The sequence below is a fragment of the Watersipora subatra genome, chromosome 9, assembly GCF_963576615.1.
Source record: "Watersipora subatra chromosome 9, tzWatSuba1.1, whole genome shotgun sequence".
Lineage (NCBI taxonomy): Eukaryota > Metazoa > Bryozoa > Gymnolaemata > Cheilostomatida > Watersiporidae > Watersipora > Watersipora subatra.
The window spans coordinates 33,897,510-34,041,688 of NC_088716.1; the positions used below are offsets into that span (position 1 = coordinate 33,897,510).

General features: G+C 36.4%; 2 protein-coding genes and 2 pseudogenes across 2 annotated transcripts; 3 read left to right on the forward strand and 1 right to left on the reverse strand.

The window, feature by feature from the left end:
• Positions 1 to 21,544: 21,544 nt before the first annotated feature.
• On the forward strand, positions 21,545 to 22,365 carry LOC137404990 (uncharacterized; annotated as a pseudogene).
• Positions 22,366 to 22,391: 26 nt separating this feature from the next.
• Positions 22,392 to 25,534, forward strand: LOC137404992 (uncharacterized; annotated as a pseudogene).
• Positions 25,535 to 32,790: 7,256 nt separating this feature from the next.
• Positions 32,791 to 99,111, forward strand: LOC137404993 (uncharacterized). Its single transcript, XM_068091218.1, has 39 exons — positions 32,791 to 32,815; positions 33,659 to 33,739; positions 48,326 to 51,012; positions 52,309 to 52,528; positions 53,679 to 53,807; positions 56,053 to 56,197; positions 58,535 to 58,673; positions 63,244 to 63,476; positions 64,252 to 64,510; positions 69,032 to 69,216; positions 72,969 to 73,195; positions 73,523 to 73,644; positions 73,755 to 73,872; positions 74,579 to 74,788; positions 74,911 to 75,051; positions 75,387 to 75,568; positions 75,804 to 75,923; positions 76,111 to 76,351; positions 76,568 to 76,719; positions 76,847 to 76,986; positions 77,123 to 77,268; positions 79,139 to 79,335; positions 87,321 to 87,476; positions 87,628 to 87,776; positions 88,034 to 88,200; positions 88,331 to 88,514; positions 88,684 to 88,906; positions 91,170 to 91,361; positions 91,534 to 91,618; positions 91,811 to 92,018; positions 92,117 to 92,322; positions 93,004 to 93,696; positions 94,168 to 94,284; positions 94,381 to 94,505; positions 94,625 to 94,689; positions 94,837 to 95,069; positions 95,237 to 95,349; positions 96,629 to 96,831; positions 98,603 to 99,111. Exons 1-39 carry the CDS (start codon positions 32,791 to 32,793, stop codon positions 98,637 to 98,639), a joined length of 9,255 nt encoding a protein of 3,084 aa, XP_067947319.1. The 3' UTR covers positions 98,640 to 99,111.
• A 4,427-nt stretch (positions 99,112 to 103,538) lies between these two features.
• LOC137404994 (mucin-2-like) lies at positions 103,539 to 108,435 on the reverse strand. The gene is made up of 2 exons (XM_068091219.1): positions 106,188 to 108,435; positions 103,539 to 103,894 (listed from the first exon to the last, which is right to left on the reverse strand). Exons 1-2 carry the CDS (start codon positions 108,433 to 108,435, stop codon positions 103,539 to 103,541), a joined length of 2,604 nt encoding a protein of 867 aa, XP_067947320.1.
• Positions 108,436 to 144,179: the final 35,744 nt, after the last annotated feature.

A 144,179-nucleotide genomic window follows, 5' to 3' on the forward strand; every position in this document is an offset into this window, starting at 1 on the left:
GTAGATCTAAGATATATATATATATATCTTAGATCTATATATATCTATACTATAAAAATATATATATATATATATACAGTCAAACATGGATAACTCGTCCACGGATAGCTCGAACACATGGTTAATTCGAACGGTTTCTTTGGTCCGTTCCCACGTAATGATAAATTGCTATAGATAACTCGAACTCAACACTGTTAATTCGAACTGTTTTTTTGCCCAACGGCTACCGAAACGGTTGTTTTCGCCTTAGAAAAGCACTTTATTCAAAGCCATAGAGGTAAACCTCATCTTTTTGTAATTTATAAGCGTTGTTATTACCACCATCGGCAAAATAATTTTGTCAACGACTTTTCTAAAGGTTTGGTCAAATTTGATTTATACTGCTATACGATTAGTAGCACGGGCTTGCCGGGTCACGCGCGCAAGGATTTTCGCCACGCACATACAAAACAAAAACAGCATGTTGTTTTGTATGTGCGTGGCGAAAATCCTTGAGTGCGTGACCCGGCTAGCCCGTGACGAATAGTTTTCCGACGTTGATTCCGTGTTGAATCAACGTCGGAATGTTGAATGTTTAAAGCGTCTTAAAAATTGTTTTTATTAAACGTATACGTTGTCTTAGCTAAAAAAACTATTCATCGTTTGACCTAAACACAGAATACGTGTGTACATTCAATATGTATCCATTCAAAAAGCGTGAGTGATATACAATGTACCGTTAAACCTCGTAAAACTTTTAATTGAACTGCCTCGGAGTGTTGCTCTTAACGAATCCCAGGTAAAGTAAGGGATTGTTCTTTGGTAACTTTTTCTTGAAGTTGCATAAACTTCAAGAAAAACCGGCAAAATTGATCGTGGGTAAAACGCTCAAAAGAAAAAGATGTCTTTTCTTTTGAGCATTTCAGCAACGATCAATTTTTGCCAATGTCGATCTAAAAAACGTCCTGGCAATAACATCACCTCAAACAACAAACCAATCTCAAGTGATAGAAAAATCTCTATACTTTTTGATAAAAGCGTTTTAAACTTTACATTAGAAGCATTTAATTTGAAACAAGCCATTTGTGCTTTTGATTTATATTATAGTTTGTATATGTACATGTATCTACTAATAAATAAGTAAATACATGAACTTGTGACAGTGCTCTGATAACTTGAACGCTCTGATAATTCGAACACTTTTGCTCAGTCCCGTGAACTTTGAGTTATCCGAGTTTCACTGTATATATATATATATATACATGAAAAAAAAATTGTTTCCTCACCCCGGATACCCCGTTCGGGTGGTAAATTCTGCTCCAACTCGGGTCTCCTACCAGAGATCTGGGAGTTTGAGCACTCGCCTCAAGATCTTAGCTGTTCCCAATAGCGCACTTTTCTGTTGATTGTTGTTGGTATTTGGGCAAGCCACATTTTATGCGCCGGTGTTATTGCGCCCAGTGCCCCAATGACTACTGGAATCACAGTTGTTCTTACATCCCAACATTTTTCAATCTCTTCTCCAAGAGAGAGATATTTCTCTACCTTTTCTTTTTCTTTGCTGGCTATATTGTAGTCATTGGGTACTGCTATATCTATTATAGTAGCCCTCTTGTTCTCTTTGTCTACCACCACTATATCTGGTTGGTTTGCTAGGACATGCTTGTCAGTTCAGATGTAGAAGTCCCAGAGGATCTTAGCGTGGTCATTTTCATTGACTTTACCAGGAGCTTCCCACCAGTGTTGTGGTTTATTAAGGCCATACTCATCACATAGACTTCTATACACAACACCTGCGACATGATTATGCCGCTCAGTGTATGCGTTTCCTGCTAGCTGCTTGCATCCACTGATGATGTGTTGGATGGTCTCAGGTGCATCTTTGCACAGTCTGCATCTAGGATCGTCTTTAGTGTGATAGATTTTCGTTTGGAGTTGCCTTGTTGGGAGCACTTGCTCCTGGGCTGCCATGATTAGCGACTCTGTATTGGCCATTGGGTTTCCTTTGTTCAGCCACATATATGTCTGGTGAAAATCGCCAACCTTAGATATTTGTTGGTGGTAAGCACCATAAAGAGGTTTCGTGTGCCAGTCAATTTCCTCATCATCAGGGCGTAGGTCCGTTGTAAGAGCAGCCGATTGAAATTCAGCTAGCAACTTATCTGAAATGGTCATGGAGGCTGCATATGCTTTGATGCTTTGCTCCTCCTCTTTCACTGTTTGCTGTACACTTTTGAGTCCCCTACCGCCATCTTTCCTATCAAGATACAATCTGGTAGTATCAGATTTTGGGTGGAGTGCTCCATGCATGGTCAGCAGTTTACGAGTTGCTATATCTGTTTCTTTGATGGCTTCCTCAGTCCACTTTATTATGCCTGCTGGATATCCTATTACTGGCAGTGCATAGGTATTTATTGCCATGACTTGGTTCTTGGCATTGAGCTGGCTCCGTAAAAACTGCCGAGGGCGTTTCTTGTATTCGTTAATAGCTTTGTGACATACCTCGGCTTCGTGGTTAATGTTGCTTTGCATAATCCCCAAGTACTTGTACCCTTCTTCTATATTTTTGATGGTACCATTTGGCATTTTTAGGCTATCTGTGAGCATAGAATGATCTTTCTTAAGAATTAGGCTTCCACATTTCTCAATACCGAAGGTCATTTCGATGTCCTTGCTGTATACCTGAGTAAGGTATATTAGCGAATCAATGTCCCTTTCTGTGTTAGCGTACAGCTTGATGTCATCCATGTAGAAGAGGTGGTTTATCTTGGTGCCACTCTTAAACTGGTACCCATATTGAGTCTCCTCTAGCATATTGCTTAGAGGGTTTAGGCAATGCAGAAGAGCAGCGGTGATAAGGAGTCACCTTGATAGATGCCTAGCTTAATTTTTACACTCACCAGCTTTTTGCCGTTAGCCTCCAGTTCCGTTTTCCATTTGGTCATTGACATCTTGATGAATGCCACAAGAGCAGGCTGAACATTGGGAATCGGCCTTTGCTTTGGATCTTTTATCAAAAGTACAGTTCGTCCTTTGGTCAGCCATTCTGGATGGTCACCTTGTTCTATTAGGCATTCCATCTGCTTAGCCATTCTAGTGTGAAGTGATGTCAATTTCTTTAACCAGAAGGTTTGAATCATGTCATGGCCAGGTGCTGCCCAGTTCTTCATATGCTGCACTCTGCACTTGATGTCCTCTTTGCTGATGGTGAGTCCTTGCTGAGCCACAGTGTGTTGATGGCTCTCTTTAAGCCTCTTCAGCCAATTTGCAGTGATGTTATGAGTAGTCTCTTTCTCCCAGATTTCCTTCCAGAACTTTGAAGTGCTAGATCGGGGAGGCTCAGACATTGGCTTCTGCAGTTCACCTTTGAACTGGGAATACACTTTAGATGGATTATTGATGAACAGTTTGTTCATTCTCTTGTTATCCCGCTCTTTGGTGTACCGCTTCAGTCATGCCAAGAGTGCTACTAGCTGCTGTTTGGCAGATTCTAGAGCTTCTATTGTGGCTTTCCTTTTTGGATGCTCCAAACTGTGGTTAGATCTCTCACTGAGCCTACTAACTTTCTTGCGCAAGTCCTTGATTTTATTTTGTAGCCTCAGCTGCCAGGATGGAATGGATTGAAGCCTTGTTGGCAGTGGCTTAATATCCATCTCCTCCAAGATTACGGTTGATGTACTGTAGATTAAGGCATTGGTCTCACTGATTGATCCAGTTGAGATCGACTCCAGTGCCAAGTTAATGTCTTCTAACAGCTTCTTAGGTATGGCCTTGCTAACTCTTCGTAGTGGTACCCTGCTTCCATAATCATTAGCAGCTGACATCTTGTTGATGATATTTGCCGCAAGCTCTCTCACCCTGGGGTCAAGGTCCAAGTGCATGTCTTCTTCAACCCATGAGTCAACACATGATCGTGTATGTGTGACAGTGTGTGTTGATATGCACTCCTCGTTGGTTGAGGTTACTTGGGTGAACTGTTCCCTAATTTCATCTACCTCAAGTTCCGATATGAGGAGCCGCTTGATTATGTTACTCCTCTGAGCTCCTTTTCCATATATATATATATATATATATATATATATATATATATATATATATATATATATATATATATATATAAAATTGAGTAAAAATGAAAGTTAAAGTTAAGTTTAAAACAACTTTATTACTAATAGTTTCATATTGCCATGCAATAATCATCAGATAAAATTGTTAGCACTGAAAACGACTTATATATAGATGGAAATAAAAGCGTAGGTCTTAAAATACCTAAATACACCACTGATACGTAGGATTAAAATTAGCAAGCAACACGATTTAAAGCCTCAACAATGCAGAAGTTTAAAAGTTAAGTCTTAAAATTGCTTAAAAGGAATTTGCCAGCATGTCTACATGTTGAAACTAGTTCGCAGCGTTTGTTTAAGGTAGCAATGTTAGGATTGTATATAATATAAAATTTCTCATACAGACATAGGTTGCATCTGCCTGTGGTCTTGTTGTATGATGTAGCTCTTTTGACTATGCTCCACTTGATGTTATATTCTATGCCTTGGTCTTTCAAGGTCCATATGTGCTTACTGAGCTCGGTGCTTGATCTTTTCTCTACATTTCTAAAGGTTGTCATATGATTGTAATAGCGTTGTTTGAATGTGGTGTCAGTCAATCCTATGTAATGTTCGTCCGCAGATTGATCATTGGTGGTGAGTGTCGCCTTATATATAATTGACTTGCTCAGGCACTTTCCTTGTAGTGGGCAGCCATTCTTATGTCGGCAGTTGCATTCTCTTGGTTCTGTAGTTATAGGGATCTCATTGTGATGCTGCAGCAATCTGGTATCATGAGCGCTAATGATACTGCTCACATTGTTCATACAGCTGTAGCTTAATTTCACAAAGTTTCTATTGAAGATCTTACGAAGAGCGTGTGATTTAGGGAACTCTGTGTCCAGGATATTAAAGAAAATCTTACCGATGTTATTAGCTACATTTTTGCTGAATGGCGGGTTGTACCATAGTATCGGTCTTCGTCTGGTATTCTTGTCTCTGTTTTGCGCATTGTTTGTCGGGGCAGGCTGAAACACAAGCTTGTGTTTGTGTCCGTTTAGATTGAGTGCCTGCTGGTATATGTCAGTTTCGGTGGTAAATGTGGAGTTGTCTGATGACAGGCTGCTCAGTCTCCTATTTATACCTAGTGGTATGTTGTTTATTACTCCAAGTGGATGATTGGACTTGGCGTGTACATACTGTGGATGTGTATTTGGCTTGTGGTAAATTCTGTGTATACCGGTCGTCAGGTTTAGGTTTACATCTAAGAAGTTGGCCACCTTTTTGTTTGCCGATACAGTTATGCGTAGTCCGTTCTTGTGGAAGATAGAGCAGAGTTTTTTCTTGATTTTCTCAGCTTCTCGCCATTCAGCAAAAATGTAGCTAATAACATCGGTAAGATTTTATATTTATATTTATTTATTTTATATTTTATATTAATATCCTGGAAACAGAGTTCCCTAAATCACACGCTCTTCGTAAGATCTTCAATAGAAACTTTGTGAAATTAAGCTACAGCTGTATGAACAATGTGAGCAGTATCATTAGCGCTCATAATACCAGATTGCTGCAGCATCACAATGAGATCCCTATAACTACAGAACCAAGAGAATGCAACTGCCGACATAAGAATGGCTGCCCACTACAAGGAAAGTGCCTGAGCAAGTCAATTATATATAAGGCGACACTCACCACCAATGATCAATCTGCGGACGAACATTACATAGGATTGACTGACACCACATTCAAACAACGCTATTACAATCATATGACAACCTTTAGAAATGTAGAGAAAAGATCAAGCACCGAGCTCAGTAAGCACATATGGACCTTAAAAGACCAAGGCATAGAATATAACATCAAGTGGAGCATAGTCAAAAGAGCTACATCATACAACAAGACCACAGGCAGATGCAACCTATGTCTGTATGAGAAATTTTATATTATACCGTACAGGATGAAAATATCCGATGGATATAAAAATTCGCGATTACGCGAGCAGTAAACACCGCGAATTATTAAATTCCGTGAATAATTAGTTCTATTTTTTATCACAAGGGAGAATAACTACTGTATCAAATTGAAAACTAGTCGCTAGGCTAGTTTTTAATATAACTACTAAACGTAGGTGAGTTCCAAAACATTTTTAAAATCATTGCCTAGGCTTTGAGCTAACACCATTGCCAATGCATCACATTTATTTACAAAATTATTCAAGGTTGTCACAAGATAGGCAGAATGGCGTCATAGCGAAAATAGCCACTAGGCAGAAGTACTAAACGTAGCCGAGTTCCAAAACTTCTTTAAAATCATTGCCGGGGTTCTGAGTTTTATTGCCATGGCAGCAAACTTTACAAAATTATTCAAGGTTTTTACAAGTAGTTCGGCATGGCTTCATCATCGCAAAAAAGCTCTCCTAGTCTTTATACATTGAAATCAACTCCATCAATCTCGAATACCGAAGTTGAGGACGATCATGATTCTGATCTGGACATTATGGTATGTATTTGATGTGCAGATACGTTTTTCCATTATTAACTGCATTAGTTAATTCTTTTGTTTAAAAACTGATCGCTTTCATTAAATACTTCAGCTATTGTTTTTGTACTTCCTTGACACTTGTTAAGATTTTTTTCTTTTTTGTGTTTACTGCAGATTGAGAATAAAACAACCTACTCCGATTACGAAAACTAGAGACAAGTAGTAATATTCATCAAGGCATCATCAGGTATACAATCCTAACATTGCTACCTTAAACAAACGCTGCGAACTAGTTTCAACATGTAGACATGCTGGCAAATTCCTTTTAAGCAATTTTAAGACTTAACTTTTAAACTTCTGCATTGTTGAGGCTTTAAATCGTGTTGCTTGCTAATTTTAATCCTACGTATCAGTGGTGTATTTAGGTATTTTAAGACCTACGCTTTTATTTCCATCTATATATAAGTCGTTTTCAGTGCTAACAATTTTATCTGATGATTATTGCATGGCAATATGAAACTATTAGTAATAAAGTTGTTTTAAACTTAACTTTTACTTTCATTTTTACTCAATTTTACATCGCTCTATTTTAATATTGAGCACTTTCATGCAAGAGACTGTTCATACTGCATCTACTATATATATATATATGTATATATATGTATATATATATATATATATACATATATATACATATATATACATATATATACATATATATACATATATATACATATATATACATATATATACATATATATATATATGTATATATATGTATATATATATATATGAGAAATATACTTTGAGAAATATACAGGTATATATACATGTATGTATATATACATGTATATTTCTCAAAGTATGCTCATAGATATGTCTGTATGCATTCTGGCTATAGATCTTAAAACCGTGGAATAAAGAATCCGTACCGAAGAAGAAGTCCGGCATCGTACTATTTAGGCCATAAAGATTTATTTCTTCACCAGCTAAAATATGTCACTATATGGGAGCAAATACCCAACGGCTTTGCGTACGACGCAGGGTCACAGCATAACGTCACGAAAAGCTGTTGGCTGTTCATTATTAAGCGTAATCAAATCTTCCATTGGCAATGTACCAGGCTAATAGCAAGTGGGACAGGCAACTCTCATTACTTATCATTGTTTAAAAGCTGATTTTTATAACCCGGGCAACGCCGGGTAACAAAGCTAGTATATATATATATATATATATATATATATATATATATATATATATATATATATATATATATATTTGTGTGTGTATATATACATGTATATGTGTATATATACTAGCTAAAAGGTTTGTCGCTTGTCTGTCTTTCGGTATGGCCAGCTATAGCTATTAAAATTTTGGAATTTAAGTTTTACATCATGCTGGACTTCAACTCACGAAGATTGCGACCAAAAGGTATGCAATTCAATTTTTCAACCCTGAGACCTCGACAGTTCTGACTATTCATATCTTTTACTACATAAAACACATACACCTTTTTCTGTTTTCACACCCAAAATGACATGTTAATTGAAAGTTTATGAACTGATTTAGCTTTATGAAACGCGATGCTTTTTTCCTATTTTCGTGAACATATATTTCCAGTTTTTCGTAAGGTTCAATTGCTAAATCGCTGTCAAGGCCAATTCTTTTCACGGAGACAATTGTATTATCTCGAGTAGATAATAGTATATATATACTATAGTACTTTATAGTATATATATATAAGTGAACGTCAAGTGCAGAGTATGAAGAACTGGGCAGCACCTGGCCATGACATGATTCAAGCCTTCTGGTTGAAGAAATTGACATCACTTCACACTAAAATTTCTAAGCAGATGGAATGCGTAATAGAACAAGGTGTCCATTCAGAATGGCTGAACCAAAGGATGAACTGTACTTCTAATAAAAGATCCAAAGCAGTGGCCGATTCCCAAAAACTATCGACCAATGACGTGCTTGCCCACTACCTGGAAACTGCTCTCAGGAATAATTGCAGACAAACTGAAAGAGCACATAATTCACTATATGACCAGTGCTCAGAAAGGAATTGGGCGCAACACCCGAGGAGCCAAACATCAGTTACTGGTGGATCGGACGGTCTGTCAAGACAGCAGGAGAAGGCATACCAATCTTGCCATGGCTTGGATCGACTACAAAAAGGCCTATGACTCAATTCCCCATAGTTGGATATTTGAGTGCTTCAGTATGTACAATGTTCACCCTGCTCTTGTGGCATTCATCAAGATGTCAATGACCAAATGGAAGACCGAACTGGAGGCTAATGGCAAAAAGCTGGTGAGTGTAAAAATTATGCGAGGCATCTATCAATGTAACTCCTTATTACCGCTGCTTTTCTGCATATGCCTAAACCCTCTAAGCAATATGCTGGAGAAGACTCAATTTGGGTACCAGTTTAAGAGTGGCACCAAGATAAACCACCTCTTCTACATGGATGACATCAAGCTGTACGCTAACAAAGAAAGGGACATTGATTCGCTAATACACCTTGCTCAGGTATACAGCAAGGACATCGGAATGACCCTCGGTATTGAGAAATGCGGAAGGCTAATTCTTAAGAAAGGTCATTCGATGCTCACAGATAGCCTAAGAATGCCAAATGGTACCATCAAAGATATAGAAGAAGGGTACAAGTACTTGGGGATTATGCAAAGCAACATCAACCACGAAGCCGAGGTACGTCACAAAGCCATTACTGAATACAAGAAACGCCTTCGGCAGGTCCTACGGAGCCAGCTCAATGCCAAGAATCAAGTCATGGCAATAAATACCTACGCACTGCCAGTAATAAGTTATTCAGCAAGCATAATAAAGTGGACTGAGCAAACCATCAAGGAAACAACTATATAGCAACTCGTAAACTGCTGACCATGCATGGAGCACTCCATCCAAAATCTGATACTACTAGATTGTATCTCGATAGGAGAGATGGCGGTAGGGGACTCAAAAGTGTACAGCTGACAGTGAAAGATGAAGAACAAAGCATCAAAGCCTATGCAGCTTCCATAGCCACTTCAGATAAGTTGCTAGGTGAATTTCAATCGACTGCTCTGACAATGGAGCTTCGCCCTGATGATGAGGAAATTGACTGGCACATGAAACCTCTTCATGGTGCTTACCACCGACAAGTATCTAAGGTTGGCGATCTTCACCAGACATATCTGTGGCTAAACAAAGGAAACCTAATGGCCAATACAGAGTCGCTACTCATGGCAGCCCAGGAGCAAGTGCTCCCAACAAGGCAACTCCAAACAAAAATCTATCACACTAGAGACGATCCTCGATGCAGATTGTGCAAAGATGCGCCTGAGACTATCCAACACATCATCAGTGGATGCAAGCAGCTAGCAGGAAACGCATACACTGAGCGGCATAATCATGTCGCAGGTGTTGTGTATAGAAGTCTATGTGATGAATATGGCCTTAATAAACCACAACACTGCTGGGAAGCTCCTGGTAAAGTCAATGAAAATGACCGTGCTAAGATTCTCTGGGACTTCTACATCCAGACTGATAAGCATCTCCTAGCAAACTAACCAGATATAGTGGTGGTGGACAAGGAGAACAAGAGAGCTACTATAATAGATATAGCAGTACACAATGACTACAATATAGCCAACAAAGAAAAAGAGAAGGTAGAGAAATATCTCCCTCTTGGAGAAGAGATTGAAAAATGTTGGGATGTAAAAACAACTGTAATTCCAGTAGTCATTGGGGCTCTGGGCGCAATAACACCGGCGCATAAAATGGGGCTTGCCCAGATACCGGCAGCAATCAACTCAGGTGAGTTGCAGAAAAGTGCGCTATTGGGAACAGCCAAGATCTTGAGGCGAGTGCTCAAATTTTCAGGTCTCTGGTAGGAGACCCGAGTTATAGTAGAAATTACCACCCATACGGGTTAACCGGGGAAAGGAAACAATTATATATATATATATATATATATTAAGACATTATTACATTACTATTAAGACATTGTTCTCAGAACTCTCTCAAGTCATCCATTACCATGGCCGGAGTGTAACCAAACCTACACATATTTTTCATTAATGATGCAAGTCAGGGCATAAGAGTGTACAATCTTACAGAGAACCAAAACTAATGTCAAAGAAACATTTAATAGAATTTATCATCAATCTTTAGCTCACAATTCTGTGTTGACCAACTTAAATTAGCTTTATATGAGGAAGCATCCTCTTTTATATCATCTTTTTGGAATAAAGGTGCATCATTCAAGCTTTCTGAACACTTATCATAGAAATCCTAGAGCAACGCAATTGCTATATATTCAGAAATGCTCGCCTACAAAGCTGATATGTTGAGGACAATATTGTAAATAGATTTGCTTGCGCACTGAATAGAACCTAACAATAGCCTTCAAAGGTAGTTATATTTATCTAATACAACCTATTCATTTTATCCTGATAATATTTGCCTGCTCCACCTATTGGAATGCTTTCATAAAGTACCCATTGTGTAATTGAGCCTTTCTCACAGACACGCTCCTTATAAGATATATAAAAATGACGCTAAGTACAATAGCATTCAAAGTTTGGAATATGCACAATCATAAAGTATTCAAAGATGTCATCTAATTTTTCCATGAGATCACATGAAAAGACTCAGTGGTATTGTACACCTTCATAAATGCCCTAACCGACATAAGTCAATTCTTGTCTAATCATTAAACCTTCCTTCAGAAGTTCACAAACCTTTCAACACAGCAGTCCTTGAATCAAGGCTATATTTTTGTCGAATTTTCTGAGAAAAAGCTATTTCCAAAGCGATATTTGCACTAGTTATAGTGTACATGTGTGTAGGACTAGTTATAGTGTACATGTGTGTAGGACTAGTTAAACTGTACATGTGTGTAGCACTAGTTATAGTGTACATATGTGTAGGAATAGTTATTGTGTACATGCGTGTAGCACTAGTTATAGTGTACATGCGTGTAGCACTAGTTATAGTGCACACGTGTGTAGGAATAGTTATTGTGTACATGTGCGTAGGACTAGTTATAGTGTACATATGTGTAGGACTAGTTATAGTGTACATGTGTATAGGACTAGTTATAGTATACATGTGTATAGGACTAGTTATAGTGTACATGCGTGTAGCACTAGTTATAGTGTACATATGTGTAGGACTAGTTATAGTGTACATGTGTATAGGACTAGTTATAGCGTACATGTGTATAGGACTAGTTATAGTGTACATGTGTATAGGACTAGTTATAGTGTACATGTGTGTAGCACTAGTTATAGTGTACATATGTGTAGCACTAGTTACAGTGTACATGTGTGTAGGAATAGTTATAGTGTACATGCGTGTAGCACTAGTTATAGTGTACATATGTGTAGGACTAGTTATAGTGTACATGTGTATAGGACTAGTTATAGCGTACATGTGTATATGACTAGTTATAGAGTACGTGTGTATAGGACTAGTTATAGTGTACATGTGTGTAGCACTAGTTATAGTGTACATATGTGTAGCACTAGTTACAGTGTACATGTGTGTAGGACTAGTTATAGTGTACATGCGTGTAGCACTAGTTATAGTGTACATATGTGTAGGACTAGTTATAGTGTACATGTGTGTAGGATAGCTATAGTGTACATGCGTGTAGCACTAGTTATAGTGTACATGTGTATAGGACAAGTTATAGTGTACATGTGTGTAGGACTAGTTATAGTGTACCTGTGTGTAGGACTAGTTATAATGTACATGTGTATAGGACTAGTTATAGTGTACATGCGTGTAGCACTAGTTCTAGTGTACATATGTGTAGCACTAGTTACAGTGTACATGTGTGTAGGACTAGTTATAGTGTACATGCGTGTAGCACTAGTTATTGTGTACATGTGTGTAGCACTAGTTATAGTGTACATGCGTGTAGCACTAGTTATAGTGCACACGTGTGTAGGAATAGTTATTGTGTACATGTGTGTAGGACTAGTTATAGTGTGCATGTGTGTAGCACTAGTTATAGTGTACATGTATGTAGCACTAGTTATAGTGTATATGTGTGTCGGAATAGTTATAGTGTGCATGCTTGTAGGACTATTTATAGTGTGCATGTGTGTAGGACTAGTTATAGTGTGCATACGTGTAGCACTAGTTACAGTGTACATGTGTGTAGCACTAGTTATAGTGTATCTGTGTGCACTAGTCTTTACGTGACAGTCTTATGAATGAATATAATGTGTGCCATAGCACTGTCATGTGAAGCACTACAATGTGCTATACATGGCATTGCTATGGCAGTCAAGTGGAAAGTCGGGATAATTATTGCTAGACTCAAAGCATTGTACAAGATGGCTAACAGAAACTACAAACATAATCTTTGGTGAGTCTATAAGCTATTTGTGAGAAGACAACACTTGATAAAGTTGGTATTACTACATGTTTTCCATTATGATGTGTTTAATTCTAAGACACAGCGCACTGTGTATTGGGAAGCCCTCTATGTTAAAATTGCATGTCTCAGGACTTGAGTCTATTTCTAAAGATGATTCACTATCTGTAATTTAACCAGCTGCATTTGTGTGATGAGAGTGCTGACCATCTACTGAAGAAGTGAACTGATATTCATCAACTAAACTGGAAGTCCTTCATCCTTGCAGTTGAGATATCATCAATGGATAACATCTCGTAATGACAATCGGCTAGGCTGGGCTAGGCTATTATGAAACTGATACCATGGAGATTTAATAGATATCATAAGGAGATATAATAGAGGTGGAATTAAAATAAGATCAAGTATGCCATTTGTTGTTATAAATTCCAAATCAATAGAGTGGTCGATAAAAACAGTAGAGTGATGGTTAAAAACAATAGAGTGGTCGATAAAAACAGTAGAGTGATGGTTAAAAACAATAGAGTGGTCGATAAAAACAGTAGAGTGATGGTTAAAAACAATAGAGTGGTCGATAAAAACAGTAGAGTGATGGTTAAAAACAATAGAGTGGTCGATAAAAACAGTAGAGTGATGGTTAAAAACAATAGAGTGGCCCGCTAAAACTGAATTGCATGTGTGTAATAAAAAACTGCAAAGCTTGGATATCACAAAGAATAAAAACACTGTTTGGACATTTGTTTTTGTCTGAGAAAAGTATTTATTTATATTGTCAACAAAGTTACTTATATGAGGTTAGCTAGCTATGGATCATGGGTTAGTTGTTGTTTAGACTGATGTGCTATACTGGGACTCAAGGGTTGTCCTCACTTCTTTAAATCCGCAATCAAGTTATGTGAAGGAGTGTAGATGTAAAAGTTTTTTTACAGCCTATATAGCCTGAGCACGAGTGCTCTGTGGTTTATAGCCTATATAGCCTGAGCACGAGTGCTCTATGGTTTATAGCCTATATAGCCTGAGCACGAGTGCTCTTCGGTTGATAGCCTATATAGCCTGAGCACTCGTGCTCTATGGTTTCCAGGTTGCTTATATTGTTTTACCAGTGCAGGTAGTACATTCCCTTTTTATTTGCTATTTTACTGGTATAGGTAGCACATTCTCACTGTATTTGCTGTTTATCAGTACAGATGGTACATTCCCTTTGTATTTGCTGTTTATCAGTACAGATGGTACATTCCCTTTGTATTTGCTGTTTTACCAGTACAGATAGCACATTCCCTTTGTATTTGCTGTATTACCAGTACAGATAGCACATTCCCTTTGTATTTGCTGTATTACCAGTACAGATAGCACATTCCCTTGGTATTTGCTGTTTTACCAGTACAGATAGCAAATTCCCTTTGTATTTGCTGTTTATCAGTACAGATAGCACATTCCCTTTGTATTTGCTGTTTTACCAGTACAGATAGCACATTCCCTTTTGTATTTGCTGTTTTACCAGTACAGATAGCACATTCCCTTTGTATTTGCTGTTTTACCAGTACAGATACCACATTCCCTTTTGTATTTGCTGTTTTACCAGTACAGATAGCACATTTTCTCTGTATTTGCCGTTTTATCAGTGCAGGTAGCACATTTTCTCTGTATTTGCCGTTTTATCAGTACAGGTAGCACATTTCCCCTGTATTTGCCGTTTTATCAGTACAGGTAGCACATTTCCTCTGTATTTGCCGTTTTATCAGTAGGCCCCTCTAGTGATAGATAAAAAAAGAAGGCACAATGAGGAGCCAGTTAAACAGTAGCAAAGCTAGTCATCAGATAGTCATTAGATGAAAAAGAAGCTCAACGACTACTCGGGTGAATAAAGGAGGTGTTGATTGAGACTGGCTTTGACTGGTTCTAATAGCTTATTTGTCAGAGGTCAGTGGACAAGGAGTTCCAGACTGCCAACACCTGAAACATGACCCACATATGACCTGATGCAGAGGAGGTAGAAGTACTAGAGCCATCAAGGAGTGAAATGTGTGATATGTGATTAGTGGAGTAGCGCTATAATGCTATGGCGCTATGGAAGGCTAAGAGGGAATTCCGACATACAGTATGAAATGTATATGAACTGATAGAACTCTAGATTTTTCAAATAGTGCACATATATAGTACTTTATTGGCAATTATTTCATTTCACAAATAGAAATGTTTTACAAATTAGGCCATACAACAATAGTAAAACAAAAAGGAGGGGAAAAAGCAACAGTTAGCCATTAAAATTGAATAAGTAGTCTGACAAATAGTGTTTAAAATGCCTTTCTCTGCTAAGAGAACGGATATTTGGTGGAAGATTGTTAAAGCAGCTGGCAATGACATTTTCAAAATGATTGTTAGTGATTGTATGCAATTTTTTCACATCACGTAAGTTGAAATGAGTTAAGAACCTGTAATTGTCATGTACAAAATGAGGACACAAACCCTGAAAAATCTTGAAACATTGAATTGAAGTAAAATAAATATTTAGCATATGCAGAGTAGGAAGACGCAGAGATTTGGAAATATCATTTGTTGGAATAATATATGCAGGAATATGATGTAGATTTGCAATGAGTCGAAATACTCTTTTTTGTAACAAAAATAAATCCTTAGTGACATATCTTGGGGCTATATTATAATAAATGTGGATACCATTAATAATATGGCAAAATATAAACTGATAACAAAATGCAATAGCAGATTTTGAGTTCATGTATGGCCTGCAAAACTGGAGCAGAGTCAATGACTTCATGACCTTACTACAAATAGTGTCGACATGATTATTCCAAGAGAGTCCATCTGTCAAAACAAATCCTAACAATTTTGTCTCATGTCTACAAGTGATGGATTGACTGTTAAACTTAAGAGTAAAGCTGTTTCGAAGGTTTTCATCAGTATCATAAAGAAGAAAGTGTATTTTTTGTAAATTGATTGTCATATTATTTGAAGTACACCAGTTGCTGATAATTTGCGTGATGAGATTGCAGTTCGTCTCAAGAAGTTGCACATCTTTGTGATAGCCTACAAAAACAGTATCATCGGCGTAGGCAAAGCCTTTTGGAATAAGTCTAAGAAGATAATTTTTATATATTAAAAATAATACTGGCGCAATAAGTGACCCCTGTGGAACACCAACATCTATTCATTCAATCATCTGTCATTCATGACGACCTTTTGGTGCTTTTTGTGAAAATAGGATTGAAGTATTTGCAACGATTTATTTTTAAAACCAGCAAGTTCCAGTTTATGATATAATATTTTGTGATTGACACAGTCAAAAGCTTTGCTGAAATCTAAAAACATCAAGCAAATTTTCTCACTTCTGGTTTTTAAATCCAAACAATCTGAGATTAGTTTATGAACAGCATCAGTGCATGAATGACTTTTTCTGAAACCACACTGATAAGGATCTAAAATATAATTTTTGGACAAATGAGAGTAGATGTGAATATTTAAGCGCTTTTCAAAAACTTTAGATAAAATAGGAAGTACTGAAATAGGGCAGAAATTTGATGGGTTGCTATTATCTCCTCCTTTAAACAATGGAGTAACTCGTGCATGTTTCCATGCTGAAGGAAAGCAGCTATCAATCAATATTCTGTTAAACATATCAGTGATAATAGGTAAAATGAATGGAAGAGTTGCTTTTATCATTTTTACAGACATATTGTCTATGCCTGAGGCTTTGGAATTAGGTATGTTACTGATATATTTTACAATATCATGAGGAGTGAATTTTGGAAACTCACTAAATGCGGTCTTCAACTCAGTGTTTTGACAAGGCAAATAAGGATTGGATGACGGTAAAATTGAATTTGAATGTTTACTTGCAATAGACACAAAATGTGAGTTAAGTTCTGAGGCTGACAAACAAGTGTCACAGCTTTGAGGTTTCTTATTTTTCACATTCAAAGCTTGTCAAAGGTTACGCCTATCACCAAGCTTTGACTGTTTAACAAGTTCGCCGATACATTTTATTTATTTTTTTAATAAGATTTGTGACAAAATTGCACTGCTTTTTGTAAGCAGTCAAATGAGGAGAATCTTGCTTTTTTGTGATAAATGATATGAAGAAGACACTTCTGTATTATAAAAAGTTTGTTTAGATATATTTTTAGTGCATTACACCAAGCTACTAAGCAATAAACTAATTCACTGTTAATCCATGTAGGCTATTATAAAGCAATAAAAAGGAATCCAGAGGCAGCGCAGAAGGAATCCAAAGGCAGCACAGAAAAATATCCAGAGGCAGCACAGAAAGAATCCAGAGGCAGCACAGAAGAAACCTGATAATTAAGCAAGATCTTAGCGGTTTCTTCAGATTCTCAAAGTGATTTGAGCAATTTAAAGAGCTGTCAATTAAAAATCTTAAAAATCTAATTTCATTATATTAGGTTATTATTATATATTATTATATTAATCTATTCAGGCTTAGTTATTGAAGGAAATGTTCTCTAACAATTGAAACTAGCTTTGTGAATTTTTAATAATTATGTAGTTAGTTTTGTCAGCATTCCGTGTAAGTTAGTCTATATTGCTCCAATCATTAATGAGTTTATAGACAACATATTATCAGTTAATTTTTTTTAAGTATAGAACAAATTAGTGTCATCTGCAAATAATATAGTCTGAAAATTATTAGTGCTTTTAGCAAAATTATTAATATTTAAGAGGAAGAGTGTGGGTCTCTAAAAGACTGCTCAGTCTTTCACATGACACTAGCTAATTCCCCCTTTTCACGCTCAGAAATAATAACCCATGAGAGTAGAGTGCTTTAATGTATATTTGAATATAACAGGCACAGTCGCAGCCAAACACTACTCTGCAACTTCAGAAAAAGTGCCAGCTTTTTATATGGTTAGCCTACAACAACAACAACAACAACAACAACAACAACAACAACAACAACAACAACAACAAGGGTTACATAGGACAGCATGGTCAGACTCGTGATGGCTATTATTTAAGTTGTGGTAAAATGTTGTTTAATAGATAAGAAAAATGATATAGTAAATGGCTAAATATACATATATTTGCGTACATGACAAATACTGCTACCAAAGATCACTAAAATAAAGTGTAAATTTTAAAATGTAGCCAATAATGTCTGTGTGCTACGGCCACCAAAGGTCCTGAAATTGAGCTTTGGAAACTCCACATTCAACTTTTAAAGGAGTTTATAACAGTTGATATATTAAGACACGTCGTTATCTGTTAGTTAGATGAATGCTCATTAAATTTAATGAAGATAGTAAAAAGTTTAATTGGGTGAGCTTGTTAATTAATGTCATGATCTCTAGTATCGAATGCGCTTAATTAGTCAATGAAAAATTATGTCATAAATTGTCTAATTGGTCATTGAGATGCCATATATTGATCTAATTGGCCAATGAGATGACATATATTGGTCTAATTGGTCAATGAGATGACATATAATGATCTAATTGGTCAATGAGATGCTATATATTGGTCTAATTGGTCAATGAGATGACATATAATGATCTAATTGGTCAATGAGATGCTATATATTGGTCTAATTGGTCAATGAGATGACATATATTGGTCTATTTAATTTAGACCAATATATTGCATCTCTTAGTGTGAAAGGGGTGGACCATAAAATGGTTGGTGATTTTAATAATAATAATAACAATAATAATAATATAGCTACTGACTCACCTGATTATCTTGATTTAATTCACCAGTATAATTTTCAAAAAATTTAAGATATTCTTAGTCGAAAAACTTCTTATTTGGCTACTTGTATAAATCATGTCTTAATTAATTTTAATCATTTAAATATTGTTTGTGGCACAGTAGAAAAGTACACATTTGACCACCGACCCATATTATCTGTTTTGATAGAATTTCTATGAGAGAGTCTGAAAATTTTTTTGACCGAGTTATTAAAACTTTATTCCTAACAAATTAAAAAATACTTTGAAGGGAGTGACTGGGACACCGTTTTTTTACCAGGTAAAAATGTAGATTTAGCTTATAACAAGTTTTTAAACACAACTAAAGAAATGTTTGGTCAAATTTTTCCTGTAAAGCAAACAACTTGTTGTAAGCCCAAAAGCGTTGAAAACCTTTGGATGACCTAAAAGCTTCTTTTTGAGCTACGCAAGAAAAACAGATTATTTGGCAAGTATTGAGCTAACCCATTTAGCCCTAATTTAAAAAAGAACTACAGAAGAGCTAGAAATAAAATTTCGTCCCTGATCAAAAAAGTAGAAACGGATTATTAATGTTACGAAATATGAAAAATTAATGACCCGAGAAAGCTTTGGAATTTAATAAATAATGTTTCTGGACAAAACCAAGGTAAAGTTCAACAAATTACTAAGCTTTTAGACTCCAAGTCCAAGAAATTAGCCGATGACAAACAAATAGCTACAGAATTTATCACTTATTTTACAAAAATAGGACCCAGCAAGCACTTTCTAAACTATATAAATATTTCTCAATGTTTGTGTGTATGTGTATATTTGTGTCCAGCTATAGCTATTAAAATATTGGAATAAAGAACCTGTAAAGCAGAAAATCTTGTTCTCTGAACCACCCGCTCGTCAGACCGACACCTTACTAACTAAACCACACAAGCTTGATATATTCACTCGGCAATATATGCTGCTATATGGGAGCAAAAAGGCGACTCGCTTTCGGTCACAATGCAAAGTGATGGCATAACATATGTAGCTCTTATTAGTAAGCTTACTCATATTAACCATTATATATATAATGGATAAGACAAATATATATAGTTTATATATATATCTTATATATATCCATTATATATATCTTATATATATCCATTATATATATCTTATATATATCCAATATATATATATCCATTATATATATATATCCATTATATATATATATATCCATATGCATGTCCTAAAGTTTGTGTATGCATGTGTATATGTGTCCAGCTACAGCTGTTATAACCTTGGAATAAAGAACTCATATCACAGATACGATTTGATCCCAGACCCTCCATTTCTCCAGTACAGCGCCTTACTAATTTGGCCACACAAGCTTGATAGATGCCTAAGCAATATATGGGAAGAAATATGCAACGGCTTTGCATTACTACACAGCGTGATGGCATAACATCACGAAAAGCTGGTAGCTCTTATTAGTAAGTTTACTCAAACTATCCATTGGTAATGTGCCAGGCTAATGGCAAGTGGCAGGCAATTCTCATTACCTCTCATGTTTTATAAGCTGACTTTTAATAGCCGGGCGACGCCGGGTAGCACAGCTAGTACAAACATAAAGCAACAAGCTTGATGGATAAATAAATTGCCAGATTTTACTTTTGTACAAGTTCATGAGTGTACTGCTCAGAGAGTTATTGCAAATCTAAATGAACTCAAAGCAGAAAGCATAGATGAAATTCCTGCAAAATTAGTGAAAGCATGTTCACTTGAGTAATCAAAACCTTTGGCCTACATATTCATCATGACCATAAAGCGTAATGTGTTTTCCCACAAAACATTCTTGAGCATATTATTAACCAACAAGTCCATAACTAAACTATTTAAGAAAACATCACAGAAACTCAATTTGGATTTCAGAAAGGAAAAGGCACTCGTGAAACATTAATTGAATTTTCTAACAATACAATTGCAGTCTTAAACAAATTATAGTCTATTCATTTTAGGTATATTCATTGACTTCTCAAAAACCTTTGATACAATAAATCACTCAATTTTGATTAATAAGCTTAAGCAAATAAATTTTTCTCATTAAATTTTGAAATTAATCCAAAATTGTCAATCAAATGGCCTTCAAGGTGTTATAATAACACAGAAAATATCCCAACCTCTAGTAATTAAATGTGGAGTACCACAAGGATCTGTCCTTGGGCCAACACTATGTCTGTTATATGTACATATATATAAATGATTTTGAAAAGAGTACTGATAAACTTAAAACTATTTTGCTGAGTATATTAACTTATTCTATATCGCTAAAAACTTGAGTAAATATATAGCTATAATAAACAGAGAATTGGACGTGATAAAAAATTGGTGCGATCAAAACAAACTAACATTGAATGTTGACAAGATGGATTTCATAGTTAGTCAAAATCCACAAAATAAATTTCGATTAACAAAAAAACATTTCCATGAATGGACAAAACATACAAAAGACGGATAGCATAAAATTTTTAGGCGTTACAATAGATAGTACACTAAACTGGTCAAGACACAGAACTATTGAGAAATCAACTGCAACAAAGTTGGAAAGTTATTTACCAAACCTCATTGATCTTACCAGAAACACATATTTTGCTTTTATATAATACTCTAATTAACAGTAAATAGTTTATTGCCTGGTGTTGTATTCTAGCAATAGTTATTATTGTCAGCACCTGCAGTCTGACAGCAGTGACCACAAGGTCAGGTGTGATGAATTATGTCTTGCTAGTAAACAAGGGCATTATATAGTTAGCCAGCAATAAACGAACATTCAAACAGCAAACGCTCTCTCTAGCTCCTATTACTTTACATTCTAAAGATACAACAATGGCAACGAGTTTGTAAATTTTGGAAGGAGAGAGGCTAGTAAGAGATAATTAGCTGGCATATAATTCTGGGATACTATTGTGAACATGGCTATGGCATTGGATACAAACACGAGCCATATCAAAGCCTTTCCAGTAGCTTCAGACCTGTTGACTGTAGGGTCTCGTTGGAAAAGGTGGAAGAGAGGTTTCGAGTACTTTGTAGCTGCTAGAGGCGCCACGAAAGCAGACCAGAAGAAAGCATTACTGCTAGATATGGCAGGTGACGAGGTACAGGATATATTCGATGTGTTACCGAATGGAGAAGGTGATGATAGCTATAAAAAGGCAATGTCGGCCATAGACAGTCACTTTCAAGCTAAAACTAACACAACGTACGAACGATCAGTATTCAGAAGGACAGAGATTAGAAAAGATGAGACTGTGGTCAATTACATCACAAGGCTTTGTCAGTTAGCTTTGACATGTGAGTACACAGATGTAGAGATAGAAATTCGAGACCAAAACTCTTTGAACAAGGCTCTAACTTAACACTGACTATAATAGTATCAATAGCGCAAACAGAGGAGACAATAAATCAACAGAACAGTGAGCTGGGTAGTGAAGTAAAACAGGAAGAAGTGAACAAGGTTCTAAATAGTCGAGCTCGACAATATATGGGAAATACGACTGCAAGACCCAAAGCAATGAGGAACACAGTTTGCTACCGTTATAAGGCTACTGATCACATTGCGTCATCAGATAGCTGTCCCGCACGGGGAAGATCATGTAATGTCTGCCACAAAAAGGGACATTTTGGTGGTGCTAGATTCTGTAAAGGCGTACAAAGCAATCGTAATATAAGCGCAACTGCAGCTGTTAGTGAGGCTGCAGATGCTGATGTCGCTACTCTGTTCGCGATCTCCTAGATAGTGAGAGAACGACGGATGATGGTATGTTCAATATAGCTCCTACAAAATCGGCGCGGGTAGTTGTAAGAATAAACAACATTGCATCTTCTATATTAGTCGACTCGGGTGCGTCCAGTAACCTAATGGACAAGGCCACTGCTAAAACTCTAAAGTGCCAAATCAGGCCTACAAATAAACGACTCTTTGCTTATGGTAATAAATCGAGGTGCTTTGATTTAATTGGTGAAACTGATGTTAATGTTGTTGTACCTGACAATGGTAAATGTGTGCATGCTACTTTTTTATATTTTTAATGGTACTGCTACCACACTACTAGGTAGAAATACATCTGAGCGTTTGGATGTGCTGAGAGTAGGGCTGACTAAGGGGGAGGTTAATGTTGCTTCATCTGGTTTCGCTCCTGGTTATTTGGATCCGTGGTTGAGTCGGTTTCCCAAGTGTTTTGCTGGGGTTGGTCGATTGAAGGATGTGCATGTTGTGTTGCATATTGATTCTGGAGTGAGGCCAGTAGCTCAGCCGGTGAGGGGTAAGCCATTTGGACACAGGTTGAAGGCAAAGGCCAAATTGGATGAGCTTCTAGCATCTGATATAATTGAGAGGGTGGAAGGGCCAACACCATGGGTCAGTCCAATAGTCACAGTGCCCAAAGATGGTAATGGCATTCGCTTATGTGTTGATATGCGTCAAGCCAACAAAGCGATAATCAGAGAGCGCCACCCTATTCCCACAATCAAAGAGCTGCTATACAATCTCAATGGTGCCAGATTGTTTAGCAAGATTGATTTGAAGTTGGGTTATCACCAGCTCGAGTTAGATGAGGCTTCCAGGGTTATTACTACGTTTGTTACTCCTTTTGGTGTATTCAGATACAAGAGGTTGAACTATGGTGTCGCTTCCGGATCAGAGTTGTACCAATATCAAATCCAGAAAGCAATATCAGGATTGGCCGGTTGTCAGAATTATGCGGACGACATAGTGGTATTTGGATCTAGTCGAGAAGAGCAGGATACTCGACTGAGAGAATTTTTTAAGCGTATGAGTGAGTTAGGCCTGACTCTCAATGGTGATAAATGTAAATTTGGCATGAGCAAGATTTCATATGTAGGTTATGATATCTCTGACAAGGGTGTGTCGGTTAGTGATAAAAAGGTTAAATCAATTGTGGAAGCGAGAGTGCCAAGAGATGTGGCAGAGCTTCGTAGCTTTCTAGGGCTGGTAAATTTTGTTGGCAAGTTTCTTCCTGACTTGTCTACTCATGCGGAACCACTCTATCGACTTATAAAGTGCCCCAGTGGTCAAACACCAAAGGTAGACAGATTTAGGTGGGGCAAAGAGCAACAGGCATCATTTGTGAAAATCAAAGACATGGTGGCTAGAAGTGAAATTTTGGCATATTTTGATCTTAATGCAAAGACTACGGTTACAGTCGATGCAAGTCCATATGGTTTAGGTGCCATTTTGAGTCAGATGATTGGTGGGTGCGAAAGGGTCGTAGCCTATGGCCATCGCAGTTTATCTGACGTGGAGAGGAGATACTCTCAAACTGAGAAAGAGTCATTGGGGATTGTGTGGGGCTGCGAACATTTTGCTAGTTATTTGATAGGTATCAAGTTCTATCTGGTCACTGATCATAAACCGCTGGAGTTTGTCTTCAACCGTATAAACTCTAAACCATCTGCGAGGATTGAGAGATGGGTGCTCAGGTTGCAAGCTTTTGATTATGAGGTTGTCTACAGACCAGGTTCTATGAATATTGCTGATCCCTTGTCAAGGCTGTCGGCCAGTTCTAAAGAAGTGTGGCATGTAGATAATGTGGCTGATCAATATATTATGATGATTGCTAAGTCAGCGGTTCCCAAAGCTATGTCGTTTGATGAGGTAAAACAGGCGGCGATAAAATGCCAGGAGATGACTCACATAAAACAAGCACTGCTAGACGGTATGTGGTCGAGGTTTTTCCCTGCATACAAGGCAGTGATGGTTGAGTTAGCGGAGGTTGACGGTGTGGCAATGAGGGGAAACCGAATAGTGATGCCAGTATCATTAAGACCTCAGGCCATCAGGTTGGCCCATGAGGACCATCAAGGTATGACCAAGACCAAGCAGCTCCGAAGGTCAAAGTTGTGGTGGCCAGGAATAGACAAGGAAGTGGAGGATTTCTGTAGTAAATGTTAGGAATGTCAATTAGTAAGCGCACCCTGCAAACCTCCGCCTATGTCTAGTACAAAAATGCGTGATAAACCTTGGGACCATATAGCTTGTGATCTGATAGGTCCTTTGCCGAATGGTGAAAGTGTGCTGGTTCTAGTAGATTATTATAGTCGGTACTTTGAGGTCGCATTTCTGAGGTCAACAGCTGCTCCGAAGGTCATAGAGGTTGTTGAAACTGCATTTTGTCGATGGGGGATACCGTTGAGCTTAAGGACAGATAATGATCCTTAGTTTGTTAGTGGAGAGTTCCAGGATTTTTTGAGAGAATATGGGGTTTACTGGATGTCCACAACGCCAATGTGGCCGGCTGCTAATGGTGAGGTTGAACGACAGAATAGAAGCTTGTTGAAATCCCTTAAGATTGCTCATCTGTCTGGTAAAGATCACAAAGCTGAGTTGAGAAAGTTCTTGATAAGTTATCAGTCTACGCCTCATTCTATAACAGGGGTTTCACCTGCCGAGTTAATGTTAAGTAGGAAGTTAAGAACGAAACTCCCCTGTTTGGAAAGAACAGGCAAAGAAGCTAAAGATGGAGAAATACGAGACAGGCAAGCAATAGCTCAAGAAAAAAGCAGAGAGTATAACGACAAGCAAAGTGAAAAAGTTCAAATTGAAGTTGGTGATGAGGTTTTGGTTCGACAGTCTAAAGTGAATAAGCTAAGTCCAACTTATCAAACAGAGTTTGCAACAAATTGTAAGCCAACAAGGTTCAGAGGTTGTTGTCAAATCAAAAGAGGGATCAGAATATCGAAGAAACATCTCTGATATAAAGCCAGTTGTTCGAGATTTGCAAGTCAGTCAGTCTCCAGCAATGCAGGAACCTGTTATGGTAGAATCCCGACCCATTAGAGTGAGGGTACCACCCGTAAAGGTATGGGCCTGTGATTACCCATTGAGGTCGGCTGTTGTTGGTCCTATATTTAGCTTAGTCGTGTGGGTTGTGTTCTGTCCATAATGTCATACAGTGAGGGTTACTCTCGCTACACTGAATGCCCAAATGTAGTGCGTCTAGTGTGTGGTAGACTAGTTAACTTACATTGTTCTGAATTACACCTATTATATAATATCAGTTTTGCTTAATCTGCTTTCCAGTTCTGCTTTATTTGCTGCTATGATTTCTCAGACTGTTACCAGTTTTGTTTATGAGAAAAGGGTTGTTGTATTCTAGCAATAGTTATTATTGCCAGCACCTGCAGTCTGACAGCGGTGACCACAAGGTCAGGTGTGATGAATTATGTCTTGCTAGTAAACAAGGGCATTATATAGTTAGCCATCAATAAACGAACATTCAAACTGCAAACGCTCTCTCTAGCTCCTATTACCTTACATTCTAAAGATACAACACCTGGAAGCATGGAGAAATGCTCCAATGAGCTACTTGAACAAAATTTTGGTCATTCAGAAGCGATTGCTGAGAGTAATATATTATAAAAGCTCTTATTTTCCATCAACTCCTTTATTGAAAAAATCTCATGTTTTGCCTATACAACAACTATACCAACTAAGAATATGTTTTTTAGCCTTCACCCAATTTAAATCTCAAACTAACTTGTCAACACATTACAATACTCGTGTTTCCTTGTTTTCATTACTTGTTCACTCCTCTTCTTCTACTGGTGGCTATAGACGGGTTGCCTATCATGTGCCATCAGCATGCAATTCCTTGCCAATTTGGCTAAGGAGAATTGATAATCATGATGGTTTTAGGGCCGCTTTGAAGCAGTACTTGCTGGACTCTCCGGGATAGATTTGTTCTGATTTTTTTTGTTTAGACATCTATGTTTACTTCACTAACAATCTCATCTGTTAACACGAGCTCCACGCCACGCTACAGAGCATATATAAGCCCTCATTTTACTTTTTCTATCATCTTGTTATGATTTAATGTAAAATGAAACAAACAAACAAAACGAACAAACAAAACTCTTACTATACATAAATGATTGCTCGAAGCAAATGTGTTGTTTGTAAATTCAATAAAGGGCTTCTTTAAAGGGCTTCTCGAGCTCCTTTATTTATTGGCTAGAGTAAACAATTTGTTCAGTAAATTATGTGGTGTTGAATTCGATTATTAAGTACCCACTTCGATGTAAGCTATTTCAAGATTGCGACTGAATGGGTATGTTTTATGATCTTTAAACAATCGTGATGTAACCCATGAGGGAATATCGATACAGCTTCCGGAATTATACTGGGAAATGAGAGTACCCAGTTCCAAGAAAGAATATGCTACTTACACTGGTAAACAGCAAATACAAAGGGAATGTGCTATCTGTACTGGTAAAACAGCAAATACAAAAGGGAATGCGCTATCTGCACTGGTAAAACAGCAAGTACAAAAGGAATGTGCTATCTGTACTGGTAATACAGCAAATAAAAAGGGAATGTGCTATCTGTAGGCTACTAGTAAAACAGCAAGTACAAAAGGAATGTCCTATCTGTACTGGTAACACAGCAAATAAAAAGGGAATGTGCTATCTGTACTGGTAATACAGCAAATAAAAAGGGAATGTGCTATCTGTACTGGTAAAACAGCAAATGCAAAGGGAATGTTCTATCTGTACTGATAAACAGCAAATACAAAGGGAATGTGCTATCTGTATTGGTAAAACAGCACAAACTGTAACTAGCACGCATCTATGAATGTTTACATATATGAATGTACACAAGGGTCATGTAAATTTCCATATGAGATCTTGTCTAGATACTCAGTGGTAGTGCATATTTATGTTTATATGTATATAAACATGTATGTATGTCATGTGACTCACATAAGCCAGTCCATGTCTAATCATCAAACGCAAACATCCTGTCCTCATCAGAAGGGTTTGCAACAGTCTACACTTGAACTCCTTAAACATCCTAGCTCATTTTAAACATCTGATCGCGTCAAAAAAGTCAATCCAATGAAATGCTTTTTGGAAATGCTCAGATTCAAACGGGTGTTTTATTCGTGACGTCTATAGTGATATATGTGAAAAGTGTTCACAAGCGATAGCTATAAGATCTCTTCTTTAGTCAATCATCAGCACGAAATCATATAGGTCATAACAAGTGTTATCACTTGTTATGACCTATATGATTTCGCAGAACCTTCGAGATGACCTTCGAGATCGCAGAAAACGCGTTTTCTGCGATCTCGAAGTTAGGGTTTTACTCAATTATTAGATCGGCGCATCAACATCGCTATTTACTGAATTAATTGACATCGTTAATTTACCGAATTACTGCATCGATACGTTTTATTGACGAACAACAGAATTGTAACAACGCTTCCAGCTCCTGTGAAGGCGACTCAGAGTTTTCTGAGCATCAGGTGATTAAAGTTTGGGGCAGACAGCTTATGGTTAGAGCTGACAGGCGTCAGCAGCTTTATGCTGCAGAGGAAGATAGGAGAATGGAGGTAAATTCATCTTCAACTTTGAGTATCCTACAAACATGTATATACTGTTGTGTTTACATTCTCGCGTGCATGATTCGTGGATGTGCATCTCACTGTGCATCCGAATCACGCGTGCGTGACTCGGATGCACTGTGAGTTCTTATTACAAAATAAATGATGTTGATTGTTAAATGGATGACTTCTTAATTAATCCATAACATCTAGCAATACATTGGCTTAGATTGATGAATATACTAAAGTTAATAAATTTACTGCTCATGAATACATTTACTAAATAATAGAATAAAAACTTTTTCCTATCACCAATCATCGTTTCATAACTTTTTTATTGGTTCACCTAGTTATAATATTGGCTTCCAATTTATTTTGGCAGTTTAAGCTAGTAAATTACATTTGTGATTAGAAGTTATGTTCACGTTTTACTTGTAGAAAGTCGATTGATAAATGCTCATCTTTAACTCCCAGAAACGAAGCTTCGAACTGTTGGTTTGGCATACTTCTGCTTTTGTTAAACATTTGTTCTATTTATAATTTTACACTCTCAATCTATCTTCCAAATTGAAAGCGTTCAGTAGATACAAGTTAGAACGACGTATCTATGAATAACATATATTTATTACATTTGTTTTATTGATGACAGGATGATTATGTAGCGCCATCAGTAGGGCAGTTGCGGAAGTGTAGAAACTGCCATACAGGAAAAAGAGAGACACGAATGTGTGCTGCACAAACCATGATATGTTTTGTTTGAGTTTGCTGCAGTAGACTAATTTGTCCTATTGTAAGGCTGAAACTATGTGAGTGGCCACGACTTGATGGATGTTTTTAATAAAAACTTTATGCTGCGATGAAAAGTTTTTGGCTTGTAAAAATTATATAATAAAATAATATTGTTGAAGACAATGCAAAACATGATTTGCGGAACATACTAAATACATCATAGCCTGTTGCCATCTATGCTGAAATCTTGTCTGATAGATGGATTTATGAAGTGTAATCAGAGCTGTATTGGCAGGTACTTCTGCATAGCACGACTCAAATCCAACGAGCCAAATATTAAGTTCAAAGTATTTTATGCTCTACCCTACTAAGTGAAAACAGGCGAGTCCACAAACTACCAACCAAGTGCAAAAATAGCTTTATTAACCCTTTGCCAGAGTCGGTGGGTTAATTGATTTACACAAAATTGACATTGTTTTGTGTTCACTATTTTGGTCAACTCATAAAACCATTTGTATAGTACTTGAATCAATTAATCAAATGTTACCAGTAAACTTGTTTTACAAATTGATGACTAGATGACGTTGACTATACGTTACTTTTTGGGATGCAGTTGGTTTCGCCATACACTCGAACATATTCTTTACAAAGATGTGGCTTGCATATTTTATCTAGTAACTAGTTTCTGGTGTGGGTAGCAACTGAGAACTTCGCTGATACAAAGGCCGCGTGATACAAAGGCCGCGTGATACAAAGGCCGCGGTGAAATAAGTTAACTCGACGACCTAAATATTGTAGCCCGGCAGAATCGTAGTCAATACTGAAATGTTTACACAGCATTTAGAGGAAACTAATGCGACAAATTTTTAATTTCCCTTATTTGAGACGTCTGAGACATTTATAATAATGTCTGAGACGTCTGAGACATTTATAATAACGTCTGAGACGTCTGAGACATTCATAATAATGTCTGAGACGTCTGAGACATTCATAATAATGTATCTGTAGCTAGATTTTAAATTTTATCCTAGCAATCGTGAGCAAATAAAAAATAAAATATATGCCAATAGAGCTATGTAGGACTAGACTTTTATCTCAATAGCTGATGTGAATATGATAGATAGAGACAGACTGTTTCACTATACGTATACATGTACATTATTTTGGGCAAGTCTGGGCACATCTTTTTCGTCTGAGCGTTTTTACTGCGATCATATTTTGTCGATTTTAATCTTCAAATATCTTAACAATGGGATCACCTGAAGCAACAAACAATATATCAACTGATAGAAAAAAATCAATACTTTTTGTTAAAATAAACTTTGACGCAATCACATCTTTAAGTGTATAAAAAGACTATAAATCTGCACGACATATACCAAGTTGAACTGTTTATTAATACAAGCGATTGGCAAATGAAACTGTGTAAATAAAGTATACCGTTAGGACTAAACAATAAGCATCCAGTCAGGAACTAGATAAATTTAGGAAACAAACATTTCACCAGCTGCTCTGAGGCCATTTTGTTCAAAGGACGTATATGAAAAACATAAAGAGGCGCACAAAGTCGGCATGTACTTTCATGTTTTCTTAAACCTTTGAGCCTAGCTGTAGATTTGTCAATTTTTTGCAGTGTGCATAACCTGTAGTGCGCATAATCTGTGGTGTGGGTAACCTGTAGCGCGTAGCCTGCAGTGTGCATAATCTGTAGGGTAGGGTGCTGTGTGCCCATCCTGTAGCGTGTGTAACTTGTAGCGCGCATAACCTGTAGTGTGTGTAACCCGCAGTGTACATACCATGTAGTGTATGTAACCAGTAGTGTGTGTAACTTATGGTGGGTGTAGCCACCACAGACTATACAGACTGTAATCTGTAGTGAGTGTAACCTGTAGTGGACATAACCTGAGCTGGGCGTAACCTTTAGTAGGCAAGACAAGACGCCCTTGCCTCATTCATTCAAACTTCTAATTGTTAGGGGTATTAATAAAAGCTATTGATTGGCAACAATGACACACCCAAAGAGTAGAGTTTCATCTCAACAGTGTGTTACAGAGAGACGGCAGGTGAATAGAGGCTGACTATAATGTAGAAGATATATTCACTTCAGGATATGCTACTACATAGGAGCAAATGCTACTAAATTGTGAGTGCTCTTTCTTCAATATATCGGAGCTGAAGAACCTGAAAATAAATCTCTACCCGCATTAGCGAGATATGACCTAGCGGGTAAGTGAGGCAGCATTGATTTTTCATTTTTAGCACATTTGCTGTTTAGCTGGACCTTTTATCAGCGCAGCTGCTGAACATAGAAAGCCGGTCTTTGAAATAGGATTTACTATTATAGGGCATCTTGATTTGGTGAGCCATGAAGTTTTATCAGTTATCAAAGGGCAACCATTTTATGACCCTGTTGAATATATTGTTCACAAAGCAAAAGGGATAAGCATTCATTGCGCTACCGGATAGGTATTCATCATGTGATTATTAATTCAGGGTTAGATTAAAGAGACTAGGCTCAAGTGATACCAGGTCAATAACTAGTTGAATTAAGAGTTTTCTATCATTTTGGTGAACAAATAAAATCTAAAACGAACTGCACCTTCCTTCTTGGTTAAGACTATTTCAGGAATAAAATAACAACTGTAGAAAATAAAAATTTATGCACCTCAGCTTTAAAAATACATAGCTTTTTGGTAGTAGGGGGATAGCTTTCTCAATAACTGGTATCACAGCTTGCAGTGATCTATGATAGACTATACAATAAGCAGCTTCACAGTTTGCTATTCACAGTAGATGGTGGCCATATGACAGACCCTAGTCAGTAGATAGTGGCCATATGATAGACCCTAGTCAGTAGATGGTGGCCATATGACAGACCATGGTCAGTAGGTGGTGGCCATATGACAGACCCTAGTCAGTAGATGGTGGCCATATGACAGATGCTAGTCAGTAGATGGTGGCCATATGACTGATGCTAGTCAGTAGATAGTGGCCATATGACAGACCCTAGTCAGTAGATGGTGTCCATATGACATACCCTAGTCAGTAGATGGTGGCCATATGACAGACGCTAGTCAGTAGATGGTGGCCATATGACAGACGCTAGTCAGTAGATAGTGGCCATATGATAGACCCTAGTCAGTAGATGGTGGCCATATGATAGACCCTAGTCAGTAGATGGTGGCCATATGACAGACCCTAGTCAGTAGATGGTGGCCATATGACAGACCCTAGTCAGTAGATGGTAGCCATATGAAAGACCCTAGTCAGTAGATGGTGGCCATATGACAGACCCTAGTCAGTAGATGGTGTCCATATGACATACCCTAATCAGTAGATGGTGGCCATATGACAGACCCTAGTCAGTAGATGGTGGCCATATGACAGACCCTAGTCAGTAGATAGTGGCCATATGACAGACCCTAGTCAGTAGATAGTGGCCATATGACAGACCCTAGTCAGTAGATGGTGTCACAGTTTGCAGTAGTATATGACAGGCCCTGGTCAGTAGATGGTGCCACAGTTTGCAGTAGCATATGACAGACCATAGTCAGTAGATGGTGCCACAATTTGCAGTAGCATATGACAAACCCTGATCATTAGATGATGTCACAGTTTGCAGTGGCATATGACATACCGTAGTCAGTAGTTGGTGTGATAGTTTGCAGTAGCATATGATACACCGTAGTCAGTAGATGGTGTGATAGTTTGCAGTAGCATATGACAGACCCTAGTCAGTAGATGGCGTGACAGTTTGCAGTGGCATATGACCAACCCTGGTCAGTAGATGATGTCACAGTTTGCAGTAACATATGACAAACCCTGATCATTAGATGGTGTCACAGTTTGCAGAGGCATATGACATACCGTAGTCTGTAGATGGTGTGATAGTTTGCAGTAGCATATGACAGACCCTTTTCACTAACTGGTAGCAAAACTAACATAGCAGCTAGCCTGGCAAAACCAAATTTTAAAAGCTTATCTAAAACATGCACTTACTATGTTTATGTTAACTATTTGTATGTATTATTCTATGTAGATGCTGTGGATTACCCTTTCTTATAGACTCAGCAAAAGTTCTTTGGATAATGGAGAAGACATCGGGCCTACGAGGTGAGTAGTCAACCATGAGAGTATACAGAACAGTAAGGTAACCAAAATGAGGGAAGCATTATTTCTCTTGATTAAAAACACATGTAGTTTGCATTTTAATTTTTGACAAAGATCAAAGATGTTCAGGACAAAATTATATTACATTGTAGTTCAAACTCGATTGAGTAAAACTATTTATACAGATAAGAGACCCGAGCTTGAGTGACATTACCAACCACTTGGGTTAACAGGCACAACGAAACATCTTTCTTCATGCATGTAGATATAAATGAATAAAGAGAATAGGAGCAAGTGAGAAGATACTAGACAACATGCCTCTACCAGCGCTTCTGGCAGCACCTCTGGCTGCACCGTTTCTTCAGAGTGCTGCTTTTTGAAGATTAATTTGTCATTTGTTTAGTTTATCTGGTTTGCTATAAGCTAATCTAAGAACCTACAGAATATTCTAGAAGAAAGTAAACCTAACATGTTGTTTGATAAGTATAAATAAATTTATTTTTATTTCAAACTAGCAAACTCATTTGAATTAATTATAAGAATAGCATAAATAGCTGAATAAATTAATAACTCCAATATTCTAAGTTTTTATAAGATAGAGGCTTGACTTATAGACTTGACTTTGGCTTGAATTTCCACCTTTGCTACACAAATTTAATACTAGTGAATTTGTTTACAAACAGACGTCTCTAATCATTACAAATATACTAAACCCTTTCTCAAAATGACACAAATTTTACTCTGCAAGATCAGCCTTGTCAAGGTCATTCAATATTACATTGCCGGTACATTGAGTTCTTTAGGAGAATGTATCAAGGTATCTATGTTTATAGTTATGTTTGACAGGTACAGCCAGGTTTCTGCAGACGCTACTTGTTGTAAGCTCCATATGTAACTCCATGACCTTACAATCTACTTATGAAACAAGTAAGTGCCTTTCCTCCATTTTATTGCTTTAATTTACTTCTAAATAATAGTTTTCTACTTTTCTTGATCTTCATCCATTTATTAAAATATTAAAAGGTAAATCAATGAAAAAGTCATTAATACAGACAAGCTAACAACCACCATAATAGACAAGAAGTTTATAATCTATATTTCTCAAAGTTGGTCATGTGAGTATCTGTCTTCGTTGTGCTTGTCCAGCTATAACTATTGAAATCCTGGAATAAAGATTCTGTATCGTAGAAGATTTGATCTCAGACCTTCCAGTTCACCAGGCCAATGCCTTGCCAACTCAGCCACACGAGCTTGCTGGATTCATAAGGCGATATATGTCGGTATATGGGAGCAAATACATTACCGATTTCCGTCACGATGCAACGTGATGGTGTAACGCCATGAAAAGTGGTAGTTTTTATTAGTAAGCTTACTCAAATTATCCATTGGCAATGTGCCAGGCTAATGGCAAGTGACAAGCAACTCTCATTACCTCTCATTGTTTATAAGCTGATGTTAATACTCTAGCTACACTGGCTAGCACAGTTAGTAATATAATATATTAGATTTGGATGTAAGGGTGACACAGAGAGACACAACTCTGCTTACTACTAGCAATAATCTCACTTTCTGGACACTTGTGTCTAGTTATCAGATTTTTCCGCACAATCATACAGCACGCAAATCTATTACACAGTGACTTATCAAAGAGAAATTGTAGGCATATATAATGACATGGTCTCAACCATTCACTGATAGTAATGGCCAATAATGAGTATAGTGATATAGATTCCTGAGATTCAATGGGACGAGATTATTCACAGCAGAACTTGACCCATTTAAGAGCGACAATACATACAACTAAGACGCCGCGTGCTATACAAAACCTGCCTCATATGTCTCCCAAACAGCATATTGAATTGTCTGTGTTTTCAGGTGAAAGTAGCATTTTAATTACATCAATAGATATTGACACGTAAATTATATTGACACGAATAATCAAGTTTTGTCTTTCATAAAATAATCTTGTTGTAACATAAACTGAATATCAATGCTATATCTTATTACAAATTCAATGCAACTTCATTTAGCATTGCGCCGCCACTAATAAATTGTTATGGAATAATGTCATATGACTAACTTTCTTGGTGCTATCCGCGTTAAACCTGATTGTCGCATAAAAGAGCGAATTGAGAATGTCTCGCGATTGTTTAGCCTTAGCACTTATTTACAACAACCGGTTCGGCGCCAAGTATATGTTTGTCAAAATTGTCACAACTGGTTGTAAAACACACACCGTCACGAACGGTGTTATTAAATATACCCAGCTATGACACTTAACAACATTGTTTTACCAGGTGCATTTGTGACGTTTATTTTACGCGCCTATCTCAAATATAAAGATTCTGCGATATATGCGTGAAATTGGAACGGACACGATGGTTGAAAGGTCGTTTATTTTTCATAATATTTAAACGCTTGGAACTTGTATACTTTTAACTTTGCTAATATAATTTAACGCTTATACATCGACGTTTTTTTATGTTTGCACCACCTGACACCCACCATCGTGCCGTTTAGTGGAATGTGGAGAAATTATGTTATGCATAGCCAATCCAAATCTGCACACATCATCAGTGTTGAACTTTCTTTATCATCTTATTCTATTTTGACTATGTTAAGTTTGCGCAGTTTTTCTTAGCTTGCAGGAACAGACCTGCCAACCCAAGAGTGGGGCAATCCGTGAGATTTGGTATTGGGGCAATTGATGTATCAATGATAGTATATATAAAATTGTCGAAATTGAGGCAAAAATTCACGCATTTCTCACGCATTTTCATTTTTTCTTTGGGGTGTTTGCGTGAGTCTCACGCTCAAGGCGTGAGCGTTGGCAGGTATGCGTGGGAACTAATTTGAGGATTACTGGTTCAGGTACTAATGAAGCTGTTAAGCTATTGTAAGCAATACTGATATTTACCAGTGAAGTTCACTTTTTATTCTGTAAATACAACAATTGAAATACACAACTAACAAAAATTCTAAAACAATAATATTATGACAAAAGGTTAAAATAGCTAATGAAAGAGGGAGAGAGAGAGACTGAGAGACTGAGAGAGAGAGACTGAGAGAGAGAGACTGAGAGACTGAGAGAGAGAGAGACTGAGAGAGAGAGAGACTGAGAGAGAGAGACTGAGAGAGAGAGAGACTGAGAGAGAGAGAGACTGAGAGAGAGAGAGAGAGACTGAGAGAGAGAGACTGAGAGAGAGACTGAGAGAGAGAGAGAGAGACTGAGAGAGAGAGACTGAGAGAGAGAGAGAGAGACTGAGAGAGAGAGACTGAGAGAGAGAGAGAGAGACTGAGAGAGAGAGAGAGAGACTGAGAGAGAGAGAGAGACTGAGAGAGAGAGAGACTGAGAGAGAGAGAGAGAGACTGAGAGAGAGAGACTGAGAGTCATTGGAGCTCTTCTTTCTTATAATAGATGTCTGGTTTAGGGTACAGCTAGCCTGTGGCAGTAGGTTGAGTATTAAGGTTAAATGCTCAATGTCAGGCATGTGAAGATATCTTGTTTGCATAAGTCTTCAGCTGGCGCACAGGATTTTGACTTGTAGGGTGGAGCTCGTGACTTACTCCTGGTATCTAGGTCATGTTTAAAAGGAGTAGTAGATCTGTATATGTGTATTCATTTGATTTGTCTCTAATGTCTCTTTGATGGTTTTCTGGTGATGGTGGTTGGCAGGTTTAATTGCTTTGACATAACTTTGGCATGTTCTCCATCTGGGGTTGACACAATTTTTATGATTGATTCCTAAAATTTTGAAGTTTCTAATTTGTTTTTGACATTTTCTAATTATTCAATCTTTTGACGTCTTTGGGCGTCTTGCTGCTTGTACATATTATATGCTTATCCTTTAGTCTGGCTGCATTTCCTGCTGGTATGTTGTTTTTGCAACAGTTTTTGCAACAGTTTCTCTATACAACAGTTTTGTTTGAGCCTGATCTTCAGGGTACTATTCTACTAAACCAGGGGTTCCCAACCTATTCCATTCAGTTCTCCCTTATGCCTTTTCATAAATTTGATTCCCCACACACTGTCAACTCAAATGAAGACCGGTACAACTTATAATCCAATTTTATTATACATATCTAAACAAAACAACATATTATTAATTTAATACAGCACGCATACAACACACAATACATGACCTTCAGCATTGCGGTGAATTGGTTAACTTACTATCCAATCAAAATCTGGATGGATGTGTTCACATATATCTGGGTTCTGACTAGTAGTTCATTATTAGCAACTAGTGTTATAGATAAAAACAAAATGTTAAATGATGAAACCCAAACTCACACGGCACTGCAAGACATAAATTAAAAATTTAACGATTCAGACACCTATCTGTTCCCCCTTGTATGTTCATAATTTCCCTTTAGGAAAAAATTCCTCCCTGGTTAGGAACTCCTGTACTAAACAAACCTAAAGCAATGACCACAGTTATCATTAGCAACAACCTTATAAAGTTTAAAAGTTTACAAACCATACTAAAAATGACAATAGTATTATAACAGAAATTCGAAATTAGAGATGGTCATTTGAACAAAACCAGTGAATGAGTGTTGGGAGGCTATATCAGAATATTTTGATAAAAATACTATAACCATGACCCCTTTTTTATTTTCTAAGTCATGCAGTTTGGTTCATTACTATGACTAAAAGACACTCATAATAAAAACCCGAGAGACCAGTATAACTGCTAAGCTTTTTAATCTAGTTTTTATTCGCGAGACATTTTTTTCATATTTTTTTGAGATAGACTTGGTTAATTATATATATATACTAGTTGAATGCCCAGCATTGCCCGGGTAATAAAAAGTTCATTGGACAAAAACCTAATTTTCATTTAACATATACAACATTTACCGTTCTAACTTTTAAACTTCATATCATGGGAAACGGTGTTTTTGTGCAATTCAAATGAATTAAGAAAAAGAAAACAGCTGTAAAGGTTTTCAAACGTTCAAACAATCGTAACTTTTAAATTTCATATCATGAAAAAAAGATTTTGAAATAAATTAGGAGGAAAAATAATACTGTTTAAATGTAAATGTGAAATCATTAGCAAGTAAGGGCTAAATAAGTCTGTTTTGCTACGATTACAATAAAAAATTATTTGGTATACAATTATATGATTTTAGTTCATTTTAGCTTTTGCATCATAAGGCGAAAATATCGTATAGAGTGTAATAGAAATCCATAGTAATTATCTAATGCAAACACCTGATAAAAATCATCAAAAAATAGTAACAAAACAATATGTTAACCTGAATAACTCTAGTTACCTACAATAACTTTAATGAATTTAGTGGTTATGATCTGCAAGAAAATGTAACACTACAATGCACTCCGGGCAGAGTCTTTACCTTCAAGACAGACGTGTAACATAAACACTGAATCTACCTCATATGAATTTAGCTTACTGAAAACATACTTCAAGGAAGCTTTAGTATGCATTTTAGTAAACTCTTAACCAAAATGTTATTACTTATATGTTTGCGAACCTGTTTTTACAATAACGGATGATGCTGTACTAAGATACAATCGCCCGCTTTTTATTTCGAGAGAAGTTTCTATTGATATCGTTTTGTCGAAAACAAATTAGCCCTATTATGGCGAAGACAAAAAGACATCATGTTTCATAGAGTTAATAGAGTTTCAATTAATACGTCATTTAGCCTGTGAAATCGGAAAAAAGGTGTATACAGTAAGAACTATGAATTGTAAGAGCATTCGTAGGCTCGTGGTTAGACAATTGGATTACAAACCTGCGGTTGCAATCTTGGCGAGTTCAAATCCAGCCCGATGGGAGACTTTAATTCCAAAATTTCAATAGCTATAACTAGACAGGCAGACATCTGATCAGCTGACGACAGACAGCAACAAAATTTGAGATTTACATATATAGACGGGCTAGCTGTGTAATAAAAAAAGTATTTGGACAGAAAATCTATTTGTATTGAACTTATAACAACACTAGCTGCATTACCCATGTTCGGGAACAGATTTACGTAAAGCAATAGTTTTATTGAGGGTTGTCTTTCATACTGTAAAAAACTCCACATATGCAATCTACTGAAATTTTTGTGCTGATCTGACTGCATACACATATGCAGTCGAACATGTCAATCATGTTGGAGAGAACAATGGAAGTATGCAATGTGTTTTACAGCTAGTCTACAATGCATCAGTCTCGAACCACTTAAATCGGAGTTGTCCTAATTTTGTACACAGAACTGATAATGCAATTGACATTGCTAGGCAAACTGAAGTTCTTCAAACTGGCAGTATTGAAAAGTTTTACACATTTTAAGAAATTCTAGAAAATATTTTGCTATTGCACTGCTAAGCTATCGCCAGCATTTATTGAATTGAGACTTCTACATGCTTAAAACACTAATAATGACTCACCAGTTATTCGTCTATAGCCTGTGTTTTGACATGGTATATAGAAAATGTGCAGCAGTAATGTGGTTGTGTTGATAAAATTTATCATCAATAAAATCTACTATATAAACTACATATATGGCCTCTCGCCTTTTCAACGTAAGGCATTACATCTGGAGCATTTTTGGACATTCGTCTGATAGAAAGAGTCGGCCCTATACTGTGTTGCAGGGCTGTGGTCAAGTGCGAAGTTTTCTGCCCATACACGGCGCCTGGTAGCAGCTGTTGTAGTTAGTGCATCTTGCTGTTGTCGCCGTCTAATCTGCTCTGAAATTTAGCTCGCTGAGCAGCTGTTGTAGCTAGTGTATCATGTTCTTGTTGCCGCTGCATCTGCTCGGAAAAGTCGTTTTTCCCAGGGCAGCGAAAAAAACTGTAAAAACTGGTAAAAACCGGAACTACTGGGAATGTTATAACGCCAGAATTTTTTTTCTAAATATTTTGCTACAAAATGAAATTTAATAAAAATGGAAAATTGGACTAAACAATTAGGTAGTTGTGTGACTCCATATTTATATTAATCGATAGCAATGGAAATAAAATAGTGTTTAAAAGTGGGAAAAATTAGAAAACAATCAACACCCAAGATACAGGCCAACATTAAATAACGATGAGCCTGTTACAGTCCAATAATAGAGCTGTTTTGAGGTGTATTGTTTAGCACTTTTTCCTTAGTGCAGACCAAGCTGCGCAACAGGCTTGGAGTGGAGAAAACATACAAACTAGTAGCTTGATACCAAAGCCTAAAAACAATTTCTTTAGGGTATGATTCGGCCAAATGCAAGGATTAACTTTTCTTAGACAATCAATTCGCAATATTATAATCCGTTTGTTCAGTTCACCGGTCTGGACTACTTGGCATTATCTTCATGTGTTTTCATTTTTCAATTATTTTCTAATTGTTGTATTATGCTTACTGTCATGTTTCACACATCAATTTTGCTTTTCATTCAATATTACTATTTAATATATGTAAATAAACGAATATTATCTTGCGATCAGGTCTTTTCATTCTTTATTTAGTAAATAAACCAATTATAAAGGTAATGCGCTTTTTTAGCCTGTGTACTGTTAAAGAGCCATAAAGAAGCTCTATGACAGCTAATGGTATAAATGTATTGTTATTCTTTGCTTAAGCATTAGTCAACTTGTCAAAAAAGAGGTTTTTAGTTTTTTCCGCTTTTTCCCACTTTCGGACAAAAATGAGTTTTTCCCGTGGCGGTAAAAACCAATATTAACCGGTGGTAATAACCACCATGGGAAATACTATGCCAACCCTGGTTTTAATTCCAGTGCGCATGCTCCTGTTTGGTCGAGACCCGAATTTGTGTTTGAGCTTCGAAACGAACAAGTATTAAATCAAAACCATGGACGCAAGGCTAAAATAATTAGCACACGCATGGTATATCCGTTATATGAAAACATATATCAGTATGTTCACTACATGGTGTTCTAGCTCAGTGGTAGAGCGTCTGGATTAGAAACTTGTTGATACATTTGTCGTAAGTTCAAATCCATTGCACGATATGTGGAATTTTAATATCAAGATTTTAAGACCTAAAGTCGGAATGCACACAGATTCACATACGACGACGACAGACATGCTTTGAGAAATATATGGGTATATACTTATATACATATATATGGTATGGGTCCACTGTATATATGGATCTCAATGTATTTCTTTCTTGTTTGTTTATTTGCCGACGTTATGTCTAGGTTATTCGACATTTTCGCCGTACAATGCCAACAATGAAGCGAAATGAAATCATATAGTTGTATACCAAATAAATTTTCGTTGTAATCTTAGGAAAACAGACTTTATCTAGCCATTAATTGCTAATTATTTCACATTTACATTTGAACACCTTTACAGTTGTTTTATTGTTCTCAATTTATCTCAACTGCACAAAACATTTTTTTCATGTTATTAAATTTAAAAGTTACAGTTGTTTGAACACCTTCAGAGTTTTATTTTTTCTCTGAATTTATTTGAACTGCACAAAATATTTTTTTCGTGATATGAAATTTAAAAGTTACAGCTGTTGCACCAAAAGTGTGAAAGCCTTTACAGTTGTTTTATTTTTTCTATTAATTTATTTGAATTGCACAAAACACTTTTCTCATAATATAAAGTTTGAAAGATAGAATGATAACTGTTGTTACATGTTAAACAAAAATAAATTTTCTGTGCAAAAACTTTTTTGTTACGCTGGCATTCACCTAGTTTATAAATAAATATATCAAAATACAGTCGATGTGTGTGCAACAACAAACTGCACATAACGAGGCTTTCTCATTCCCTGTTGGCTAACAGTTGTCTGGCGTCTTATATATTATACGGCAAAGCTTAAGTTCCGTCTCTATCTCCTAAGGGTTGAATGGCTGTCTTCTGTTGGCCCGCAAGCTGGTCCGTCTCTGCGGTACTCGTTCGATGCAAGCCGGTCTGTTCTTTACTGGTTGGCAGTCGGTCGATCTTACTTCTAGCTTGCCTGTTCTCTTGTCAGCTCATTTCAGTCTCATTCCAATCACGGGGGTGGGGGGGTCAGCTAGAGACCTTTTCATTTTGGCAGATAGTAGACGGACCTTTTATCTGCCTAGGCTAGACGGACCTTTTATCTGCCTAGGCTAGACGGACCTTTTATCTGCCGGTCAGTTTGCCATGTAAGACATACTCGACCCCAGGCCCAGTGGTCCACATCCATCACAGTCACATCCATTGGAATATTACCTGGAAGTAATGTTGAGTTCAAAGAGATGAACCACGTGCGAGATTGCTCAAATACAAATGCCATCATCTGTTTTACAAAGCGAATGAGGCAATCTATAAGAGTTACACTAAAATAAGAAGTGAGAGAAGTCTAGGTCTGCACTATCTTATTTCGGTGTTAGCCTGTCAATTGCTAGAGATTGGCTACTTGTCATAAATTATGCTGTGTACCACGGCTGCATCAGATTTGACTGTCTAAATTATTTTACACCAGTACGCTTACACACACTTATGATAAGAGTGACATCACCCTCAGGATTTTCATATGTGTTCAGAGGGCCTCTTCAATAGTCTTATCCTGTTGGCTAATTATGATCCTGCTGAGCATATTTTTTTGTGCTACAGAAGTTCACAGAAATGATAAGTTTTCCATTGCCATGGCACAAGGATTAATAATGATGATCGATTTACTTCATTGCAAGGGTGACAGAGAGTAATGAGAGAAATTCGAATTTCTTGACTAATATTTTCTACTCTATCAATGTTTTGTGTATTTAAAAATAAGACACAAGGATTTAGGGTTCTCCCCAGCTGGGACGAACTGCTGCCAGCCCCATCCCATCTAGCCTTTTGTGTCCGAGTGCTGTCATGGGACTCAGTCATGGGACTGAGTGGCCACAGCAACGAATGCGCATTAAAGACGAGTCTATTCAGTAGCACGATTTGTGCCATAGACATAGACATTTAATAAATGAATCCACATTTAACATTGAGAGGCCAGAAAATTTCTTTGCAAGCTGATATATATTATGCTAGCAGCTAACATATGCTTATCTTAAAATCCGAGTTGCAACTATTTGAAGCTAAGAAAAGTTCTTTTCAAGTTGCTAGATTTGAATGCATTTTTGATTCTTAGTAATATATTTATTTCGCCATGCTGTATTAAAGTTCATCAGACTGATCCATGTTTGCCACAGTTGGCAGCATAAACTGACTTTCTATACAGTAGAAATTGAGTTATGAGCCTCTACTGATTGCGAGCACAGTTTAGATATTGACTGGGTTTATCAAACGGTACGTCACATATCTACAAATTTCTAAAATAGGTATTAATAATCTATCAAATGTTGATAATGAATATAAAATAGTAAGGGACATACACAATCAATGTTTGTAATAATTACTAAATTAAACATTTTTGAATAAATTTATTTCATATCGTTGGCTTCTCCACTGCCGCTGGCAGTATCAGCCTTCCTGTCTCTTTCATTCACTTCAATAGTGTATTATGGTAGCACAGGCCATATCGTGTTAATCAAAGCTGAAAATCAGTTGCTATAATGGAAACTTCTGAACTATTTAGAGCATTTCAATATGGTCTATATAATCTTTAATTTTTGAAATTCGTTTTGAGGGCATGAAAGGACAACTCCAATTTTTTCATTCTTGTTTAGATCACAATTGCTGGGGAAAACCCTGCAACAAGTTTTTAAGCTTTGAAGAGTATGTCATTGCTAAGTCATAAATTTCTAGCTGAACTGTCCAGATATTTGACGCGGATAGTTGACCAAGTATTTGACCCAGATATTTGACCCTAACTCATGTATCACTCCATTATCTGGAATTCTTCTAAAAATGAGCTGCTGAACAAACAAAAAGGATTGGTGTTTAGCTATGTTTATGTGCACATGAAGCAAGTTATGTCTAATAAGGAGGTAAAGTTATGTTTTCTTTGGTTAATATATCAGAGATACTATCAATTGAGTGTAAAATATTTCAACTCGTGCTGTAAACTCTTTTAATCTAATTATTAGCATACAGTGCACCCTTAGGATACGATTTTGATTTGTTCTAGGGTTGGCCTTGTATGGTGGTATAGAAACCATTGTAATAATATAATGCAAACACCCCCAGTAGAAATTGTTCAAAATTTTATATAAGTGCTGTACATATTTACAAATTAGTAACAAAATAGTATGTTAACCTTAATAGTTACATGTATAGTTACCTACAGTAACTTTATTGTATTTAGTGTATTTGGTGGTTAGGATCTGCAATAAATTGTAATGCAGTACGTACTGCAGGAGTTCTTACTTTCTTACTTTTCGCTTTAAATAATTTAGTATACTAAACACACACACTTGGAGCTAAGTTTTAGTATGTATTTATCACTATTTTACTGAATTTTAACTTTTTACCAATAAGATTTTATCACTCATTAGTTTCTGGCTTCATTTTCAAAATAATTTTAGTGATTTCATTAATACTATTTTCAACCTTATTCGGCAAGAAAGTCCAAATGATGTTTTCGTAATGAAGTGGATATTTGTTAGCAGGTTACGAGAAATTGTTTGACCACTGACATATTTGAAGGAATTGCAACTCCAACTTTGCTCTTGGAAAATATTACTGTTTGACACTTGTATGCGAATTCCTGAACTTAGAGAAATCAGTCATCTCTCTCTGTCAGGCGTTGTGAAAATATTTTCGGCGAACAGCGTTTCAGTGTCTCTGTTAATTATACTTACGTAATAAGCATACCGGCTGCCAAATTTGAACTCAGGTGAAAATTTTGTTGAATTCGTACGGTGAAATAAGATTCGTATGATAAGGTGAAAAAAATCATCATCTTGTTCCACTTCGTAAGATGAAAAAATCGTATATCAGGGTAATCGTATTATGAGGGTGCACAGTACTACATAACTGTCTCATCAAAACCCATTATCAATACCAATATCAATACCATTAGTCAATAAAGCCATTTATATTTAATTGATGATATTTAAATTTTTTTCATTAATTAAAAATTCGTAACTGTTTTTGTGACTGGTTAAATTGTTGATAACTAACATTTGAAACACTAATAATTAATATTTCATAGTAATATGAACAATAAATATTTACTAAATAAATATTCAGGTTCCGCGCCTTGAATAGCCTTGCTATTGCGCACAGGGACCTCATCATCACCTTCCCTGGAGTGACATTTTTTTTTCTATTTTTCTTGTTCTTGTATTCTGTAAGAAACACTCTTCATATTATGTTTTGTAGTTATATTATAGATGAAAATAAACAAACAAACTAACAGCAGTTGCAATCTGAGCCTAGATGATATTTTAATATGTGGTGTTGTATCGTTTATATTAATTAGTAGTATAACTAGTATTACTTCTGTTATTTCATATTTATAAACGCTATAATAATTAATATTTAAATAGTAAATGTAAATAGTAATTTAAAATCAAATAAACAATGAATATAATGTAATACATTATATATTAAAAATATGAAATCTTGTTAGATATTATATTAAAAATTCAATTTCATGTTAAAATAAAATCATAATTTAGAAATGATATAATAGGCCTATTTAGATTCATATTGACAAAAACAAAATTAATTTTTTTTAATGTTTGCTTTATCGTTATTTACAGTCTCACTATTTACTATCTATCATTATTTAGCAAGAAAATAACTGACAAGAATATTTCAAAATCGCATTAACATAATTATTAGTGTAAGAAAAGCACATAGTTTACAGTATATTATACAAAAATTTAATTATAAACTAAAATTTACTTTCAGTCTAGTTATTTGTTCCCATCTCAATTCACTCATGGAGTTATTCACTCATGGAGTTATTCACTCATGGAGTTATTCACTCATGGACATGTAGTTAAAAACTAAACAGTAATGACTGTCACCCTCATCTGTATTACTATATTTATAAAGGTTTAAGGCCAGTCTATGTTATTAAAACCAACGGAGCAATTCACCAAGATCTATTCTAAATTTTCTGTATATTCTAGTTTACAAATGAAGTATATAATGTAAGTCTGTTTTTCATTGTTGAAGATGGAGATCGAAATAATTTTAAATTAGCGCTGCTGGCCTAATAATCATAGTTGAATTAGAGTGTCATCTAAAATTTTCACCATGTTCACCATGTGAATGGTGAACATGATGAAAAATGTTCACGTTGTAAATTTTTTTGCAACACCGGTATTTCAAGACCAATTGTCTTTGTAAAAGATTGCTAGAAGTGCCAATTTTTTTATTTTACTGAAAGTTTGTCTGGATGGAGTAAGAGGTAATTATAATAATTTTTACAAGCGAGCCTATCACTATCGCGCCAAATTTTAGTGACCAGCATGACGCTGTTTTGCAAGTGTTAAAAATGGTAAAACTAGTGCTTGGAGATTGAAATGTTTGCAAATTATATTTTAACTGTAACAAAAGTTGTTTCACTTTAATGTGAGAGCATTTTGGAGTTTATATTTTATTTTTACCCAGAAAACCACAACGATAAGACTGAATGGTACTTACGGATGCATTACCACCCTTGACTGCATGACATCAATTACCAACAATAAATTTTATTTAATTTCATTTTAGGTTAATATTTCTTATATTGCACAGTTTATAATAGAATAAAATGTGGCGATCATTAAACTGAAGAGTTTTGTTAAAAAATCACATTTTAAAGTATATTTTCGGTCATAATAAGCAATTTTATTCAGTCATAGTCAGCGTAATTGGAGGTTCTGCAATCTGGCGATTCTCAGTGAATTTCTGGATATCTGTGTAGTTGCATTATTAGTGAAGTAGCAGTAGTAAGCATGTCATAGCCATGCAGTATAAACAGTATAAATGCATTGTGTACTTTACTACTGCGCAGTACGTAGTATACATGCCATACAACTACCAGTATTCTCTTATGCCCAGTAAGGAGTATTGGTAAAGTGGTTGTGTTACCCTCTGCATAGTGCGCAGTGCTGGATAATGTAGGAGTGTTGCTAGTGTGATAGAGGTAGTAGGAACTTTTGCATTACACTGTACATACACACGCAACACATTTTCATGAAAACTCATCACGGAATCAAATATTGAGTTGACTCTGACACAACCACAAACAAATGCTAGATATAAATGCTGCTCAAACTTGACTACGAGTGAGCAAACAAATTGGTCATATCAACATGTTGTATATGATTGAAATGAGAATCTATTATGGTTTCAATACATAATGTCAATGAGAATGCAATACAAAGACCCCAATGCCGTTGATTGGAAGGATGATAACGCCAGACTCTCTATTCTGAAACGCTATGAAAGTTAGAACGCAAATTCATGAGCTTGCTAAACAGCGTCTAACAATTTTATACAATATAGTACAGATGCTTAAAAAGCTCGCGTCGGTTGATCCACAGTGTCAACTTCATACTAATGCGCATCTGCAGTACACATGAAGCTTCAAATTTTGAAGAATACACATTTGCAGTAACCATTAATTGCTGGGCTTTAGGTAATACGTCATGGAAGTAAATGTACTGCAGATTTTATTCCAACTAAAAGTTGGCAACATGACTAGAACAATAAATTTTATGTAACCATTAACTGTAAGAAGATAAACAGATTAATGAGACAGAACATAAACTGCCCATTTAAATTTGAATCACTAGATGCAGTGAATACGCGAGTGGGTACAACCAATAGGAAGGTAAATAACAAATTCTCGAAGCTTTAATGAATATTGAGTTCATTGCTATATTTTCTGCTTATATTTGCAATCAGAAAAAATGAATAATTTTTTGGCAATAGCGTGCCTACAAATTTAATAAGGTTATATTAGGCTTACGATGTGTAGCACAGTATAAATATTGTCTGCTATTCCATCAATTAATTGCTAATGGGGTACATGTTTTTGCTGTGCAATGTTCATATAGTTAGCTAAGTAATGCATACTATTACTAGAAATAGTATGCATTACTACTAGTAATACAAATGTAAATATCTGCAAAGAATCAATGCAGACATGTTTGCTATAGCGGAAGATGGCCCCACGAAACCTTGTGGACTATTCGTTCCGCTATACTGGCAGTAGTTGCTCTCTTTGTGTCAAAACATTTTGGTCAAAGTCAACAAGCTACTAGTTGCAACTAACTTTATACAACTTTGTTTTTTGTATATTAATCTGAGCATTGTGACTGGTTGTAAAAGAATATCTGCAGATGTTCTACAACTTGTACAATTTTTTAGTTTTGCAATTTTATGGCCATCTTAAAACAAATTATCAATTAAATTACAAAATTATAAAGTGATAAATTACAAATTATTTTTACATATCACAGGTTTGGCAGGTTGTAATTGCAATGCGTTTTAAATACTGCTTACTTAAATACTGCAATTCTGCTTTACATGATAACTAATGACATATAGATTCACCAATTGAATGTTGTTAGAGTTTAGCTAGTCTGGTCTACAGCTATCTTAGAATTAGGATTTGTGCACCCACAATTGATGGTACAATACTATAAACATGCTTATCACTCTCGAAATCACTCATCACATCTATTTGCAGTGTCTGTGGATGTGTCAACTACGCAGAGCTATACTAACATTCCTTCAAACTTTACTTTGACGAGCTCAAGAGAAGCCATGCCTGAATCTAACACAATGACTGATGAAGCAACTGAGTCCATGAATTCCGAGGCAAATCTAAGTTATGAGCAAACTAGTGCGATCACTGACAAGATTGCAAGTGAGACTTCATTAACAAAAACTGCGACATATAGTGAAATGCAAGAAACAGAGGTATCAGAAATGACAACCACTGAGTTTGAAATGACAAGAACATCAGACTTTGAGACGAGCATCACAGGAGGAGATGTTGACCCTACTGAGGCAACAGAAGTATCAAAAATGACAACCACTGAGTTTGACATGACAAGAACATCAGACTTTGAAACGAGTTTAACAGAAGGAGAGGTTAGCACTACTGAGGCAGGAGAGGTATCAGAAATGACAACCACTGGGCTTGAAATGACAAGAACATCAGACTTTGAGACGAGCATCACAGGAGGAGATGTTGACACTACTGAGGCAACAGAAGTATCAGAAATGACAACCACTGAGTTTGACATGACAAGAACATCAGACTTTGAAACAAATATAACAGAAGGAGAGGTTAGCACTACTGAGGCAGGAGAGGTATCAGAAATGACAACCACTGAGCTTGAAATGACAAGAACATCAGACTTTGAGACGAGCATCACAGGAGGAGATGTTGACACTACTGAGGCAACAGAAGTATCAGAAAAGACAACCACTGAGTTTGACATGACAAGAACATCAGACTTTGAGACTAGTATAACAGAAGAAAGAGATGTTGACACTACTGAGGCAACAGAGGTATCAGAAATGACAATCACTGAGTTTGACATGACAAAAACATCAGACTTTAAAACAAGTATAACAGAAGGAGAGGTTAGCACTACTGGGGCAGGAGAGGTATCAGAAATGACAACCACTGAGCTTGAAATGACAAGAACATCAGACTTTGAGACGAGCATCACAGGAGGAGATGTTGACACTACTGAGGCAACAGAAGCATCAGAAATGACAACCACTGAGTTTGACATGACAAGAACATCAGACTTTGAGACTAGTATAACAGAAGAAGGAGATGTTGACACTACTGAGGCAACAGAGGTATCGGATATGACAACCACTGAGGTTGAAATGACTAGAACATCAGACTTTGAGACGAGCATCACAGGAGGAGATGTTGACACTACTGAGGCAACAGAAGCATCAGAAATGACAACCACTGAGTTTGACATGACAAGAACATCAGACTTTGAAACAAGTATAACAGAAGGAGAGGTTAGCACTACTGAGGCAGGAGAGGTGTCAGAAATGACAACCACTGAGCTTGAAATGACAAGAACATCAGACTTTGAGACTAGTATAACAGAAGGCGATGTTGACACTACTGAGGCAACAGAGGTATCGGATATGACAACCACTGAGGTTGAAATGACAAGAACATCAGACTTTGAGATGAGTATCACAAGAGGAGATGTTGACACTACTGAGGCAACAGAGGTATCAGAAATGACAACCACAGAGTTTGAAATGACAAGAACGTCAGACTTCGAGACGAGTATCACAGGAGGAGATGTTGACACTACTGAGGCAGGAGAGGTATCAGAAATGACAACCACCGAGCTTGAAATGACAAGAACATCAGACTTTGAGACGAGTCTAACAGAAGGCGATGTTGACACTACTGAGGCAACAGAAGTATCAGAAATGACAACCACTGAGTTTGACATGACAAGAACATCAGACTTTGAGACTAATATAACAGAAAAAGGAGATGTTGACACTACTGAGGCAACAGAGGTATCAGAAATGACAACCACTGAGTTTGAAATGACAAGAACATCAGACTTTGAGACGAGTATAACACAAGAAGGAAAGGTTAGCACCACTGAAGCAACAGAGGTATCAGAAATGACAACCACTGAGTTTGAAATGACAAGAACATCAGACTTTGAGACAAGTATCACAGAAGGAGGAGATGTTGACACTACTGAGGCAACAGAGGTATCGGAAGCGACAACCACTGAGTTTGAAATCACAAGAACATCAGACTTTGAGACGAGTATCACAGAAGGAGATGTTGATACTACTGAGGCAACAGAGGTATCAGAAATGACAACCACTGAGTTTGAAATCACAAGAACAGCACACTTTGAAACGAGTATTACAGAAGAAGATGTTGACACTACTGAGGCAACAGAGGTATCAGAAATAACAACTACTGAGTTTGACATGGTAACAACATCAGACTTAGAAACCAGCGTTACGGATGTCTACTCTACCAAAAATAAAATAGTTACAACTTACGGAATAGAAACCAATATAACTCAGAACACTGAAGATACTTATCAAAGCTCCACTCAGTCGACGTCTGATAATGCACAAATTGTTGATACACGAAGTAGAGATTTTAGCACATCAGTGACAGAATCAGAAGGTGGCACCACACCCATTGAAGTGATCAGGACAAGCAGTATAACAACTAGAATAACTGAATCAACAGAGGAAACTGTGAACACAAAACTGACTGAGATGGCAAGTTCTATTTTTTCTACCATTGTTGATATCACTAGCATCACCCCTGTATCTTCATTCAGTCAAGGGCCTTCAGCTGCTCCAGACAGCACAACCATTATTGCTACTGATTCCACTGTTACTACTGTAAGAACTACAGCATATGTAGAGCCAACTACAGATACATATACAGGTGAATGACTCAAACCTACACTTGTTTTCCAATATGTTACATTCGTAAGATTTTTTCACCCAGTTTTTTCTAGTATTATTGCTTATTTAACAGGCTGTTGCGCACAAATGAGAGCTATTAATATAACCGCGTTAACAACATGAAGGTTTTGTCGCATACCTTTTCTCAAAATCATTTCAACATGTGCATATAAAATTGATAGTAGAGCATTTTGCATTTATTAGTGTTGGTCTTCTGGGATATCCAACTGCTTGTTTTACGCTGGCAACTAATTTAACCAGTCCAAAGAAGTACTGCATGGTTTATTCTGTTTGCGTAGCCAATAGGTGGGGTAGACATTTCACTACAGGGAACCACGTGGGCAACTGGACTAAGCTATGTTTAAGAATCAAGATGTTTGCTCCATGATAGAAATACACACATTAAAAAATTTGAACGCATGCAAACAGCTAAGGCGTTGCTCTTTTTTATTATTCAGAAAGGTTTGATTGTGGTAGCGCTCTTGAACACTTCGGCCTGAATGGTTTTTATTTAATAGGCTTTTTTACGTTTGCATATCATATTTTCAAAGCTACTCTCCACGCTACCATGAGCAGAATTAGCTTGAAATGCTATCACATCACGTTCACTTTTTAGCTGACTTGTGCCTTGAAGCAAACTGCACAAACATTGATAATTGCATTCTCATCTCCGAAGTTCCTTCATGTGACTGCGTGGCCATCATAGAAGCAGAAATTTGTGACATATTCTTCTCTGAATGGTCAAGTTTTAGCAGTTGCACCCGATCCTGTGGAACAACTGCTACCAAAACACGTACTAGATTCTGCACTGACAGGTCTGGATCCGCCCTGTTAGACTGTGAGGCATATGGGTCAATAAGGAACACTATAGTAAGCCTTTTTTCACTTTTCATTGACTTGGTGGTAATAAAATCAGTTACTAAAGTGATTTTAAACGATTTGACCTTTGTTTCACCACTCATCCAAATGTCGCTTTTCGAACATTAGCAGCCGAAATGAGTTAGAATCTTAAAGCTACTGGTTTGTGTTGAAAGGAAGTTTTTTTGTATTTGTACCGGTAACTTAGAGCACTCTCAGCAGAACTCTCATGATTTCTATGTAACCACAGACCAATAATAATTAAGAGAATAAATATCTTGAGAGTTACCTTCTCATTCAAATCATTCTGCCGCTTGAATGAATATACAGCCATTCTTTATACTTATCTAATATTGCATTCTGGTTTTTCAGCTGTGCACGGACCTTCCGGAGTGTGTATGTACAGTTCATCGCTGCATTGATATTAATGGTGAGCACACTGATGCTCTGTGTAATCCAATCGGAGGAGAACTGCATACATGTGTTGAGGAGCCAAGTGTAGATGGACAAGGTAACCCTGTTTGTACGCACAGGTGTGACTGTGGCGAAGGTTATGACCATGGACTTCAGAACCAACTAGATGCCTGCTTTGGTAAGAGCTGCTAAAGGTGTTCTGGTGCAGAAATTTAACCAGAACTGTCAACTAGTTTTGACCGGTATCGGCTATCAGTATTACCCAGTTCCAACTAGTGAATGCTTGTACTGATTAGCGTTGATGAATAGCTATATATTATTGGCTGGTCTCTGTCCGTCTGTTGCCTTTTCTGTAACAAAGCAAAGAGAGTAAAAATAGGCACACTTATTCTGGGGTGCTGCAACTTGTTGCATAAAAAGGGACACATCTATAACAACTAATATTGTAACACAAAAAAATGCTTTGACATCCATATTGCGCTTCATAATTTTTAACCATTTAACATTGATTTGAAAGGCACTTTTTTATTAATGATGCAAGTCTGTTAATTTTTTTCTGTTAATTTCAAAGTCTTTTAATATCAGCAAGTCTCAAATGTAGCTGATTTCAAGTAGGAGTTGCGATGGAAATTGTAACCTGTCTAATGAGGACCACTCATTTCAAGAATCAAATGTACATAAACAATTTCTTTTTTATGAATTACGATAGCATATCATGTATTACAACACCATGGTCTTGTTAACTATTATTGACCGGTATTTACCGATTCTGGCTAGTATCAGCTAGTTACAGCTAGTAACAGCTAGCATCAGCTAGCATCAGATCGTACGAGGGTCAGTCAATAAGTAGTGGGAATTTGGTCATAACTTTTGTTCTATTTTATTTAGCAATTTAATATTCTATGGACCTTTATAAATGGGTGTTCTCATCACTTACTTAAAAATTCATCATTTTAGTGATTCAACTATTTGGTATTATTTATATTCAAAATGGCCGCCAAGCGGAAAACATGCTCACTTATAGAGCAAAGAGCTGTTATAAGATTTTTGAGAGCTGAAGGTGTGAAAACAAAAGTCAGTCACAGAAAAATGAAACAACAATATGGGGAAAGCTATATGTCACAAACAAGCTGCTATTGGTGGGTTGATGAATTCAAGAATGGGTGAGAAAACAACTTCTCCTGTTAAGAAGAAGTTCAAATCCCAGAGAGTGACACAGAAAGTAATGCTCACAGTATTCTGGGATAGAAAGGATCCTATCACTTGAGATTTCAAGAGCCAAGGTAACACTATTAACTCTAAAAACTGCTGTGAGCTCCTGGCTGTAGTGAAGCAAGACATAAGGAACAAGAGCAGAGGCCTCCAGAATAGAGATGTCGTGTTCCACCAGGACATTGCCCTCCCACATACACTGCTGCCCGTACAATGGTCAAAATTGAGGAACTGGGCTGGGAGGTGTTAGTACACCCTCCTTATAGTCCAGATCTAGCACCAAGCAATTTTCATCTTTTTAGACCATTAAAGAACTACATGAGAGGCAAGCACTTCACTACAGTGATGCAGCCTTCATGGAAGCTGTGCGGGAATGGTTTAGAACCCAGCGGCCAGAATTTTATTCTACAGGAATTGAGAAACTTCCAGAAAGGTGGAACAAGTGCATAGAACAAGAAGGGGATTATGTTGAGAAGTGAACGAAAAAATGTAGCTATATCTTATTGTAATAAAATGTTATGAGAAAATTCCCACTACTTATTAACTGAACCTCGTATCAGCTAGTATCAGCTCATACCAGCTAGTATCAGCTTGTATCAGCTAGCATCAGCTAGCATTAGCTCGTATCAGCTAGCATCAGCTCGTATCAGCTAATATTAATCAGAATTGACTTCTGCCATATTGCTACATGCCCTTTGTCTCATCGCCAATTGATTACTGTCATACTGTTACATGCCCTTTGTCTCATCACCAAGCTGTTCTATTTTCATATCTTCTCATTCTGCTGCAACTATTAACGTTTACATGGTTTTTCACCTGTTAAACAATTTATATTTGCAAAACATGCCAGCTCTAGAAAGCTTATTTCTAATAAAAAATCTTTTTAACTAAAGATCATTATTGCTATATACAGTAGCTTTATCTGTATATATAAACTATATGCCTGTGTTCATGTGTGTTCATGTATGCATCACCTGTATATATAAACTGTATACCTGTGTTCGCGTGTGTGTTCATGTATGCATCACCTGTATATATAAACTGTATACCTGTGTTCGTGTGTGTGTTCGTGTGTGTGTTCGTGTGTGTGTTCGTGTGTGTGTGTGTGCGTGCGTGTGTGCGTTTGTGTGTGTTTGTATGTGTGTTCATGTATGCATCACCTGTATATAATAACTATATGCCTGTGTTCGTGTGTGTGTTCATGTATGCATCACCTGTATATATAAACTGTATGCCTGTGTTCGTGTGTGTGTTCATGCATGCATCACTTTCAATTTTTGTGTAAACTTGCAAAGGGCTATACAAAGATTGACATTTAGTCCAATGACCTTTCAGTAAATCTAAATCTAATGAAAATCTAAATAAGTACTCTGAGACTCAGACTGCCCCTGACTGAAGACTCACTGCTCTATTCTTAAACAAAAAAACGTATAAGACACATACGGGGCCTCTCGGAATCATTTGAAACATGGCGTGTTTCTCGGAATCATATGAAACATGCCATGTTTCTCGGAATCATATGAAACACGGCGTGTTTCTCGGAATCTTATGAAACATGGCGCGTTTCTCGGAATCACATGAAACATGGCGTGTTTCTCGGAATCATATGGTGTGTTTCTTGGAATCATATGAAACATGGCGCGTTTCTCGTAATCATATGGCGTGTTTCTTGGAATCATATGAAACATGGCGCATTTCTTGGAATCATATGGCATGTTTCTTGAAATCATATGAAACATGGCGCGTTTCTTGGAATCATATATAAAGCAATGTTCTTTCAGAATCGTATAAAAAGCCATTAGTTCTGAGATTCCACAAGTACATGTAGGAATTCAGCGTGGTGGGAAAACCAGTGTGACCTCTGAAAAGCCCAAAATTTTGCAGCATAAGATTGAAGCATAACTTGCTGAGTCTACACTGAGCCCAAAACTCCAAAATTAAATGAGATACTTTAAACAGGATAAGATATCTGCTGAAAAAAATGCTCTAATTAACAAAATAATAATATTCAGAAATAAAATTTCCAAATGTTTTTTAGCTTTGCTCAATTTTAATGTAAATTATGTATGCATTTATATATTAATTATACATATCATTTTGAAAAATAAGCTCTGATAGCTACCATCTTGCCAATCTGCTTAATAATGAGTTGGACCCAATTTGGTTATTCAGAGCCTGCATTAGTTCTGAAGTGTTGGTAAATTTAGTTTATTTGTGAAATCCATCTGCGAAGTTGCAGTTTCGTTTTATTCTTTTTTCTTGTTAATTCAATATTTTTAATAAAAAACAAAGTTTTGTATTTTATGATTATGATATGAATGATATGCCTTACATTAAATCTATCACGCTTGTCTTAAAGAGAAGACTTTAGAGTTTTTGAGTCAAAATGTAGCCTCACAATCAATCGAGTTTCTTTTAACATTAAATGTTTGTACACATATATGCTTTTACTGAGTCAATAGTTCATGATGGAATGATTTTTCTATGCAGATATAAATGAATGCTCATCTCCTGGAAATGACTGTTACAAGCCTGGTACAGCAGAGCTATTGGACTCAGTGTTTTTCTGCTTGAATATACCCGGCGATTATTTGTGTTTTTGCAGTCTTGGTTATGTGAGCCTTGACGGTAAAATGTGAGTATATACTCAACCCTGTAGTTACTTGTATACATTTACTAGTTCGGATACTCTGTACTGAACATATGTATATACTCAGCCTTGTAGTTACTTATATACATTTACTAACTTGGATACTCTGTACTGAATATATGTATATACTCAGCCCTGTAGTTACTTGTATACATTTACTAACTGTGATACTCTGTACTGAACATATGTATATACTCAGCCCTGTAGTTACTTATATACATTTACTAACTTGGATACTCTGTACTGAACATATGTATATACTCAGCCCTGTGGTTACTTATATACATTTACTAACTTGTATACTCTGTACTGAACATATGTATATACTCAGCCCTGTAGTTACTTATATACATTTACTAACTTGTATACTCTGTACTGAACATATGTATATACTCAGCTCTGTAGTTACTTATATACATTTACTAACATGAATACTCTGTACTGAATATATGTATATACTCAGCTCTGTAGTTACTTATATACATTTACTAACTGTGATACTCGGTACTAAACATATGTATATACTCAGCCCTGCAGTTACTTATATACATTTACTAACTTGTATACTCTGTACTGAACATATGTATATACTCAGCTCTGTAGTTACTTATATACATTTACTAACTTGTATACTCTGTACTGAATATATGTATATACTCAGCCCTATAGTTACTTATATACATTTACTAACTTGGATACTCTGTACTGAACATATGTATATACTCAGCTCTGTAGTTACTATTATACATTTACTAACTTGTATACTCTGTACTGAACATATGTATATACTCAGTCCTGCAGTTAGTTATATACATTTACTAACTTGGATACTCTGTACTGAACATATGTATATACTCAGCCCTGTAGTTACTTATATACATTTACTAACTTGTATACTCTGTACTGAACATATGTATATACTCAGTCCTGTAGTTACTTATATACATTTACTAACTTGTATACTCTGTACTGAACATATGTATATACTCAGCCCTGTAGTTACTTATATACATTTACTAACTTGTATACTCTGTACTGAACTTATGTATATACTCAGCCCTGTAGTTACTAATATACATTTACTAGCTTAGATACTCTGTACTGAACATATGTATATACTCAGCCCTATAGTTACTTATATACATTTACTAACTTGTATACTCTTTACTGAACATATGTATATACTCAGCCCTGCAGTTACTTATATACATTTACTAACTTGTATACTCTTTACTGAACATGTATATACTCAGCCCTGTAGTTAGTTATATACATTTACTAACTTGGATACTCTGTACTTAACATATGTATATCCTCAATCCTGTAGGTACTTATATACATTTACTAACTTGTATACTCTGTACTGAACATATGTATATACTCAGTCCTGTAGTTACTTATATACATTTACTAACTTGTATACTCTGTACTGAACATATGTATATACTCAGCCCTGTAGTTACTTATATACATTTACTAACTCGTATACTCTGTACTAAACATATGTATATACTCAGCCCTGTAGTTACTTATATACATTTACTAACTTGTATACTCTTTACTGAACATATGTATATACTCAGTCCTGCAGTTAGTTATATACATTTACTAACTTGGATACTCTGTACTGAACATATGTATATACTCAGCTCTGTAGTTACGTATGTACATTTACTAACTTGTATACTCTGTACTGAACATATGTATATACTCAGCCCTGTAGTTACTTATATACATTTACTAACTTGTATACTCTTTACTGAACATATGTATATACTCAGTCCTGCAGTTAGTTATATACATTTACTAACTTGGATACTCTGTACTGAACATATGTATATACTCAGCTCTGTAGTTACGTATGTACATTTACTAACTTGTATACTCTGTACTGAACATATGTATATACTCAGCTCTGTAGTTACGTATGTACATTTACTAACTTGTATACTCTGTACTGAACATATGTATATACTCAGCCCTGTAGTTACGTATATACATTTACTAACTTGTATACTCTTTACTGAACATATGTATATACTCAGCTCTGTAGTTACTTATATACATTTACTAACTTGTATACTCTCTACTAAACATATGTATATAATCAGCCCTGTAGTTACTTATATACATTTACTAACTTGGATACTCTGCACTGAACATATGTATATACTCAGCTCTGTAGTGACATATATACATTTACTAACTTGTATACTCTCTACTAAACATATGTATATACTCAGCCCTGTAGTTACTTATATACATTTACTAGCTTGAGTATTCCTAACTTTCAATATTTCATGTTATGCCACTTGCTTCCAGTTGTCTAGATGTTGATGAGTGTGAGATTGGTCTGGACAGCTGTGATGATGACACAAGAGCGATTTGTCTTAATACAGAAGGTTCATATACATGTGAATGTAAAAATGGGTTTACTGGAGACGGTCGAAACTGTGTTACGGTAGGTTTTGCTTTCAAACATTTCGTTGAATATGTACAATGAATTCAGAATATAGGCATTGGGCTGCAAACGCTATGCTCACTGGTAATTTCATTGTATTTTGAATTATTCGAAGACAACTGGTCCAGTTGGACTCATGGACAGCTCACAGGAGCCAACCCTTTCTTTATTATTTTTGTCTCAAATCCGAAGATCCAACATACGACATCTGAAAGAAGATCCAACATACGACATCTGAAAGAAGATCCAACATACGACATCTGAAAGAAGATCCAACATACGACATCTGAAAGCTCTCGAAATGTCAGCTTCATAATTATAATAGAAAAGCTGATAGAAGTTTATAACCTGAAATATAATAGAAATAATGTTTAAAGTTGAGGCAAACTGTATTTAGTGTGACTTAATGTAAGTAACAGTAAGTTAGAGTAGGTTAGACTGCGCATTTTTATTATTCTACTATCAAACCTGTATATTTGTTGATGTACACTCGTTCCATGTCACTTTAATCTATAACTATATAATGTATAGTAACTACAGTCAAACATGGATAACTCGAACTTCACGGGACCAAGCGAAAGTGTTCGAATTATCAAAGCGTTTAAGTTATCAGAGCACTGTCACAAGTCCATGTATTTACTTATTTATTAGTAGATACATGTACATATACAAACTATAATATAAATCAAAAGCACAAATGGCTTGTTTCAAGTTGAATGGCTCTAATGTAAAGTTTAAAACGTTTTCATCAAAAAGTATAGAGATTTTTTATCACTTGAGATTGGTTTGTTGTTTGAGATGATGTTATTGCCAGGATGTTTTTTAGATTGACATTGGCAAAATGTCGCAGAGCCACATTTTCTTCTTTTTAGGCTCTGCCCGTTTTTGCCCTTACGCAAAATGGGCAGAGCCTAAAAAGAAGAAAATATATATAAGGTATACGAGCACACTTTGTATATGTTTGAATGTGGTTCATTGCCTGTCTTGCATGTATGCTTATGTATATTTTAAACATGAATCAGTACTTAAAAACATAAAAATGTGCAAGATCTGAGATGGAATCTTGATCGTTGTTGAAATGCTCAAAAGAAAAGACATCTTTTTCTTTTTAGCGTTTTACCCACGATCAATTTTGCCGATTTTTCTTGAAGTTCATGTAAAGATTACCTCACTTTACCTTGCTTCCGAAGGGCGATCGCTAAGCGGATGTTTGGTATAAATCAAATTTCACCAAACCTTTAGAAAAGTCGTTGACAAAAATATTTTGCCGATGGTGGTAATAACGACGCTTATGAATTATGAAATGTTGAGGTTTGCCTCTATGGCTTGGAATAAAGTGATTTTCTAAAGCGATAACAACTGTTTCGGTAGCCGTTGGGCAAAAAACAGTTCGAGTTAACAGTGTTGAGTTCGAGTTATTTATAGTAATTTATCATTACGTGGGAACAGACCAAAAAAACCGTTTGAGTTAACCATGTGTTCGAGCTATCCGTGGGCGAGTTATCCATGTTTGACTGTATATAACGTATAGTAACTATATAACGTATAGTAACTATATAACGTATAGTAACTATATAATGTATAGTAACTATGTAACGCATAGTAACTATATAACGTATAGTAACTATATAACGTATAGTAACTATATAACGTATAGTAACTATATAACATATAGTAACTATATAACGTATAGTTACTATATAACATATAGTAACTATATATCGATATATATGAGATTAGTTTTTTATTGTTACTTTACTCTGGATTACTTAATTATTATACATGTAATTATTATTATTATACATATTATTATTATTATTTTATTGTTACTATACTTATCATCACACTGTTGTCAATATGCTTATTATTATAACATACTATTGTTTACCAAGTTAGTTTTTACATTCGGCTTTCGACATAATTTTATTATACGTTTTAATGCTTCTCACAGTAGCTTGAACTATTTATTGTTTTTATGCTTTAAAAAAAAGTATATATACATGTTAATATATATATATATATAAAAAATTGTTTCCTCACCCCGGATACCCCGTATGGGTGGTAAATTCTGCTCTAACTCGGGTCTCCTACCAGAGACCTGGGAGTTTGAGCACTCGCCTCAAGATCTTAGCTGTTCCCAATAGCACACTTTTCTGCAACTCACTTGAGTTGATTGTTGTTGGTATTTGGGCAAGCCACATTTTATGCGCCGGTGTTATTGCGCCCAGTGCCCCAATGACTACTGGGATTACAGTTGTTCTTACATTCCAGCATTTTTCAATTTCTTCTCCAAGAGGGAGATATTTCTCTACCTTTTCTTTTTCTTTGCTGGCTATATTGTAGTCATTGGGTACTGCTATATCTATTATAGTAGCCCTCTTGTTCTCCTTGTCTACCACCACTATATCTGGTTGGTTTGCTAGGACATGCTTGTCAGTTCGGATGTAGAAGTCCCAGAGGATCTTAGCGCGGTCATTTTCATTGACCTTACCAGGAGCTTCCCACCAGTGTTGTGGTTTATTAAGGCCATACTCATCACATAGACTTCTATACACAATACCTGCGACATGATTATGCCGATCAGTGTATGCGTTCCCTGCTAGCTGCCTGCATCCACTGATAATGTGTTGGATGGTCTCAGGTGCATCTTTGCACAGTCTGCATCTAGGATCGTCTCTAGTGTGATAGATTTTCGTTTGGAGTTGCCTTGTTGGGAGCACTTGCTCCTGGGCTGCCATGATTAGCGACTCTGTATTGGCCGTTAGGTTTCCTTTGTTCAGCCACATATATGTCTGGTGAAGATCGCCAACCTTAGATATTTGTTGGTGGTAAGCACCATGAAGAGGTTTCGTGTGCCAGTCAATTTTCTCATCATCAGGGCGTAGGTCCGTTGTAAGAGCAGCCGATTGAAATTCAGCTAGCAACTTATCTGAGATGGCCATGGAGGCTGCATATGTTTTGATGCTTTGCTCCTCCTCTTTCACTGTCTGCTGTACACTTTTGAGTCCCCTACCGCCATCTTTCCTATCAAGATACAATCTAGTAGTATCAGATTTTGGGTGGAGTGCTCCATGCATGGTCAGCAGTTTACGAGTTGCTATATTTGTTTCTTTGATGGCTTCCTCAGTCTACTTTATTATGCCTGCTGGATATCTTATTACTGGCAGTGCGTAGGTATTTATTGCCATGATTTGGTTCTTGGCATTGAGCTGGCTCCGTAAGACCTGCCGAAGGCGTTTCTTGTATTCGGTAATGGCTTTGTGACGTACCTCGGCTTCGTGGTTGATGTTGCTTTGCATAATCCCCAAGTACTTGTACCCTTCTTCTATATTTTTGATGGTACCATTTGGCATTCTTAGGCCATCTGTGAGCATAGAATGGCCTTTCTTAAGAATTAGCCTTCCACATTTCTCAATACCGAAGGTCATTCCGATGTCCTTGCTGTATACCTGAGCAAGGTGTATTAGTGAATCAATGTCCCTTTCTTTGTTAGCGTACAGCTTGATGTCATCCATGTAGAAGAGGTGGTTTATCTTGGTGCCACTCTTAAACTGGTACCCATATTGAGTCTCTTCCAGCATATTGCTTAGAGGGTTTAGGCATATGCAGAAGAGCAGCGGTGATAAGGAGTCATCTTGATAGATGCCTCGCTTAATTTGTACACTCGCCAGTTTTTGCCATTAGCCTCTAGTTCCGTCTTCCATTTGGTCATTGACATCTTGATGAATGCCACAAGAGCAGGGTGAACATTGTACATACTGAGGCACTCAAGTATCCAACTATGGGGAATTGAGTCAGGCCTTTTTGTAGTCAATCCAAGCCATGGCAAGATTGGTTTGCCTTCTGCTGTCTTGACAGACCGTCCGATCCACCAGTAACTTACTAGTATATATATAGACTAGTATATATATATATATATACGTATATATATATATACATATATATACGTATATATGTACGTATATATATACGTATATATATATAAATTGTTATATATTGTTTTTAGATAAGTTCTCTTATTTAGAGGGCATGTTGTTGTTTTAAATAAGTTCCCTTATTTAGAGGACATGTTGTTGTTTTAGATAATTTCTCTTATTTAGAGGACATGTTGTTATTTCAGATAAGTTCTCTTATTTAGAGGACATGTTGTTGTTTTAGATAAGTTCTCTTATTTAGAGGACATGTTGTTTTAGACAAGTTCTCTTATTTAGAGGACATGTTGTTGTTTTAGATGAGTTCTCTTATTTAGAGGACATGTTGTTTTAGATAAGTTCTCTTATTTAGAAGACATGTTGTTTTAGATATGTTCTCTTCTTTAGAGGACATGTTGTTGTTTTAGATAAGTTCTCTTATTTAGAGGACATGTTGTTGTTTTAGATGAGTTCTCTTATTTAGAGGACATGTTGCTGTTTTATATAAGTTCTCTTATTTAGAGGACATGTTGTTGTTTTAGATAAGTTTTCTTATTTATAGGACATGTTGTTGTTTTAGATATGTTCTCTTATTTAGAGGACATGTTGCTGTTCCTTTTACTGGGTCCTAAATAAATCGTCTAATAAACACCTTGTAGGATAGATTTCTTCTCTCAAATTATGCGACTGACGCTACAGAAGCTTTTACTGACAACTCTGTAAAAACCACAGGAGCAGTATACATACCAGATGGAGGATATGTCTCATCTGATGATGATACTTCTGTTATTAACTCTATGTACGCTACTCTCTCAGGAGTTATTGTATTTACCAGCTACATAGATGGTCAGCCAGTTAAATTCAGTCCTCTGCCGAGACCAGATAAATATTCGTAAGTTCATTTGCGTATACAATACTAGTTTATTAACAGGCAGCGATTAGAAAAAGGTTCCAACTCGATATTAGATGAGATTTCCAGTTGGTACATTTAATCTATTCAGTAGGGGTCTGCTAATTTCAGGAACAGACGACTTCAGAATACATTTTTGTCATGCAAGTGCCAAGTATTATTGGTACTTTGCCAACAAACATTATGCTTTTTAGCTAAAGCTTTATACAAGCTAATATTATATAGTACTGTCTCATTATAGCTATTAATAATGCTTGTAGCTTTTTACAAAGCTTTTCTATGACCAAACATATAAATACTTGGGTTTTCTGTTATCAAATCAGTTGTCTCTGGAGTGTGCAATAAACCATTTCTCTAATTTAATACTCTATTTAATTGCTTCTGTGCAGAAACATATGAATAGAGAATGTTCATCAGAGTCCACTGAAGATTTTTTGTTTATTTCAAACTTTCGATTAAGAGCTGGTATTCAGAAGAGCTACAGGTTCACATATAGCGTACACCAAAAAAAAGCCATCGCCTTGTCAATCTACATATAAATTATTACATAAAATTTGTTCATTCTGATTCACAATTTGTCCATGTCATTGGTGAACTTATGATCATTGACTATACAACAGGGGTGTGACGGATGTCTGTTTTACACTCAAATGCAGCACATGTAGGTCATAGTAACTCTACTAAGCGGTCATTTCGAAGGCTTAACAAGTAATCACGACTCCAGGAACTGCAGTTTGACTACTTGCTCTGCTTTTAGTTTGGCAGACTGGAGCTCATCCAGCGTTCTCAACACTGTGGACAGACATATTGTAAAACTTGCGGCTGTTTACTGGGCAGACAATCAGATCTCCAGCTATGGTGGTCTCTATACTAAATGGATTCCAGACTTGCAGGCAAATGGAGTCAGTAACACTCTGAAGTCTTCCATTAGTTCCATTCTTGCTGACCCAGCATGGGCCTACATAGTAACATGGCATGCTATGAAACCCCGGAGCAGACGTAGATACCCAACTGAGGTAACTATAGAATCAGCGTGGTTGTATAGCGTGGTTTTATAGCGTGGTTGTATAGCGTGGTTGTATAGCGTGGTTGTATATCGTGGTTGTATAGTGTGGTTGTATAGCCTGGTTGTATATTGTGGTTGTATATTGTGGTTGTATAGCGTGGTTGTATAGCGTGGTTGTATAGCGTGGTTGTATAGCGTGGTTGTATAGCGTGGTTGTATATCGTGGTTGTATAGCGTGGTTGTATAGCGTGGTTATATAGCGTGGTTGTATATCGTGGTTGTATAGCGTGGTTGTATAGCGTGGTTGTACAGCGTGGTTGTATAGCGTGGTTGTATAGCGTGGTTGTATAGCGTGGTTGTATATCGTGGTTGTATAGTGTGGTTGTATAGCCTGGTTGTATATTGTGGTTGTATATTGTGGTTGTATAGCGTGGTTGTATAGCGTGGTTGTATATCGTGGTTGTATAGCGTGGTTGTATAGCGTGGTTGTACAGCGTGGTTGTATAGCGTGGTTGTATAGCGTGGTTGTATAGCGTGGTTGTATGGCGTGGTTGTATGGCGTGGTTGTATAGCGTGGTTGTATAGCGTGGTTGTATAGCGTGGTTGTATAGCGTGGTTGTATAGCGTGGTTGTATAGCGTGGTTGTATAGCGTGGTTGTATATCGTGGTTGTATAGCGTGGTTGTATAGCGTGGTTGTACAGCGTGGTTGTATAGCGTGGTTGTATAGCGTGGTTGTATAGCGTGGTTGTATGGCGTGGTTGTATGGCGTGGTTGTATAGCGTGGTTGTATATCGTGGTTGTATAGCGTGGTTGTATAGCGTGGTTGTATAGCGTGGTTGTATAGCGTGTTGTATATCGTGGTTGTATATCGTGGTTGTATAGCGTGGTTGTATAGCGTGGTTGTATAGCGTGTTGTATATCGTGGTTGTATAGCGTGGTTGTATATCGTGGTTGTATATCGTGGTTGTATAGCGTGGTTGTTTAGCGCGTACCGCAGACGCTCCTACAAAGTTAATAATCTGCACCGAGAACATTTACATTAGCTATATATAAATTGTAGGAATTTTTAGCTATATGAAAAGGAAAACTCATGTAAATTGCATAATCCACTCCAAGATCTCCCAAACTCATACTTTGGGCCCTCAAATCGCAAAACAACTCAACTTAACTTTTTAATTTACTGACTTTACAGTAACTGTAGTATTATTGGCTAGTATCAACCACTTTTTTATTCGTTTTTGTATTAATTTCACTTGGTTTATGATTACAATAATTTTACATTAAGTTAGGAGGAGCTCACACCTTCAATGTGAATTTAAATCGTATATTGTATACATTAAAAATAAATTAAGTAAGACAAAATATATATGTGTCTTTACTATAGTACTAGCCAAATCCTGACATTGCACGGGTGTTAAAACAGCTTATAAACAGCGGCAGATAATATAGTCATCTGCCACTAGCCATTAGCCTGGCACATTGCCAATGACTAATTTGTGTAAGCTACTATTCGTATTGCTAAACTGACTAATAAGAGCCGTGAGAGCAAGCTTTAGTGACATTGTGTAATGCAGAGTGCTATGGATATTTTAACGACTCATACTGTCAAACAAACTCATTTCATTTCACGTAGCTTAAAATGTAAGATTACCGCCTGGCGAGTGAAAGACTCGGAAATGAAATCCTGCGCAAAGCGGATATTTCATCCTAAATTTTAATAGCTATAGCTTGACACACCGAATGAGATTTTGAGATTTATATATAGAAGAGAATATATATGTGTCATACACGTATATAAAGAATATACATACAGTCAAACATGGATAACTCGTCCACGGATAGCTCGAACACATGGTTAATTCGAACATTTTCTTTGGTCCGTTCCCACGTAATGATAAATTGCTATAGATAACTCGAACTCAACACTGTTAATTCGAACTGTTTTTTTGCCCAACGGCTACCGAAACGGTTGTTATCGCTTTAGAAAATCACTTTATTCAAAGCCATAGAGGTAAACTTCATCTTTTCGTAATTCATAAGCGTCGTTATTACCACCATCGGCAAAATATTTTTGTCAACGACTTTTCTAAAAGTTTGGTGAAATTTGATTTATACTGCGATACGATGAATAGCACGGGCTAGCCGGGTCACACGCGCAAGGATTTTCGCCACGCACATACAAAACAAAAATCGCATGTTGTTTTGTATGTGCGTGGCGAAAATTCTTGAGTGCGTGACCCGGCTAGCCCGTGATGAATAGTTTTCCGACGTTGATTCCGTGTTGAATCAACGTCGGAATGTTGAATGTTTAAAATGTCTTAAAAATTTTTGTAATTAAACGTATACGTTGTCTGAGCTACAAAAAACTATTCATCGTTTGACCTAAACACAGAATACGTGTGTACATTCAATAAGTATCTATTAAACAAGCGTGAGTGATATAGAATGTACTGTAAAACCTCGTAAAACTTCTAATTGAACTGCCTCGGAGTGTTGCTCTTAACGAATCCCAGGTAAAGTAAGGTAATCTGCATAAACTTCAAGAAAAAACGGCAAAATTGATCGTGGGTAAAACCCCAAAAGAAAAAAATGTCTTTTCTTTTGAGCATTTCAACAACGATCAAGTTTTGCCAATGTCAATCTGAAAAACGTCCTGGCAATAATATCACCTCAAACAACAAACCAATCTCAAGTGATAGAAAAATCTCTATACTTTTTCATGAAAACGTTTTAAACTTTACATTAGAAGCATTTAATTTGAAACAAGCCATTTGTGCTTTTGATTTATATTATAGTTTGTATATGTACATGTATCTACTAATAAATAAGTAAATATATGGACTTGTGACAGTGCTCTGATAACTTTAACGCTCTGATAATTCGAACACTTTTGCTCGGTCCCTTGAAGTTCGAGTTATCCATGTTTGACGGTATATATGTCTGTCCGTTTGTCCGAAGCCAGGGTTAGAGGTCAGGATAAAAGATTGCATTCAGCAAGACTCAAACTTGAAACATTCAGTTTGGCAGACCGACACTCTAATACCTGCATCAATCTACCGCCTTTAGACATTTCTGAATAGTTGTACACATACTTATTATCTGCGCTTTATCAGAACACCTGACCATCTCTCTATACTTTCAGGATACTAGTATTATAATAGAAATGCCCGTATGCGTCTTTTTTTTCCCAAGTGTGAGAAAAGAGAAAACGGTATTTTGAAGGCTAATTATAGGACTCTTGTTAATGGGTCTAACAGTGCATTGGTTGCTCATTCTGCTTCTGACATGCAGCTACTCCTGGGCAACTTTACCAGGGCTGCATCTTTGTTTGCCTTCAAGATTAATGTAAAAGAGACAGCGTGTATGTACTAACCAATCAAACTCCTTCACCATCTTGAAGCCAAAGAGATTTTTACCAACCAAGAATCACTGGTGAAAGCCACACATTTCACCTACATGTACTTCTGAAGCACTGTATCTAACACTTCTGGGATTGGAAAAGGAGCTCCAAGGGAGGATTGGCAAAGCCAGTGCTGCTTTTGGCAAGCTTCAGCAAAGACTGGAATAACAAGCATGTTTCAGTCAGGGTGAAGTGTTTCAAACAGTGGTTCTGTCAACTCTCTTATATGGTGTAGAGACCTGGATGTCAGTCAGGGTGAAGTGTTTCAAACAGTGGTTCTGTCAACTCTCTTATATGGTGTAGAGACCTGGATGTCAGTCAGGGTGAAGTGTTTCAAACAGTGGTTCTGTCAACTCTCTTATATGGTGTAGAGACCTGGATGGTTTATCAAGCTCGAGTAAAGAAAGTGCAACAAAGAAGTATGTTGTGATGATGAGACCCATGAGGGACATCATGAACATCAAGTGGTAGGACTAGATCACAAACGTCAAAATAATAAACCAGCCAGGCCTATTGTCAATGTTTGACATCCTTATTGAGAAAAGTCGGGAGGGGGGCATGTACACAGAATAGAGCATGACCGACACGATCAGCTTGCACATAAATTAATATACTAGCAGCTATGTGATGGTAAGTGAAATCAAGGAAGGACTAGATGATGCTATAAAGATGTAGCTAATAGGAATTTAAAATGGAGACAGATCAATACGCCCTCATGGCAGATGTCTGCTTGTAATTGAGCTGATTGGAGATCTGCTATCATATGCAAGCCCCAACCATAGACAGTCTTAGTCACCTTGACTGATTGTACGAAGGAGGTGGGAATCTCGTTGTTCAAATCAAATTTGAGAACTTGTAGCAAGTTCAGGCTTCACGTTGTATAGAATTTCTATATAACAATTTATATAAATTACTTATGTTAAGTAAAATCTATGGTAAAAAAAGTTTGCTTATAGGAGTGTATATTCTCACCATTATGTCAGCAGCTGAAATAAAGATTGATATAATAGCTATCATCCTAGCACTATTTGAGTCTACTCCTACATGTCACCTGGTCAGTATGTTTCTTGTGTCCATTGAGATGCAGACATGCTAGAGTTTTTGAATCTAAGTAAAACATAATTTTTCAGTTGAACAGCTATCAAGCTATTGTCATTGGAGATAAAGCCAAACGGAATATAGTAGTTCGGTACATCTACCAAGATAGAGCAATGAATTGGATCCTATACTTGTATGGAGGAACAGAGTTTAAATACTACCCTGCTAGAATTGGAACTGCGTTTAATGCGCTTGGAGGATATGGTGTATCAGAAGAGTATGTTGCTTCTGGAGCCAAACCCAATGTATGTTACTAACATCCTTTTTCTGATACTAAGGCGGTGTGCAACTTTCATCTATCATACTGCAGTAGATGTGATATTAAGTAGGTGAGGATAGTGAAACAGATTCGTGAAATCTAGAATTATATATATCTGCTTGCTACAATACCTTCTATTGATCTAAAGTTAAGTGGCATTAGCTATAATATATTTTTTCTAAGCTATGTGATGTTAGCTACAATATTTTTTAATTTAACATTTCATTCAAATGCATTTTGTAAAATTTGTAGGACTTCAGCTTATTTGAGTGGTTTAGCTCAGTTAAACCTATGATTGCCAAGCCAGACTTGCACTCACAAAATGGAGAATTGGTGCCCGTGGACCAATCAGGAGTGTTTAATTATCATATTACCACCCAACCTTTCTCACCCTCTAGCATTGTCTGCAGTAACTGGTTGAACTCTCAACCAGCAACAACAGGTGCTTGTTATCCTTGTTTACCTTGTTGCCCTTGTTGTTCTTACGAAAGCTAATGACTCTACTCATCTTTTAGTAACAAACCACTACTAACAAACATCTACTCATCATCTGCTAACAAACCTCTACTCACCCTCTACTAACAAACCTCTACTCATCCTCTACTAACAAACCTTTACTCATCCTTTACTAACGAACCTCTACTCATTCTTTACTAACAAACCTCTACTCATCCTCTACTAACAAACCTCTACTCATCCTTTACTAACAAACCTCTACTCATCCACTACTAACAAACCTCTATTCACCCCCTACTAACAAACCTCTACTCACCCTCTACTAACAAACCTTTACTCATCCTCTACTAACAAACCTCTACTCATCATTTACTAACAAACCTCTACTCATCCTCTACTAAGAACCCTCTACTCATCCACTAACGAACCTCTACTCATCCTCTACTAACAAACCTCTAGTCATCCTTTACTAACAAACCTCTACTCATCCTCTACTAACGAACCTCTACTCGCCCCTTACTAACAAACCTCTACTCATCTTCTACTAACAAACCTCTACTCATCCTTTACTAACAAACCTCTACTCATCCACTACTAACAAACCTCTACTCGCCCCTTACTAACAAACCTCTACTCATCCTCTACTAACAAACCTTTACTCACCCTCTACTAACAAACCTCTACTCACCCTCTAGTAACAAACCTCTACTCATCCTCTACTAACAAACCTCTACTCATCCTCTACTAACAAACCTTTACTCATCCTCTACTAACGAACCTCTACTCATCCTCTACTAACAAACCTCTACTCATCCTTTACTAACAAACCTCTACTCATCCACTACTAACAAACCTCTATTCACCCCCTACTAACAAACCTCTACTCATCCTCTACTAACAAACTTCTACTCATCCTTTACTAACAAACATCTACTCATTCTCTACTAACAAACCTCTACTCATCCTCTACTAACAAACTTCTACTCATCCTTTACTAACAAACCTCTACTCATCCTCTACTCATCCTCTACTAGCAAACCTCTACTCATCCTCTACTAACGAACCTCTACTCATCCTCTACTAACAAACCTCTACTCATCCTCTACTAACAAACTTCTACTCGCCCCTTACTAACAAACCTCTACTCATCCTCTACTAACAAACCTTTACTCACCCTCAACTAACAAACTTCTACTCATCCTTTACTAACAAACATCTACTCATTCTCTACTAACAAACCTCTACTCATCCTCTACTAACAAACTTCTACTCATCCTTTACTAACAAACCTCTACTCATCCTCTACTAGCAAACCTCTACTCATCCTCTACTAACGAACCTCTACTCATCCTCTACTAACAAACCTCTACTCATCCTTTACTAACAAACCTCTACTCATCCTCTACTAACGAACATCTACTCATCTTCTACTAACAAACCTCTACTCATTCTTTACTAACAAATCCCTACTCATCCTCTACTAACAACCTTTTATTCATCCCCTACTAATAAAACGAACTGGATTACTCGAGGTTTTACTCTTACCTCTTTCACTACTTTCGCTAAATTTGCTATTCTAACCAAATTAATTCAAACGGGTTTTCAAAAAATTGGTATATATGCAGTATATCAAGAATCAGTGCTGATATTCTTTTACTGTAAATTGCATCTTATTCAGAACAAAATTTGCTACAAGAGAAGTATAAAATGGTTCAGTGAACCCCACTCTCACACAACTTTTGACGCTTCCTCTGCATTGAACGGACACAGTGAATGTTTTATTGCCATGATGATAGCGATTTGGTTTTCCCGTTCTAAAATAATTAGAAATGGAACTGCTGAGTAAATTTTTTTCTATTGGTTGCACATAATTGGCAACAAAGTTGTTTGGTTGGAAACAAAATATGATCGGTCTAGCTAATGTGTAGGCTTTGTAATAAAAAGGCTTACATCTGTACTTATATTACCGCCAAAGCCGTTACATCGGCTTAGATGCATTGGCGCGCGGTAGTGATAGAGTTAAAACAGCAACAAGGTATAGATATGCTTTGTAATAGATTATATACACTGATTTTGTTAACAATTGCCAGCCTAGCAAGTGTGAGATATTGTAGACTCTTATCAAGTTTCTTCAGTATATGGATATAAAGCTTGTCAACTGACTGTATGTGGATAGTCAACCACCTCATTTGTAATATCAGATTTTATTTGTGTGGAGTTATTCCACTTCATATTACTACTTGCTTATGATCTGCTGATATGTTGTAGTTAAAATATTTTCCTTAGCATGTTCCACTTTTTAGACTGGGATTTCAAGTTTGTATCGCGGACATGTGCAGGGTCACTATCCCAAATTTGGTGGGTACTAAGAGCATTATACTACCCAATAGGATTCTTTGGAGGATACAGATGCTACGTACCTATCAATTTCATTTTCTTCACCCGCGAGTATTTCACAGCCCCAAGGTCAGTCCGCTATTTCAGGGTTCTAAGGCTGTGCATATAACTTCATTTACACCGCTGAAGAAAGATTATAAAATTACTAGTATGTATGGGTCTCTTTGCCCATGCAGATACAATAAAATATAGACACGATAATACCTGGCAGAAAGGCTGTCAAAATGATTCATATAATTTAGGTGTTGCTGGATGAGTTATCAATATGAGTCATATAATTTAAGCGTTGTTAGATGAGCTGTCAAGATGAGTCATATAATTTAGGAGTTGTTAGATGAGCTGTCAAGATGAGTCATATAATTTAGGTGATGTTAGATGAGCGGTCAAGATGAGTCATATAATTTAGGTGATGTTAGATGAGATGTCAAGATGAGTCATATAATTTAGGTATTGGTAGATGAGCTGTCAAGATGAGTCATATAATTTAGGTGTTGTTAGATGAGCTGTAAAGATGAGTCATATAATTTAGGTGATGTTAGATGAGATGTCAAGATGAGTCATATAATTTAGGTATTGGTAGATGAGCTGTCAAGATGAGTCATATAATTTAGGTGTTGTTAGATGAGCTGTAAAGATGAGTCATATAATTTAGGTGATGCTAGATGAGCTGTCAAGATGAGTCATATAATTTAGGAGTTGTTAGATGAGCTGTCAAGATGAGTCATATAATTTAGGTGTTGTTAAATGAGCTGTCAAGATGAGTCATGCAATTTAGGTGTTGTTAGATGAGCTGTCAAGATGAGTCATGCGATTTAGGTGTTGTTAGATGAGCTGTCAAGATGAGTCATATAATTTAGGTGTTGCTACGATTCCTGGAATGCCTTAGTTAGTCCAGATCCAAGCTCTGTTGCTGAAGTCAATGGACTTTCTCTCGTATATCGATCTGATGATGTTAATGAGGCGGAAACGTACAACGCCTGCTGCGGCCGAGATAAGCTAGCATCTGGAGAGACTCCTCGGACTATGTGTGACTTGTACTTGAGTTACCGACCCGCCTGTACTTCTAATATATTCATAGCACTCGGTTAGTGACCTTCACCTAGTCTCCTAGTATTCATAATAGTTGACAAACTGAGATCAGCTCATTGTCTTAGCTGTCACTTGGTGACTCATTCACTTAATCTCACCACAATAGGCCAATCAATTCACCCGTGACCTTATTACTTACAGTTAAGTTGGTCCTATGTACAAGAGCTGATAACTCATTGTAAATAATCTTTCGCATCATTTTAACTCTATTTTCATTTAATCGAGTACACTGACAGTTTCTCAATTTTTAATAATCATGTACATATACATTGTATGCATTCTAGAGAAGATATTGTTCCTGCATTCTGATCTTTGCTTTTAGTCTTGGCTCAGTTTAGAGGAGACCCTCACATAACGACCTTGGATGATGTCTCCTACACATTCAATGGTCACGGGGAGTTTATTATGACTCGTAGTTTAGATGGCAGCAACTTCCTGTTGCAGGTGAGCTTACAAAAATTCAAGCTTTGTTAAACTATGTTTCTACTATTGAACATTATCGCTCGTATTTCATAATGTGAGTATTTTGTCACTTTGCTGATTGTCATTTGCAGGGAAGGACTGCCAGGATTAATGGAACTGGCATGGCTACAGTCTTTACAGGGTTTGCAGGTCAGAGGGATACAGGCACTAGAGTACAGCTCAGCTTCAATAGAGATTTTTCTAATGTTGGTAAGAGAGTCCCATGTATATTTGTACATTAATTGTTTATGTAGCGGAATGGTCTAGACGCGTCTCAGAGCACCTGCTATCAGTGTCAAACTCTCTACGTCTTCACTTATGCATAGAATAGTATAAACAGTATATATATTTCAATTATGTGTAGATAATAACTGTGCATTTGCATAATAGCTACCTTTGGACTGTTCTTAAAATTGTATTTCTGTAAGAATAAGTTTTAAAACAAATAAAGCCTTGACTGGTCGGCAAGAACTAGGAGCGACAGTTTTATATTTACCACAATATCTTATTTTACGTTGTAAATAAACTGGTGAATTGTTAGCCATACTAGTTAAGCACTAGTTAAGTCCTAATTAAACACTTGTTAAGTACTAGTTAAGTTCTAGTTAAGCACTTGTTAAGAACTAGTTAAGTACTAGTTAAACACTTTTTATGTACTAGTTCTAGTTGAACACTTTTTAAGTACTAGTTAAGTACTAGTTAGGTCTTAGTTAATCACTTTTTATGTACTAGTTAAGTACTAGTTAAGTACTAGTTGAACACTTTTTAAGTATTATTTGAGTACTAGCTAAAATGTAGCACTCATGGTTTTATCGAGCCATTGAAAAAGGTGTTCCTGAGTTGACCAACCAGGTTATGTAAGAGATGCTCTTGATATAATCGCATATTTGAAATGACTGGTTGATATTGGTTACAGAGTTGTATGTGAATGGCTCACTTACACTAAATGATTGGACTAACATCGAGTCCTATGGTGATGTCAGAGTATTCAACGATTCAGGACCTTACACTCTTGCCTTTTCCAACAATGTCGTCGTCAAGGTTACGGCTAGCTTTGACTTGCAGCTCATGACTGTAACAATTGTTATGGAGCCTAATATGGGGGGAAAAATTGAGGGACTTCTGGGTAAGATAACCATTATTTCCTTTCATAAATCCATGTTTATTGTTATTTCTAAATATTTTCTAATGCTAACATATAAGATCTGAGGCTAACCAACTAGTTGAGCTGTAAGTTTATGATTATAGGTAACTTTAACGGGGATAAAGAGGATGAGTTCACTTTCCCAAATGGAACCGTTCTCTTTAATTCCTCCGCTACAGAGGAAGAAGTTTACCCTTGGGGACTATCATGGATGACAACTCCAGAAACCAGCCTTTTTACATACTGTAAGTTTGAATAGGTTAGGGCTAGCTGACCCATAGTTGGCATATAGCATCATTCCTTATAGAGGTGTATTCTCAAACACAGATTAAACTCGTATCTGGTCCCAGGGCTAAAATTAACAATCTGATACTCCATGTTTGTTAGCATACATATCATAGTAGTTAATAGCCTCCTTCTATGTTGGTTATCAGCCTATTTTCTATAAGAGTTATTATTCTTGTTATTATTCTTTATTAAACTCGGTGCACCGGTCTCAGGGAAGACAACTCACCTGTTTTTATTGCTATAGGTTATTACTTGAATTCTCCATATAAAATTATGCATTTCATGCTTACAGCAGCCAGTGAATCCTGGGAAAAATACAATGATCCTGAATTCAGGCCTGTTTTCTTCAATCCCGACTTGACAGTAATGTTTCCTGATGCAATTAAAAGGCAGACAGCTATTTCTGTCTGTAATGAAGGACAGAGCGCAGATGAGAGTCCAGAGGAAAGGCGAGAGTGCTATTTTGACTATCTGGTGTGTCTTTTTCACTTCTATGTGGTTCTCTTGTGAAGTTCTTTTTTTTGGTTTAAAATTAATTTATTTTTTATCACTTCAAATGGAGTTGTCATTTCATAAAATAGCATTTTCTCCAATATCTACCCGACCTCAAACTTTGACATATCTTACAAAAATTGTATTGTTAATACTGACAAACCTCTGACAATAATGGTGCTAATGAATAGGTAATGTCATCTATCGACACTTTCAGGTGACCGAAAATGCTGACGCTGCTCTTTCAACCGCTGCCGCAGCTGATGAACTCGCTTCAGAGAATCTGATTCTCAGTAACTACCCTCCTGATATTCACAATATGAATGCTACCCTCAGAGTAAGAACCCTCCATATAATACAAGACTAACCCATGACTCTGTGTTGAGTGTTTAACCGCTTGCTTCACATTTCTCTTGTGAATATTCTGTATTCAACCTTTAATAAGGATACATATTTAAGCGTTGCATCATAGTTTTTCAGCAGCTATCGCTGTATAAGTCAAGTATATTGTCCTATTTACACAGGTTACAGTGGGAGAGTCAGTAGCTGAGTTATTCACCATTAATGCTACCGATAGAAATGGAGATAACATCACATTTACCAAGGAGTCTGGTCCAGAAAGTCTCAGCGTGTCATCAGCTGGTGTGATTTCTTGGACTAGCATCGAGTATTCACCCAATGGTTCTATAGTGATCACTGTATCCGATGGTTTAACCAATTCCACCTTCACACCACAAGTAGCTCTTTGCTACTGCTTGAATGGAGGTAAATATGTGAGCTCTGAATGAGAGCACATTAGGGTGAGCTTATCAGTGCTGATAGAAATCACTACAACTGCAAAGCTCTTAACTTTTAATATTTGTAGTTATTCTTCTAAGTACGACTACAAGTAGCTGGTGCTTTGTATATAAAACGGGCTCTGTGCATCTGTAGGTTTCACTATGTATACTTTGTGCACTATAGTTGGACATGTGTTGACAGGTGAATGCCAGCCTACTGACAGTTCTTCTAGTTGGTACACTGAAATGTGCCGATGCGCCATCGGATGGACAGGGGATTTTTGTGAAACAGACTTTGATGGATGCGCGGGTCAGCCCTGCTTCACTACTTGTTCCGATGTAGCAGCCAATCAGGTGTGTGAATCATTAGTATACGCTCTGTTCACTAGGTAATATAAACATATGGAGTGACATCATCACTGTGTCTATAGTTTAATAAAGCTCTCCTTTAGGTTATGACACCTGTTGACACCTGTTGCAGGTGGAGAGTCAAGGATCAGAGTTTGTATGTGACCCCTGTCCTGTCGGTCTTGAAGGAGATGGAATATCATGCTTTGACATTAATGAGTGTATTGAAGATCCTTGTGATCAGATATGTGAGAACACGGCTTCCTCTTTTGTGTAAGTCGTCTAATAACAGTGTGTCTGTTACAGTTTTAATGTTGTAAGCGAGGAGTTATCTTCTCTCTCTTTTACCGTCAAATAGAGTAGTTGTATCTTCCTCACAGTGAGTCCATAGCTTGACATATCTCACCAGGTGCTCGTGCAGAGAAGGATATGCCGTGGCAGCAGACAGACGCAGCTGCACCGATGTTGATGAATGCCTTCTAGGCCTGGACACTTGTGATAGCTTGGCTAGCTGCACTAACACAGATGGAGGATGGAACTGTACTTGCAATGAAGGTAGAATTAAGAAAACTTTGCATAATAGGACAGGTAGAAAAAGAGAGAGTTATGTGACAGAACATTCCAAATTAAAAACAATATGCACATCTGTTAAATTTTGATAAAAAATATCTTACTACTTAAATATTTTGACACTCAAATTTTGCTACAATGTTTTCACAACGAACAGTTTAACCTTTTTTATACAAAAACCGACTCTATTGGGGTAAGCGACCAATGGTAGTGCTCAGCCTACCATTTCAGTCACTGCCCGCGTGAATTCATTCTTTGATTGACTTTTCAAAAATAATTTTTATTTAGAACTCTGTTATGTAACAACTAATCATCCGCTTGAGTAACTACGAAATAATCTGTACAACTATTTTGAGGCGATTTTTGCTGAGCATTTGCATGTGCAAGCTGCACATAGGGCTAAAGGTTTTTCATCTTTACACGAAAATTATTCAAAATGGCCTCATGAAAAGATATTGATCTGTTAAAAATTTGTTTAGACGCTCGACTAGACTATCGACTGGTTCAGCAGCGAAGAAGATTTCAGGTCAAAAAGCATTGAAGAAGATATTGAACAACCAGAAGCTGAAATGAATTAAAATGAAAGCAACAATCAGATCGCAACTGGTAGCAGAGGCTAAAAAGCAACTGATAATAAATTTTTTTTTTTAAGTTTTTATTTAGGTATCTACATGTATTATAAACATTGCTTGTTTATGTCACTTTAAGTATATATTTGCAACGTCTGATAAATTATTATAATAAAAGTTATAAATTTGCAGAATTGTAGCACTTGATAAGGCTATGGCTGTTATCTAAACTTTACTTGTGATAAAGATAAGATCATAACTTATAACATAAAAAACAGTTTTTGCTGTGAACTGTAGCAAACAGTTGGCATCAGTGCAATAGGCTCTTATACAACACTGTTAAGTCTATATATATAAATTCCAAAATTTGTTGTCTGTCATTCGGTCTGTCCAGCTATAGCCGGTTAGTATCTCGCAATGAAAAATCCATGTCATAGAAGATTTAATCTCAGAACCTCCCGTTCACCAGGCGATAACCTAACCTATTGAGATATGCGAGGTTCAATGGATTCATTGGTTGACATGAGTTACTCAACTTAGCATTTCGCATTGTGCCAGGCTAATGGCAAGTGGCAGGCAACTACATTACCTGCCACTGTTTATCAGCAATTTTTCATACCCGTGCGCCGCTAGGCATTTGACTATATTTATAAAACAAAATATGCATTCAAATTTAAATTATTTAAAAAATATTCATAGCTTCAACAAATTATGATCAGGATATAAGATCTTCATATGTTAACTGTCGTAAGGAGAGGATATCGGCTTGTAGAAAAATGTCTTGGCTTTCCAATGCATATTTATTTAGAGATCTAGGAAAGTTTTGGAGGCAACTAATGGCAGCGTTCATGCAGCCATGTTCGAGGTCAAAATTGCTCTACTAATTGTCTCAGTATGCTGTGCACTTCAGAGCCGGATGCGCTCCTTAACAAAATAGTTTATTCATCTACTAACTGATGTATTTCTGTACGAATAATCAAACCATTAAGCTATAACCTACAATAATATTTGTATGATTCTGTTAGCATACAATGGGCATACTCAGTTATTTCAGAGCCAGTCTTCACTGAAGTACTAATAGATAGGACCAGTCAAACTTATTCACTCCATAGATGGGAATTAGTCTAATCAGTGAGCTGGCTAGGCTGTTTTCCTTTGTGAGGCTCCTATTGTTAATCAAAGTGTTATATCTATGCGTCCTAGCCTGTGTTTCAACTTCCTAGCTTTTTCCTCAAGACTGGTGCTCTTGAAGTACAACCTAACCCAAAGTGCAAATTATTTTGTAGGCTATATGGGAACAGGATCGGAAGGGCTATGCAGCAACATAGATGAATGCACAGAAGGAATATTTCTATGTGCAAACAACTCCTACTGCGTAGATACTGATGGCTCATATTTCTGTAACTGCGTCTTTGGTTATGAGATGAACGGGGATCTGTGTGAGAATATAGATGAGTGCGTTTTAGGAAATGACTGTGATCAGGTATGTGAGACATGAGTCGGTCTAATTGAGCGATCAAACCATAGTTATTTCACAATTGAAGGAGTTGCGTGCTCTTTGACAGCACTTCCAGGAAGTTATTTGGATAATAGTTAATCATGTAGTTTTTACTGGAGATCTATCTTAACTAATCAATTATTCATGTGAAAATTTTGTATTTTCGTGACATTGTTTGAATGCTTAGAATGCAAATGGTGTTATCTGAATATTTAGTATATGCAGGGTATTATCTGAATATTTAGTATATGAAGAACATTATCTGAATATTTAGTATATGAAGGGTATTATCTGAATATTTAGTATATGAAGGGTATTATCTGAATATTTAGTATATGAAGGGTATTACCTGAATATTTAGTATATGAAGGGTATTATCTGCATATTTAGTATATGAAGGGTATTATCTGAATATTCAGTATATGAAGGGTATTATCTGTATATTTAGTATATGAAGGGTATTATATGTATATTATCTGTATATTTAGTATATGAAAGGTATTACCTGAATATTTAGTAAATGAAGGTTATTATCTGAATATTTAGTATATGAAGGGTATTATCTGTATATTTAGTATATGAAGGGTATTATCTGTATATTTAGTAAATGAAGGTTATTATCTGAATATTTAGTATATGAAGATTATTATCTGAATATTCAGTATATGAAGGTTATTATCTGAATATTTAGTATATGAAGGGTATTATCTGCATATTTAGTATATGAAGGTTATTATCTAAATATTTAGTAAATGAAGGTTATTATCTGAATATTTAGTATATGAAGGTTATTATCTGTATATTTAGTATATGAAGAGTATTATCTGAATATTTAGTATATGAAGAACATTATCTAAATATTTAGTATATGAAGGGTATTATCTGAATATTTAGTATATGAAGAGTATTATCTTTTTAACACTTCTTGTAAGACCAAACTGATCGCTTACAAAGCATTTGTAAGGCCAATTCGTGAATACGCCTGTCTAATGCGGTCACCATATAGTAAGTCTCTAATAAATATGCTAGAAACTATATGGAGGTGTGCCATTAGTTGGGTTTTTAAACTAGGGCTGTCAGAAAGTGTCATTAACTGTATGAAAGAAAATGATATAGATACACTTGAGGCTTGGCCACAAGAATTAGATAACAAATTTATTGAAAAGGTTGAATCTGACCTGAGTATGACCTTGACATAAATGATTATCCGAAAAGATACTGCCGCTACTCATTTTTGTTGCCCGGGTAATAGAAAAGTCTTTGGACAGAAAATTGATTTGTATTTAACATATAACAAAATTTGCCATTCTAACTTTCAAACTGCATACCATGAGAAAAGTGTTTTGCGTAGTTCAAATAAATTAAGAGAGAAAATAAAAATAACTGTAAAGGTTTTCAAACTTTGTCAAACAACTGTAACTTTCAAACTTTATATCATGAGGAAATGATTTTGTGCAGAACAGGCTTTTTTTGAGGTATTAGACAATGTGTAACTTTGGAGAATATGTGTATTTAACACATTAATAGAAAAAATTATGACAAAATATGGTAGTATTTTGTAGTTGAAATTTTATTAGAACAATGTCTGCCAAAAATGGTTGAGTGAAAAATTATTAATATTAATAATAAAGATTGGAAACTAACCAAGTAAGAATAACAGTGATGGAAAATGAATAATGTTTAAACTTCAAACACGAGACTCAAATTATGTTTAAAAAATGCAAGTTGGAATAATGACGATAAGAATAATAACGATCATGAAACAAACTTAAAAAACTAACATTATAAACTTCAAAAGTTAGAAGAAGTTTATAAATGTAATAAGAGAATGTAAATCTATATATATATATATATATATATCAAGTATCTAGCTATATATATAGCTAGATACTTGATACGTTATATATATATATATATATATATATCAAGTATCAGTTATTCCTCGCTCTCTTGTATTTACATAAATTTACATATTTTAAGATATATATATATATATATATATATCTTAAAATATGTAAATTTATGTAAATACAAGAGAGCGAGGAATAACTGATACTTGTAATCTCATACTAAAATAAACGTTACATAACAAACTGAAAAATAATCATACAAAACACGATGTTTTAATTTGAACTAAAAGAAATAATGTAAACAGAATTTTTAAATAAACAAAATCTTTGTTCATATTTAATGATTGTGGAACGTAATGTACCAAATCAGAATCCAAAAATCATAATCTAGCTGGGAAAACGTCTTCTGAGCATCTGGAATGAGTTAGTAGCGAACTAAATGTAAATGTAAAATAAATAGCAAGTATGTATGTATACTACGAAATGTCGATGCAATGTATATATTTTGTAATTTATGGCAAATTTGTGGCAAATTTATAAGTTTGATAATAAGCCATCAAATACTACAACTATATATTCAATAGCGGGTGACATAAACAAACCACAATTATAATAAATGCAGCAACAAAAATTGACATTTCAAAACAAATATTAAAATTTTTAAAACTAAAATATTAGCATCGATCTGATTGTTGCTTCTGTTTGAAACTATGTCATACTCTTCTGGCTGTTCAATACCTTCTACAGTGTCTTCTGACCTCAACCCATCTTTTGCACAGTTGAGCTAGTCGATATTAGCATCCAAACAATTTCTATCAGAGCAAAACTTTTACGTGATACCATTTTGAATAGACACTTCTAGTGCTAATAAATAGCATGACTTATCATTTGCATGAATAGCGCTAATAAAGAGAAGCGCGTGTAATCAAAATAGCCTCAAAATATATAATAGCACATTTTTCATCGTAAATACAAAAACCTTTCCCTACATATATCGTAGTATCAAGACTATGGTGGTTTATGCTGGGTTCGTAGCTTGCGAGTGTCTAAAGTTGGAATTGAATCACTGATTTGGAGATGACTCGTTGATGTTGTATTGAATCAACACTGCAACCGTGCAATCTACAATCGAACAACATATTTACGACAAGTTCTTCCACTGCGATACAAAATAGAACGATTTTATAAAAGATGAAAAGGTATCGACAAAAACGTTTTGCCGTCTTTAAAAACACTCACAGAGCTAATTCAAGCAGTACAACAAAACTGATCAACGGAATAAATGTCAAAATTTTCTGATCAGAAAAAATTGTCTATCAATCATCAGCTGTGCGTTGCTCATTGCAATTCAAAAACCATAATGCTAAGCTTGGATGGAGGGTAATTACTGGAAGTAAAAGCGTGTTGAGACACAGGGCCAGCCATCGAAGACAGTTCGATCTCACTGCCAAACCACCAGCACAGTTGGCTGAACACACCACACGCCCGAAACAACATTTGTGGTGCCCTAGAACACAACACTTGTGGTGCCCTAGAACACAACACTTGTGATGCCCTAGAACACAACACTTGTGGTGCCCTAAAACACAACACTTGTGGTACCCTAGAACATAACACTTGTGGTGCCCTAGAACATAACACTTGCGGTGCCCTAGAACACAACACTTGTGGTGCCCTACAACACAACACTTGTGGTACCCTAGAACATAACACTTGTGGTGCCCCAGAACATAACACTTATGGTGCCCTAGAACACAACACTTGTAATGCCCTAGAACACAACACTTGTAGTGCCCTAGAACACAACACTTGTGGTGCCCTAGAACATAACACTTGTGGTGCCCTAGAAAATAACACTTGTGGTGCCCTACAACACAACACTTGTAATGCCCTAGAACACAACACTTGTAGTGCCCTAGAACACAACACTTGTGGTGCCCTAGAACACAACACTTGTAGTGCCCTAGAACATAACACTTATGGTGCCCTAGAACACAACACTTGTGATGCCCTAGAACACAACACTTGTGGTGCCCTAAAACACAACACTTGTGGTGCCCTAGAAAATAACACTTGTGGTGCCCTACAACACAACACTTGTAATGCCCTAGAACACAACACTTGTAGTGCCCTAGAACACAACACTTGTGGTGCCCTAAAACACAACACTTGTGGTGCCCTAGAACACAACACTTGTAGTGCCCTAGAACACAACACTTGTGATGCCCTAGAACACAACACTTGTGGTGCCCTAAAACACAACACTTGTGGTGCCCTAGAACACAACACTTGTGGTGCCCTAGACCCGAACACATTAATGTTTTATTTAAGGACAATAAAATTGGTGAGTAATAGACAGAAAAAGCTACATGTACATGAGTTCTCTTACAAAGACCATGGTTAAAAAGGAACTACTATTAGCCTGATACAGTTACTAAATATTTCTATGGTGTTGCAATCAAAGTTTCTAACGAAAAAACCTAGACTTGTGTGGCTACGGGTTATGCCTTTTTTATATAACATTCATTATATTATTTGTATATACTGGTTTTCTTCTATTGCTATGATTAATTTACTAGCATTATTTTTCCTTCTAGTAGGTTATTGTTAGCTCGCTTGAATAGCTAGACGTTACATGATAACAGCGTCGGAGAAGTTAAGGGTTGGGCAGGAGTGGGAAAGAAATACATTATGTGCAATTGCATTCTGATTTAACTGTGTCAACTTGGAGTTGGAAACAGACTTCGATTTGGAACAGAAACAATGAACGAATTTGTATGTAATGTAATAGATATATAATATGTATATATACATATCTGTATATGTATATAAATCTTAGAGGTAGTGTGTCTGTGTTCAGTTTGTCCAGTTATAGGTATTAAAATAGTAGAATGAAGAATCTGTGTTGCACAATATTTGATATTGGGACTTCTTATTTACCAGGCAAATGCCTTACCAATTTAGCTATCCGAAATTAATAGAATCATTGGGCGATATATGTCACTAGGTGGATAAAAATACGCTACCGCTCTTCGTGAAAGCGCAATGACACGGAGAGCAGTGGTGTAATTTTATGCCGTGCTCAACAGTGAGAGCAAGTTGTTAGCTCTCATTAGTAAGCTTACTCAAATTAGCCATTGGCAATGTGCCAGGCTAACTGCGGCACGACTACATTACCTCTCATTGTTTATAAGCTGATTTTTAATACCATGCAACGCCGGGCATTCGGCTAGTGCATGTATATATATATACCGTAAGTCCTTATGTTCAAGCCGCGTGGCTTGTACTCAAAAACAGATGATTCACAAAAGAAAAAATAATCCTCCAACAAGCCGCATATGCCCACAGATCGCGGCTAATGACTGAGGTTTTGTCATCCTTGACCCCTTCGAGAGCGAGAGTGTTGAGACGGGTTTCGCTATACCCCGTCCTCTTGAATAAGAAAACAGGCTACATCGGTACAGAAAAGACTTTTCCATTACTTACAAGTTCGAATTAAAATTCCTAAACCCTTGCATCAAGAACTTACTTGCCATGTCTCAGCTAGATTTTTATTGTGCTGTTAGAGAGCTTCACGTTTATGAAAATATGCCAGTCAAGAATGAAAAGCTGTTAATAACCTATGACTGTGGTGAGTTAAACATGAGATCTTCTTTTAGTCTAAAGTATTCCTTAAACATGACCTTGAAAATAAACGAGTAGGTCACCAAAACCCCTTACATAAAAGTGTATCATGACTGCGATTCTATGGTTATAGCGCGGAACTGAGCAGAGACCGCATTTATCGAGAAACTACCCTGAGCCCCGCATAAGCTTTAAAACTTGACTTTAGCCGCGGCCTATGACCTTGAACCAGAAGCCGCGCCCAACGACAAGCCGCGCGACTTGAGCATAAGCACTTACGGTATATATACAGTGAAACTCGGATAACTCAAACTTCAAGGGACCGAGCAAAAGTGTTCGAATTATCAGAGCGTTCAAGTTATCAGAGCACTGTCACAAGTCCATGTATTTACTTATTTATTAGTAGATACATGTACATATACAAACTATAATATAAATCAAAAGCACAAATGGCTTGTTTCAAATTAAATGCTTCTAATGTAAAGTTTAAAACATTTTTATCAAAAATTATAGAGATTTTTCTATCACTTGAGATTGGTTTGTTGTTTGAGGTGATGTTATTGCCAGGACGTTTTTTAGATTGACATTGGCAAAACTTGATCGTTGCTGAAATGCTCAAAAGAAAAGACATCTTTTTCTTTTGAGCGTTTTACCCGCGATCAATTTTGCCGATTTTTCTTGAAGTTTATGCAAAGATTACCTTACTTTACCTGGGATTCGTTAAGAGCAACACTCCGAGGCAGTTCAATTAAAAGTTTTACGAGGTTTTACAGTACATTGTATATCACTCACGCTTTTTGAATGGATACTTATTGAATGTACACACGTATTCTGTGTTTAGGTCAAACGATGAATAGTTTTTTTTTTTAGCTAAGACAACGTATACGTTTAATTACAACAATTTTTAAGACGTTTTAAACATTCAACATTCCGACGTTGATTCAACACGGAATCAACGTCGGAAAACTATTCATCACGGGCTAGTCGGGTCACGCACTCAAGGATTTTCGCCACACAAATACAAAACAAAAACAACATGCTGTTTTTGTTTTGTATGTGCGTGGCGAAAATCCTTGCGCGCGTGACCCGGCTAGCCTGTGCTATTCATCGTATAGCAGTATAAATCAAATTTCACCAAACCTTTAGAAAAGTCGTTGACAAAAATATTTTGCCGATGGAAGTAATAACGACGCTTATGAATTACGAAAAGTTGAGGTTTACCTCTAAGGCTTGGAATAAAGTGATTTTCTAAAGCGATAGCAACCGTTTCGGTAGCTGTTGGGCAAAAAACAGTTCGAATTAACAGTGTTAAGTTCGAGTTATATAGAGCCATTTATCATTGCTTGGGAGCGGACCAAGCAAATCCATTCGAGTTAACCATGTGTTCGCTATATCCGAGGGCGAGTTATCCATGTTTCACTGTATATATACATATACAGTGCACCCTCAGGATACAATTTTGCTCCATTCCAGGGTTGGCATCGTATGGGGAAAATATTGTATGTAGTGGTATGGAAACCATAGTAATTATATAATGCAAACATCCTGGTACAAATCGTCCAAATTTTATATAAATGCCTTACATATTAAAAAAATTAGTAACAAAATAGTATGTTAACCTTGGTAACTATAATTACCTACTAACAGTCCCTTTATTATATTAGGGAATTTATTGGTTATGATCTGCATTAAAGTGTAACGCTACAATGTACTAAGAGCAGTACTACGTACCGTAGAAAGTTGTTATCTTCAAGATAGATGTATGTATAACAAAAACTTTGCATTCACTTCAAATAAGTTTAGTTTACTATGTACTTGAAGCACACTTGAAGCTAAGTTTTAGAATGTGTTTTTAACTATTTTACTGAATTTCAACTTTTTATCACAAAAATCTTATCAGTTTCAGTCTTCGCTTTTACTATAACTTTTAGCAGACCTGTTCAAAACATTTTCCATCCTAGTTCGGCCAAAAAAATCTGAACAATGCGATTTTCGTCAAAAGAATTTTTGTTGGCAAGTTAATGGAAGTTGTCTGCCCACCGACCCTTCTTTATGAAGGAATCACAGCTCCAACTTTTTTTATTGATTTTGCAGGGAAAATATTACCGCTTTACCAATGAGAATTGCTGAACTGAGAGAAATTGGTCATGTCTCTTTAAGGTGTAGTGAAAATATTTTTGGCAAACAGCATTTCGATGTCTTTGTTATCTTGACATACTGTATGTAACAATCATACCAACTGCCAAATTTGAACTTGGGCGAAAGTTTTGTAGAATTTGTATGGTGAAATCAGATTTGTATGGTGAAGTGAAAAAATCATCATGTTCTACTTTGTAAAATAAAAAAAATTGTATATCAGGGTAATTGTATACCGAGGGTGCACTGTATTTAGTATGTGGAGTGTATTATCTGAATATTCAGTATGTGGAGTGTATTATCTGAATATTTAGTATATGGAGTTTTTGTCTCACACAAGTTTCTTATTTAAAATTATAGGAGTGTGTAGATGGTATAGGAACCTATACTTGTATATGTGATGACAACTTCTCTCTTAACCAAGATGACCTCATTTCTTGTGTTCCTGACACAGTTTGCTCACCAGCTGACATCATGGAATGTGATGGTGGAAATAACAGGTCAACCTGTGCCAAGGTAAGTAGTTTTGTAATCACGGTAGGTAGATGCTGCGCTTGAGCTATTTCCCATTTTCTCATGTTTGTCATCAACAGCTCTACCGTTATAAGAGATCCAGCATACAACTAAAGACATGATTGGTGGACAAGTTTCTTTCACTTTCCTACAGGACTTGGCTGGGGAACCTCTCTGCTACTGTCCTAGTGGTTTCACTTTAGACAACAATAGAATGTGTCAAGATGTGGACGAGTGTGTCACGGGAGATAATGCCTGTAGTACTGCTACTAGCACCTGTGAGAACCTTCCAGATGGTCAAGGGTGAGAGTTTATTTTAATGTTGTTTTTGTTGTGCCTTTTATTGTTTATAACCAAAGCTATCTTTGTGCGTAGGTATGTTGGCTGATATGCTTGCAGAATAACTTACAGTTTTAATTCACACTGGTGTTTATTTGCTCTCATTTGTGTTGAAAGCATTGGCTACAAAGAGGCAGTCTATGGATGTCTCAATAATATGTCAGTTTCCATCGAAAAGATTGTATCACTTTCACCCCTGTAATTAGTTACATCTGTAACAGGTACATCTGTGATTGTAATGATGGCTTCCTGACATCAGCAGACGGTGTAACCTGTGAAGATGTCAATGAATGTCTCATGAATAATGGTGGTTGCGATGATGAGTGTACCAACACAATCGGCTCCCGTTCTTGCGGCTGTTCCTCTGGGTTCAAACTAGCTGCTGATGGTGAGTATTTGACAGTTTATTCTAATACTAACTCATGTAGGAATTCTATGGAAGAGATGAGAGACAACAGATAATGTTAGATGTTAGACTTCCGCTGCTTGATCAACTAGATGGTATGCATAACTTTTAGGTTCTTCCTGTGAGAATGTAAATGAGTGTCTCTCCCAACTTACCAATATCTGTGATCTACTCTACGGTATTTGTACGGACAAGACAAAGAACAGCTCTTACCCTCTCGGCTACATTTGCTCATGTCATGAAGGATATGAACTGAGCGAGGATGAAGTCACGTGTATTGACAGCAATGAGTGTCTGTAAGTACCCTGTTTCTAGCTATTATTAACTTGTATATTACGATGTTGTCTTACATGAAATGGTTTTACTATAGCGCAAAGAGTTCACACATCTCTGTTTCCTTGAAGACTATTTGCACTATATACAACTTGTCTCAAGTACGTAACGTTGTTATGTATTAATTTATAGGAAGGAAGATCGTGGAGGATGTAGCCAGGGCTGTAGCAATACCATTGGTAGTTACTCGTGTTACTGCGGTATCGGGTATTCTCTTAACACAACTACACTCACCACGTGTGACAATATTGATGAATGTACATCTTCCAGTCTCCATCTCTGTGAGTCTGATGACTTATGTTCAGATACAGAAGGAGGATTTGCATGCAACTGTTCCTCTGGGTTCATACTGAAGGTAGGTGTATGTCCGTATGTTGGCTATATGTCCATATGTTGGTTATATGTCCATAGTGTATGTTGGTTATGTGTCCATGTTGGGTATATGTTCATATGTTGGTTATATGTCCATAATGTTAGTCATGTGTCCATATGTTGCACAACAAGATTTGTCTCTTTCTAATTATAGAAATGTAAAGACATTTCCACACTCTTGTCTGTTTACAATACATGCACATGATGTATGCGAGTTAGTTAGTGGGATATCTGTTTTGAACTATGCGTATTAAATAAGGCTATTTTAGTAGTAGTTGTGGTGGATAGAGACTGAGTTGGGATTTGAATTAGAGTGCTCGGATTTTATTCTATTTATTCATATACATAGACCGTAACAACTTTAATTGAACGCCAGCTTCTATTTGAATGTCACATCTATTTGACCGCCAATATGAGAGAAAAATTGAAAAATAGAACTCTACCTTCTATTTGAACGACACCTCCATTTGACCGCCACTTTGACATTCTTTGACCTCTATGAACACAATGTCAAGTAATCAGTAGAAAAGTGTCGACCAAACCGTATTAATAATGAATCATTTGCATCAATAACAATCAATTCTCTAGTTGCCCAACTCCAAAGCTTTTCATTTTTTTTTCGTTAAAACTTTAAAAGCAGCGCCATAGAAATAATTAATAACTGTCTCAGGCTAATAGTAGTTCCTCATTTAATGAGGTCTTGATACTTCAAAGTACATGAATATAAAAACAGTTTATATTTATGATTTTAGATAAATGACTAGTTTTAGGCCAAAGGTTAAATTTAGCTATTGTGCAGTTTAGCATTTGTACTAAATGCAACTCGTAAAGGTTTTGCTCTGACAAAAAATTGTTTGAACACTAATATGGACTAGTTCAGCAGTGCAGAAGCAGAGGTCAGAAAACATTGTAAAAGATAGACAGCTAGAAGATGTTCGTTCCATCGAAAGCAACAATCAGAATGTAGCTATCCGAACAAATGATGCAAATATTTTTGTTTTAAAAACAATATTTTTTTGTTTTGTAATATAATATAACTATGGTTCTTTTATGTCACTTGTTCATGAATATATATTTGAAGCATTTGATAGATTATCATTATATCATTTATAAATTTGCAGATTTATAGCATAATATTTGATAGCATCATCGCGTTAATCTGATCTTACAATTGATCAACGCTCGTAACTCCGATTCTATTGCACCTGAACAGCTAATTTTGGCTGCAAACTGTAGCAAAGATATTAATGAGTGCAATGAGCTTTTATGCAGCATTGGTAAATCTAGCTATAATATAAAAATATGTCTTCAAATTTAAAATGAAACAAAACTGTAAATAATTGCAAAGAAGGGCACAGGCTATAATATCATCGCTGGTTAATTGCAAGCAATAGATATAAACTGGCAAAATATAGGCGACATTCGCTACGCCCATAATAGGGCTAAATTTATCTAACCAAAACTATGACGAGACATATGAAAAATACGAGGCCAGTCTCTATTTGAACGCCACTGTTGAAGATGGATTGAAAAGTAAAGTTAAATTCAAGTTAAATTCAATTAAAGTTTTTGCAGTATATATATATGTACTGTAGATAAATATCTCTTTCTTTGAGAAAAGATTAAAAAACAGTTTGGAAAAACTATTGGGAACAGCTAAGATCTTGAGGCGAGTGCTTCAACTACAAGATTTCTGGTGGGAGACCCGAGTTAGAGCAGAAATTACCTTTTGAAAAAAAGAGCATTTTTCAATTTCTTCTCCAAGAAATTGGAGAAGAAATTCTCCAATTTCTTGGAGAATTTCTTCTCCAAGAAATATATATATATATATATTTCTTGGAGTAAATAAATTTCAATAAATATATATATATATTTCTTGAAATATATATATATATATATTTATTTTCTCTTCTATATATATATATATTTCTTTTCTCTTCTATATATATATATATATATTTCTTTTCTCTTCTATATATATATATATATTTCTTTTCTCTTCTATATATATATAGGTATATATATAGGTATATATATACAGGTATATATATATAGGTATATATATATATGTAATATTTATATAGGTATATATATATGTAATATATATATATGTAATATATATAGGTAATATATATGTAGTATATATATGTATATAAAACACTATATATTATTATTTTCTCACCATCTCATAGAATGGTGCTCAACCAGAAGCTCATAGAGCAGTCCCACTTTTCGCTAATCTTTAGGAAGACGGCTACTCATGTGAGTCAATAGACAAATGCAACAGTGGCCACAACTGTACGGAGAGCTGCTCAGTAGTGGGTGGAGTGGACACCTGCCAATGTCCAAAGGGCTATGAACTAGATCCAGATCAATTCTCTTGCACTGACATAAATGAATGTACTGATGGTACTCATGTTTGCAGAATTGAGAACAATGTAAGTCATGTTCACAATGAGCATTTTTGGAAGACATTTCTTTCAGTAAGTCATTTTATTTGTCAATGATTACAATTGGTATATATCATACTTCAACATCACACCCAATCTTGCTCAGAAAACTAAAATGTTGAGATCTCAGTCTAACATATCTATCTGTACATTGTTCTAGGTTGAGTGTAAGAATTATGAAGGGGGATATAATTGCAGTTGCATCTCTAACATGTACATTCAAGTAGAGTCTGCCAAATGTATTGGTGAGTTTATCAGGTTATCATCATAATAACATTTAGCTGTCTCCTCATATACTTCCAGCCTGTCGGAGTTGCACCTCCCTACTGCTGTTCCTTTCCGGTGCCTCCAGTATTTGTTAAATCCATCATTTCTAGTGTTTTTCTAGCTATCATCTCTACTTTTCAAGCTTGAAGTTTTCTGTTATTTTTATACAGATGTTGACGAGTGTGCTGCGGGTAATACGGAGTGCCCTCCCAATAGCTACTGCGTGAACAAAGAAAATGGCTACAACTGCAGTTGTTTACCAGGCTATGAGTCTGATAATGATAGCAGCTGTGTAGATGTGAATGAGTGTTCTTCAGGAGACTCGAATATCTGTAACAGTACTCTAGCTGTGTGCAAGAACATCAATGGCAGTTATGAGTACGTTTACTCTTTCTAATTGAACAACTTCAACTCATTCTGGCTAAGGAAGCGGTTTAGTTAGCTAATATATTTACTGAACTCTTCTGTTAATATAGGTGTAAATGTATAGATGGGTATGAGGGAAATGGAATAGACTGTAAGGATAGAAATGAATGCAATGACGGAGACAATGACTGTGACAACAGAAGTGACAGGGGTTTCTGTACTAACGAGATTGGTAACTACACTTGTGGCTGTTTTCCTGGATACGTTCTAACCGGCTCAAACAGATGCGATGATATTGATGAATGTCTCCATCCAGGTAGGGCAACTCTGAACATTTCCATGTTTGCAAGACATTTCCTTACCTGCCTCATTTTCATCATTCAACCCTTTGTATTCACTGGTTCTTTACTCTCACTTACTGGCCATTTTCTTTGTTTCCACACCTTGTTGCATATCATCCTACACTTTCAATAGAGTATTGAGTTGAGCAGTTTTTAGATGTTGTTTAGACTCTATAAGTTCGTGATGACTTAACATAGAGTCATAGTAAAAGGCTATGCCTTGCCAGTCTTAAAAGGTTTCATCTTATGCTTTTCTCCGATACAATTGACCAATGTTTAGTTGATGGCTTTGTATATCACTTGCCAAAACTACCATTGCTTGTCCTGAATTTTAGTAATTTTTACTGCTAAAGTAAACAATGTCAATCTAACCCATCTAACCAGTGAATTATTCCAAGTGTTTTAATAATTTGCTCGTAATACAAGTCATTTACAACATCTGAAAGCTTGTAAACTAAACCATCCTCTTTGTCCAATGTAGTTGTATTAAAATTCTAAATGTTAATTTACCAGAGATTAATGCATGTTAGTTAATTGAAGCGCAATCGTTTGACAAGCCATTCAGTGTGAGTACTAGCTAACAACTGGGAAGGCATTCAATTGTCTTCAAGGCGGTTCACACGAACTCAAGCATTTTATCTTGTGGATACTTACAGAAGTATACAACATCCCCTGCTCACATCTGTGCGTCAATACTCCTGGGTCCTTCAGGTGTGACTGCAGAGAAGGTTTTCTGTTGGATGTCAATGGTACCGTCTGTATACCGCAAGTTGAATGTAACAACTCGGCTCTCTGTGGCATCCATGATTGTTGGAGGAAAAATGGAGTGGATATTTGCTCATGTGAACCAGGTTATTGGATCAACCCTGCTGACAATGTCACATGTATAGACAACTCTAGTACAACTACATTGGCTCCAACAACAACATCTACAGTTGCACCTACAACAACGTCTACAGTTGCACCAACAACAACATCTACAGTTGCACCAACAACAACATCTACAGTTGCACCAACAACAACATCTACAGTTGCATCAACAACAACATCTACAGTTGCACCAACAACAACATCTACAGTTGCACCAACAACAACATCTACAGTTGCACCAACAACAACATCTACAGTTGCACCAACAACAACATCTACAGTTGCACCAACAACACCGTCTACAGTTGCACCAACAACAACGTCTACAGTTGCACTAACAACAATATCTACAGTTGCACCTACAACAACATCTACAGTTGCAACAACAACATCTACCATTTCACCTACAACTTCAACTACAGTGCCACCAACAACATCCTCTGCGAGTGACATTTTTACATCGACTCTTGCACCGACCGGTAAGCAGTAAAAGATACCCCAATGCATATCTAGTAAAATTGTCTATAAGGCAACTCATGGTAATCATGCCCTCATTTACAACAACCCTTATCCAAAGTAGATTGCACCCCAAAGCTGCTGGTGTAAGCTTGTTTCAACTTTCTAGATCAGTATTTTGGGTAATCCGGTAGTTTTATGGGGAATCCGGTGGTTTTATGAAAAACTCTTTTTATACCTGTTCAGAATGCAGTCTGTTTCTCTTGATTAGCAAAACCCATTTTGACTTTCACAGCTTGCCAAGTCCATGTTTCTAAGCAAAATAATTTTGTTTATGAATTATTTGACTTGAACAATTTCTCATTCTATAGCGGGCTGAACTATGTTTAGACAAGAGCTACATAGCATCTAGATTAAAATGGTGTAAACAGTATCTACAACTCTCCACCATTATTGACAGCATGCAGTCAATGCTCAATGTTTGTTTGCTGTAGGAGGACTGTTCAACCGATCATGTGGCCTTGAGTGTGAGGAGAATTCTACTTGCAACAGTATTCAAGTATGTCAATGTGAGGAAGGCTTTGTGAGAATACTTGATGGTACTTGCCCAGGTGAGCAATGCTATGACAAGTATAAGCAGATCTGACAAAGAAATGTGATATTTAATAGCAGATGTTATGTCTAACGCTGCTAACTGATGCTTACAGCCCTGGCTATAGATGTCTCTATATCGGCAATGATAACGTTCACTGATTCTGCTGGATGTAACACAGATGTGGAGGATAATAGTACTACTTCATATCTCAGGTTGAGGCAGCAGTTCCTAACCGCTGTAAGTGTTTCTTTAAGCGAATATATTCATACATCACTTTTACTTTATATAACACTGATGACTTTGAAACTTGGTAGTTCCTTCCAGAACTACCGCTATATATCTGCCATCAATTTTAGGCCTATTACAGTTACAACGCCAGCCTTGGGAACTACTTTATCGGTATCATTAAACTTGAATTTAGGTGAGTTGAAAAATAGTTTATGCAAGCTCAAAAGGTCTAATTAGACACTGATGGTTGACAGTTTAGACCTACCAACAATATATATTCAGACATATGTAATTAGCATGTGTTCCACCACACCAATGAAACAATTTTGTCCTAACCCAGCTGCGTGGAAGACTCAGCTGGGAGAAAAAAAAGAGCTATCAATCCTAGTGATTCAACTCGAGTGACATATGAAGTGGTGGTGAATCCGTCACCAGGTGGCGCTGCTTCAGCAATAACTGCAGCAGCAGCACTGAGTCTTGTTGAGCCTGCTAATCGTCTCCTCGCTACTCAAGGACTCATCATAAATGGATTTCTGATCAATGGGACGGCAGGGCAAGTCACTTTAGTAACAGGTATTGTAGACAAGTACTACCATCTACTGAAGCAAGTTTTCTTTTTCATATCAGAATATGTTATGATATTCACAATTCTGGATTCTTAAAACCTTCCTATTATTTTCAGTACAATAAAATATATATTAACGGATACATGTTTACATTTAGAGAAAATACTGTTACAGAGCCGAACATGGAAATAACTACCGCAAGTAATTGGATTGTCCCTGTTGTGTCAGGTATTGTGGCAGCGATAGTGCTCATAGGAGTCATAACTGTCACTATCACAGTCTGCATGGTAAGTTGGTCATAGTACAACATTTTATTTACTAGGTGCAGTATAAGTATATACTATGTATTGCATGACGTATAGCTATAGTGCTAATATATAGATACAGTGTCTAATAAAGAGCTAGTATATAGGTACAGTGTCTAATAAAGAGCTAGTATATAGATACAGTGTCTAATAAAGAGCTAATATATAGATACAGTGTCTAATAAAGAACTAATATATAGATACAGTGTCTAATAAAGAGCTAATATATAGATATAGTGTCTAATAAAAAGCTAATATATAGATATAGTGTCTAATAAAGAGCTAGTATATAGATACAGTGTCTAATAAAGAGCTAATATATAGATACAGTGTCTAATAAAGAGCTAATATATAGGTGCAGTGTCTAATAAAGAGCTAATATATAGATACAGTGTCTAATAAAGAGCCAATATATAGATACAGTGTCTAATAAAAAGCTAATATATAGATACAGTGTCTAATAACGAGCTAATATATAAGTACAGTGTCTAATAAAGAGCTAATATATAGATACAGTGTCTAATAAAAAGCTAATATATAGATACAGTGTCTAATAAAGAGCTAGTATATATATACAGTGTCTAATAAAGAGCTAATATATAGGTACAGTGTCTAATAAAGAGCTAATATATAGATCCAGTGTCTAATAAAGAGCTAATATATAGATACAGTGTCCAATAAAGAGCTAATATATAGATATAGTGTCTAATAAAGAGCCAATATATAGATACAGTGTCTAATAAAAAGCTAATATATAGGTGCAGTGTCTAATAAAGAGCTAATATATAGATACAGTGTCTAATAAAGAGCTAATATATAGACACAGTGTCTAATAAAGAGCTAGTATATATATACAGTGTCTAATAAAGAGCTAATATATAGATACAGTGTCTAATAAAGAGCTAATATATAGATACAGTGTCTAATAAAGAGCTAATATATAGATACAGTGTCTAATAAAGAGCTAATATATAGATACAGTGTCTAATAAAGGGCTACTATATAGATACAGTGTCTAATAACGAACTAATATATAGATACAGTGTCTAATAACGAGCTAATATATAGATACAGTGTCTAATAAAGAGCTAATATATATATATACAGTGTCTAATAAAGAGCTAATATATAGACATACCATGACAAACTAGCCTGCATCAGATACTTTCAAACCAATAGTTCATGTTTTATATTGGGTGTTAATATTACATGTACATAATATTGTCCAATCTGTTTTTAATAACCGGTTATTTTCATAAAGAAGCGGTCCAAAATGGAGTGGAGGCGTGACCTCCTACATGTGCATCCTGCACTACGCTTCCAGCCTAAAGACTACACTGCTGGTCACGGTTTCTCACGAATGCATGGAACAAGCGATGGCTCTATGTCTGAAAGCGATTCAGGTCAATCGGGCACATCTGGTAGCATTACTGCTAGTTGGTGGAAGAGAACTGCTTTGGACAAGTAAGTTTAAACTGACTTATGGCTTTGATCTACTTTGACTCTTCATTTCATCAGTTATAGAAATATTCATGATTTTAGGTGTTTATTAACTCCTGAAAGTATATCCTATTTTCATCATTTCGTTGTGCTATTTGACCGCTCTAGCTCAACTGTGTTAAGTTCAACTGTAAGCAGCCGCATGTTTCTCTCATGGCAAACATACAGTTTACCATGAGTGAAACATGTTTCACCTAGATGAATGCTTACCATCGCAAGGTTTTATCCTTCGGATGCAGCACATGCATACAGCAGGTGGGTGTATAAGAGGTATGGTATGGCATGCATACAGCAGGTGGGTGTATAAGAGGTATGGTATGGCATGCATGCAGGAGGTTGGTGTATAAGATGTATGGTATGGCATGCATACAGCAGGTAGGTGTATAAGAGGTATGGTATGGCATGCATACAGCAGGTGGGCATATAAGAGGTATGGTATGGCATAGATACAGCAGGTGGGTGTATATGAGGTATGGTATGCATACAGCAGGTGGGCGTATAAGAGGTATGGTATGCATCCAGCAGGTGGGCGTATAAGAGGTATGGTATGGTATGCATACAGCAGGTGGGTGTATAAAAAGTATGGTATGCATACAGCAGGTGGGTGTATAAGAGGTATGGTATGGCATGCATACAGCAGGTGGGCGTATAAGAGGTATGGTATAGCATGCATACAGCAGGTGGGTGTATAAGAGCTATGGTATGGCATGCATACAGCAGGTGGGTGTATAAGAGGTATGGTATGGCATGCATACAGCAGGTGGGTGTATAAGATGTATGGTATGGCATGCATACAGCAGGTGGGTGTATAAGAGATATGGTATGGCATGCATACAGCAGGTGGGTGTATAAGAGGTATGGTATGGCATGCATACAACAGGTATGCATGCATGTATAAGAGGTATGGTATGGTATGCATACAGTAAACGGGTGTATAAGAGGTATGGTATGGTATGCATAAAACAGGTGAGCATATAAGAGGCTGATTTTCAGCAACAATATGGAATTTTGAAACCAAAATTTTTTATGCCCTTGCGGAAGGCATGGAACGCAAGCATGTGATATTTGAACAAAATTGGCCAAAAACCTTAGAAGTGTATAGCCTCTACGCAGACAACAGACATGCACACTGATACACACACTGACAATGCCTCTACGCAGACAACAGACATGCACACTGATACACACACGCAGACAACAGACATGCACACTGATACACACACGCAGACAACAGACATGCACACTGATACACACACGCAGACAACAGACATGCACACTGATACACACACTGACAATGGCGAAGTGAGATTTGTTAATACAGAATGTCACTGCATACAGCTTCCTCTATGTGAAGGCATACAGCTTCCTCTATATGTGAAGGCATACAGCTTCCTCTATGTGAAGGCATACAGCTTCCTCTATATGTGAAGGCATACAGCTTCCTCTATGTGAAGGCATACAGCTTCCTCTATGTGAAGGCAGACACCTCCACGTGTTTATGTTCTGTAGTTATAGAACTCAGCAGTGGTTATGGCTAAAGTGTCTTTCTAACACCATCCTGTCTTTGGATTCAACACATGACTTCTTGCTGATGGGGTCCATGAGTTAACCAACTCAACTAGTTTACATTTTAATTTACATTCGAGTCTGCGTTAACATTTAAGCATTATTTATTCTAGTTCATTAGAAGTTTCCCCTGGTATGTGATGTTTCAAATGAACTTCCTTTCTTTTAGCACGAGGCCAGGTAACATCACAAGACAGTATTACTAATAAATCAATCCATCCATATGAAAGCACAATGAAAGCAGTTTGAAGGATGAAAGCTGAGCACCAACTATGCAGCCTTCTATTCATATGATAATGTGGAAAATCCACTCGCTAATCTAATGCTTTTATTATGTTATAATATTTATATTACTCTACTAATATTTTTTATAGAAGAATATAAAGGTGGCAGAAGTGGTCTCATTACTAGATTACTGGTTCAGTTTAACACGTTTGTTTTTTGATATTTCCAAAAAAACAACATACTAGATTTCTGGGATAATTTCAAACATTAACTTGCTCACCTCTGCCGCATCTGTCAAATCTTATTTATTTGGAAGATACCAGGCAAAGAGATGACCATTTTGTCTCATACATTTTGTGTTAAGAATAATTTTTTATATGTTTAATGTCTTTGATTTTTATAATGCATTGCTTATGTTACCTGTCAAGTCTAGCTTTGCTTTTCATAAATAAAGCTCCTGATACTATAGAAGCGCTATTGTCAGTGCCGCCATTTCTGGACTCTCAGTTACTATTACTTTTTGAGTTACTACTACTCTCTGAGGTACGACTACTCTCTGAGGTACTACTACTTTCTGAGGTACTATTACTCTTTGAGGTACTACTACTGTCACATGTTCTGCTACTCTCACATGTACTACTACTTTCACATGTACTACTACTCTCACAAGTACATGTACTACTACTCCCACATGTACTACTACTCTCACATGTACTAGTACTCTCACATGTACATGTACTACCACTCTCACATGTACTACCACTCCCAAATGTACATGTACTACTACTCTCACATGTACTACTATTCTCATGTGTACTACTACTCTCACATGTACTACTACTCTCACATGTACTACTCTCACATGTACTACTATACTCTCACATGTACAAGTACTACTACTCTCACATGTACAAGTACTACTACTCTCACATGTACAAGTACTACTACTCTCACATGTACAAGTATTACCACTCTCACATGTACATGTACTACCACTCTCTTATGTACTACCACTCTCAAATGTACATGTACTACTACTCTCGCATGTACTACTACTCTCACATGTACTACTACTCTCACATGTACTACTATTCTCATATGTGCTACTATTCTCGTATATACTACTACTCTCACATGTACTACGACTACCAAAAGCAGAATTACTGCTCTCCCGCTTTTTACCAGAATTTAGGAAATTCGATACAACCTTTGTATCGAGTTGCAAGTTTACTTTGCAAGTTTACTCTCTAATTCCTATCTGTGTATATTTGCTGGCTATCTGTCTAACTATACCCAATACTGATTACCTACCTATAGCGGTAGAGCGTCCGACCAATGAACCAAGATAAACATACACAAGAGCTAACTAGAGTTTGTTAGGTAAAACTCTGGTATGCTCGCAGCAGGACTCTACTGGTAATGAAACAGGTTGTGAGAAAATAGGACTCTCAAGAAAATGGCACAGTACTCAGTCTATCAAATGTTGGTTATAGCCGGCACTCAGTCTACCAAGTGTTGATTATAGCAGGTACTCAGTCTAGCAAGGGTTAGTTATAGCAAGTACTCAGTCTACCGAGTGTTGATTATAGCAGGTACTCAGTCTATCGAGTGTTGGTTATAACAAGTACTCGGTCTACCAAGTGTTATTTGTAGCAGGTACTCAGTCTACCGAGTGTTGGTTATAACAAGTACTCGGCCTACCAAGTGTTGGCTATAGCAAGCTGATTTTGTGGATATCCTGAAATAAGAGTATAATTACACCAGATCACCTGAAAAAACATCAAACCTCTATATTTCTAACAATAATATTTGATGGACTGAAAGACTAGATAGAGCCCTATGAGTAGTCATTTTCTGTATATCTGTTTGGTTAGTTATGTTGCAGGTAGACAGGGTAGAGTTTGTGAGAAGTTGTATGTGCTTGCAGGTAGATAGGGTAGAGTTTGTGAGAAGTTGTATGTACTTGCAGGTAGACAGGGTAGAGTTTGTGAGAAGTCATATGTACAACTTTTTATTGGCATTAGAAATCATCAATAGAATGATGTTTTTGTTACATGCGAAAATACGAATGAGAGGACAATTACCTATCAGGACAAAAATGAAAAAGTAGAAATTCGCAATTATAGAGTGAGTTCAACAAAAGTGGTTTAAAAGTTGGTAGCATATTAGTATGCTAAAGAGGAGTAGCGATAGTGACTTGTAGAGCATATTAGTATGCTAAGGAGGAGTCACGATAGTAACTTGTAGAGCATATTAGTATGCTAAGGAGGAGTCGCGATAGTGACTTGTAGAGCATATTAGTATACTAAGAAGGAGTCGCAATAGTGACTTGTAGAGCATATTAATACGCTAAGGAGGAGTCGCGATAGTGACTTGTAGAGCATATTAGTATGCTAAGGAAGAGTCGCGATAGTGACTTGTAGAGCATATTAGTATACTAAGGAGGAGTCGAGATAGTGACTTGTAGAGCATATTAGTACGCTAAGGAGGAGTCGCGATAGTGACTTGTAGAGCATATTAGTACGCTAAGGAGGAGTCGCGATAGTGACTTGTAGAGCATATTAGTACGCTAAGGAGGAGTCGCGATAGTGACTTGTAGGTTGTAATAACAAAAAGTTCACAAACTGAAACATAACTTAGGGAATGGGTTAGAAACATTAACACGAGTTTCTAAGGAGTTCTAAGAATGAAAAGATGCTGATGGTTTGTAGATTATATAAACTGTTTGTAGATTGTATGGAGCATTTGTAGATTATATAGACTGAAGATTGTATAGACGGTTTGCAGATTGTATAAACTGTTTGTAGATTGTATAGACTGTTTGTAGATTATATAGACTGTTTGTAGATTGTATAGACTGTTTGTAGATTGTATAGACTGTTTGTAGATTGTATAGACTGTTTGTAGATTATATAGACTGTTTGTAGATTGTATAAACTGTTTGTAGATTGTATAGACTGTTTGTAGATTGTATAGACTGTTTGTAGATTATATAGACTGTTTGTAGATTGTATAGACTTTTTGTAGATTATATAAACTGTTTGTAGATTGTATAGAGTATTTGTAGATTGTAAAGACTGTTCCAATAATGCAGAAAAATCTACATTTATTAGGACAATCTTAGAACGCTTTCAGGTTTCCTTCGTGTACCATAGATTTGCATTTTAGAGGGCGTATGGAGAAAGTCTATTATCTTATATGCTTTAGCTCTCTGATATAAAAGCCTGTTCTGTAGAACAGATTCTTTATCACCATCTCAACATTAGCATTCCACACTCCCTCCTTTATCTAATCGATCATCAGTGACTAAATTAGGTCACGCCTGATGGTTAACACAATACTTTTACACCAATATTTTTGATAGTCAAGAAATAACCATAAAATTTGATTATACAACATTATATTACCTGATTACGTAAAGTTGTGCCTGGTGACAACTGTAGAGTCATATGTTTGTGCCTAGTGACAACTGTAGAGTCATATGTTTGAGCCTAGTGACAACTGTAGAGTCATTAGTTTGAGACCTTTTTTATGGTTCCCAAGATTACAACAGCAACTTGCTGAATTTGTATCTTTTTCTCTTCATTAGCTCAGCGCCAAAGCAAATAATCTAAGAGGGATTCTGAAGCTAATGCTAAACGCATAACTGTGTCATAGACCATAATATTGGCGGAGTCCAACGAAAATATTAAATGCCTATAATTTCTGTCTACATGGGATGAACTTGCCTCGAATATCTCATCGACCACAGAAGTCAGAGCTTGAGTTTTGAAAGAGTTTAAATACATTTACGGTATATCTATACTTATACATATGCGTTATATAAACGATATATATACTACAGATATATGTATAAATATACCATATATATATATATATATATATATATATATATATATATATATATATATATATATATATATATATATATATATATTTATGTATAAATGTATATATATGCCGTATATATAAATATATATATTTATATATATCATATATATATCATATATATATCATATATATATATATAGCGTATATGTATATATTGTATATATATATCGTGTATATATATCATATGTATATATATCGTATATATATCATATATATATCGTATATATATATCGTATATATATCGTATATATATCGTATATATATATCGTATATATATCGTATATATATCGTATATATATATATATATATATATATATATACTAGCTGCATTACCCGTGTTCGGGAACAGATTTGCGTAAAGCAATAGTTTTATTGAGAGTTGTCTTCCATACTGTAAAACAACTCCAAATATGCAATCTACTGAAATTTTTGTGCTGATCAGACTGTATACACATATGCAGTCGAACATGTCAATAATGTTAGAGAGAACAATGGAAATATGCAACTTGTTTTACAGCTAGTCTACAATGCATCAGTCTTGAACCATTCAAATCGGAGTTGTCCTAATTTTGTACACAGAACTTATAATGAAATTGACATTGCTAGGCAAACTGAAGTTCTTCAAACTGACAGTATTGAAAAGTTTTACATATTTTAAGAAATTCTAGAAAATATTTTGCTAATGCACTGCTTAGCTATCGCCAGCATTTATTGAATTGAGACTTTTGCATGCTTGAAACACTAATCATGACTCACCAGTTCTTCGTCTATAGCCTGTGTTTTGACATTGTATATACAAACTGTGCAGCAGTAATATGGTTGTTGATAAAATTTATTATCAATAAAATCTACTATATAGACTACATACATGGCCTCTCGCCTTTCCAACGTAAGGCATTACATCTGGAGCATTTTTGGACATTCGTCCCATAGAAAAATTCAGCCCTATACTGTGTTGCAGGACTGTAGTCAAGTGCAAAGTTTTCTGCTCATGCACGGCGCCTGGTAACAGCTGCTGCAGTTAGTGCATCTTGCTGTTGTCGCCGTCTAATCTGCTCTGAAAATTCAGCTTGCCGAGCAGCTGTTGTAGCTACTGCATCATGTTCTTTTCGCCGCTGCATCTGCTCGGAGGTTTCTGCACATCTAGCTGTTGTAGCAGCTGCTCTGAGCCATTTGAGTTGCTGTTGGGTCGGCTCAGCAGTCTCTGCACTTCTAGCAGCTGCAGCATTTATTCTGGCATGCTCTCGATGTACCTGTGTTTGTTCAGCGGTTTCTGCTCTTCTAGCAGCTGCTATTCTGTTTTTGTTGTAGGCGTAGCTGTATTTGCTCTGCAGTTTCTGCACTTCTACATGTAGCAGATGCAGTAACTATTCTGTTTCATTGTAGGCGTAGCTGTGTTTGCTTAGCAGTCTCTGCACTTCTAGCTGCTGCTTTGCGAATTCGATCTCTTTCTCTACTGAAATCAATCTGTTCTTGCATTTGGGCAATAGGCTTTTTGGGAGGCATTGTACTGCTTCAAGCGTTTCTAAAAGTTAATGAGATGGTGTGCCTTTTTGTAATATACACTGCTCGCTTTCTTCTCACCGTTGCCTATCGCAACGTTCGGAGTGCCCGTGCAAGTTCTGTAGTAGCTGTAGTTCTGTGGTACTCGTAGCTTGAAAAAAAGTAAAAGTAAGTCAGCTGCGGAAGGAAATGAACATGTTTACTATCACGAACGGTTGCAAATCCAACTTTTCAAGTAGTGGAGGTGTGGCAATTCATAGACAATACAACATTAAATGAGAAATACTCACCTTTTAAAGTACTCACCTGATGTATAAATTTAATAGGTGGGAACAGCGTTTTTTTCAAGTGACCGCAAGAAACAAACGTTCACATGACCTTCTCGGTACACGTTGGCAGTAAATACTAATTACATGTAAATTACTACTCATTAATGTTTTTTATTTAATGAGTAGTACATTTGTATAGCTGTATGGACACTTTTGTATAGGCCGCAGAACTCAGGATGGTGCTTTTTAGCACGGCAGCAACTCTGCTGTTTAAAATGGAACAGTACCGCTGGGCACTGGAAAGAGGCGGAGATAACTGACCAAATATGACGTCATTTGTGTGTGAAAACTGAAAACGATGAATAGGTTACCGTATGTATAGAGACGCACTAACCGGATATTCCCGTTAATGCGCCCGAGCTACGTAGTAGCGGCTAATAATCCGAAAAGTATGGTACTCTATACGGCGGACACACACACAGACAGACAACGATTGCCGTTTATATAGTAGATATTTATATATACGGTTTATATAAATAATCTATATATACTAGATGAATGCTTGGTGTTGCCCAGGTAACAAAAATATTTTTGCACAGAAAACTTATTTTTATTTAACATATAACAACAGTTACCATTCTAACTTTTAAACTTCATATCATGAGAAAAGTGTTTTTGTGCGATTTAAACGAATCAAGAAAACAAATAAACAATGAGCTCATGGAAGTCTGCATATAAAAAAGGTTTTCTGTTGCATCAAAATCTCGTTGTATTCAAAGTTCTGATGGATGATACTGGTACAAACGCACAACTCACATATCAGACTTTCTTTGTCTGATACTTTGTCCAAATAAACAGAGAAATAATGTAAAGGCAATTCCTACTCCAGATAATACAACTTTTTACAGATTTACCGAAACCGGAAATATGGGTGTAACAGCGCATTTGAAACTGAAATAGTTCATTAGAAAATTATAGCTTAAAAATTAGGATGTAATAGTAAAAAATTAGCTTTTACAAAATCAAAAAAGCTAAGGCAAAAGATAATATCAATAAAAACACGTGTGGACTTTTGCCATATGATTTTAATTTGTTCCAGTGTTGGCGACGTAAGGTGAAAATGTCCTACAGAGATGTAAAAGAAGGTACCGCGACTTAGTTTACACCAACTCTGGTTTGAACTGGCACAGCCAGGCTCAGGACAGCTCGCTACGACTCAGGACAGCCTGGGCCAACTCGGCCGGGTTATTCATAATCTTCCAAGCAAAGATTTGTATAAAAGGCACAAGGCAAAACGAGAAGGATCAGAGCCCATTTGAGCTTGTGAACTGTTGAATGTTTTGTTTTATCATCATAAGCGTAGCGAATGCTTGTATTAAACTCAAAGAGCACTGAGTTACTTTTGCATGTGAAGCTGGTAAAGCTGACAGCACAAATTCTTTACAGAGTGGTAAAGAAGGCTATAGAAATTATCTAATGCAAACACTCCCTGGTAAAAATCATCAAAAATTTCATATACGTATTGTACGTTTTAAACATTAGTAACTAAATAATATGGTAATATTAGTAGTTATAGTTACATACAGTAACTTTAGTGAATTTAGTGGTTATGAGCTGCAATAAAATGTAATATTACAAAGTGATATGTACAGCACATACCATAGGAAGTTCTTACCTTTGAGACAGACATATAACATACTAGAAGCATGCTTAACATACTAAACACATACATTTTTACTTGAAGCAAAGTTTCAATATGTATTTTACTAAACTTCAACTTTAGAAACGGATGAGTGATCAAATTCTAACCGATGACAGTTTCGTTATCACTATAACTTATAGCGAATAATGTTGAACTGAGAGTACGAGCAAGCATCATATTTCTTTCATGTGTTGTGGGAGGCATTTCAGCGAATAATGTTGAACTGAGAGTACGAGCAAGCATCATATTTCTTTCATGTGTTGTGGGAGGCATTTCAGCGAATAATGTTGAACTGAGAGTACGAGCAAGCATCATATTTCTTTCATGTGTTGTGGGAGGCATTTCAGCGAATAATGTTGAACTGAGAGTACGAGCAAGCATCATATTTCTTTCATGTGTTGTGGGAGGCATTTCAGCGAATAATGTAGAACTGAGAGTACGAGCAAGCATCATATTTCTTTCATGTGTTGTGGGAGGCATTTCAGCGAATAATGTAGAACTGAGAGTACGAGCAAGCATCATATTTCTTTCATGTGTTGTGGGAGGCATTTCAGCGAATAATGTAGAACTGAGAGTACGAGCAAGCATCATATTTCTTTCATGTGTTGTGGGAGGCATTTCAGCGAATAATGTTGAACTGAGAGTACGAGCAAGCATCGTATTTCTTTCATGTGTTGTGGGAGGCATTTCAGCGAATAATGTAGAACTGAGAGTACGAGCAAGCATCATATTTCTTTCATGTGTTGTGGGAGGCATTTCAGCGAATAATGTAGAACTGAGAGTACGAGCAAGCATCATATTTCTTTCATGTGTTGTGGGAGGCATTTCAGCGAATAATGTAGAACTGAGAGTACGAGCAAGCATCGTATTTCTTTCATGTGTTGTGGGAGGCATTTCAGCGAATAATGTAGAACTGAGAGTACGAGCAAGCATCGTATTTCTTTCATGTGTTGTGGGAGGCATTTCAGCGAATAATGTAGAACTGAGAGTACGAGCAAGCATCATATTTCTTTCATGTGTTGTGGGAGGCATTTCAGCGAATAATGTAGAACTGAGAGTACGAGCAAGCATCATATTTCTTTCATGTGTTGTGGGAGGCATTTCAGCGAATAATGTAGAACTGAGAGTACGAGCAAGCATCATATTTCTTTCATGTGTTGTGGGAGGCATTTCAGCGAATAATGTTGAACTGAGAGTACGAGCAAGCATCGTATTTCTTTCATGTGTTGTGGGAGGCATTTCAGCGAATAATGTAGAACTGAGAGTACGAGCAAGCATCGTATTTCTTTCATGTGTTGTGGGAGGCATTTCAGCGAATAATGTAGAACTGAGAGTACGAGCAAGCATCATATTTCTTTCATGTGTTGTGGGAGGCATTTCAGCGAATAATGTAGAACTGAGAGTACGAGCAAGCATCGTATTTCTTTCATGTGTTGTGGGAGGCATTTCAGCGAATAATGTAGAACTGAGAGTACGAGCAAGCATCATATTTCTTTCATGTGTTGTGGGAGGCATTTCAGCGAATAATGTAGAACTGAGAGTACGAGCAAGCATCATATTTCTTTCATGTGTTGTGGGAGGCATTTCAGCGAATAATGTAGAACTGAGAGTACGAGCAAGCATCGTATTTCTTTCATGTGTTGTGGGAGGCATTTCAGCGAATAATGTTGAACTGAGAGTACGAGCAAGCATCGTATTTCTTTCATGTGTTGTGGGAGGCATTTCAGCGAATAATGTAGAACTGAGAGTACGAGCAAGCATCATATTTCTTTCATGTGTTGTGGGAGGCATTTCAGCGAATAATGTAGAACTGAGAGTACGAGCAAGCATCGTATTTCTTTCATGTGTTGTGGGAGGCATTTCAGCGAATAATGTTGAGCTGAGAGTACGAGCAAGCATCATATTTCTTTCATGTGTTGTGGGAGGCATTTCAGCGAATAATGTTGAACTGAGAGTACGAGCAAGCATCATATTTCTTTCATGTGTTGTGGGAGGCATTTCAGCGAATAATGTTGAACTGAGAGTACGAGCAAGCATCATATTTCTTTCATGTGTTGTGGGAGGCATTTCAGCGAATAATGTTGAACTGAGAGTACGAGCAAGCATCATATTTCTTTCATGTGTTGTGGGAGGCATTTCAGCGAATAATGTTGAACTGAGAGTACGAGCAAGCATCATATTTCTTTCATGTGTTGTGGGAGGCATTTCAGCGAATAATGTAGAACTGAGAGTACGAGCAAGCATCGTATTTCTTTCATGTGTTGTGGGAGGCATTTCAGCGAATAATGTTGAACTGAGAGTACGAGCAAGCATCATATTTCTTTCATGTGTTGTGGGAGGCATTTCAGCGAATAATGTTGAACTGAGAGTACGAGCAAGCATCATATTTCTTTCATGTGTTGTGGGAGGCATTTCAGCGAATAATGTAGAACTGAGAGTACGAGCATCGTATTTCTTTCATGTCTTGTGGGAGGCATTTCAGCGAATTGCCAAAATAAAATTTCTTTCGGCTGAAAATTTGACCAAATAAAATTTGATTTTGGTCAAATTTTTTCTGACGAATTCAGCACACCGACTGCCAAAATTGAATTTCGAGATAAATTCTTGTTGATGTCGTGTGGTGAAATGTTGTATGGCGCGAGTGTAGTGGAGTGGAGTGTAGTGGAGTGTAGTGGAGTGTAGTGGAGTGTAGTGGAGTGTAGTGGAGTGTAGTGCAGTGTAGTGCAGTGTAGTGCGAGTGTAGTGCGAGTGTAGTGGAGTGTAGTGCGAGTGTAGTGCGAGTGTAGTGCGAGTGTAGTGCGAGTGTAGTGCGAGTGTAGTGCGAGTGTAGTGCGAGTGTAGTGCGAGTGTAGTGCGAGTGTAGTGCGAGTGTAGTGCGAGTGTAGTGCGAGTGTAGTGGAGTGTAGTGGAGTGTAGTGGAGTGCAAAAAGAAAAGAAAATATAATGTATGTATTTGCATGGACTTTTAGTGTCAATTTTTAGCCATATATTTATACTGTACATTATGCCCATGTGGCTATAGTTTGATCATTAGTTGTGCAAAATGGAACTCATAAAAGTTTTGCTCTGCTGAAAGAGGTTTTTGTACACTAATATCGACTAGTTGAGCAGTGCAGAAGAAGAGTTGAGGTCGGAAGACATTGTAAAAGGTATTGAACAACCAAAAGCTGTTCACTCCATTGAAAGCTACAATCTAAAGGCAATAGGCTGAGCAAACGATGAAAATATTTTTATTTAAAAAATGTTAATATTTTTTTCAACATATATTGTAATTTTAGTTTGTTCAAGTCACTTGTTTTTTAATATATATTTGTAGCAATTGATAGATTGTTATATAACTTATAAGTTTGCAGGTTTATAGCATATTATTGAATAGCCATTGCGGTTATCTTAATTTGGCTCACAATGGAGAGACACTCGTAACTCCTCTTCTATTGCACATAAAAAGCTAGTTTTGATAGCAAACTGTAGCAAACATATCAATGAGTGCAATGAGCCTTAATACGGCATTGTTAAATATAGATATAAAATAAAAATATGCTTTCAAATTTAGAATTGAGCAAAAACTCAAAAGTTTGAACACATTGCAATGCAGGCTATAATATCATCAGGCTAATTGCAAGCAATAGATATCAGCTGGTAGAAATATTTTTTCTTGGTTTCTCAATGCATACTTATTTAGAGATTTATAACCAGTTGGAGGTAAGTTAGTTAATTCTTTACATCTAAAAGAGTTAATGTCGCTTTTCCCGAAAGAAAGAAAGAACAAAATTTAGGCGACATTCGTTTCGCCTGAAACCGGTTAAATCTATCTTCTCAAAATTCTGACGGGATACTTGAATAATATAACACCAGCCTCTATATGCCTTTATACATTTTATAGGAAGGATTGAAGTGTTTAAGTACATATATGTGTACTAGCTGTACTACCCGGCGTTGCCCGGATAATAAAAAAGTCTTTGCACAGAAAATTGATTTGTAGTTAACATATAACAACATTTGCCATTCTAACTTTCAAAATACATATTATGAGAAAAGTATCTTGTGTAGTTGAAATAAATTACGAGAGAAAATAAAAACAACTAAAGGTTTTCAAACTTTGACAAGCAACTGTAACTTTCAAACTTCATATCATGAAGAAAATGTTTTGTACAGGTCAAATAAATTAAAAAATAAAACAACTATAAAAGGGTTTAGATGTAAATGTGAAATATTTAGCAAGTAATAGCTAAATTAAGTCGTTTTTGCTACGATTACGATAAAAGATGATTCGGTAATGATACAATTAATACGAATTTAAAAAACAAAATAAAATTCCTGAATATGCAGAATTAATAATAACAATTTTTGCATAGAAGTGTGTGTATAAAAATGTTACTGTTCCAACAGAAGCTATCCATCATACCGGTACAAATGTAAAAATGAGATGTTAAACTGTCTTTGTCTGACCGAATTGAAAGAGAATGTAGAGGCTCTTCCTATAATTGTCTGTGTGAGAAGAAGTGGCCTTGACTCCAGATATATCAATTAAACCTTTTGAAAAATATTTTTTAACAGGAGCATTATAACGTGGGCACATTGCTAAAATAATTAATGTGTGCATTCGCTAGACGGGTATATGATAACATAATTGTAATTAACAAATAATCTTAATTATGTATTGTATGGCTCAGTGGTAGAGTGTCTGGATTTAAAACTTGTGGGAATGGTCGCCAAGAGTTCAAATCCTTCTGGATTGGGTATTCTTGTTCCAAGATTTTAGTAGCTATAGCTGGAACTATCTACATATCCGCATAGCCACACACTAACTTTGAGAAATATATATATATATATATATATTTCTCAAAGTTAGTGTGTGGCTATGCGGATATGTAGATAGTTCCAGCTATAGCTACTATCTACATATCCGCATAGCCACACACTTTAGTAGCTATAGTTCCAGCTATAGCTACTAAAATCTTGGAACAAGAATACCCAATCCGGAAGGATTTGAACTCTCGGCGACCATTCCCACAAGTTTTAAATCCAGACACTCTACCACTGAGCCATACAATACATAATTAAGATTATTTGTTAATTACAATTATGTTATCATATACCCGTCTAGCGAATGCACACATTAATTATTTTAGCAATGTGCCCACGTTATAATGCTCCTGTTAAAAAATATTTTTCAAAAGGTTTAATTGATATATCTGGAGTCAAGGCCACTTCTTCTCACACAGACAATTATAGGAAGAGCCTCTACATTCTCTTTCAATTCGGTCAGACAAAGACAGTTTAACATCTCATTTTTACATTTGTACCGGTATGATGGATGGTATATATATGATGGTATATATATATATATATATATATATATATATATATATATATATATATATATATATATATATATATATACATATTGTACAATAATGAAATTTCTAAGCAGTGTTTAACTCGATGTGACTATTAAGATACTGTTTTCGGAACTTTTTCAACTCATCCGTTACCACGGTCAGAGTGTAATCAAACCTACATATATTTCTCATCAACCACAGAAGTCAGGGCATGAGAATGTACCATCTTACAGAAAACCAAGACTGCTGTACAGAACACATTTAACAAAACTCATCAATCATTTTATTTTACGGCTGTTGATATATTAAAAACAATATAAATTTGCACGCGCACTGTAAATAGAGCTTAACAATAGCCTTTGAAAGCGGTTCTATTCATCTATACAGCCCAAGTGTCGTCAGTCAAAAAATATTTGTGTGCCCCACCCTTTGGATAAAATACCTCTTGTGTAGTTACACCCTCGTTAAAGGTGAGATGGCGCCTGTTTTATTCCAGATACATTCTGAATGGTTGAATATCTACATATATTATAGCTAATCTTTACTAACCTATTTGAACTGACATTTACAGAGATTGAAAACATGGTCTCTGGGTCTATGGGTCTATGGGTCTCTGGGTCTCTGGGTCTATGGGTCTATGGGTCTATGAGTCTATGGGTCTATGGGTCTATGGGTCTCTGGGTCTCTGGGTCTCTGGGTCTCTGGGTCTATGGGTCTCTGGGTCTCTGGGTCTATGGGTCTATGGGTCTATGGGTCCATGGGTCTATGGGTCTATGGGTCCATGGGTCTATGGGTCTATGGGTCTCTGGGTTTATGGGTCTATGGGTCTCTGGGTCTATGGGTCTATGGGTCAATGGGTCAATGGGTCTCTGGGTCTATGGGTCTATGGGTCTTTGGGTCTCTGGGTCTCTGGGTCTATGAGGCTGTTGTACTAAATTGCAGTGTTTACTTCTAACCATCAAATGGTTTTTCTACCAGAAATGCAATAACTGATAAATACAGCTCCTTTAGGCTAGTAAGCGCTCCTTTAGGCTAGTAAGCGCTCTAGGCTAGTAAGCACTCCTTTAGGCTAGTAAGCGCTCCTTTAGGCTAGTAAGCGCTCTAGGCTAGTAAGCACTCCTTTAGGCTAGTAAGCGCTCCTTTAGGCTAGTAAGCGCAATGACTTGTAGTGGAAATGGAGCTAATAAATTAGTAGAGATTTAGATATAGTACTTATATTGGTTAGTGACTGACAGTTTCGTGCTTGTGCAGCCATCAGCCTGTAGGTCTCAACAACAGTCTCCTCAGGCATATATATATATACATGTATATACATGTATAAATTTATATACATATATATACATATACATATATATACATATACATATATATACATGTATACATCTATATACATATATATACATGTATACATCTATATGCATATATATGCATATACATATATATACATGTATACATCTATATACATATATATACATGTATACATCTATATACATCTATATACATCTATATACATATATATACATGTATACATCTATATACATCTATATACATATATATATATATATATATATATATATATATATATATATATATATATATATATATATATATATATATATATATATATATGTTTGTGTATATGTACATACATTATATATACAAGTATGTATATATGCACATATGTATATATACATATATGTATATATACATATACATGTACAGAAACGGAGGTTTACAGCTTATATCAATCAACTACAGGTGTTTATATAATGGAGGTGAAGTAGCTAACAGATTAAATATTATCATCAGACATGTTTTACCAGATGATTGCTTCTTCAGAGCATGAAACTATTAGTAATAAAAGTGTTTTAACCATAAGTTTTAAACTTCTGTTTCTGTATAACAGGCTCTATTTTATAATATCGAGCACTCTGTGTGGAAATTTTACTCGAAGTTTATACATATACATGTATATACATGTATACATTTATATACATATATATACATATACATATATATACATATACATATATATACATGTATACATCTATATACATATATATACATGTATACATCTATATACATATATATACATATACATATATATACATATATATACATGTATACATCTATATACATCTATATACATATATATACATGTATACATCTATATACATCTATATACATATATATATATATATATATATATATATATATATATATATATATATATATATATATATATATATATATATATATGTTTGTGTATATGTACATACATTATATATACAAGTATGTATATATGCACATATGTATATATACATATATGTATATATACATATACATGTACAGAAACGGAGGTTTACAGCTTATATCAATCAACTACAGGTGTTTATATAATGGAGGTGAAGTAGCTAACAGATTAAATATTATCATCAGACATGTTTTACCAGATGATTGCTCCTTCAGAGCATGAAACTATTAGTAATAAAAGTGTTTTAACCATAAGTTTTAAACTTCTGTTTCTGTATAACAGGCTCTATTTTATAATATCGAGCACTCAGTGTGGAAATTTTACTCGAAGTTTATACATATACATGTATATACATGTATACATTTATATACATATATATACATATACATATATATACATATACATATATATACATGTATACATCTATATACATATATATACATGTATACATCTATATACATATATATACATATACATATATATACATATATATACATGTATACATCTATATACATGTATACATCTATATACATATATATATATATATATACATATATATGTTTGTGTATATGTACATACATTATATATACAAGTATGTATATATGCACATATGTATATATACATATATGTATATATACATATACAGAAACGGAAGTTTTCAGCTTATATCAATCAACTACAGGTGTTTATATAATGGAGGTGAAGTAGCTAACAGATTAAATATTATCATCAGACATGTTTTACCTGATGATTGCTTCTTCAGAGCATGAAACTACTAGTAATAAAAGTGTTTTAACCATAAGTTTTAAACTTCTGTTTCTGTATAACAGGCTCTATTTTATAATATCGAGCGCTCTGTGTGGAAATTTTACTCGAAGTTTATACATATACATGTAGGTATATTTATAATATTTATATATATGCATATATATAAATATCTATATACATATATATAAACATGTATTAACACACATGTATATACATACATGTATGTTTATGTATAATAATATATATACACATTTATATGTGTATGTAAGTATACACATATTATTATATATACATATTAATATATGTATGTATATGTACATATAATATACATTTTATATGTACATTATATATATATATACATACAATATATATGTATATATATATATGTATGTGAGACCAACTGCTTCTATTGGGCGTGGCTAGACATAAGTGTCTCACGCATTCATAAGCTGAAAAAGAGAAGACCAATTGTTTAGAGAATGAATGAAATCTATTGATTGCCAAAAGCGGCACTCCCAAAGAGTAATGTTGCATCTTAACAATAATCTCCTGGTCTCTGTCATTACTCATCAAAGCTAATCAAAAGAGACAGGATATGCTTACTTCAGGATATATAGCAAACGCTGTCAAGTTGTGACCGCCCTTTCTTCAATATATTAGAGCTGATGAACTTGAAAGTAGATACGTACATAGCTGCAGTAGCGAGATCTGAGCTAGTGGGTAAGTAAGGCATCGTTGCAAGGTTGTCGTTCGTATTAACCTTCTCTTGTAGGTAAGCGTTTGTAAGGCCTTCAAGTCAATCTTAAATCTAAGAGCCATGAGTGTTAGCTATAAATCTAAGAGCTATGAGTGTTAGCTATAAATCTAAGAGCTATGAGTGTTAGCTATAAATCTAAGAGCTATGAGTGTTAGCTATAAATCTAAAAGATATGAGTGTTAGCTATAAATCTAAGAGCTATGAGTGTTAGCTATAAATCTGAGAGCTATGATTGTTAGCTCTAAATCTAAGAGCTATGAGTGTTAGCTATAAATCTAAGAGCTATGAGTGTTAGCTATAAAAATGTAACTAGCACACATTTTGAATGTTAGTTTGAAGTGTACTTTACTTTAATAAAAGCTTTAAGCGCATGAGCTTCTCCAAATATGACATTAAACCGTTTTCATGCTTTAATTTTAACATAATTATAAAACAAACTATTTCCTTTATTTAAATTTTATTTAATTGAGATAATTCTGCAAGTGATGAAAACTTTATATTAGGACAATAAATGTAGACAAAAAGGTGTTGAGGGAGACTTTATCATAGAATTGTAATTCAAATATGATAAAATTGACCACATAACAAAACAGCAGTTCTTAAAAGTAGCATTAAATTTAACTTTGAAAAAAGTTTTTTAAATCGCCAATGTTCTATCATATTTTGTGTTTGGATAAACAACTGCAGCATTGTTCAGGGCTAAACTATAAATGCTTACCTGCAGTACTGTTCAGTATTAAACTATAAACACTACCTGCATTAATGTTCAGGGCTAAACTTTAAACACTAGTTGCAGTAATGTTTCAGGCTAAACTATCAGCGCTACCTGCAGAAATGTTCGGGGCTAAATTATAAACACTAGCTGCAGTAATGTTTCAAGCTAAACTATCAGCGCTATCTGCAGTACTGTTCAGGGCTAATAAGTATTACCATACTAATTCTTGGCTGCTTGTTAAGTGGCATCAGATATTTTCAACGCTGCAAATTGAAGATATTAAACAAGTTATTAATAATGATATTAATAATACGGGTACCTGTTTTAAAAGCTCTGACACTTGGACGACCTTTGATTTGAAATGATTTGCCCAACCATGCTCAGTATTTTGTACAAACAGGCAAATAGTTGTGGTTCGCGGAGTAGCTTTTCACAAATACCATAAAACCTTTAATCGAAAGCCTATTGGTGCTCTACTTTTCAACCCTTCTCTTGTAGTGGCGTTTTATTAGAGTTGACGTTCAAATAGAGGGTAGCGTTGTAGTTTTCAAATAGCTCGCCAGAATTTTGGGAAGCTAAATTTAACCATTTAACAGGCAAAACGATTACCGCCTATATTTTGCACTCCCCTTTGACCGGAGCGACATTGACCCTTTTGAATGCACGACAAGTTAAAGGTAAGTTATTGCGATAAATCTGCTACAACTTACCTTTAACTTGTAGATATTTAAATAGATATGCATCGGGAAACTAAAAACTATCCCTACCAGTTGATACCTATTGCTTGCAATTAACCTGGAATGATATCATAGCCTGCTTGCAATTTGTTCAAATTTTTGAGTTTTTATTTCATTCTAAATATGAAGACATTTTTATTTTATAACTATATTTAGCATTGTTGCATAAAAGCTTATTGTACTCATTGATATGTTTGCTACATTTGCAGCTAAAACTAGTTTTTAATGTATAATAGAAGAGGAGTTACGAGTGTCGACCAATTGTAAGATCAGATTATCACAATGATGATATCAAATAATATGCTACCTACAAAACCTGCGGATTTATAAGTTATACAATGATAATCTATCAAATGCTACAATTATATATCCATGAACGAATGACATAAATGAACCATACTTATATTATTTTTTGCATTTTTTGCTTGGATAGCTGTATTCTGATGGGTGCTTTCAATAGAGCGAGTATCTTTTGGTTGTCCAATACCTTCCACAATGTTTTTGACCTCACCTCTTCTTCGGCACAGCCGCACTAGCCGATATTAGCGACCAAACAATTTTTTGTCAGAGCAAAACTTTAACGCATTGCATTTAGCCCAAATGCAATGCGTAAAAGTTTTGCTCACTAAATGTAACCTTTGACCTAAAACTAGTCATTCATCTACCATTGTAATTGTAAAGCATTTTTATATGCATGTACTTCGAAGTATCAAGAATGCATTAAATGAGGAACTACTATTAGCCTGAGACAGTTGTTACTTATTTCTATGGTGTTGCTTTCAAAGTTTTAACGAGAAAAGTCGAAAAGCTTTGGAGTTGGACAACAAGAGAATTGATTGTTATTAATGGAAATGGTTCATTATTAATATGGTTTTGTGGACACCTTTCTACTGATCACTTGATATCATGGGTTCATAAAGATAAAAGATTTTCAAAGTAGCTGTTAAGTGGAGGTGACATTAAAATAGAGGTGGGGTTTAATTAGAGGTTTTACGGTATGCTATCAAATGATATGCTAAAAACCTGCAAATTCATAAGTTATACAATAATAATATATGAAATGCTACAAATATATATTCAAGAATTATTGACATAAACATTCAATATTTATAAATCATGTAGAATCAAAAATTAACAATTTTGAAACAAAAATATTTGTATCGTTCGCTTGGCCAGTTCCGTTCTGATCGTTGCCTTTGTTTGAAACCATTTATTTTCTTTTTGCTGTTCAACACTTTCCACAGTGTTTGCTGACCTAAACTTTTTTATTTATACTCTTGAACTAGTCAATACTAGCTTTCAAACAATTTTTAGCTGAGCAAAACATTTACGCATTGCTATTTCAAAAGCTTTTTGGGAAAATAATGATAGACTTTTAGCCACATGCATGCTAAGCACAGTTCTATAACCTGAAAATAGGAGGGAGTACAATATCCATGGTAATTGTAACCTATTTTTCAGACAGGTCAAAGTATCAAGATCTTGTTAAACAAGGAACCACTATTAGCCTGAGACAGTCATTAATTATTTCTAAGGCATCCCTTTAAAAGTTTTAAAAAAAACAGTAAGCTTTGGATTTGAAAAACGAACTTCGATGTAGACAGCAACTACAGAATATTTAATTGTTAAAGATGTAACCGAGTCACTATTAGTCCAATTTGGTGGATTCTTTGTTACTGATCACTTGCTATTATGGGTTTGTAAAGATCAGAAAATATCAAAGTGGGAGTCAAGTAGAGGGGGTGTTCAATTAAAGGGCAGCGTTCTATTTTTTAAATTTTTTCCTATAGTGGCGGTCAAATAGAGGTAGCGATCAAATGGAGGGTTTTATGTTAGATTAGATACACAGCCGTGTTATTTGTAAACAAGTCTGTACAATTTGAAAAATAGAGAGCCTTTAGCTAGATTTGCAGGGTAGCAGTAGTGTATCCATTTTAGAAAAGAATGGGTTTCGCCTGCTCAACCTTTTTGCCACATTTTAAAGTTTTGTCACTATCTGGCATAACAGCTTGAAGTGCCAATGAGAGGCTTTTGACCAACTGGTGTCACAGTTTGCAGTCGCATATGATAGACCATAGTCAGTAGGTGGTGTCACAGTTTGCAGTGGCATATGACAGACCCTGGTCAATAGATGGTGTCACAGTTTGCAATGGGATATGACAGACCCTAGTCGGTGGATGGTGTCACAGTTTGGAGTGGCATATAACAGAAACTTGTCAATAGATGGTGTCACAGATTGCAGTGGCATATAACAGAAACTTGTCAATAGATGGTGTCACAGTTTGCAGTGGCACATGCCAGACTTTGGTCAGTAGGTAGTGTCACAGTTTGCAGTGGCATATGACAGACCCTAATCGGTAGATGGTGTCACAGTTTGCAGTGGCATATGATAGAACCTGGTCAGTAGATGGTGTCACAGTTTGCAGTGGCATAAGACAAACCCTAGTTGGTAGATGATGTCACAAATTGCAGTGGCATACGACAGACCCTAGTCAGTAGTGTCACACTTTGCAGTAGCATAGAACAGACCCTGGTCATTAGATGGTATCACAGTTTGCAGTGGCATATGACAGACCCTAATCAGTAGATGGTGTCACAGTTTGCAGTGGCATATGACAGACCGTAGTCAGTAGATAGTGTTACAGTTTGCATTAGCATATGATACACCATAGTCAGTAGATGGCATAACAGTTTGCAGTGGCATATGACAAACCATAGTCAGTAGATGGTGTCACAGTTTGCAGTGGCATATGACAGACCGTAGTCAGTAGATAGTGTCACAGTTTGCATTAGCATATGATACACCATAGTCAGTAGATGGCATAACAGTTTGCAGTGGCATATGACAAACCATAGTCAGTAGATGGTGTCACAGTTTGCAGTGGCATATGACAGACCGTAGTCAGTAGATAGTGTCACAGTTTGCATTAGCATATGATACACCGTAGTCAGTAGATGGCATAACAGTTTGCAGTGGCATATGACAAACCATAGTCAGTAGATGGTGTGATAGTTTGTAGTAGTATATGACAGACCGTAGTCAGTAGATGGTGCCACAGTTTGCAGAGGCATATGACAGACCGTAGTCTGTAGATGGTGTGATAGTTTGCAGTAGCATATGACAGACCCTTTTCACTAACTGGTAGCAAAACTAACATAGCAGCTAGCCTGGCAAAACCAAATTTTAAAAGCTCATCTAAAACATGCACTTACTATGTTAATGTTAACTATTTGTATGTATTATTCTATGTAGATGCTGTGGATTACCTTTTCCTATAGACTCGGCAAAAGTTCTTATGATAATGGAGAAAAGATCGGGCCTACGAGGTATGTAGTGAACTATGAGAGTATACAGAACAGTAAGGTAACCAAAATAAGGGAATTATTGTTTCTCTTTGGTTACAAATAGTTAAAAAGATAGAGATGTTTGTTTATTCACAGAATCTTCGCGAATGGGAAGTAAGTATAAATCTTCTAGACAGATACCTAGCACATTAGTAATCAACCAGATACAGACAGATACGGCTCCCTGCCACATTGGTTACCCATCAGATATGAAGCAGCTACCCTCTATGATGGATGCCTGCCCGATATCAGGCATCCATTGTAGAGCCTATCAAAATAGATACCTAGCTTATATCAGGCAGCTTCGCAAAACAATGAATATATGAATATCTACCAAACATATACATACAATAAGAAGTATCAACCAAACATACATACAATAAGGAGTTTTAACAAATAGACATTTACCACAAATGCCATTATTCCAAAACAATGCAACTTGTTTGCCTATAGACATGTAAATGCTAGTTTTTCTCATTGAAAAATCATTTAAAATAGAAAAAACCTTCATTGCAAAGGAAAATTTTGCCAAATATCACTGCAGATGTATAAGTTTTACACATTAGCAACATTGATGACTGATCCATCAGCCAGCGCTTCTTAAGCACTTCACCAGCTCTTCGGACAACCCTTGATAGTGTCCAGACTGCCAGCAGAATGTGTTACCCCCATACAGACTGCCAGCAGAGTGTGTTACTCCCATACAGACTGCCAGCAGAGTGTGTTACCCCCATACAAACTGCCAGCAGAGTGTGTTACCCCCATACAGACTGCCAGCAGAGTGTGTTACCCCCATACAGACTGCTACCAGAGTGTATTACCTCCATACAGACTGCCACCAGAGTGTGTTACCCCCATACAGACTGCCAGCAGAGTGTGTTACCCCCATACAGACTGCTACCAGAGTGTATTACCTCCATACAGACTGCCACCAGAGTGTATTACCCCCATACAGACTGCTACCAGAGTGTATTACCTCCATACAGACTGCCAGCAGAGTGTGTTACCCCCATACAGACTGCCAGCAGAGTGTGTTACCCCCATACAGACTGCCAGCAGAGTGTGTTACCCCCATACAGACTGCTACCAGAGTGTATTACCTCCATACAGACTGCCGTCAGAGTGTGTTACCCCCATACAGACTGCCACCAGAGTGTATTACCCCCATACAGACTGCCACCAGAGTGTGTTACCCCCAGACAGACTGCCACCAGAGTGTATTACCCCCATGCAGACTGCCACCAAATAGTGCTACCCGGGGAGACTGCTCGTAATTTGAAAGAAGCAAAGTATTAACTCCTATTGCTTGTTGTCAAATCTTGCTCGAAGTTTAAAATATATTATTGGCAAATTTGTAGATACAAAAGATGCCTGTGTAAATTGTATGCACAAGAGTTCCTTCCTTCTCACCCTGAGTCAATATTCCTTTATGGTGGTAAAAATGCAATGATTTTTTAGACAGCTATAAGAACAATTCAGAGCCGAAAATTTTATGTGTGGGGCTAAGGCTATGTACAACTTGTGCTACACTTTGATTTTGACTTTATCTCATGTCTAACATGATTGTTACTATATAGCTACAGTACATTCTGCTTTTGCATAACTTATCCTGGAAGTGATTGATACAGGCTAGCGGGTTTATATATTTAAGAAATGCTACTCTACTTGATTCTCCAAATTGTTGCGTGCAGAGGTTTAAGTTGAAAGCTTCTTTATGATGTGATTAGTTTAGCCTGAGGCTTCTTTAGAAAAAACAAACACATTTATGGCTTCCTCGATACATGCTTACACATTGTAGAGAGATTTAGCTATTTTTTGTTTCAGGCTGGTAAGATTTCAGGTTCATTTAGATTAAATAAAAATGGCATAAAGAACTTAAAGAGTCATCAAGTTCAAAATTCTCAGTTTTCATAAGATGAACTTTAACATTAGAACTTGACCCCTGTGTCACCTTGACCCCTGTGTCACTTTGACCCCTGTGTCACCTTGACTGCTTTAGTTTTATGCAGGTGCCTTTACTCACAAATAAACATTTCTAATTTTTACTAATAAGTCTACTTCTTTCACCGATTGATAGAATATCAATCAGGTGAAAGGAGATTTACCAATTTGTAAACTCAACCTTTTCAAAATCATCATTTTGTCATTAAATATTTCATTTTCACAACATCAAATTCTTTAAGAGGTTGTATACAAATATTTCAAGGTAGAGTTTCCTTCAAATGTCTATTTAATATGATAGTCATTATTGACAGGTACAGCCAGGTTTCTGCAGGTGCTACTTATTGTAACCTCTATATGTAGGACCTTCACCTTAGAGTCCGCTAATGAAACCAGTAAGTGCCCAATGCTCTTTCCTTTATTTTATTGCTTTAATTTGCTTATTAATAATACTTTTTGACTTTTCTGTAATATTTATAAAAAATTATCATAACATATAAAGATACTTTTACGTTATAGTCAAACCTGGCATACAACATTAAGATTTAAGAGATATTTTTGGTATCGAGTTTTAGTAAACAACTAAATTACATGGAACTAGAATAGTAAAAGAGTAACCAACACAAATGGTTTATATTGTTCTTTTGCTTTGGCCATAAAAAAGACAGATGTGACATAGGTAGAAGTAATGATATTGATACAGAGCTGGTCTAACAGACTATGATATAAAACCCCACAGTGAGGGTTTTATATCATTGTTTAGACTCCATGAACGTTAAAGTAACAACTTATATATATTATTATTACTGTTTTTGTATTCTGTTTGATATTTTTTACTTGTTGTAGCCTTTCTACTTTAAATAGTTCCAGACATTCATTCTTTCCTTGTTGCTTTTACATTACTCGTTATAACAATTCAAAAGCTTCGTAGATTTTTTAATAATTATCTAAAAGTGTTTTACTTCTCTGTAACTTTTTGATTTAACTAAGGAAAATGTTGCTTTTGTCTTTCGTTCATGGGTCTACCTTCACTTCAAAGTTGATCCTTTAGGGTAGAGATTCCCTCTGACCTTTTACCTTAAAGTTGATCTGCTAGCGTAGGAATTACCTCTGACCTTCTACCTTAAAGTTGATCCTCTAGCGTAGGAAATTACCTCTGACCTTCTACCTTAAAGTTGATCCTCTAGCGTAGAGATTATCTCTGACCTTCTTCTTTAAAGTTGATCCTCTAGCATAGGGATTACCTCTGACCTTCTACCTTAAAGTTGATCCTCTAGCTTAAGGGTTACCTCTACTTTCTACCTTAGAGTTGGTCCTCTAGCGTAGGGATTACCTCTACCTTAGAGTTGGTCCTCTAGCGTAGGGATTACCTCTTCCTTCTACTTTAGAGTTAATCCTCTAGCGTAGGGATTACCTCTACCTTAGAGTTGATCTTCTAGCGTACAGACTACCTTCTACTTTAGAATAGAAGTCTTGTTGAAAGTTTAAAAGAGTGTCCAGAAAGCAAGAGTAGTTGAAATATGATTACTCTCACTCTCTGGAAACTTGTGTCTACTTCTCAGTTTTCACAGCGCAGTCATAAAGCATGCGAAACTATTACACAGCGTCAAATCAAAGAGAAATTTTTGGCATATATAATGACATGGTCTCAACTATTCACTAATAATAATGAGTATAGTGATATAGATTCCTGAGATTCAATGGGCCGAGTATTCACCACAGAACTTGACCCATTTAAGAACGACAATACATAAAACTAAAAAGCCACATGCTATGCAGATCCTGCCTCATATGTCTCACAAACAGCATATTGAATTGTCCATGTTTCTAGGTAAAAGTAGCAATTTAATTACATGAATAGGCATTGTCACTAAAAGACTAGAACAATCAAGTTTTGTGTTTCATAAAAGAATCTTGTTGTAACATCAACTGAATATCAATAGTATAACTTACCATAAATTCAATGCAAATTCATTTAGCATGATGCCGCCACTATACGACTGTCTATATCAGCCATTATACGACTGTCTATATCAGCCACTATATGACTGTCTCTATCAGCCACTATACGACTGTCTCTATCAGCTACTATTCGACTGTCTCTATCAGCCACTATATACGACTGTCTCTATCAGCCACTATACGACTGTCTCTATCAGCCACTATACGACTGTCTCTATCAGCCACCATACGACTGTCTCTATCAGCCACTATACGACTGTTTCTATCAGCCACAATACGACTGTCTCTATCAGCCACTATATGACTGTCTTTGTCAGCCACTATACGACTGTCTCTATCAGCCACAATACGACTGTCTCTATCAGCCACAATACGACTGCCTCTATCAGTATCGTCAGTGTTGGGGTTTCACATGTTTACTAAATTTTCATGGATTTCAGCTTGTGTAGTTGAGCCTGCCGTACAACAGGAATTTTATGTGGTGTATCTTACAATACCGTTGTATACCGGTACATGTGAATTAGCGCCTTGGTGATGTAGACAAGCTGTGTTCATACTACAAGTATAATCAGTAGGAATAATTTATACCAGTAGCCTAATAAAATTTAGACAAACATGTCTATTTAATCTACATGTATAATAATATTATTAATATTATTGCACAGCCTTTAGTTGTCATTAACAAAAAAATTTGTTAGTGACAATTAATGAGAATCGGTGAGAATTACGATAAATTCTGGCGTACAAGCTGACCCGGCACGTAAGTCGTGGTTTAGAAATTGGTTTAAACATCCTGACTTTTTTTATGTACCTACCATATAAGTTGACCCCCTTCTGTGGCTTCAAGCGTTTGATTGCCAATAGTTCAGTCGGCATCAAAGGCAGGCGGTGCGTAACTGAAAAATGGCATTCAAAGACGTCGCCAGCAAAAATGCCCATGTTCTTTTGTGCCGTTGGCAATACGTACAACAATTAACAAAAAAACAAGAGAAGACAGTTCTAGTAAATATCACAAATAAAAATTATTCTTCACAATTGTATTGGCCCACCACGCCAATAGCACGAAACAACCACCTTTGATGATGTGTATGTTTTTAACAACAAAGTCATACCGCAAGACAGATTTCTGTCAGGAATCACGATACATATACGAAAAAAGATGGATGGACAATAGTGGATGTGTCAAATAGATTACAAAAGTGTGGGATTGTGGGAAGATACTACAAAAACACATCAAAATCGAAAAAAAAAACACATTAATCCAGAAGAGAATCCTAGCAATGACAATTTGAATAATGAAGGTTGGGACTTCGTGTTTGATCCATATCATGTTAAGTAGGATTACGAGTATTTTACTATTTTATGAATAAATAAATATCTCTATATATCATATCATGTAATTTTAATTTAGGATTGTTATAAAAGTTGAATTTTACTACGGTATAATTCGTTTCATGAAAAGCACAACTGTCGTATAAGTCATAGATGGATTTTTAAGCTTGAAATGTGTTATCAAATTTATACTCATAAGCCAGAATTCATGGCAGTGAGCATTGGAGACAACCAGTGAGAATTAATGATAATTAGATGAAGGTCCATTGTAATACAGATAATAAAACAGCTTATAAACAGTGGCAAGCAATGTTGTTTCGATTGGCTAAGTTGACTAATTAGCCAATGGCAAAATTAGCAAATTGGCTAATTTGAGTAACTTAAGCTAGTAACTTAGGTTTGTATAAATCTTCATCATAAAAAAGTCATGAAGCCAGCTTGCAAACATTATCTTAATTTGCTTGTAATAATCTCTCCCGTAATCAATCATGATCTTCAAGCATGCTAGTGGTAGCCAATAGTATTTTTGCAAATCCTTAAAGTGTTCATATTTAACCCGGCGTAATGACTATGTAAACAATTATTTCTTTGTATAGCAATATAACTGCATGGCTTAGTGGTTACGTGGTAGTCTGCAAACAGAGGATCTGAGTTCAAATCAGATATAAAGCAAATTTTTATTCCTAAAACTTTATCGGTGAAACTGGACACACGAACGACATACAGACATGACAAACGCTGAGATTTATATGAATAGGTTGAAAGCACGTTGATGGTATTTAGACAAAATGCTAATACCATGAGCTATTGTCTATTCTCAGCCTATTACCTGATGGCCATGTCCTTTTACCCATGTTCTGTACATCCCTTCATATGACCGCTTAATGCTACTGTAACAAATATTAAAATAGATTTAAGGAGTGAATGTACTGCCTGCAAATGGGTAGGGATATAATTGGTTTGGCCTCCATGAATTATAGTTATACCGAACATTCTTAAGAGCTTGTAACAGTTGAATGTGACCATCTTTATGTTACAAGATTGCTCTCATGTTAGAACTCTCATTCTGTGACTCCCTTTCCATGACTGTTGTTGTGTGACTCACCTTCCATTGTCAGTGAAAGCATGACTTTATGATATAAAAATCTTAGCAGCCTGTTTTTTTAGTGTCACTGGTTTCTTTGCCCTAATGCTCCTAGTGCACCATCTAAAGACTTTTGCCCCACACAATTGGAACACTGCAAAGCAGCGTTTAAATTGTATCTTATGTGAAAGCATCAGTATTCAATAATCTATTTATTTATTCTACATGAAAGTAACACATTTTTGTAGTGTCTGGAAGACTGTCAACAACACAGGAATACACTATTAACTTTACTATGTCAGCATCAGAAACACCATCAATTGTGTCTGAAACCGAGCCAACTGACTTGAATATTCATAGTACAACTTTCCATCAAACTAAAGGAACTACTTCATATAGTAAAATGAATAAAGAGTACAAAACATCCGAAATGACAACTACTGAGTTTGACTTAACAAGAACATCAGACTTTGACACGAGTCTAACCGGAGGCGATGTTGACACTACTGAGGCAACAGAGGAATCAGAAATGACAATCACTAAGTTTGACATGACAAAAACATCAGACTTTGAGACAAGTATCACAGAAAGAGATGTTGATACAAATGAGGCAACAGAGGTATCAGAAATGACAACCACTGAGTTTGAAATGACAAGAACATCGGACTTTGAGACGAGTATCACAGAAGAAAGAGATGTTGACACTACTGAGGCAACAAAGGTATCAGAAATGACAACCACTGAGTTTGACATGACAAGAACATCAGATTTTGAGACTAGTATAACAGAAGAAAGAAATGTTGACACTACTGAGGCAACAGAGGTATCAGAAATGACAACCACTGAGCTTGAAATGACAAGAACATCAGACTTTGAGACGAGTATCACAGAAGGGGATGTTGACACTACTGAGGCAACAGAGGTATCAGAAATGACAACCACTGAGCTTGAAATGACAAGAACATCAGACTTTGAGACGAGTATCACAGAAGGGGATGTTGACACTACTGAGGCAACAGAGGTATCAGAAATGACAACCACTGAGTTTGAAATGACAAGAACATCGGACTTTGAGACGAGTATCACAGAAAAAAGAGATGTTGACACTACTGAGGCAACAGAGGTATCAGAAATGACAACCACTGAGTTTGACATGACAAGAACATCAGATTTTGAGACTAGTATAACAGAAGAAAGAAATGTTGACACTACTGAGGCAACAGAGGTATCAGAAATGACAACCACTGAGCTTGAAATGACAAAAGCATCTGACTTTGTGACAAGTATAACAGAAGAAGAAACGACGCAGACAGACAAAATAGAAACCACTTTAACTCAGGCTACAAAAGAAACTGCTCAAACAGATCGTACCAAACACCAAAGCTCCACTCCTTCAGCAACTTATAATACAGAAAGTAGTGATCCTAGCACACCAGCAATAACAACAGCGGGTGGCGTTACAACTGCTGAAGTGTCCAACCCCAGTTACGCAAAAACTCAAATGACTGAGACTACGGAAGGAACCAAAAAAACACAACTGACAGAAGTTGGAAGTACTATTTTTACCTCTACTGTTGATACCGCAACCATAACATCTGTGTCTTCATCCACTCAAAGTCTAACAGTTACTTCAAGCAAGACAACAAATATTTTTACTCCAGAAATACCTGAAAGTAGAGGCACTACGGTGGATGGAGAAAATGAAACAACTACAGAAAATCCATCAGGGACTGGTAAGTCTGCTAGCACTAGTTGGTTGTAACTGCCGAGGTCTAGCTCAACTATAGAATATTGAGAGTCTAAATTAAATATTGCAGTCAGTTGCTAAGCAGTTTAATTTAATGCCAGAGTTTCATACTGTTATCAGTAAATACTACATGCTTTGAGTTGAATATATGCAATATAAAGAATATTTTAGGAATTAGTTGTTTAAAAAAGTGTTAGATTATTTCTTTGTAGCCACATTGCTATCAACATCTACTGGTGAACCGACAACTACAACTACCCCTGAACCAACAACATCTACAACTACTCCTGAACCAACAACATCTACAACTACCTCTGAACCAACAACATCTACATCTACTGGTGAACCAACAACAACTACAACTACCCCTGAACCAACAACAACTGAACCAACAACATCTACAACTACCCCTGAACCAACAACATCTACAACCACTCCTGAACCAACAACATCTACAACTACCCCTGAACCAACAACATCTACAACTACCCCTGAACCAACAACACCTACAACAACTCCTAAACCAACAACATCTACAACTACCCCTGAACCAACAACATCTACAACAACCCCTGAACCAACAACATCTACAACTACTCCTGAACCAACAACAACTACAACTACTCCTGAACCAACAACATCTACAACTACCCCTGAACCAACAACAACCACCACTACTCCTGAACCAACAACATCTACAAATTCAGAGACAACTCCAAGCATAGTGCCTCCAGGTAAACTGATCTTTAAGTTGCTAGAACTAGGGAGGTATGTCAGCTGATATTCATTTCACTAAACTCATTAAGGTGCTGAGTGTATTTGGTGTAAAGGAAGCTTTGCACAGGTTGCGTAGATTTACTGGCAAATAGGATTAAACACGTAGTGACGATGATGCAAAGTGGGAATTGTGCGATGGTTGAGTGCAAAATATGTTTCAATCGACATTCAATTCATATTTTGCTGCAAAAAGATAAGGAAATCTATGCCAGAGGTCACAGCGGCCCACTTCTGTCTCATCAAGACAAAATAAGAATGACTGAAGTATGGATTATGTTTAAAATTGAATAGGTTGCGAGGCATATTCTTGCGCAGCAATTTCAAGGGCCATTTTTATCTTTTGCAAGCAATAAACTTTCAATTAAAGTTTACAAATAAAAAAACTCACTTGACTTGCTAGTTTGGTACAAATTTCATCTTGCAATTTAACTGCGCCTTCGAAACAGTGAATGGAAACATAGTCACTATGTTTCTATTCGGCGAATCACGTGAAGGCGGAATTGTACGAGCTGAATGACCATATGATAACTGTTGTATAAATAAATAGACTTACATGTATTGATGCGAAAAAAGAGTTCGTCTTTTGTTACATTTCCTTATATATTCCCCATACTGCCTTATACTACCTAGCTTTACTAGCTTTACCTACTAGCTTTATCCACTAGCTTTACCCACTAGCTTTATTCGCTAGCTTGATCCAGCTTTATTTATCCACCATAATTGCCAAGACCACATGTACGTACTGCTTTTGAGCCAAGAACACCTGTGAGCTCAGAGGCCAATACAGCTTAAGCCTAACAATCTCCATAATACAACAATAACCATATGATACCATAAAATAAGTGTTTCAATAGACATTTGCTTGTAGAAAAGATGAAAAGTTCTACGCCATAGTGATACATCATAGCGGTGCACCTTAATCTTGCGTAGAAGTAAGCTTTCGACAATGATATACATGTATATATATATATATATATATATATATATATATATATATATAATATATATATATACAGTATATTATATATATGTCTTAGCAAACCAACCAGATATAGTGGTGGTGGACAAGGAGAACAAGAGAGCTACTATAATAGATATAGCAGTACCCAATGACTACAATATAGCCAGCAAAGAAAAAGAAAAGGTAGAGAAATATCTCCCTCTTGGAGAAGAGATTGAAAAATGCTAGGATGTAAGAAAAACTGTAATTCTAGTAGTCATTGGGGCACTGGGCGCAATAACACCGGCGCATAAAATGTGGCTTGCCCAAATACTAACAGCAGGTGAGTTGCGGAAAAGTGCTCTACTGGGAACAGCTAAGATCTTGAGGCGAGTGCTCAAACTCCCAGGTCTCTGATAGGAGACCCGAGTTAGAGCAGAAATTACCACCCATACGACTTAACCGGGGTGAGGAAACAATTTTTTTATAAATATATATAAATATATACTAATATATCTAGTGGAAATCTTCTGACTAAAAAGTGCTCAATGCCATAAAGGCAGTGCATATAGAATAATTTAAAATTTTAAATTATTCTATATAAATATATATATACATATATATATTTTATATCTATATATATATTTCTCAAAGTATGTCTGTCGTATGTGTGTAGGTTTTCCGGCTATAGCTATTATAAGAACAGCTGAGCTGGACAACAATACAGACTCAAAGTCATGGCTTACCGTCATTGGAAGCCTAACCTTATTAACTAGCTTAGTGGAATTTTCCATTGGCATTATGCCAGGCTACTAGCTTGAAAGGTACGGTTGTTTGACAAAGTTTTCAAACCTTTACAGTTGTTTTTATTTTTCTCTTGATTTATTTCAACTACACAACACACTTCTCTCATGAGATGTAGTTTGAAAGTTAGAATGGCAAATGTTGTTATATGTTAAATACAAACCAATTTTCTGTCCAAAGACACTTCTATTACATGGGCAACGCTGTGTGGCACAGCTAGTATATATATATATATATATATATATATATATATATACATATATATATTTATATACATGTATATATATATATATATATAAATTGTTTCCTCACCTCGGTTAATCCGTATGGGTGGTACTTTCTGCTCTAACTCGGGTCTCCTACCAGAGACCTGGGAGTTTGAGCACTCCCCTCACAATCTTAGCTGTTCCCAATAGCGCACTTTTCTGCAACTCACCTGAGTTGATTGCTGTCGGTATCTGGGCAAACCACATTTTATGTGCCGGTGTTATTGCGCCCAGTGCCTCAATGACTACTGGAATTACAGTTGTTCTTACATCCCAGCATTTTTCAATCTCTTCTCCAAGAGGGAGATATTTCTTTACCTTTTCTTTTTCTTTGCTAGCTGTATTGTAGTCATTGGGTACTGCTATATCTATTATAGTAGCTCTCTTGCTCTCCTTGTCCACCACCACTATATCTGGTTGGTTTGCTAGGACATGCTTGTCAGTTCGGATTTAGAAGTCCTAGAGGATCTTAGCGCGGACATTTTCATTGACCTTACCGGGAGCTTCCCACCAGTGTTGTGGTTGATTAAGGCCATATTCATTCCACAGACTTCTATACACAACACCTGCGACATGATTATGCCGCTCAGTGTATGCGTTATACATATACATATACATATACATACATATATATATATATATATATATATATATATATATATATATATATATATATATATATATATATATATATCTATATATATACATGTCTAGTGTACTCCGGAATTACGATGTCCCTGTTTTACGTTTTGTTGCTTTACGATGTGGAACAGGATGCTTTTTGTCTGTTCGCTATGGCATTTTCCGCCATGTGACATCAACAAAATGTCTCTCGAAATTCAAAATTGGCGGTTGGTGTGCTGAATACATTAGAATCACCAAGATGCCAATATGCTATTTGTTGAAATCTTTCCCACAATGCCTAAAAGAGCAACAATGCTCTCTCTCTCCTTCTCTCATTCTTTGTGTTTTGTAAGACGATCAAGATGATGACAAAGTTAAAGTTTTGTAAAGTACGTACTAAACTTTAGCTTCAAGTGTGTTTAGTGAGCTAATTTTATTTAAATTAGATTTAAAGTTCATATTCTACATCTGTCTCAAAAGTGAGAACTCTATATGGTACGTACTGTACATCATACATATGTACATACACGTACTCTTTGCAAATCATAACCACTAAATACGCCAAAGTTACTGTAGTTGAATATAGTTACTAAAGTTAATATAATATTTTATTACCAATTTTTAATTTGTATAGGATGTATATAAATTTTTGTTGTTTTTACTAGGGGGTGTTTGCATTAAATAATTACTATGGGTTTGTATAACTCTCTGTATGACATTTTCGCCTTACGATACCAACACCGAAACAAGTTAATGTTGTATGGCGGAGGTCCACGGTATATTGCTTAATACTTGGCTCCACGCCGAACCAGTTAATGGATAGACTTCTCAACGCTGCCTTAAAATTGACAGTTGGTAAAAAATCTAGGACAAGCTGAGTAAGCTTTGCTTAAAACAAAGAAGCAGGAATTTGGAAATCTGACACGTGCACTGCCTGCCTTAAGTCGCAGTCTGATGGCAGATAATTTTTGCCATAGATCAGGCAGCACGAACTCAGGGTATAAGCATGATGTGAGCTAAAAGTGACAGTCCAGTAGCCGCGTAAGTTTAGCCTGAACAATGATGGCATATAACATGAGGGTACGACATGAGAACTCGAGGGTATGACATGAGAACTCGAGGGTATGACATGAGAACTCGAGGGTATGACATGAGAACTCAAGGGTACGACATGAGAACTCGAGGGTATGACATGAAAACTTCTGGTCTTAAAAGTGGCAGCTCAGTACTCATTAGAAACCTCAGCAAAATCTCCAACAGACATGCTAAAACCACAGATGTGAGTACAGACCGCTTAATCAAAGCGCTAAAACGGATGACGCTCATGCCCCGAACTCAGTTGCCAGCTCATCAGTTCAAGGCCCCCAGTATGCCAGCACTGGCAATGTCGAGTACTTCGTCAGTCAGCTTCAAGAGGTAGCAAAGGCAAATCGCTGGACAGAGAAGGCCACCCTGTCGCAGTTGAAGAGGATTTAAAAAAGGAAATCAAAGAATCTGGATGAACCGGGTCACCAGCAGCCATTCTTGATGCCCTGCAAGCCCGATTGAGGCTGTCTCCCTGACAGGCTCAGAGTTCACTTACCTCCTTGAGGCAGAGTGACAAAATACCTCTGCAAGAACATGCCATGGAGTTACAGCAGCTGGTCCGTATTGTCTACAGAGACCTGCTCAACCCACACTGAACTAGCAAGGTGATGGAAGCCGTTTGCAATTTGCTCCCCCTTTAACAACCCAAAAACTCACAATTTCTCTCTTCAGTGGCACCTGTTAGATGTGCTCACACAGCGACAGGTGTCACTCTGGCAGACGCCATAAGGACTGGCAATGAATTCTTACAAATAAAATTAGAAGAACGCCAAACCACTGCTCTCCTATCCCTTCTCCATGAAGGTAGTGAATAAAAAGTCACCTAGCCATATACAAGTCAAAAAGAAAGATGCCTTGAGCCAGCTCAAGCTGATGATGCAGCAGCTAACACAAAGAGTCGAGAAGCTGCAGGAGCAACCCAGCTCTGCTAAAAAAGTGACTCCATCGAGACTCATCTTATACTGGAGTTGCACCAAAAAGGGCACATCTGTAAGGATTGCTCTAGACAGGTAAGGTCAACCCAGAGAATTGGCAAAAGGCGGCAACAATAGTGCTTTCTGCTGGCTGTATGAAATCCTCAATTTTTCAACATACAGGCAAAATGACCCACAAAAAAAGGTCAGACTGGTGAATCCATCTTTAAAGGGCTGCACAAAAGGAAGTTCAAGTAAAAAATGCCCAGGTGATTACCCTCAACTACTGCGAGCCCTTGGATGGGCCCAGGGCCAATGCAGCCTTGGAACCAGACCGAACAGAATCTGCAAACGAATAGGTCAAAACCACAAATAAAAGAGAGAGACTTGAGGGACCCCTTCAGTCTCACCACAACCACGCATGACAAAAAAATAATGGACCAGAGACCTGTTTTAAAAGCAACAGGTCTGGCCAAACTTGGTCAGAAGCTCCTAGTTGCCTGGCCAGCTGGGCTCGGTTATAAGTAAAATCAAACCCAGTTTGAGGAAACTATCTAGAGAAATCTGAACAGGCTTCACCTAGTCAGAATGATTGAAAGCTTGCCTTAAAAGTTACAAGACAGAGCTCTACCCAATTACGAAGCTAGCGGGATCAATAGGACATGGTTGCTAACCTAATTGGGAATCCAGCTGCTCATTCAGCTGCCCGACATAAAAATAGAGAAAGCCTTTGTGATGAGTTATATCAACAAGGATGCCATATTTAAAATACTATTCTTGGTGATTCCCCAATGTTCCTTGGAGTTTGGGCTGCTGGTGATCTGAGTAGATGAAAGTTCACTGACTTGTACAGATAGATATGGTCACCTACTGCAAACCAAGATTCAAATGGTGCAGAAAATGGTGCCTCAGCTTGGCTGAAAATGGCCATCCACTGCCAGACCACCAAGCAGAACCATTGCTCTCATGGGCTGATAGTGGGCTGCTCGGGCAGTCTGCCTCTAGCTACAAGCTTGAATTGGCCAGACAGGAAGATCAGGTAGTTGCAAGGTGCCTCAACCTTGCGAGGCAACCCATGATTTTCAAGTCTGATGCTACGAAGTTTGAAAGCCAACACGTAGATGACAAGAAGCCCTAGATGGAGGACCATGGAAATATAGCATCCAAGAGAGTGGTGCCCGCACACCTAAAATTCCTGTTCCAATTTGCTCGACCAAATTGCTAAAAGCCAGGCCAAGCAGAGACGCTAGCCAACCTACTGACCTGTCATGATATCGTTAATCGTTGCGGGTGACAAGAATGTAGGGCAGACTTTCAAAGTTAAGCGTTCTATTACACTCAAGGAAGGTACTCAGCCAGTTTGCCAGGCTCTCCACTGGCTCGGATCGGAAAAGGAGGCGGAAGCAAGAAACGAAAGGCAAGGTACCAGGCCTTATGCAGAAGGATCTGATCTAGCTCGCCAGTAGAGTTTGAAGCTTGCTGGTGGGACTAGTCTGGAAGAAAGATTAGATGTGGTGATTCTGCATTGACTGCCGATGGTGAATTACTGTTACCAAGTAGAATGCATACCCTCTTCTCCGGGCAGATAACAGACAGCCTGGATGCGGCGTCTAGTAGTTCTTCTGTCAATCTTGTGTTCTTCAGCAAATTTAGCCTAGTCAGCAGATACTGACAAGTACCTTGAATGCTGATGCCCAGGAGAAATTCCCTTTTGCCACCTGCTCGGGTCTCTGGAAATGGAAAGTCCTGCTGTTCAGTTTGATGTCTGCCCTGGCTTCCGTCAAGAGGCTCAAGTAAAATGCTTTGGTGTACTTTTTTTTAACCTAAACGATATCATCGTGATTGCCTCAGACTTGGAGACACACTTGCACCACCTTAAGAATGTTTTCTAGAGGCTGCAGAGAATCAGGCTTAAGCCATATAAGTGCAAACTGTATCAACACTAAGTTCAGTACCTGGGCCACACGATCAGCAAAGATAAAGTGTCTGCTGAACCATCTAAGGTGGAGGTGGTGAGGGAGTGGTCAATACCTCTGGAAATCAAGGAGCTGCAAGGTTGTTTGGTACTGTCAGCTACTACTAGCAGTACATCCTTGAATTTGTCACTGTAGCTCAATCACTAGCTGACAGCCAAGAGAGACCCTTGAGAGTTATTCGACGAGAAACAGATGGTGTTTGAGCTCCTCAAAAACAGTACCACCATCCCGCCTGTCTTAAGGTACTCCAATCCCAAAATATTCCAATATCTCACAATCACAAACATTCTGGATGTTGGCACTAGCAGATTCAGTGTGAAGGAGGAGGGTGGCTATCTAAAATGCAAGAGGGCAAAAAGAGGGTGATAGCTTTCTTCAGTGAAACTTTAACATCTTCAGAGCAAAACGACTGTACTTCCCACAGATAGCCACTAGCGGTAATCAAGGCCATAAAGCAATTGAGGTCAAACTTGTATGACCGACAATTCCTTTTATGAATGGATTACACATCTCTTTAGCAGTATGCCGAAGAAGCGAGCCCTCTAGCCAGGTGACTCAATGACTGGAATTTCTGGTCGCCAATCACTGCCAGTCGCCTGAAAAGTGCAGAAGCATGTGGCAGACCTGTATTGATCTCAGAGAAGAAAACCAAGGAAAAAAAGTACAATTAACCTATTACAACAAATTCTATTTCTCTATTATATATACATAACTTGTATATAAATATTTATATATCTGTATTTATATACATATACATGTACACGTATATAAATTTAACATCAATGTGGGTCAGAAAAAAATTGTTATCTAAAAGCCGCTACAAATATACTTCGCGCAAATGCGCTTTTTCGGTGACAATTGGTGAATAATTATTATTTTACTCCTCATAAATTCTGTTTTTAGTTAAGAGTTTAGTTACCATTTTGTAATACTGTATAAAGAATATATATGTACATCTATGTACATATATAGCTCAACAGAAGCCATGTGTGCCTCACCAATGCTCACCTTATATTGTAATACTGTGTACATATATGTACATATATAGCTCAACATAAGCCTTGTGTGTCTCACCAATGCTCACCTTATATTGTAATACTGTGTACATATATGTACATATATAGCTCAACATAAGCCTTGTGTGTCTCACCAATGCTCACCTTATATTGTAATACTGTGTACATATATGTACATATATAGCTCAACATAAGCCTTGTGTGTCTCACCAATGCTCACCTTATATTGTAAAACTGTGTACATATATGTACATATATAGCTCAACATAAGCCTTGTGTGTCTCACCAATGCTCACCTTATATTGTAATACTGTGTACATATATGTACATATATAGCTCAACATAAGCCTTGTGTGTCTCACCAATGCTCACCTTATATCCTTATATTGTAAAACTGTGTACATATATGTACATATATAGCTCAACATAAGCCTTGTGTGTCTCACCAATGCTCACCTTATATTGTAATACTGTGTACATATATGTACATATATAGCTCAACATAAGCCTTGTGTGTCTCACCAATGCTCACCTTATATTGTAATACTGTGTACATATATGTACATATATAGCTCAACATAAGCCTTGTGTGTCTCACCAATGCTCACCTTATATTGTAAAACTGTGTACATATATGTACATATATAGCTCAACATAAGCCTTGTGTGTCTCACCAATGCTCACCTTATATTGTAATACTGTGTACATATATGTACATATATAGCTCAACATAAGCCTTGTGTGTCTCACCAATGCTCACCTTATATCCTTATATTGTAAAACTGTGTACATATATGTACATATATAGCTCAACATAAGCCTTGTGTGTCTCACCAATGCTCACCTTATATTGTAATACTGTGTACATATATGTACATATATAGCTCAACATAAGCCTTGTGTGTCTCACCAATGCTCACCTTATATTGTAAAACTGTGTACATATATGTACATATATAGCTCAACATAAGCCTTGTGTGTCTCACCAATGCTCACCTTATATTTTAGCTGAGACGTTCAACAGGTCCTGTGACTTATCCTGCGCAGCCAATGCAGAATGCAATAATATAGACGTGTGCCAATGCAGCGAGGGGTACTTTCGACAGGCTCAAACTCGAGCATGTATAAGTAAGCCAAATTCCTATGAACTTGTGAGTAACAATCAAAGTTGTCAGCATTGATACAAACTGGAGTACCTTGAGTTCAAATGTACTTATTTGATGGGCTCTTGTCCGCTTATGCTCTTAACTCTGACCAACCTTCGTAATACATGGATTAATTCCATTTTTTCAGAGGTGAAAAATCATAATGGGTTTTCAAACAGTTATGCCAGTAATTTTTTCTCTGTTTTTAAACAAACTACCTAATTAAATCCGTTCAATTTTTATCATTCTTTTTTGATAACTTGTTAAGTTTAGCTGGAAACGCAAGACCAAGTCGCCCGGCATGTTGCAGCCCTCGTTGTCTTTGGTTGCAGGGGATGAGGCACAAATTGTAAAGGTTGCTGTGGTGACCATCATTACATTTACTCCACCAGGAGGATGCGACCTAGATATAGAGGATCCATCATCTACCGCTTATCTTCAACTGAAACAAACATTTCTCATTAGGGTATGTTATTTAGGGTATGTTAGTTAGGGTATGTTAGTTAGGGTATGTTAGTTAGGGTATGTTAGACAATGTAAGGAAAGATTTGGGTTAGTGAGGCATGAATTTTGCTAAAGATTAATAATGATATTCTTTTATCATCAATAATTATATTTGACAGCTTTTGAGTGGCTTACCTACAGACAGACAGACAGACAGACGGATTAGCTCAGTCTTAAAAGGCTTTAAAAGGTTTTGCTTTGTGTGCAAGTATCGAAGCGGTTGGTTGATTTAGAACAATTCTTCAATGAATGTCAGACTCGCTAAAAATCAACCATTTAAGGAGCTATATCTCGTATTAGTAACCTATCATTTCAGCAACTACCTTTTTTATGTAATAACTAACCTGCAGTTTTTATATAATAATGCAATAACTATGTAATAATAAAACCTGGCGTAGCCAGGGTAATAAAAAGTCTTTGTACAAAACAACTATTTCTATGTAACATATACAACATTTACCATTCTTACTTTCAAACTTCATATTATGAGAAAAGTGTTTTTGGCAGCTCAAATATATTTAGCGGAAAAATAAAACAACTGTAAAGATGTTTTTAAAAAAAGTGAAATAACTAGCAAGTATTTGCTAAATAGTTTGTTTTACCACACTGATTACAATCAAAAATGATTTGATACTGATGCAATTAGTACGAACTGAGAAACAGAATAAAAATCATAAATATGTTAAAGTATTAATGAAAATGACTACATAACTGGGTGTATAAAAGTTTGCCGTTGCAGTAGAAGCTTGTTGTATTCAAAGTTTTGATGGATGATACTGGTACCTCTCAATACCGGTAAAACATAAATTATAGCAGTGAAGCGCATGTGAGGATACTTTGTTGTTGTAATTTGTAGATTTGGCTATCGTCCTTAGGAGAAACTGAAAATAGGAGTGTAATGACACATTTTAAATTGAAATGGCACATTTGACAATTGCAAGTTAAAAAAATAGGTAATGGACTTTGAAATGGCTTTTAAAAAATTTAAAAAAAACAAATGCAACAGATATTGTTAATTAATAATAAAAAGTACATACTTAATTTGTAACCTGCAATTGTGATAATGATAGATTAAGAGTTAAAAATGACAAGAATGGCTTAGCCTAATTGTTATGCAGGGTGTCAGGGTGGCCTCGTGGTTGTGCTGTTAACTATCAACCATGGGGTTGGTGGTTCGAGTCTGCTTAATGCTGATATGACAAAAAGCTCTCAGCAAGCTTTCAAACCTAATTTGCTGGGTCTTTTCTTGGAATTGGCCTTGACTCCAGTTATGGTAATTGATTCTTACAAAAAATATTTCTTAACAGGGGCGTCATAACTCGTGGCCGCATTGCTAAAATAATCAGTGTGCGCTAGTGCTAGATGGATCTATAACTCGACGCACCTACACACCATCACTGAAATACATAAAAATAAAAAAATTGTTTTCTCACCCCGGTTAGGCCACATGGGTGGTAACTGTTGCTCTAACTCGGGTCTCCTACTAGAGAACCATTTTTGAACCAGTAGTTTATTTTTTATTGTTTTGTCCTGGTTCAGCTACAGGCAGCGGGTCTTTGATTGATCAGGCAACATTTGAGCCAGCATGGGTTTGGTTATTGCACTCATCATAGAGGTTGTAAACAATACACAGGCAAGGGTCTTGTCTAAAGACCTGCCAGAAAGTTGCAGTTGTTGGGGTTTGAACCTAGGACCCATTGATCACTGTCCCAATACCTTACCAACTGCACCATCTGTCCCGTATATATATATATATATATACATATATAAAAAAAATTGTTTCCTCACCCCAGTTAACTCGTATGGGTGGTAGTTTCTGCTCTAACTCGGGTCTCCTACCAGAGACCTGGGAGTTTGAGCATTCGCCTCAAGATCTTAGCTGTTCCCAATAGTGCACTTTTCTGCAACTTACCTGAGTTGATTGCTGTTGGTATTTGGGCAAGCCACATTTTATGCGCCGGTGTTATTGCGCCCAGTGCCCCAATGACTACTGGGATTACAGTTGTTCTTACATCCCAGCATTTTTCAATCTCTTTTCCAAGAGGGAGATATTTGTCTACCTTTTCGTTTTCTTTGCTGTCTATATTGTAGTCATCAATATATAATATATATATATATATATAGTATATGTGGTTTACACTGTAAAGTAAAGTGCTCAATAATCAAGTCAATTAGAGCTGTGTATGAAGTTTATTAAAACTACAGGTTAAAATCATTACTACTATTAGTTTCATGCAATCGTGTTGCAATCTTCTACCTGAAGATTGCAACACGATTGCATGAAAATAGTAGTAATGATTTTAACCTGTAGTTTTTAATAAACTTCATATATATATATATATATAAGACCTGCAGCACGGTCTTCTATATATATATATATAAGACCTGCAGCACGGTCTTCTATATACAGTGAAACATGGATAACTCGCCCACGGATAGCTCGAACACATGGTTAATTCGAACAGTTTCTTTGGTCCGTTCCCACGTAATGATAAATTGCTATAGATAACTCGAACTCAACACTGTTAACTCAAACTGTTTTTTGCTCAACGGCTACCGAAACGGTTGTTATCGCTTTAGAAAATCACTTTATTCTAAGCCATAGAGGTTATTCCAACCTCAACTTTTCATAATTCATAAGCGTCGTTATTACCACCATCGGCAAAATATTTTTCCCGATGCCTTTATTATAAAGGTGAAAGTTGAATTATACCAAACATTCGCTTAGCGATCGCCCTTCGGAAGCAAGGTAAGTAAAGTGAGGTAATCTTTGCATAAACTTCAAGAAAAATCGGCAAAATTGATCGTGGGTAAAACGCTCAAAAGAAAAAGATGTCTTTTCTTTTGAACATTTCAACAACGATCAAGTTTTGCCAATGTCAATCTAAAAACCGTCCTGGCAATAACATCACTTCAAACAACAAACCAATCTCAAGTGATAGAAAAATCTCTATACTTTTTGATAAAAACGTTTTAAACTTTACATTAGAAGAATTTAATTGGAAACAAGCCATTTGTGCTTTTGATTTATATTATAGTTTGTATATGTACATGTATCTACTAATAAATAAGTAAATACATGGACTTATGACAGTGCTCTGATAACTTGAACGCTCTGATAATTCGAACACTTTCGCTCGGTCCCGTGAAGTTCGAGTTATCCATGTTTGACTGTATATATAGAAGACCGTGCTGCCTGTAGCTGAACCAGGACAAGGCAGTGAAAAATGGGCTACTGGTTCAAAAACGGTGCTCAAACTTCCAAGTCTCTGGTAGAAGACCCGAGTTAGAGCAGAAATTACCACTCATATGGTTAACTGGGGTGAGGAAACAATTTTTTTATATATACATGTAGATATAATATTCAATATGAATATTGAATAGTGATAATTGAAATTGTGAGTCCTTCGCGTATCTTTGCAGGTGAGTAGAGCATTCCATAGAGTTATCTCAACTACTACATTTTTTTAGTAACTTTCTCAAGGCTAAGCAAATAAACTTAAAGTTGGTTTGGCTGTGTTTACACGTACCCTTAACCTTTCTCTTCCGATACTGTTTTCTCTAATTAACTCTCACGAGGTCTGATATAATAAGGTGGACAAAAGGATGACTTGTGGTGAGCAGGGTAAATCTTAAGCATGGCGTTCTTTTGCTGCAGATCTACAAAATTTGGCTGGAAGATCAGAGAAGGCCCATCTTCATAGGTGTGAGAGTTCTAATCTTCAGGTAAGCACTTTTATAACTTTCTTTTGTTCCCTAATTTTATTCCCTACATGTACATGTATATGTACATGTAGGGAATAACATGTGTACATATACATATATAGGTACATGTACCAACATATGTACATGTATATGTATATATATATATATATATATATATAGTTTATATATATACCAGTTTCCTGCTGGCGCATTCTTCAGGCTGTAAGCTTACAGCCTGAAGAATGCGCCAGCAGGAAACTGACAGTAGCTGAAAGATAAGTAAATTATTTGACTTTCCAATTTATACTGCTCCATCCTATGTTGAGCACTCTGATTTTAGTTTCAAGTAGGATACATTTCAATATATATATATATATATATATATATATATATATATATATATATATATATATATATATATATATATATATATATATATATATATATATATATATATATATATATATATATATATATATATATATATATATATATATATATATATATATATATATATATATATATATATATATATATATATATATACATATATACATATATATATATACAGTGAAACATGGATAACTCGCCCTCGGATATAGCGAACACATGGTTAACTCGACTGGATTTGCTTGGTCCGTTCCCACGCAATGATAAATGGCTCTATATAACTCGAATTCAACACTGTTATAACGAACTGTTTTTTGCCCAACGGCTACCGAAACGGTTGCTATCGCTTTAGAAAATCACTTTATTCCAAGCCATAGAGGTAAACCTCAACTTTTCGTAATTCATAAGCGTCGTTATTACCTCCATCGGCAAAATATTTTTGTCAACGACTGTTCTAAAGGTTTAGTGAAATTTGATTTATACTGCTATACGATGAATAGCGCGGACTGGCCCGGCCACGGGCGCAAGGATTTTCGCCACGCACATACAAAACAAAAATCACATGTTGTTTTGTATGTGCGTGGCGAAAATCCTTGAGTGCGTGACCCGGCTAGCCCGTGACGAATATTTTTCCGAAGTTGATTCCGTGTTGAATCAACGTCGGAATGTTGAATGTTTAAAACGTCTTAAAATTTGTTTTTATTAAACGTATACGTTTTCTTAGCTAAAAAAACTATTCATCGTTTGACCTAAACACAGAATACGTGTGTACATTCAATAAGTATCCATTCAAAAAGCGTGAGTGATATACAATGTACTGTTAAACCTCGTAAAACTTTTAATTGAACTGCCTCGGAGTGTTGCTCTTAACGAATCCCAGGTAAAGTAAGGTAATCTTTCCATAAACTTCAAGAAATATCGGCAAAATTGATCGTGGGTAAAACGCTCAAAAGAAAAATATGTCTTTTCTTTGAGCATTTCACCAACGATCAAGTTTGCCAATGTCAATCTAAAAAAACGTCCTGGCAATAACATCACCTCAAACAACAAACCAATCTCAAGTGATAGAAAAATCTCTATACTTTTTGATAAAAACGTTTTAAACTTTACATTAGAAGCATTTAATTTGAAACAAGTCATTTGTGCTTTTGATTTATATTATAGTTTGTATATGTTCATGTATCTACTAATAAATAAGTGAATACATGGACTTGTGACAGTGCTCTGATAACTTGAACACTCTGATAATTCGAACACTTTTGCTCGGTCCCTTGAAGGTTGAGTTATCCGAGTTTCACTGTATATATATATATATGTATGTATATATGTATGTATATATGTATGTATGCCACAAACTATAATATCTCCAATACAATAACCTCAACTAGTAAATTGTGTCCTCAATATCATCACATCAACTAGTAAATTAATTGAAGCACTGGTGCGGCTATTTCATCCGTTGAACTAGTAATTTGAGACAGCAGTATGTCTCCTAGGCAGTATGTCTCCTAGGCAATCATCTCAACTAGTAAATTTAGGCAAGCGCTCATCACCAGCCAAAGTCGGTCAAGTATGATTTTTTTTTCTTACTGAGCTGGCTGACAGTGGACACAAGTGGGCAGTTAGCATGAGTGGGCAGTGGACACAAGTGGGCAGTGAGCATGAGTGGGCAGTGGACAATACTCAGCTAGCGCTATAAAAGAGCATTATTCCATATGGTGATTTGTTGTGCAGGTGTGTTCAACGAGGGCAGGCTGGTAGAAGAAAAAGGCAGACAGAAAATGGCTTAGTAGATGCAGACATTGAGATGGAGTACGAGGTAGCTCTATTATCACCCGAAAATGACACAGAAATACGCACCCTTGTTGACGATGCCAATGAGGCTGTAGTTGAGCAGCCAATTCAAATAAACGGAATTATGGTTAATGGGACAGCAGGAGACATTCTGCAAATTTTGTATCGTAAGTTAACATAACTGAAAGAATTCATGAAAGGCTTAAATTGTGCATTATTTCACTTCGGTTT

What these genes read in the sequence shown, in the direction of transcription:
- LOC137404993 (XM_068091218.1), top strand. Translation starts at nt 32,791, where the DNA reads ATGGAGAAGACATCGGGCCTACGAG. An exon ending in TTGCTACTGCTTGAATGGAG is followed by an intron (nt 76,352 to 76,567) that starts GTAAATATGTGA and finishes ATGTGTTGACAG; the next exon opens with GTGAATGCCAGCCTACTGAC. An exon ending in TAGGAAATGACTGTGATCAG is followed by an intron (nt 79,336 to 87,320) that starts GTATGTGAGACA and finishes TTAAAATTATAG; the next exon opens with GAGTGTGTAGATGGTATAGG.
- LOC137404994 (XM_068091219.1), bottom strand. Translation starts at nt 108,435, where the DNA reads ATGCCTCCCACAACACATGAAAGAAATATGATGCTTGCTCGTACTCTC. An exon ending in AAGAAATATGATGCTTGCTC is followed by an intron (nt 103,895 to 106,187) that starts GTACTCTCAGTT and finishes TGCTACATGTAG; the next exon opens with AAGTGCAGAAACTGCAGAGC.